Genomic DNA, 144,179 nt, shown 5'->3' on the forward strand with positions numbered 1-144,179 from the left:
TGTGGCCTGTCTTCTCATATGCTCAGAACACCCCCAACTTGAGGGGAGAAGCCAAACACGAAGGACTGACCCCTCACTGCTTCTTCAAACTGTGACGCAATTTTTGTGTGTGTTTGTTCTATGTCTCCTGCCTCTTTCCACACCTCCGCCCTCGAAAAGCCTGGGACAGGATTTCTAGGTCTCCTCTACTGACACCGATTCCCCGGAGCTAGGAGTCGCCTCGTGTGCGCAATTGCAGGGGCCGGTCACTGCCCGTTAAACTGAAGCTCTTGGTCCCCACCGAGCTCCCTGGCAACCACTCCCACACGGCTGCACCTCTCCTGGCGTGGGTCCTTTCACCTCACTGCGGACCTCAAACTGTCCCCAACTCTAACTGTAAGCAACCCGTTCCTTAACGTGGAGAGCGTGCAAGGCTCCGTTCTGGTATTCTCTCCAGCTCTCTGTGTTCACCCCCTCTTTTCTTCCCTTCCAACCTCCATGCCATTAAAGCCCTCCTGCGGACCTGCAGGCCCCGCCCTCACCCTGGACCTGCTCCCACACTCTCAGGGCCTCCAGCCTGCCCGATTATTTCTTCATCAACTTGAGTAGCACTGATGAGCTCTATTCAAACCGAACGATGCTTCCTTCCCACACTGTGTTTCTTCTTTCCAACTTTATGGTCGCACCACCATTCTCCCAAGTTGCCCGAAGACAGAATGTGTGGCTGTCTTTGACGCTTCTCTCTGTGTTTACTTGTCCGTACAAGTTTGATTCCTATCTGTTGGTCCAAAGCAATACACAGGATTCTTTGGAACATCCTTTCAATTTATTTCTTCCGACATTTATCTAAACAGCCCATCCTTTTCTCCTTGATCGACAGGCTGTGTCTCCACCCCCCCACCCCACCCCCCGCCAGAAAGCTTTCAAGGGCACACTCTTGCTTTCCGCCTACGTCAAACGCGTACCCCTGCCCGCCTTTCCAGTCTTTTAACAATCTCCCCGCATCTCCTTGATGTTCCTTCCAGTCCAGTTAGAGCTTTCTCCCTCTTGTAACACACATCCTTCATTCTTATTCTAAGGAGGTTGCTTCATTTGGCATAAATATTATCCGTTCTTATAAAGCTGATCTTTGCTGTACAGCGACTTTCTAACAATGTTTGTCCCCATAACGCCTGCCCTTAAAAGTCTCTCTGCCTCCAGAATTTCTGTAAATACTTCACAGCCCCATGTGAAGTTCTAGGTCGTGGGGCAGTCTGCTTGGGTTATGAATGCTCCCCTAACTGCATCCCCTATGGTGCTCCCCGCCAAAGTACTTGCCCACCTAATATCCACCCCCTCCCTCTTCCTTCTCAGAACCCTAACGCTGAGGGTGACAGCGTGCACGGTGAAAATGCTCACCATTCCAGATTCCCTTACAACCAGAGGTGGCCAGGAGGGAAGAAGGCCGACTCCCGGGGGCATGCTTTTTTGCTCTTGAGTCTGCTTCTTTCCACTGACACCTTAACCCTAGACTGGGGGCTCCAGGAACCCTCGTGCAAGAATTCCCAGTTGAGAGCAGGAAGATCCCCAGGATCTAAGTCCCCAAGTGATCGATCTACACAGCAGTCCCGGGCCACCGACGGACCAAGGTCTTGTGATGTGAAAAAAATAAACAGCCAAAGCCCTAATTCCTTTCCATGGCAACAGCTTTGTTTTGCTGTTACAGCTGGTATACCACATATTTTGGCACTGGAAAACAGGTGCACATTGTTACTGATTTATAAAATTGTACTTTTCATATACTGTATCCCCAACCACAGTGAACTTGTCACAATCAAAAGTAAAAAGCAGCTAAATACATATAATCTTCCTACACACAACAGGTATTTTCTTTAGGCTCAATTTCAGTTTCATCCATCAACTGCAGAGCTTGTTTCAGACCGTGTTAGTTCTCCAACATCTACGAGTTCAGAAACTAATGAATGATTTCCACGAACTCTGTGAGAGCCAGCAAATGAAGCATCTCTGAGACTGACTACAGGAATGGCAAACTCTGGCCACAAGATGGGGGCAAATCGCCAAATTCGCCGCTGTGTATCATTATCGAGCACTGACGCTTCAATATTCCGGGTAATTTTGTCCGTGTGGTTAATCTTCCTCATTTCACCCCACCTTGCATTATGTTCTCCTCCTGCGGCCATGGCCTGTGCTGTCTCTTGGTCTAGCTTTGGACAAGGAATCGCGCTCGCTGGATATCGGATTAGAGCGCGTCCCGTGTACGTACAGGTCCAATCCGGCTGTTTGTGGATGAGGCTGCTATCCCTCAGCCGGGCAGTGACACAACCCCTTGCCTCTCTTCCATGCAGCTTCCGAAGCAGAAGGAGGCAGTGGAAGATTGTTCGGAGGAGAGAACAGAAGGAAGGCCTGGGGCTCTTTGCGCTTACCTTCAACGGCTTCCTCTCAGCCGTCAAGAACGGCTTCCTCTCAGCCGTCGGCTGAGGGTAACAGAGGGAGTGCTTGAGAGGGATGAAAGACATCCCTATGGGGCTTCGAGCCCCTGAAATGCAATCCTCTTGCCATCTTTCCAAGGAGAGCTCTTTGAGGGTGAGTGTCTTCAGTCATCTTTGAGAGGAACGTGCAATCTGCCCAGCTCAGCCTGTGGAATCTGCCCTGTTTACCGATGATCCCTCTGTGCGAAGAGCCATCCAGAAAGGAGCCCTGTTCACCCAGAACTTTCTGAGGAAGCCGGGCTCCACCACACACCTGTCACCAGGAGTCTTGGCCAGGGTGGAACCTGCCGAGCAGGGCAGCAGCCCCTGTCAAGCCTTAGTCAGCGGCTTCTCAGCCATCCAGCCCACTTCTTGGGCTCGACAGGAGAAAGCAAACAGATGAGAGAATCAGCTCACGCATTTAAAGCCTAGCATTCGTGGACTAGAATCTCAAGTCGACACCACACACACACCCACACACACCCACACCCACCCCAATAAGAAACATTCTGGTCTCTGCCTGTGAATACCACCAACCTAGGTTGCAATGACACAGAATGATGATAAGCCACAGACCCTGTACAGTTTAAATAATTTCAACTGCATCCTAAATAATTATCTTTTTCACATACTGTTACACTTGATTAAAACTGTCCAGGATATGGAACCATCAAATTCCAAATCTGGGGGTGCCTGAGTGGCTCAGTTGTTGAGTGTCTGTCTTCGGCTCGAGTCGTGGTCCCGGGGTCCTGGGATCGAGCCCCGCATCGGGCTCCCTTCTCCGCGGGAAGCCTGCATCTCGCTCTCCCACTCCCCCTGCTTGTGTTCCCTCTCTCGCTGTCTCTCTCTGTCAAATAAATAAATATCTTAAAAAAAAAAAAAATTCCAAATTTGCAGTTAGTGAGTCAACTGGGGAAAACATGAATATCACATTTAGATATGGCAATTAGTAATTTTATTAGCTGTGATCACGGTTTGTGTATATATTGCATGTACTTCTTAGGAAATGCATGCTGAAACATTTATAACAGATGAAAGTGCAACAATGTCTTCAGCTCACCCTGAAGTAATAGAAGAAGGAAGGAAGGAAAGGGGGAGGGAAGGAAGGGCAGGGGAAAATATGAGAAAATACTAACAAGTGTTCAACGTAAGTGGTGTTCATATGGGTGCTCACCTTAATCCACCCTTATATTTTCTGTTTAACATTTATATAATAATACTTTGAAATTAAAATAGATGATTGAGTTTAAAAAACAAAAACAAAAACAAAAACAAACCTGTCCAGGATAATAATGTCAAAAATGAAGAAAGGTTATGTGTTGAAATCATCAGATTCTCTTGGCAGAAAAAGAGGTGAAAACTTAAACCCCAAGTGGTTACTCACAACTACAAATGTGAAATAGAACCAATAAAAGTGTAGAGTTCCTAATGAATCCTGGATTAATTAACTGGGCAGTAATTCATTAGCTATTATTCCTCATCCTTCCAAATAATTTAGTAGACACACAATTCCCTAGCGCTCCAATGGGCTTTAACAAATCTTATGGAGTACAGGTGTGCTGTTAAAAAGATAAATTCCAAAGAGAAACAGGGAAATTCCTTTTCTCCTCTCATGAAGAGTTCCCGGTTGGGAACATGTGAGCCATAGTTTGCTTTGTGATTAAAATGTAAGGCATGCAATACTCTGGCTTCTCTTTAGATCAAAAAAAATCTTTGACCTTTTAAAATGGAAGGCATTCAAACTCTGATGAACAAAGGCCCTGTCCTGTGTTCACAATGCATCCTATTTGATCTCTGCTCATGTCTAAATGTGTCCGAAACTCAGATTTTCACCTTTCACCAAGTGCTTAGGAGACTAAGATCCGAAAGGCATTTTCATAGCAAGTACTCAGATATGAAATCACAAACTTTCTTCACTATGCACACACTATGTATAAACTCTAGGTATGTTTACCAAAGTTAAAAATAAAGGTGGGGTCTACATATTGAATCCGGAAATTAAAATGCTATGCTCTCTCGGATGACATTACCTACATCCGTCCACCCTATTAGTGAACTCAAATTTGGTTTCCCGTGATTCTACTGCTCTTCTCTAAGTATTTCCGGATAACTGACATCGTTTGGGTAGTCAACTTCCAAGTGGACACCCTTTGTCAATATTACCGACAGCCGCACCTCAATATTCAGGGAAGACAGGAAAACAACGTTCAGGGCGTTTTGACACAAGACATCCAGTCTAGCATCTGGGTTGTGGAGTTCCTACAGAAAGCAAAATAAAATAAACCCCCCCCCCCCCCGCCTGACTTCAGAAGACGAAACACCAGGCAGACTTTACAAGGATCTCAGCCACTGAGAAGCCTGTCTCTTCAAGAACGGTAATACAGTTTGCCGAAGGAAGGAAAAGTACAGAAATTCAAAACACACCGTGGGATGTTTTCTCTAGATTCCCTTTTCTATAGTCAATCAGTAAGCATCATTCCCAAAGCTTCATGTAAATTTTGAAAACCTGTCGGTGATTTCCCATAGTTGCCAATGGTTCAATCTACTCAAACTTCCAAATGATTCGCTGAGACAATTTCCTTTTTCCCGATCTACTATTTTGCCATAAACATAAATTTTCATTTTTTTAAAACTCTGTTCTAAAACCGGCCACTTATGGGCCTCTAATTCATTTTTTCTGCATGAAATAGCATTTAAAAATATGAGAAATCCAATTATTTCTTTCAAAGTGTGCTTTTACAAAATAACATTTAACCTGGGAAATCCAAGAGGAGCCAAGACTCCTGGGAACAATTATTACAAGGTCTTTTCAAGGTCAGAGATTCAAAGACATAATCCTAAAGCTGACATGTATTTAATTTTTCCCCCAAATTTTAGTAACAGAATCACTATATGCCCATAAAATTTCCTATCAAAGACACCACATTTCCTAGCTTCCCTTGCAAACGGATGGGACTGTGTGGTTAAGTTCTGCTCAGTGAGCAAAAGCAAAGTTTTACTTCCGGATAGTAGCTTTTGAGGACGAGGGGTGATGCATCCCACTTCCTGTGACGGCTATAGGGCTCCGGCAGCCACCTTATCGTATGAGTCACGGTGGGGTGCAGAGCTGGAAGAAGCCTGGGTCTTTGTGAGGCCACATATCAACCCACATGGCTTCCTCCAAACATCATGTGAGTGAAGATGACATTTACTTTTCCCAGCTACTACTACTTCTGTCTAACTGTCACGTAACGCAATAGGACACAGAAGCCTCGGGATTGGACATGGGTCCACCCAGGACATTTCTTGGGAAAATCCATCCCTGCTCTTATGACCCTCCACCTCCACCACCTTCAGGCTCAGAGGTATCCTTCCTCTTGGTGCTCACAGCCTGAACACAGGACCCCATGCTTTTTCTGGGCTGTGCACACGAATCTTCTGCAGGATTCTCTAAGGTCCTATACGCTGGCCGCTTTCTCCCCTGGGATTTATCAAGGAAGCAGGGTTCCTCTCTCTAAGATTTCCTGAGAAGGGGCGCGGTGAGGTTGCCCAGTAAATTACAGGACTCCCAGTTATGCATTTCAGATAAACAGTGAAAGAAAAAAAGGTTGGTATATCACATGGGCTTGCAGCTTCCATCAGCTGCAAAAACACAGCAGTTGCTAGAAGGAAAGTGAAGCTGGAAGCAAGAAAACGATAAAAATAAGAGCAATAACTCAACAAACAAGGCATCTGCGGGCTATTGAACATAAAGGCAAACAGTTCGGGGCAGCCTGATCTGCCTTGAGGACAACCTCTGTATTACAAGTTTAAACACAACCAAAGGTTCATGGCGGTGACGCTGGATCGTTGGCTACATAAATTAAAGTCTCCAGGTTCTACTGCAGGGCAAAGTGACGGCCAATATATTTTACGGGTTTTTTTTTTTTTTTTTTCCTACAGAACTGAATGAATAAGAGTTAAAAACCCACGTCTTAAAAGGCTTCTCTTTTCGATAAAATTCACGCATATGGGAAGCCTCGGTCATTCTCCTATGATGCTGCTGAATAAACCAGGCTGGCCCAACATACTTGCTTTTTGTTTGCTTGTTTTACACTGCAGTATAAAGAGTCTTGCGATGACCTCAAGTATGGAATATGCTTTCTTGCGCGACTCACTCACTAACAGGAGAAAGAGAAACATGATATTTGCGTGTATTTACGTGTCTCCACTTGTGTACCGTGGGGATATTTTCCGAGATGTCATCTTAAAGACTTGAAGCAATTTTATCTGGATGAGAATCCAGTCCCTGACCTCGGGGCACTGGAGCAACAATGTTTTTGAGCAACGGCTCCAGGAGAGATGCGCGAATGAGCTCTAACTTGTGTTGTATGAATCACGAAATCCCGGACGGTGACACGCTGTTTCTGTCGTCCTGCTTTCCTGATGAACAGAATCTATTTCATGCTTGTGAAGCCAATCGTTTTGTTTCTTGTGTTACCCACACATTTCACCAGCAACAGAGCGAATGTGCAGACCCTCCACCATCTGGCTCTGAAGCCACAGACAGTATCACTTTATTTTCTGCTTGCGGAGCCTCTGGCAAAACAGTCCTTACGTGAACCTCTTCCTTGAGGAACCAAAACTCCCATAATTTCATCCACTGCAATTATTTCCTACCTGTCGTCTTGCAAACTGAGTAAAACCTCACCACGTATGTACTTGCTGTTGCCGGTGAAACCAAAGCACCAGAAAGCGGAAAGCCAGCCACGCCACGCACAACGGTCGAAATAGAAACTTGGATGGTCAGGAATGTGAATCAGAACTGTCCCCCCACGAAGGGTCCCTGGCATGTAACGGACACTTTAAGAACTGATGGCTTTGTGTGGGCCATTGCTTGGACCTAATTAACACACTCCTTCCTTACCCAAGACCAAAACCCAATTTCAAAAAGGAAACTTTAGTGTCCTTTAGTTTACGCCACAAGGAAATGGGGTACATCTGTAGAGGATACCGGGACACCCGTGATGATCGACAAAAGCTCCTGCCAAAACCATCATCAATCATACGCTGAACTCCCTACTTGAAACATTTTCTGGCACAATCTCTTTTGCTAGTGTTCATAAAAATGAATAGTGACACTTTTCAAGGTTCTTAAATCACAGAAACACCTTTTATGGAGTGTGACTGTGCAGGCTTATTAGATAGGGGCTGGTTTATATTACAGACACTTGGGGCCTCTGGTGCGGAAGTTCCAATCGCTGAACCGAATTCTTCTGGTGACTACTGCAGACGTGCTTGTGTGAAAAACCCGCATTTTTTTTTTTTTACCATTTCACACCAAATTCTTCAGTTCACCTCAGGATTATATAGTAAATTGCCTGTGGGCTGACACCGCTGATAAGCTCCAGCAGTGTTTAGCAGTTTCACTGAAATGACAGCTAATGTGCAAGGTGCATCCCTCAAGGACGGCAGAAGGGAGGCATTCCCTTCCCCAAATCTGCTCTGTTCCTGGGCTCAGAGATTTCGTGTCTTTAACCAAGGAAAAATATACTTGAAGGGTTTCCCCAAATGCTCCTATCTCAAACATTACCTGAATCCAATCTGTTCGTGAGTTGGCAGAGGAAGAATTCAGGTGACGAGAATTTGGGTAGTGAAGGACAACTTGCAGACCGTTTCATTCATATGCATGCGGTAAACTTCCTGCCTCATCGCCCCAATTCTCCCATGGAACTTGGCATGCGTGCCGATAATGTATCGATCAAGGCGGACAGCAGAACGTAATGCTAACGAACAGCGGGAAGGAGAGAACACCGCGGCTTGTTCTCTCTCCACAAACCCTTCAGCTCTGCTTATTTAGACCATGCCTACATTCAGCTACGTACGTATGTCTGTAGCTTTGAAAGGAAAGATTTAAATGTTGTTACGCAGGCTTCAGAGGAGGGTGCACAGGGATGTAAGGGCACACGCATGCGGGCTCAGAGCTGGGGCTGGGCTTCCTGGACGGCGAAGTCCACGGGGGCAGCTGACGCACCCGCGGCAAACACACAAGTTCTCCGCTGGTTCAGGCCAGTTTTCAGAGAAGCTGTTGACCTGCACATATCGTCCTTTCTTTGGGGTCCCGACCTCTTGCTCTCCTGCAATTACTCCAAACCACCCCCAGGCTCAATGCTCCAGGGATGCTCACTGACGCTAATCCCAGGACGTGTCCAAGAACATAAATTATGAACAAGAGACACTGAAAGAGAAGGCAGGGAAGAAGGGAAGACAAAACACACGCAGTGAGAGAAGGAAGGGCAGCAGCAGGAAGGAAGGTTTTCAAGTATGTGAGAGGTTTTGCATGTGCTCTCATACTGTGAGGGGAATAGGAAAATGGGCTCAAAACTTAAAAACAAAGAAAAAAGAAAAAGTGCTCACCATCCAGGGTCCAGAAATCCCACTTCTACTTCCTTACCACATCAAAAATTTCCAGTCTAAAAAAAAAAAAAAAAATGTGCGGGCGCCTGGGTGGCTCAGTCGTTAAGCGTCTGCCTTCGGCTCAGGTCATGACCCCAGGCTCCTGGGATCGAGCCCGGCATCGGGCTCCCTGCTCCGCGGGAGGCCTGCTTCTCCCTCTCCCGCTCCCCCTGCTTGTGTTCCCTCTCTCGCCGTGTCTCTCTCTCTGTTAAGAAATAAATAAAAAAATCTTAAAAAAATAAATGTGCATGCACAAGACTCACACCCCCACGTCAAAGAACTTTCCAAACATTTAGGAACCTATCCACACCCTGAAGCCAAAGAACCTTCCAGAAATTTAAGAACCTATCCACACCCTGAAGCCAAAGAACCTTCCAGAAATCTCTCTGGGATCCAGAGAAGAAACAAGTCCTAGACTTCACGATATCTGGAAACAGATTTAAACAAGGCTCCCTGAGGGGGAGGGTGCTCACAGCCTTGCTGAGGTCTGGGATTTTTTTCCCCTCAGACGAGCTGGGCTGAAATTGTTTTGTTAGCAGTTTTTAGTTTGCACATCTTAGGAAATAATGTTTTTTAGAGTAATCATTTTACGGTTATACAAAAATCTGTCCCTGAGCAGTATCCGTTCTTGAACTCATAAAATACTGTTAATTTATTCTGATAGATACTGAACTGACTCCAAACAAGGACTACTGGTGAACAGGCCCAGGTTATAGCTGATGCCGGTTTGAGAGCAAGTGCCTTAGTAGGCCATGGATCCTTTCCTCCACATGGGCCTTTTTTGACAGTTACCTGGATGACAATAAAGATGTTCCAAAGGATGAGATTTAGGAAGAACAGTCAATGCGTTAGAAGAGAGAATCCAATGTCAACAGTTTGGAAGGAGCTCTTAAGACCAACATGATTTATTTTTAATGAAAGAGTACAAATATTATATCAATGTCAATAGAAACCCACAAGTAGCAATACAAAGGATAAAGAAGTCTACCCCCAATCCTGCAACACCATAATATTTTTATTACAGAGTTTTGATTTTATTTTCCTAAGCATTATTTTACTCACAGATATTATTTTAACATAATGGTGAAATAAAGTCTTGAATCTATGAGTAAAAAGAATAAATCCACAAATACTAGATATGAGGGAGTAGTACATAAGACTACCTGAAAAAGTTGCTTCACTGTAAATTCAATATAAAACAACAGTGTAATTACGGTCTCAAAAGCTAACGCAATTCTGACTTCATTAATGGAACTATGAACATAAAGACACAATAAAGAACAGCTCCCATGCACCCCACCTCCTTACACCACCCCAAGGGTGCCGTTCTCAGACCTGAGCGACTGGACGTGAGTGCCTGGCAAGCTGGGCCGACGCTCCCAAGGGTGAATCTAACAGAGGACTGCAAGCCCTGTGCTGGCAAGAGGGCAGGGGAGTGGGGCACGGACCTGGAGCCTCCCGGACACAGAAGCAAGCCTCAAATACCACAAGTCGCTTCGTTTGGAAAACTTAACGCTATTCAGTGTTGCTGGGAAGGGCAGCACAAGAAACAAGGCAGAGGCATTCCAGAGACATCTTTAGTTTTGAAAGAAGCGGGGACTTGAAATGTCTTCAAGAGTCTTCAGGGGTCATCTGAGAAGGTAGTGACTTCATCCCTTTTTTTTTTTTTTAAGATTTTATTTATTTATTTGAAAGAGAGAGACACAGCGAGAGAGGGAACACAAGTAGGGGGAGCGGGAGAGGGAGAAGCAGGCTTCCCGTGGAGCAGGGAGCCCGATGCGGGGCTCGATCCCAGGACCCCGGGATCATGACCTGAGCTGAAGGCAGACGCTTAACGACTGAGCCACCCAGGCGCCCCTGACTTCTTCATTCTTTAGTGAAGGTCTGTGTAGGGTTTTCAGTGAGAATATCTACGAACTGAGTTGATGGTTGGTTTCAAAACACTAAGTCTTTTGCAAATACAACATTCTGTAATCTTTATTGCTATGAGATCCAAATTCCCAGAAATGAAAACTAAACTTTTGGGGTGGTTGCTCTGCTTCCCTCTTCTGCCCAGCCTCCCACTTCAGTCTGTACCCGATGATCGTCACGGCTTCATGGACCGAACGAGCGTCCGTGCTTTCCCTGCTGATGAAGTTGAACTTGCTGCGACAGCTTTTTGAAGGTGCAGAGACCGGAGGAGGTAACGACTTTCACATGTACACATCTCCCTCTCTTCCCACACACGTGAACCACGTGGAACATTTAATCAGGTGCTGAAAAAGAGATGTATTAAAGGACAACAGGATTTTGTTTCACAGTGGGGCAAAATACAAGAGTGTTTCCCAAGTAAATGAAGGGGAAAGCATTTGGCAAATCCAGTATTTTCTGATTTTTATTTAAGACTCACTTTTGTATTCTACTTGGCTCTGCCCTAACCTATTGAAGCCAAAAACAATTAGAACACAAAGAAGGTTTTGAAAATATTTGAGCTTAATTCACAGAGTTAAAGGTAAAGGGACATTATGGACTCAGAAGCCAAGCTATGAGTAAGGAGTAAAATACAGACCATAAAATGATTCCCTTGAAATTTCCTACTGCAACAACTACCATAAAAATTCCAAGGTTCATAAGGCCAAATGCAAGACTCAACACCTAACTAAAAGGCACCCTATTAAACACATCATAATTTTTTTTAAAGATTTTATTTATTTATTTGACAGAGAGATAGAGAGAGCACAAGTAGGCAGAGAGGAAGGCAGAGGAAGAGGGAGAAGCAGACTCTCCACTGAGCAGGGAGCCCGACGCGGGGCTCGATCCCAGGAGCCTGGGATCATGACCTGAGCCGGAGGCAGCCGCTTAACCGACCGAGCCACCCAGGTGCCCCAAACACATCATAATTTTTATTTTCACAATGTTGAGGTCGGCCTTGAAAGTTTAGAATATTCTAAGATTAATTCATCTGAAAAATACTTAATGGAACGTTCATCCAATCTGACAAATTTCTGTATTGTCCCTATAAGCATCAACTGAAGATCTTCCCACCTGATAATGGCACAGGACAGCACGAAGCCACATGGCCACTATCGGAGACAGCAGGGTGGCCGTCCAAGAAATAGCAGAGGAGGAGCTTATAATCTAGTAAATGGAGAGTACGCTGTTCCCTTTAAAGGAGCTGTTCTTTACGCCCCCGGGGATTACAGGATGACAAATCTGAGACATTAACAGAGGGTGTCTCTAGGGCAGAGATTGCTTTGGCAAACACCCTGAATTTACACACCAGAGTTACCCACAGAAGTTGTCTAGGCAGTTGTCTTCAAGACTTGATTTAATAATGCACCCTTCTCTCAACCGTTTTTGGATTCTCGCCTCCTTTACAACCGTCCTCATATTTGAAATCTTTTACACTGGGTTTTAAATGTTTATTTTATTTTACTGGAGTACAGTTGATACACAATGTTATATCAGTTTCAAGTACAATGTAGTGATTCTACAATCCCATACATTCCTCTGTGCTCACCACGCTAAGTGTAGTCACCATCTGTCACCATACAACGTTATCACAATATTATTGATTATATTCCCCATTCTGTACTTTTCATTCCCATGACTTGGCTTTACGATACAACCAATAATCATTCTGAGCAAAGAAAGGCTGGTAGGTATGGTAAATTAATGGAACAGCTAATTCAATTTGCCATATAAAATGTTTTCTAGAAATAACACTTGAGAGCAATCACAGGCAAGTTCCCAAAATCATGATCTCTGAACAAGTTCATAAGCTCAGCCCAGGCAAATACCTATCAGAACTGGGAAACAGTCCGAGCCACCAGTCTGAGAACTGCCAGTGCTGAACAAGAAATTTTTACAAATCCATGAAAACTTTACTCTGAAAACCTAATTTTCTAAAATGTATTAACTTATTTAATGACCAGATGGAGATTTGCTATTGTATTCGGGAGATACGGGGAGGCCTGCATGTCTTCTCCACACTCTGAAAGAAATATATTGTAGACGTACGCTTTTAATCTTACAAAGATAATTTTCGGTTAACAAGTACACCTGCTAAATTCATGAGCTATCAGTGCGATGGACTTTGATCATTTTACTGAAGCCATGACGCACTTCCAATAGTAAAGTATCTGCGCTCTCTCCCTTGTCATTTGTCTGCAGCTGTCTGCTCCTCCCCACCCCCCCCCCCCGAAGGCTTCCCATCCCCTGCTTCCCCTCCCACCCCCCACCCCCCCCGGAAGTCTTCCCATCCCCTGCTTCCCCTCTCCAGTCAGCTGCCACCCCATCCATCTCCACTTTACAGAAAGCAAGCTTCTCTTCCTGCATGCCTGAGGAGAGGGCTGTACCAGTCTCTCCCAAATGCCAAACACCTCATTTCTCCCGTCACGTGTCTGGCTTTGCACTGAAACCTCAGGCCTGGTCTTTATGTGGGTCTCCCACTTGTCAGCTATGGACTGTTAACACATCATTCCAACAGTTACTTAGGGGCCCCCAGCTTCTCTGGGTCTGATGCCTCTCAGGTGCTCTGCCTAGCAGTGAAAGTTGTTTGGGTAGGACACAAAAAAGGCTTGTTTTATGCCTTTTCCAGTTAACATCATTGGTCAGGTCCACACCCAAGCAAGTGAGCAGATTAACCCTTGCAATCCTCGGATTTGAAGAAGATGCAGTAAACGCCTCTTTGTGGGATTACGTGGTGGGTCTCAAATCTCTGCTGAGGGTATCTGCATGTTCTACAGAATCTCCTCTGAAGGATCGCCTCTAGAACAACTGATCCAAAAACAGAATGTCTTCCTATTTTCAGAATGTAACACAATTCCTGGTGCTCCGTTGTAATCAATATGTGCTCTCTGAACTGAACAGTTTTAATTAATTAAAGATAGATAGGTGCAAGGGCAGACAGATGCATGGATCGATCTATCAATGAAGACCTGACTGGGTGTAGTTTGGGCTTTGCCACTGGCCAGGAAACTCTGGTTTTAATTCATTTTCCTCATTTGCTGTTGGGACTTGACATATGATTCTGCATTTTATATGCAAATTACTTTTTAAACTCACTTAACTTTTTAAAAAGATTTTATTTATTCATTTGAGAGAGAGAGAGAGAGAGAGAGAGAATGAGAGCATGAGCAAAGCTGCAGAAAGAGGCAGAGGGAGAGGGAAAAGCAGACTCCCTGATGAGCAGGATCCTCGGATCATGACCTGAGCTGAAGGCAGATGCTTAACTGACTGAGCCACCCAGGTGCCCCTAAACTCACTTAATTTTATTGAAAGCCTAATTTTTTTTTTTAACCACAAAAAATTTCTTAGCTTGAGTTTAACTCAGGATTAGTGAGGTCATTAAAAATTTATTCACTCCAGACCTAGAGGTCAACTCAACTTCCTATAGTCAACATGTTTTACAATTTTAATTGAACAAAGAAAAAATTTTCTGAGGCAAATATCTAACAAACATCTGGCCGGTTATAAACACATTCTAGACTCCAGGTTACAAGTCAATGATCTTTGGAACAACTATAAAATACCTTCCAAAATTATAAAGAAGGTCTCTGTAGTTTTAGTCAGACTTTCAACTTTGTGATGATGAAATTCAGAATAAAGATAGATTTATCTTTAATTAACCAAAGAGGTAAAAGATCTGTATTCTGAAAACTAAAAAACATTGATGAAAGAAACTGAAGATGACACGAAGAAACGGAAAAATGGAAAGGCATTCCATGCTCATAGAATGGAAGAAATATTGTTAATATGTCCATAATACCCAGAGCAATCTACACATTTAATGCAATCCCTATCAAAATACCACACAGTATTTTTCACAGAACTAGAACAAACAATCCTAAAATTTGTAGGGAAGCACAAGAAGACCCCAAGTAGCCAAGGCTATTTTGAAAAAGAAAAACAAAACTAGAGGTATTACAGTTCCAGACTTCAAGTTCTATTACAAACCTATAGGAATCAGAACAGTATGGTACCGACACAAAAACAGACACATCTATCAATGGAACAGAATAAAAAGCTCAGAGATAAACCCACAACTATATGGTCAATTAATCTTCAACAAAGCAGGAAGGAATATCCAGTGGGAAAAGAAGAATCTCTTCAACAAACAGTGTTGGGAAAACTGGACAGCCACATGCAAAAGAATGAAACTGGACCACTTTCTTAACACCATACACAAAAATAAACTCAAAATGGATTAAGGATCTAAATGTGAGACCTGAAACATAAAAATCCTACAAGAGAGCACAGGCAGTAATTTCTTTGACATTAGTCGCAGAAACATCTTTCTAGATATGTCTCCTGAGGCAAGAGAAACAAAAGCAAAAATAAACTACTGGGACTCCATCAAAATAAAAGGCTTCTGCACAGCGAAGGAAAAAAGCAACAAAACTAAAAGATAACCTACTAAATGTAAGCAGATATTTGCAGAGGACATATCCAATAAAGAGTTTGTATCCAAAATATATCAAGAACTTATACAACTGAACACCAAAAAACAAATAACGCAATCAAAAATGGGCAGAAGACATGAACGGACATTTCTCCAAAGAAGACATACAGATGGCCAACAGGCAGATCAAAATACACTCATTATCACCTATCATCAGGGAAATGCAAATCAAAACTACAATGAGATACCACCTCACACCTGTCAGAATGGCTAAAATCAATAACACAGGAAAAAAACAGGTGTTGGCGAGGATGTGGAGAAAGGCGAACCCTCTCACACTGTTGGTGGGAATGCAAACTGGTACAACCACTCTGGAAAACAGTATGGAGGTTCCTCAAAAAGTGAAAAAATAGAACTATGCTACGATCCAGTAATCGCACTACCGGGTATTTGCACAAAGAATATGAAACCACTAACTCGAAGGGGGCATATACACCCCTATGTTTATTGCAGCATCATTGCCCATACCTAAACTAGGTACGCAGCTGAAATGTTCATCAACTGATGAATGGATAAAGAAGATGTGGTATATACCTACAACGGAATATTACTCGGCCATCAGAAAAAATGAAATCTTGCCATTTGCAACAACACGGATGGAACTCGAGGGTATAATGCTAAGTGAAATAAGTCAGAGAGAGACAAATCCCATGTGATCTCACTCATATGTGGAATTTAAGAAACAAAACAGAGGAGGGAGAAAGAAACCAACTAAGGGAACAGATTCTTACATAGAGAGAACAAAGTGGTGGTGACCAGAGGGGAGGTGGGGAGGTGGGGGGTGGGGGGGTGGGGGGGTGGAGGGGGTGGGTGAAATAGATGAAGGGGATAGAGAGAGTGTACTTATCTGGATGAGCACCGAGTAATATACAGACGTGCTGAATCACTGTATGGTACACCTGAAACTAATATAACACTATATTAACTACAGTAGAATTAAAATTTCTTTTGGAAAAAGATTTTACTTATTGACCTGAGAGAGAGAGAGCGAGCGAGCACGTATGAGCAGGGGGAGGGGCAGAGGGAGAGGGAGAAGCAGACTCTGCACCGAGCAGGGAGCCTCACGTAGGGCTCGATCCCAGGACCCTGGGACCAAGACCTGAGCCGAAGGCAGACGCCTCACAACTGAGCCACCCAGGTGCCCCTAAAATTTCTCTACAAAGGGAAATGCCATGTGGTAGATGATGAATATTAAGAAGTTCTACGGACTACGAGCGCTGTGGGCCCAGAGGACTAGGAGGCACGTGCGCAACGGCAGCGAAGATGGCTCCAGGGGTATTCGCAGAAACCATTCGAAGGAGGGCCAAAACAGCGGGAGGGCATGACACAACCCAGTCCACCTCGCCTGGCAGTAGACGTGACCATCTAGAAGCAACACCCCCCGAAATGTCACCTGTGGGCTCTTCCAATACTGCCCCACTCCACCATCACCCTCCCTGGTACCGTCCTGATTCTCACTGATAAGAGGCTTCGTGAGGCCGTCCCAGCTCCAAGAATGTGCTGAGGAACTGGAAGTGTGGGAGTCCTGCTCACCCGCACATTCACCAACGGCCAGATTTATCCAAAGACATGTCCCGCCATGCCCCAGACTGAGTAGTTCCCTAAATGAAAATCATTACCTTCCCCCAGGTGGTGTCTTTCTCCTCCTCTTTTCCTAACCATTCAGATGAAAGTCTCAGACACCTGTCTCCCTTTTCCTAAAACCTCCCCTGCAATTGGCAAACAGGCTCTCACGTGCTTTCCTTAATACACACCATCAACTTGCTTTGCTCCAGTGCTCTTGTAATGTTAGCTCCGGATCTGAAAAATCTCCTTCCTGGATGGTGCCAGTCGGGTCCTAAGTCCCCCATCTCTCCCTACACACGACACGGTCTTTCCTTGCTGCCTGTAATATCCGTACCCAGTTCAAATAGCTCCTGCGAAGACAGAGTTCAAAGACCGCTGCCGGGAATCTTCCCTGAGCATCTTCTCAAGCACCCTGGAGAAGTGACCTCTCCATTCTCTGCAACCCCTGGAGGTCAGAGGCCCCATCTAGCACATCTCCAAGTACCCAGAGCCTCCTGCAGTGTCAGACCCTTAGCAGCGCTCAAGGGAGGTCTCAATACATAATGGACACAAAACCTGGAATCGTTGCGAGTCAAATGAGGAGGCGTACACGTGCTCTTCAGATCCTTTAGTAAGACCCAACTAAATACACAGCACTTTAAATATAAGACCAAATGAACAGAACTACCCAAAATACACGAACGGGTGTTCCCAAGAAAGTTGCAATATTATCTGACATAATTCATACGCTAAGACAGACCAATAACTTCACGCTGTTAATCCTGGGAGCTGTAGATACAGAACCACTTCTAATTGTACTAACAACAACTATTCCACAGCTATGAGATATTTTCAAGCAAGTATTTTAGTTATTGTAAACAAGAACAAGATTTACAAACCCAATTAAAAGTTGTATTGCCTTTGAATAACTTTACAAAAACCTTTTGAATTAAAGCTTCATCCTGTGCAGTTAAATTTAAAACCCTAGACACTTATAGGAGAAAATGATCCTACACAATATTCAAATTCCCTCCCCCAGACTGCTTTTCTAAAAATAAGAAAATGTGTACCAAGGAAGCTAACAGGGTTTCTGGTAGGCACAATCTTGTTGGCAACAGTTCTGGGATTTAACTGTGTTTTGAAATGTGGCTTAAAATACATCTTGCATAACCTGTCCATGGTCATAAACAAAAACAACTATTATTAACACAACAAAAAATTGCAGTGTTCCTGACTTCTAAGCACAAACACGCATTCATTCAAAAAAAAAAAATAGTTCCTACATGCGCCCCTAAGTCAGGCAACATTTAGGGACAAAGGAGGTGCGATGTAAGGGAAGTGCACGGGAATTGGTGCTGGAGAACAAGAGTTCTAGGACTAATTCGGGCGACTGACTGTCTGATTTAACTCTTCTGCACTGTATTTTATTCATGTGCAAAACTGTAATGCCCTATAACGCCCTGCGGTTGTTTGGAAGAATCAAAGGAGATGCTACGGCATATTTAATAAAATGCAGAACTACGTAAGGTATTATGTAATGTATGAGTGCTTCTAGCTCTGCACGGTCTGCCACCGGAATCTCAGACATCTTCAAATATTAACCAGGACACTCCCACGAGAGCCGCTGAGTTGCTCAGTACCAAAGGACAAAGTCACATGCAACTGACAGAGGTTTTATACTGATTTGGGTTCTAAATGTCCAAAGGGAAAAATTCTAGATGCCTTGACATCATCAAGACCAATTCATGGCATCCGTTTGAACAAGAACAGCAGACAAAGCTGCTGAAGTGTACAGTTTAGGTAAGGATCCCCACTGCCTGGGGACAGATTAGAAATTACTTCTTGGTGCACTGTGGGAACCAGCCATTTCTTAATGTGGTGCCATATAAATCAGCACAAACCCATGGATTTTAACAACCGTGCTAAGATCTAAATGTGGATCTACTTCTAACCAACTTTTTTTCCCCCTTAAATTCAGGTGTCTGTGTTTATCTTAAAAATTCCTGAGTTCCTGTAGTTAGCAACAATGGCATAAATATTCTGGAAAACAGTACAGCCCAGAAACTGTGGGTAAAACACTGCCCAAAAGCACACAATGTCTTTGCAATTAAGTAGAAACAATGAAGAGATAATGTCCCTTTAGGTAACAAAAGAAGTCATAAGCTGCATTTCTGGAATCATGCATCTATAAGCAAAGCACTGGTATGACTTACAAAGGCATCATGAGAGTATTTTAAAAAGTATTTTTTTAAAGGGGAAGAAAATAGTCCTAGGACAGATATCCACTGCATAATATACATTCCAAAACACCTAAATAAAATAAACACAGCTAAGGGTCAATCCAGGGGCTAGTTCTACCACTTAAGTGGATAATAATTAGGCTGTGTGTGTTGCAGAAACATCTGTGGTATGGGGGAGAGGGAGGGGTTTGTGTTACAGAAACATCTGTGGTACAGGGGAGAGGGACGTGTGCGTGTTGCAGAACCATCTGTGATGCAGGGGAGAGGGATGGGGTGTGTGTTGCACAAACATCTGTGGTGCAGGGGAGAGGAATGGGGTGTGTGTTGCTGAAACATCTGTGGTGCAGGGGGGAGGGACGGGGTGTGCATTGCAGAAATATCTGTGGTGCGGGGGAGAGGGATGGGGTGTGTGTTGCAGAAACATTTCTGGTGCAGGGGAGATGGATGCGGTGTGTGTTGCAGGAACATCTGTGGTGCAGGGGAGAGAGATAGGGTGTGTGTTGCAGGAACATCTGTGGTGCAGGGGAGAGGGACGGGGTGTGTGTTGCCAAAATATTTCTGATGCAGGGGAGAGGGATGGGGTGTGCGGTGCAGAAACATCTGTGGTACAGAGGAGAGGCATGGGTGTGTGTTGGAGAAGCATCTGTGGTACAGACAGAGGGACAGGGTTGTGTTGCAGAAACATCTGTGGTGCAGGGGAGAGGAACGGCGTGTGCGTTGCAGAAATATCTGTGGTGCAGGGGAGAGGAATGGGGTGTGTGTTGCTGAAACATCTGTGGTGCAGGGGGGAGGGACGGGGTGTGCATTGCAGAAATATCTGTGATGCAGGGGAGAGGGACGGGGTGTGTTTTGCAGAAACATTTGTGGTGCAGGGGTGAGGGACGGGGTGTTGTGTTGCAATAACATCTATGGTACAGGGTAGAGGGATGGGGTGTTTGTTGCAGAAACACTTCTGGTACAGGGGAGAGGTTCGGGGTGTGTGTTGCATAAATATCTGTGTTACAGGGGAGAGGGAGGGGTTTGTGTTACAGAAACGTCTGTGGTGCAGGGTAGAGGGATGGGGTGTGCATTGCAGAAACATTTCTGGTGCAGGGGAGAGGGATGGGGTGTGCATTGCAGAAACATCTGTGGTGCAGGGAAGAGGGATGGGGTGTTTGTTGCAGAAACATCTCTGGTACAGGGGAGAGGCTCGGGGTGTGTGTTGCAGAAACATCTGTGTTACAGGGGAGACGGACAGGGTGCGGGTTACACAAACATCTCTGGTACAGGGGAGAGGGATGGGGTGTGTGTTGCACAAACATCTGTGGTGCAGGGGAGAGGAATGGGGTGTGTGTTGCTGAAACATCTGTGGTGCAGGGGAGAGGGACGGGGTGTGTGTTGCAGAAATATTTCTGGTGCAGGGGAGAGGGATGGGGTGTGCGGTGCAGAAACGTCTGTGGTGCAGAGGGGAGGCATGGGTGTGTGTTGGAGAAACATCTATGGCACAGACAGGGACGGAGTGTGCGTTGCAGAAACATCTGTGGTGCAGGGGAGAGGGACGGGGTGTGCGTTGCAGGAACATGTGGTGCAGGCGGGAGGGACGGGGTGTGTGGCTGTCAGGTGCCAACACTCATCTCTTCAATGATCAGAATGGCAGCCATCACCTCGTTCAGCACTGATGGGACAATGAACAGAACCCTAGGTCAGCCTGCTACGCAGAGTGTGTGTTTGCAGGGAATGCCGGACCCCCCCGGGCAGCAAGAGTCCTGCCCCCTGAGGGCTGTAGGGCGCAAGAGCAGCAGAAATCAGAGCAGGACAAGGTGAGAACTGGCGTGTTCTTGCGGGGACTTCCGTGAGGTGCTGAAGCTGCTCATCACAAGGTCGCCAGCCGTCTGAAGGCGGTGCTGTACCGCTGCAGGACACCCCAGGGGGTGTGGGCGTCCGTCTTCACCCACAGGAAAACAAGGAAAAGGCTGATGGCCTGTGAAGGGATTCACTTCACGGAGTTTGTGACACACAGCACCATCCGATGCGGAGAAGACAAGTACAGACCAACAAGCCAGAGGGAAAACCTAAAGCGCTGCCTCAAAAAGAGGCAGTGTAGGAAAGAATGGATTTAGTGAGAAACCGGCATCACGTAAGCAATGATACAAACAGATCATGACCCACTAAAGAAAACAGGAATCTGAGTGCATGTTAAGATAAACGAGGAAGCGGAGACAGGAGAACACTCTTGCTTCCGGTACGAAGTCGGCTGAGCTCCGCAGAAGGAACGGTACGGTCAGCATGGGGCTGCATGAGGAAACCGGGCGCTGCAGGTCTCACGAGGAACAGAACACTGGCACAGCGTCAACGTACCTCTGCCCAAAACACCAGTGACCGTGGAGAAGCCGGCCGGACTCCTCCTTCACCGAGCGAGCAAGCCTGAACATCTCAAGCCATGACACAAACCGACCGGCAGAGAAGACGCAAGAAGAACAGAGTCACCTCTGTGACAGTCCTGTGAACACACACGACCTAAGCACAGTCACAAGGAAACACGAGACAAACTCCACACGGGGCCCGCGACCCAAATAACGGGCACATAACCTCCCAAACCAGCCGGGTCCAGAACGTTCGAGAAAGGCTGAAGGACTGCTTCAGAGTGAAAGAGTCCAAAAGCACAGGCACACTAAAGGCTTTGTGTCATTCTGCACAGAATCCTCTTGCCATAAAGACCATTAGGAGCCCTGACAAAGCTGAATGGGTTCTGTGGCTCTTATGTGTAGAAAACACGAATCGCGTTAGTACTTGGGTTCAAATGCCTTAGGAAAAAATAAAAGTTGCCGGAATATTACGCAACCATGCTTAAGTTTAGGATGATTTCAAAATAAAAATCAACAAGTATTATATGTGCATTAAATTTCTTTCAAAAGGGAAATAGGAAGGGGTACCTGGCTGCCTCAGCTGGAAGAGCATGTGACTTGCGATCTCTGGTCATGAGTTTGTGCCCCACGATGGGTGTGGAGATTACTAAAAAATAAATAAATACCACACCGTCTTTGGGGTGATCCGTGGTGGACGTTTTGAGGGCAGCTGTCCTGCGGCTTGCGTGCCCCGGACCGCCTCCCGTGGAAGCCTGAGCCGGCTGTGTAGGCCCAGGGCTGGCTGTGACACAGCGTCGGAAAAGAACATCAACGAACGAAAGATAACAAATTCTTTCTCCCTTTGTCTCATAACCATGTCCACCAACGAGAATGCTGATTCACCAGCTGCTCGCCTTAACAGATTCAAGAACAAGGGGAAAGACAGTACAGAAATGAGGCGGCGCCGAACAGAAGTTCATGTGGAGCTAAGGAAAGCTAAGAAGGATTGACCAGATGCTGAAAAGGAGAGACGTAAGCTCGTTTCCCGATGATGCTACCTCTCCACCCCAGGAAAACCCCAACAACCAGGGCACTGTAAATTGGTCTGTTGATGACACTGTCAAAGGCATAAACAGCAACAATTTGGAAAGCCAGCTCCAGGCTACTCAAGCTGCTAGGAAACTGCTTTCTAGGGAAAAACAGCCCCCCATAGACAACATAATCCGGGCTGGTTTGATTCCAAAATCTGTGTCCTTCTTGGGCAGAACGGATTGTAGTCCCATTCAGTTTGAATCTGCTTGGGCTCTCACTAACATTGCTTCTGGGACGTCAGCGCAGACCAAGGCTGCGGTAGATGGAGGTGCGATCCCAGCATTCATGTCTCTGTTGGCATCTTCCCATGCCCACGTCAGTGAACGAGCTGTATGGGCTCTAGGAAACATTGCAGGTGATGGTTCAGTTTTTCGAGACTTGGTTATCAAGTATGGTGCAGCTGACCCACTATCGGCTCTCCTTGCAGTTCCTGAGATGTCATCTTTAGCATGTGGTTACTTACGCCACCTTACGTGGACACGTTCAAACCTCTGTCGCAGCGAGAATCCTGCACCCCCATTAGATGCTGTTGAGCAGATTCTTCCTACCTTAGTTCGTCTCCTGCATCATGATGATCCAGAAGTACTGGCAGATACCTGCTGGGCCATTTCCTACCTTACTGATGGTCCAAATGAACGGATGGAAATGGTTGTGAAAACAGGAGTTGTGCCCCAGCTTGTGAAGCTTCTAGGAGCTACTGAATTGCCCATTGTGACTCCGGCACTAAGAGCCATAGGAAATACCGTTACTGGGACAGATGAACGGACTCGGGTTGTAATAGATGCAGGAGCACTTGCTGTTTTTCCCAGCCTCCTAACAAACCCCGAAACTAATATTCAGAAGGAAGCTACGTGGACAATGTCAAACATTACAGCTGGTCACCAGGACCAGATAAAATACAGCAAGTTGTGAATCATGGATTAGTCCCATTCCTCGCTGGTGTGCTCTCTAAGGCAGACTTTAAGACACAAAAGGAAGCTGTCTGGGCTGTGACCAACTATACAAGTGGTGGGACAGTTGAACAGATTGTATACCTCGTTCCTTGTGGCGTAAGAGAACCATTGATGAACCTCTTAACTGCAAAAGACGCCAAAATTATTCTGGTTATTCTGGATGCCATTTCAAACATCTTTCAGGCTGCTGAGAAACTCGGTGAAACTGAGAAACTTAGTATAATGATTGAAGAATGTGGAGGTTTGGACAAAAATTGAAGCTCTACAAAACCATGAAAATGAGTCTGTGTACAAAGCTTCATTAAACTTGACTGAGAAGTATTTCTCTGTAGAGGAAGAGGAAGATCAGAATGTTGTGCCAGAAACTACCTCTGAAGGCTGTACGTTCCAAGTTCAGGATGGCACTCCCGGGACTTTTAACTTTTAGATGGTACAGCTGAGGCAGAAAGTTGTTTGTTGTGTACTCTGTTTGGTGGAAGTTTGTCTTACAGTTTCTCTACTAAGAACTCTTCTTAAATGTGTTTTGTTATTGTAGCACTTTTTACAACAAAACTCTACTTGACCAGTTCCAAACTGTACAACCTGTATGAAGCTCCTCCTCAGTGGGTTTCTTATTTCTATGTAGAATCTCCTCTCTTGCAGTGTCCTGTAAATCAAGATTAAATTCCACTCTTTTCTTTAAAATAAATAAATAAATAAATCTTGCAAAGGAAATTAGAAAACCTTTACTTCCGCAGAACAAAAATACTTATTATTCAGAGACACTGGATGTGTTAAAGAGTATGAATAAGGAAATAGTGTCTTGGAGAAAAAGGACCCTTTATTTTTTACTTTAATTTTTAAAAAGCCAAGAACAGATCGCTATATTGCAGGTGCAATTATCTTCTTTAAAAATATTTTTCAGAGCTAGATTGAAGTTAAATCATATGGTATTTGTCTTTCTCTGACTTATTTTGCTTAGCATAATACTCTCTAGTTCCATCCATGTCATTGCGAATGGCAAGATTTCATTCATTTTTATGGCTAATATTCCATTGTGTATATTGGATACTAACCCTTCATTGGACATATCATTTGCAAATATCTTCTCCCATTCTGTAGGCTGCCTTTTAGTTCTATCGCTTGTTTCCTTTGCTGTGCAGAAGCTTTTTATTTTTACAAAATCCCAACAGTTTATTTTTGCTTTTATTTCCCTCACTTCAGGAGACATATCTAGGCATACCTAAAAAAAGGTTGTTACAGCTGATGTCAGAGAGATTAGTGTCTGTTCTCTCTTCTAGGATTTTTATGGTTTCAGGTCTCACATTTAGGTCTTTAATCCATTTTGAGTTTATGTTTGTACATGGTGAAAGAAAGTGGTCCAGTTTCATTCTTCTGTATGTGGCTGTCCGGTTTTCCCAACACTGTTTGTTGAAGAGACTGTCTTTTTCCCATTGTTTATTCGTTCCTCCTAAGCTGATTTTTTAAATTGATGTGTGTATTTGAAACACATACTATTCAAATCCAAGTAGTTTAACATTAATGATTGCTGCACACCTTGGCTTGACCACAAAAACCAGAGGCACATTAACTCTGAGGGCTTACTCAGGCGGAATTCAAACAGGCCAGATGGCTATCTTGCAGCAACACCAGCACGGATTTTTCACCAAGCAGTAAAAGTTATGTTGGCGTGACTGGTCTATCCATAGCTTCTATATCTTGTTCTGATATAATACGCCAAGTCTCCCACGCTAAGGGATTAAGTGACCAGCCTTGGTACGAGGAGGACATTAATCCAGCTTGGTGGTTCTCCAACAGTGCTGACTTTGTCGCCCAGGGGACATGAGGCAATGTCTGGAGACATGTAAGGTCGTCACAACGGGGGGCTGGGTGCTACAGGCATCTAGTGGGTAGAGGCCAGGGATGCTGCTCAGCATCCTACAATGCACAGGACAGTTCCACAGCAAAGAGTTATCCAGCTCTCAATGTCAATCATGCAGAAGCTAAGAACCACTGATCTAGCTTCTTGTGCAAACCACCCCCCTGGAAGGAAGGACCTTAGTGAGGTTTGGTTCCACTGGGATATACCCACAAAGTGACTGCATCAGAAGTAGATTTAAGGGGCACCTGGGAGGCTCAGTCGGTTAAGCATCTGCCTTCGGCTCAGGTCATGATCCCGGGGTCCTGGGATCGAGCCCCCACATCGGGCTCCCTGCTCGGCGGGAAGCCTGCTTCTCCCTCTCCCTCTGCCTGCTGCTCTGCCTACTTGTGCTCTCTTTCTCTGTCAAATAAAAAAATAAAATCTTAAAAAAAAAAAAAAGAAGTAGATTTAAAAGTGACCCAAAGAGGGAGAGGAAATGATTTTGTAGAATCAGAATACTGCAGAGGATTTCTAAAAGGGTATTATTTGGGGTAATACTTTCAAAAATCACATTTTTATCATCACTGAAAATTAATTTTCTAGGGTGCTCACAGTAATCAGCAATGCGATTTGGGGGCTTTGAGTGCAAAAGAGGCCAGATCCACACAACCTTCAATGTACCAACAGAGTGATGCAGGCCGCATGGGAGGTAAAACACAATTTTGTCAAGTTGTTAAAATTTCACAAGTTTCATGAAGTCCTGAGGAGCAGCTACTCTGGAGGGAGAAGCAGAGAGAAAAATCTGAAAAGACGACGCAGTGTGATTAGGCAGGAGGCGCTGATGGGCATTTTCCAAAGGGCTGTGGAGGTGTACCGTGTGAGAGCAAATCGCAAGGACGAGATGCTGCTGCGCTCCCATCTGCAGGGGGGAAACGAAGATTTCTGGGTACATCATACTTTCTCGGTTGCTGACACTATTACAAGGTGGTTCCTGTTTGACAGTTTTTAAGAAAAGCAGATGTGCTGCAAATCCTGATTTAGGTTTGGGCAATAACTAAAATGAATTCATTATTTGTCAATAAACAGAATTTTGTTATAATGCATTAATTTTCCCACTTTCAGTAGATCCCAGCTCTGTTTACTTGATCCAAAATAATGAATTCTGCTGCCTTTATTTGATTTCTGTCTTAAATTGTGTATGAAATAAGAGGCTGTTAATGCCTAGCTACTTTTAAAATTCACTTATTTCCTGTAATCGTATCATCTCTGCATTAAATGTCATAACCTGCACATCAAAATTCAAGTCTCTAACTTGGAGATATTGTTCCCTGAAACAAATTAGATCTCAGATGTTCAGATGAATGATTTATTGTATTTGAGACCATGGAGAACCACAGGGGTTAAACCCAGCCAAGGATCTTAGGGGGAAGAACCACACTTAAACTACAGACACTGGCATATAAAAATTCCAAACCTGAGGACCCAGTGCAGGTTCAAGGACCAGAGACACAAGACCTGGTTGAGAAGAGGGCGGAGGAAATGAAGTGGTGGAGAGAGGAAGAATCACCCAGGGAAACGGGACTTGAGCAAAACTGCACACCTGGGGGCGCCTGGCTGGCTCAGTCAGGAGAGCACGCAGACTCCGGATCTCAGGGTCGTTGAGTTGGGAGTCCCGTGTCGGGTGCAGAGATGACTTAAGGAAATAAAACTTAACTACATATCTGGGATTCACTTGAATGGGAAAGAACTTGCAAGACATGTGCAGAAGGTGGATGGCCAGAGGGAAGGTCCAACCAGGACTACACCTCACTGTGTGTTATGTGTGTCTGGTAAAGCGTCCACTCATTCATCCACTTACCACTCCTTTCATAGTTATTTATTGAAGCAACCCACGGCAGCGTTCTCACAAACGACAACAGCTGGGTTTAATCCCCGACACAGCTTTTTCCTACTTCGTACACACTGACAGCACTTACTATTCACTGATCGCTTCCGAGTGCTGGGGTCTGTGCTAATAACCACACGATGCAGCTATCACTGCGACTTATTCACAGACATAGAAACGAGGCTGAGAAAGAGACGCACCCAAAGTCACAGAGCCATTAGAGAATGCAGCCAGGCCTGCAGATGTGATCCTTGCAATTTCTAACTTCCCACTGAAATACTTTTCAGAAAAAGAAAGACTCACATGACCGCTGAAAGTGATGTGACCACTCTGTTCTGAAAACCGGCAAGAAGAATCACCACTCACAAGGAGAACGATGGACGTAAGAAAGAAAAAACAGTAAGTAGTTACACCTAAAGCCAACTCAAGCTTTGTGGCTACCATGGGTAAACTAACAATTTGGTCTATTTTCAAAATATATACTCTAAATATATCTGTGCACTATTTTTAAATGGAGTACAAAAATACGTTTAATACAAATAACGATAAGCATATTATTGTGTGTTACATATAATAAATATATTTCATGCATGCAACATAACATTCCATCGTACGTGGTAGAGTCATACGAGGCTAAATTAACCATTCATCCTCATTAAGGTTGAGTTTAGCCTCTATATATGCAGTTTATCACACTGTAGCATGAATTATTAACCTCCAGAATTCACATGATTAAAACAGACTGTTTCAGTAAACTATCAACTGCCTCAGAGTCTGATGGTCAGCCAGAAGTGTCTCTGTTTGATAGAAATGTTTCCTTTTTCACGGTGTCTCCAGTTGAAGACATTATATCTGCTTCATGAAGGCAACCAACTAATTACTGCGCCCCCGTCACTTAAGAAGTCATATGTAAAAACAGAAATTAACTAATTTAGTCCAATGGTGTTTTTTGCTTAGAGGCTGGTATGCTGGAGAGTTAGCTGGCTAGTCTTAATTCAGTTCTGGGCATGCCGGTATATGAGTCATAAATCAAAGTACCCTGCTGACCCTCGGTATTATCCATAGTTCACAGAGTCAACTTCACTTACACAGCCATGAAAAAAAAAAAATCTCAAGAATGTGATGAACATGTAGGAAGAATTACAAATTGTAACAAAAAATCACTGGGAAAAATATATGCTTGAAAATACCCATGCAATTTTTTTTTCTTTTCTTTTTTTTTTTTTTTAAGATTTATTTATTTATTTGAGAGAGAGAATGAGAGAGAGAGAGAGTACATGAGAGGGGGGAGGGTCAGAAGGAGAAGCAGGGTCCCTTACTGAGCAGGGAGCCCGATGTGGGACTCGATCCCGGGACTCCGGGATCATGACCTGAGCCGAAGGCAGTCGCTTAACCAACTGAGCCACCCAGGCGCCCGCAATTTTTTTTTTCAAGATTTCATTTTTTTACGTAATCTCTGCACCCAACATGGGGCTCCAACTCACAACCCTGAGATCAAGGGTCGCATGCTCTACTGACTAAGCCAGCCAGGGGCCCCAATACCCATGACATTTTTAACATTTATAATCTTTTGTTAGAACTTTAGTTAATACAATGTTCCTGAGTTGGAACTGGCAGTATATGTTAAAACATAACTCCATGGGGGGCAGTGGCTTATAACCCAGGACTACTCTAATCAAGAGAGAAATAAAGAGCAGTAACACTGGTTCAATATTCATAAATCAATCAACGTGAAACATCAAATAAGAGAAAGGATAAGAACTATATGATCATTTCAATAGACGCAGAAAAAGCACTTGACAAAGTACAACATCCGTTCATGATAAAAACCCTCAAGAAAGTAGGTTTAGAGGGAACATACCTCAACATAAAAGTCATCTATGAAAAACCCACAGTTCACATCATCCTAAATGGGGAAAAACTAAGAGATTTTCCTCTACAGTCAGGAACAAGAAAGGGATGGCCACTCTCACCACTGTTGTTCAACATAGTAGTGGAGGTCTTAGCCTCAGGAATCAGACGAAATAAAGAAATAAAAGGGATCCAAATTGGCAAGGAAGAAGTCAAGCTTTCACTATTTGCAGACGTCATGATAGTCTGTGCAGAAAACCGGAAAGACTCCACCAAAATAAATTGCTAGAACTCATATGGGAATTCAGTAAAATCGCATCTATACACCAGTAATGAAGCAGCAGGAAGAGAAATTAAGAAAATAATCCCATTTACAACTACATCCAAAATAAGAAGATACCCAGGAATCATCCTAACCAAAGAGGTGAAAGACCTGTCTTCTGAAAACTATAAAACACTGATGAAAGAAACTGAAGGAATGGAAAGACATTCCATGCTCATGGATTGGAAGAACAAATACTGTTAAAATGTCTATGCTACCTAGAGCAATCTACACATTTAATGCAATCCCTATCAAAATACCACCGGCATTTTTCACAGAGCTAGAACAAACAATTGTAAAATCTGTATGGAGCTATTAAAGGCCCCGAATAGCCAAAGCAATCTTGAAAAAGAAAAACAAAGCTGGCGGCATCACAAGTCTGGACTTCAAGTTCTATTCCAAAGCAGCAGTAATCAAAACAGTATGGTGCTGGCACAAAAACAGACACATAGATCAACAGAACAGAACAGCCAGAAATGAACCCATAATTTATGATCAACTGATCTTCAACAAAACAGGAAAGCAGATCCAATGGAAAAAAAGACAGTCTCTTCAACAGAGGGTGTTGGGGAAACTGAACAGCAACAAGCAGAATGAAACTGGACCACTTTTTTACACACAGAAATAAATTCAAAACAGATTAAGGATCTAAATATGAGACCTGAAACCATAAAAATCCTACAAGAGAGCACAGGCAGTAACCTCTTTGACATTGTCTGTAGCAACATTTTTCTAGATAGGTCTTCTGAGGCAAGGGAAACAAAAGCAAAAATAAACTACTGGAACTCCAAATAAAAATTTTCTGCACAGTGAAGGAAACCATCAAAAAACTAAAAGGTAACCTATTTATCACACTGTAGCATGATATGAGAAGATATTTGCAAATGACATGCCCAGTATATAGAAAGACCTTATAGAAGTCAACGCTCAAAAAACAAATAATCCAATTAATAAATGGGCAGAAGACATGAACAGACAATTCTCCAATGAAGACATCCAGATGACCAACAGACATGTAGAAAGATGTTCATCATCACTTCACCATCATGGAGATGCAAATCAAAACTACAGTGAGATATTACATATCTCCCCCCATATTACATATATGCCCCCTCTATACCCCCTCTATACTGTAATATTCCATCATGCCTTTTTACCTCTCCCCAAATGAAATCCATAGGTAGCATAATCTATCTACATATATTACTTTAAACATTACAGAAAACAATGCCCACTGCAATATAAAGCAGAAATAAGGAAAAAGTAATTTATAATAAGTTATCTTTTTAAATATGGAAATGACTGGGCACAATGATAACAGAGGGCAGAGTAAGGTTGCATATGCCTGCTCCCATTTTTTTTTTTAAGATTTTATTTATTTGACAGAAAGCGAGCACAAACAGGGGGAGTGGCAGCAGAGGCAGAGGGAGAAGCAGGCTCCCCACCAAGCAGGGAGCCCAGTGCAGGACTCGATTCCAGGACCCCGAGATCATGACCTGAGCCGAAGGCAGACGCTTCACTGACTGAGCCACCCGGACCTCCCTGCTTGCTCTCATTTATAAAGAACCTCAGACAGAAGAAAGACAACATAGTTTAGCTGGATGATAATGATACTTTTTGGAAATTCTGACATGTTAAAAACAGGGAAGTGGGGCACCTGGGTGGCTCAGATACAGGACTCTACCAACAACTCAGCGAGGGGCATTGTCAAAAGTAATGTGATTTTATCAAGCAGTGAACAACTCTTTGGGATATTCTCAACAAAACAAAGTAAACTATTTCTTCAATCTACCTACCGGTTGTAGTCCGAGAATACTCAGTATACATGAAAACCAAAGGGGCTCCTGCTGGCTTAGTTGGCAGAGCATGTGACTCGATCTCAGGGTTGTGGGTTCGAACCCCACACTGGGTACAGTGATTACTCAAAAATAAAATCTTAAAAAAAAAAAACAAACAGGAAGAGAATGCCTTGGATTTCTACGTATCTTAAGTTGGTTTTTAGAGACTCAGACACCACTTTCTCTCATGGGTCACTGAAAAGGTGTGTGACCTGAGCACTTCTCTCTTGAGCAGAACACTTGCACGCGTGACAGTGCCTGTGGGATCCCCGCTGTAACTGTGACAACTGAATCATGCCTTCCTCCAAATTCCAAAAATACCCTGGGAGGAAGGAGTGACGTCCCACTGAAAACCATCAATTCTCCATCCTTTCCCAGTTCAGGCTCTTAGCAACAGCTTGGGATACTACTGCAGAAGGTTCCTATTTCTTCTCGTCTGTTTCTTTGTACCACTTGAAACACACGTGCCCATATTCTCAGCTCTTCCCCTGCCCCGTGTGTCCTTCATCTACACCTGTGTTTTTTATCTTTGTACAGATTAACATTTGCATGTGAAAGAGTTTTAGTAACAGACACATAATGACGTTTCTTAAGCAAGAAATACGGGTACTTTTATTAGCCAAGTTAATGTGAAGTTAGTTGTAAGGATTTTCGTACAAAGAATTAAAGGAAATTGAGCTGAGGAAAACTTAAAAACAAAATATAAAACGTCAAGCTCATATATTTTTCTTTGCTTTATTTGATGCGAAATGAGGGACACCTGGGTGGCTCAGCTAGTTAAGCGTCTGCCTCCCGCTCAGGTCATGATCCTGGGGTTCTGCTCTCTTTCACTCTCTCTCAAATAAATCAGTAAAATCTTTAAAAATAATAATAATGTGAAATGATAGTGGTAAGAAAGATGTTTTTTAAAAATCGTAAATGCCATAATACGTTATTCAATATATAGAGATATCGAATTGCCAGAATATCCCATCATATTAGAAAAGTTAAATTTAATTTCAAGCACTAGCTATTTGTGTCCCACTTGCATAAAGCACTTGGCTTTTTGTGTATGAATTTGTTCTCATTCATCCAAGAAACAGGTTGCTGTTCCATTATTGGCTTGGGTGACAGTGTTGCAGGACGGGGACACACCATAATAAAATTCTGATGGCCTATCAGTGCTGTATTAGATAGCTCTAACCTTGGGTTTCAAAGGCTCCTGGACAGCGCTAGCCACGTATTAATGCTGTGTCCATGTATCACATTTCAGGGTGGAAAGAATTCATCTATGTCCTCAATGATGTGGTGTTGACAAGACGTGTCAACTTCTCCCAAACTATGAATGAGTCCTAACAGAAGTCTCGGAATGAAGACAAATTCCTCAAGAGTTCAAACTTTATCAGAAATACGTATCTGCATGATGACAGAGGCTGCCCATTCTCTCATACCCCAAGTTTTGGCTATACCAGGAGCTTTACGATAAGCAAATTAATCTCAGTTTAGCTCATTTCAGTAAATATTTCTTGAGCATTATCCATGCATATGGCACTGCAAAAAGCCTCAGGAAATAGAAAGACACATGTAAAATGATCATGCACACTGGTATTCATGAGAAGCCACCCTGGTTATTACTCCTCTGAGTATTTTCACTCCTCAGGCAGAAAGAAATGAGAGTCCCTTTGAACGTAAACTGGTGGTGCATAAGAAACAACACAGGAATGTCTTCTATTCATGGTCACGGCCGGCTCTGATTGGTACTTTTCCCCAGACATATCATAATACATCTGAAAAAACAAAAACAAAAAACAAAAAACAAGGCACTGACAAGGGCTGTAAAACAAAACAGTTTTTCAAGTGCCACAGAGGAGGCAGCTTCATCAAGAGATTAAAGGGGAAAAAGAGGTAAAGAAAAGCCTTCTCTCTGTATTTGTACAATCATGTTTAATTGCCCAGTGAAAAGCAGGTCAACTGCATCAGCTGAACGTGTTAGAACGCTTAGTTCAAGCATGTGGCTGTTCATACGCCATCTGCAACCTAGCAGGGCTGCCTTTAGCTAAACTGAGGGGCAGTGGTTACCTGGCTGGAAACAGAGAGCTTGACTGAGCTGACATCAGACGTCGATTTGTGCCAATGGGGGAGCATCAGGGTGTCAAGTATCACCTGATCGAACCACATGCCATCACTGCTACTTTTCCCACGTTGATGGAAGATGGCTTCACATCACCTCCTCTGTCTCCTGCATCTGCCCCAATACACGGACATGCATTTCACATGGTCAAAGGGAAAGGGGTTAAGGAATGGTAACTGACCAGGAGAAGATCACGGATGTCCATCAGGACCACACCCAGCTGGTTGAGGGCTCTTAGCAACCCCAGAACCATAAGGAGGCGATGCAGCAGAGACCCGAAATGGGCCATCCAGTGCAATCTGAGGAGGAGATGGAAGAGCTTAGGGTCAGAGGCATCCACAGAAGAAGAGGGGCTCAAAGCAGCACAGAGGGGAGGAGGTGGAGTGGGCAGATGATTTTCACAGAAGGAGGGGATAAAAGCAGGTCACCAAGTTTGCTTCATAAAAAAAAAAAGAAAAATTAGTAATTATAGTCATTCTCTCCGGGTCATAAAAGACAAGCTTCCAGAAGGGGAAGTGTTACTTGTCAGCTTTCCGAACAGGCTCATAAAACCTATTGGACTCCCAACCTGGATATGACATGGGTTTCTTCTGTCATACCCTAAAAATTGATGCTGAGGTGCTGCGCGTGGGAGATGAACTGACAACTGTTTTGGAGGCAATCGCATTAGAAATGTAAATTACTAGTAAAATAAAACTGTTCTTATTTTCCTCCACATCTCTGCAATCTAGACGGAGCATGTCTCTCAGGGTCTTCTTTGTGAGGAGTTCTGTCACTGCCTATGCCCTGACCGTATCACGGGAGAAATCACGTAGCGGTGCAAATAAAGACGCCGCCACAAATACAAGCCCCTCCTGCTGGCTGTCACTCGGAATGCACCGCTCCATCTTCCGTGTCCACTGGGCGCTGCCAGCACTTCTGCCTCACACATGCGGTTCAGGCCATCGCTCCCAGCTGAGCGTCGTGACTGGCATCAGTTGCTGAATCATCCTTTCTCCCCCTTAGCCAAGAAACACCGTGGAATCTCATTAAAATGATTTTGTTCCTGTCAGTAGGACATGTTGTCCTTTGTTCATAAACCTCGTGTAGCCGAAACTTACATTCACACCCAACAAAAGCCTGCATCACGCTATTATCTACTAACTTGCCATGACAGCTTTTTTTTTGCCATGACAGCTTCTGATGACAAGATAGGCTGGAGGAAGGATGTGTGGAAAAAGGGACACTCAGAATAAAGTGATATTCCTTGTTCCCTTGAAGCTCCTTCCGTGGCTACTTTCACTAGTCTTCTATCTGCCTGTGGTTTTTCTCCAGTTTTTATCTCCAGGTTTCTCACAGTTTCTTTTTTTCAAACTCTTAACCCTCTGCCAAGAATTGTCATCTTCCAGGAACAATGACCGGGTTATTCGGACTTCTTCAGGTGTTTGATTCTTGAACCATTTTAACACTCACACAACCCCAGATATTTCTTCTTGAAGGGAATAAAAAACTCATCAGGTGACAGCTAACTTGAAAAGCATTTCCCAAATATTTTTTGTCCTCTACTGAGCAAACAACTGAATAACAGCTATCTTAAAAGCCAAGCAAATGTTTCCAAAATAAACTCTGGCTTTGCCAGAAAATATCCATAAAGGTATTTGAATAGCTGCACTAAAATAAATACTTGCATCATGGGCAGGGAACACATCAGAAATACCCGAGCATTCCCCTCCGAGCACCTGTGGTTGCTCAGGCTTCGTTCCCAACCTATCAGAGCTCAGTAGATACTGGCTGAAATTACTTGTCCCCACCTCTTCCCTAGCACACAAAGCCAACCGAGGCAAAACACTTTGCCAAAAAGAGGACTTTTGTAGTCTAATACACACCCACTTCAAACTGTTTGCAATTCCTTGCAATTTAATACTCACGGTGGCAATCTAACAGAAACAGAGGGGAAAAAAACTAGAAGCTTAACAGCGGTGAAAGGCAGTTACAGCAGGTCTTGATCACCAGTACACTGCTTGGGGAAAAAATACTCCCACCTAAATTCTTCCTAGGAGGAATGGGTGCTCTGTTGACCAGTCATCAGAAGAGCCATACCATCCCACAGAATTCACCCGTGTATTTGATGAGAAGTTCTGTCAAAGTCTATTCATAGATAACTTGCTTAACTGATATCAGAAAGGATGAGTGTAGGTCTAAACTCTGATGAAATTTAACAAAAAATAAGTTGTGTCCCTATAGCACCTATTTCAATATATCATATATATTTCTATTTATTATACTGCAAAAACATACCTCCAAAAATGCTTCAAAAATTGAACCCTATCTGGTCTCCCTTTCTCTGGAAATTTATACCTAAAGTCCAATACATCTAATAATGTAAATGTTGAAAATTCTACTCAAATAGAAATCTCAATTGTAATCTATACTTATGCCCACAACTTCTGATTGGTTAAGTTTTTTTTTAAACTACATGAAAATTCTATAATGTGCTTCCGCATTTCTCAAGCAGAGGCAGCTCTGTCCACCCTTTGGTTCACCAGAAAGGGGCGTTTACAACATCTGCAGATATTTTTGGTGGCGAGAACTGGGTATCTAGTGGGTGGAGGCCAGGGATGCTGCTGGACATCCTACAACGCACAGGACGGCCCACAACAATGACCCAGCCAAAACGGTAACAGCGCTCAAGCTGACAAACCGTGGTTTACTTTCACCTGTATGTTCTCAGGATAAAACCAGTTTGAAACATGAGAAAATGCCTCATGAAATATATTTCCTAAATTAACTATTACTGATTTTCATAATCTCTATGTAAATGTGCATGAAATAGATATGGGTTAGGAGACTGTCTTCTGGAAACTAAAATCGCTTCTATCATTTTCCAAAACGTGGCTTCCTGTTTTCCTAAAGAAACACTTGGAAAGTTCTTACTCTGAACGCATCCACATTTGATGACTTTTCCAGGAAAAAGATCAGAGAGGTAAGTGAAATTTAATTAGGAACATTCAAATGTTTGTTCAATCTCTTTTAAAACGCCACATGGATTTCAAAATTAAAGATGAGATTTATGTGACAAATGAGCAAGTGGTCACCCTACAGTCTAGATATTAGAGGCATATCCGTCAATATTAAAAGGGGAATTGGTATTTGCCATCTCTAAAAACTCTGACAGAATTCTTTTATGATAGACTCTCATCGCGGTTGCTGCCTGAGCTAGCAGCAAGTGTAGGTGTCACTTCATCTAAAATGCGAGTGTTACCTTTGGAAAGCACCGTAATGAAACCGTCCTCAGAAAGGGGCCGCTTGGTCGTCGGTGCCGGGCACTGGTCATTTACAACTGCTGCTGGGAACCTGGCCCTTGGGAATCCCTTAGGAACTTAGAGCCCCTCTTGTCCCGAGCAGCAGAGTTTGCAAGGACCCCCCCACTGAGGAGAGGGGCAAGAAGCCTGTTGGTCCCAAATGGCCCACTGTGCCATCCAGAGAGAGCACTCGGGGCCCCGTGGAAAGTTCTACTCACCGCACCTTAGGTGTCCAGAGACCATGCTTGGACGGGGGTCTTCCCAGACTATTTTACCATCTCTGATCTCCTGCACTGCCCTTTTATATGGCTTTCCTCCCCTCCCCCCCCCATCCTGGAGGAAGATGATTATGTAAGTGCCTTCACCTGTGAGATTCCAGTTCCTCCTAACACAGCACAGGCTCCGTCCCACCACAGGCTGTGTATGGTTCGGGCTCGGTTTGAATTGAAGTGCCCCATGGGTGGCTCTTACTTCGAACTTTTCCATTTCTGGGTGAAAGCCATTCTGTGGTTCTCTAAGGAAGTGGTCAAGAAAGGGGATGGGCTGCCTGGGCGGCTCCGTCAGTTCAGCATCTGCTTCGGGCTCCCGGCTCCGCGGGGGAGTCCGCTTCTCCCTCTCCATCTCTCCCTCCCCCTTCTCTCTCTTGCTCCCTCTCTCCCAAATAAATAAAACCTTAAAAAATAATAAAATAAAACAGAATAAAGGTATTCCATAGGAAGTTTTGATACAATGCAAACAGGAGCTCCAGGATGAACTCACACCCAAACGGCAAGCTTGCCTTGCACGGAGGGCCTTCCCCTCCCCAGTAAGTGCAACCGGGAGTCTCCCACTGAACCCTCCTGTACATGTTACAGAATCCAGTGCATACATAGGACATATACACATCAGTGTTTGAATATTCACTGCAAAGCTATGGAGTTTTATTACACAATGCAAATTCTGTTATCCTCAGAATAGTGTTCCACTGTATTTGTAAACAGGGATTTTTAAAAATCCTCTTTAAATGGTTATATAGAGAGTTAGTTGGGGGGGGGGTAAAAATGAACGTCCTTAACACTGGAGGCAAGGTTTTCATACTCAGAAGAGCAAGTGAAGAACAGTTACATACCAACAAATTGTAAAGCCTAGAACAGATACCTTCCCAGTAATACATAACCTGCCAAGACTAAATCCCGTAGAGAGAGAAATCTCATCCAGCCTTAACAGACCAGGGGATCCTGCCATGTCTGATGACACGGATGGACTTTAAGGCCATTATGCAGAGTGAAATAAGCCAGAGAGAGAAAGACAAATACTCCTCACTTTTATGTGGACTCTGAAAAAAAACAAAAGTCAAACTCATAGAAACAGACTGCAGAAAAGTGGTTGGTAAGGGGCTACGAGTGGGGGAAATACGATGAATTGGTATAAAAGGGTACAAACTTTACAAGACGAATGAGACTTGAGCTGACGGACAGCACAAGGACTACGTTTGGTAACACTGAACTGTATAACTGAAATGTGCTAAGACAGTAGAACCGAAATGGTCTCTCACGCACACAGAAAGGTAAAAACGGGAGCTAATGGCTGTGTTAGCTCCCACGGAACCTTTCACGATGTATATGTGCATCAGATCATCAAGTTGCAGCCTCTGGGACGCCTGGGTGGCTCAGATGGTTAGCTGTCTGCCTTCGGCTCAGGCCATAATCCCGGGGTCCTGGGATCGGGTCCCACATCAGGCTCCCTGCTCCTCGGGGAGCCTGCTTCTCCCTCTGCCTCTGCCTCTGCTTCTCTTTCTCTGTCTCTCATGATTAAATAAATAAAAAAAGAATTTAAAAAAGAGTCGCAGCCTTTGAACATCTCACGATTTCATCAGTGACGCCTCAAAAATGCTGGGGGGCGGGGGAGAAGAGGAAACCAAGTTAGAAGCACCCCGGGGAGGTTTGGTCTTCACGAGACTCAGGAGGGTATGCTTTATATTAAATTCAGAGTCCGTATCATCCAATTAAATTGCAGAACAGGGTTAGGGGAATAAGTAAAATGCAAAGAGAGCCTACGACCATGAAGAATGCCAGCGACGCTTCCGGAAGGAAATTACCCCCAGGGAGACGTGCAAACACAAGCAAGCATCCCTGCACCAAGCTCAGGTGCTCAGGAGGGTCACTGAGGTGAGGGGGGGGGCGGATTAGGTGGGGCTCTGGGTGGACACAGTGATAACAGCACACACAAGCACAAAGCCACCAGGTGCATGATTCTTGAGCTGTTCCGCTGAGTGTGTGCGTTACACACCCTTGCGCCGACAGCGTGAATGAGATTTTGAGGAAGGGTTGAAAAGAGTCAAGAAAAGGAAGGCCCTCCACCCAGTGCTTGAAACGTCAGGATTCTGAGAGCTCCTTCCCTCTACTTTGGCGGGGCAGGCAAAATCATATTTGCATTTGAATCCCAACCCAGGAGACTAAAGCGGCAAGCATTCCTTTTCAGTTCAAGTGGAAATTCAAGTTGGCCACAATACTGCAACTCCGGGTCTTTCCAAGGGGACTGACTCCAGAGGTTTCAGGCACAGGATTTCAGTTCCTAAACCCTGCAAGGTGCGACTCGGGAACCGTTTGCCAAGGAGGCTCCTCTTTTAGCGGATCCCAAGAAAAGTCCTAACGCTTGTCAACAGAGGGCTGGTGTCGTTCTGTCAAAAACACAGATGCCTGGAATGTGTTTTCAGGCCTCATTCCCTGGTTCTTTACCTACAGAGGAATAATTTGGCTGCATTCAGGATGACTCAACCAACCTTCTGGCTTACTGGCTTTGTAAAACTCATGAGGATGAGGGGGAGGAGGTAATTTACCACCATGAGGATGGTGGTAAATTAAGCTACAGAGAGCTACAGTATTATGTTACTATTTGAGCACTTAAAAAAAAAAATCATGTACTAAAACCAAGAATCTGATGTACGACAGCAAAAGTTCAAACTATACCTATATATGTATTTAAATAAAAGACCAGGATCAGGTGCTAGTAAATACTGCCACAAATAAACATAGTCACACCATGGAAAATAGATATTTTAAACATTAAATCCAGAAGCCTAATATTAAACGTGTAACAGGAAGGCACGGCCAAAATCCAGAGGACCAGTGAAGGGCGGGTCTTTTTTTTTTTATTGTGGGACAGCGCCCCCTGCAGGAACAAGTAACGTCGTCCGTTTCACAGCAAAGGCTTTTCGGTAATATCTAATTGTTTTGTATCAGATTTCCCTCAGAAAGTAACAGGTGAGATGTGTCTCAGGGAATTTCATATTGAAATGATATTATGTAGCACTAATTCAGGTGACAACAACACGCACAGATCAATCTTTTGTTTCTTTTTAGGAGCACAATCTTAAACCATATTATAAAAGCGTCCACAAAGCAAAGCTGTCTGCCAACCATATATAATAGACACAAATCACCTGGAAAGCAATAAAAAAAATACAAACTAAAGTTCACCAGTGGGGAAATGAATCCCACAGTCAGAGAATTAAAATTTATCATCGTATATTTCTGCATAACGGTTCTTGCCTTACAATGACACTTATGTTATCAAGGAACTGTCCATATATTCTACTTATTTTAGAATAATTCCAGAAATCTCGTCTATCCTGAGTAACTGAAATTCTCAGAATGCAGTTAAGTGGTTAAAACAAACTGACCACAAAAGGGTATATAATCATCCCAAATCTTCTTTTTTTAAAAAAAAATGGTCTTTAGAGAACATGTGTGCCACAGACTGGGCAGTCTGGGAGTAGATACTGAGGTGGGTCCTTCACGAGGGCATTTCTTAGGGCTCAATGCACCTGCAAAGGAGCAGGAAGAAACAGGATTTGGCAGAAGGAGCGCTCGCTGAACTCCAAAGCCAGCGTGGCAAAGCCGTGCCCAAGCCCACGGGAGGAGCACCACATATGCCTGTGAGCGCTGTCCGCTGTCGGAGGGGAATGCTGTGTTTTCTGTCCCTACCTCAAGCATCCTCTGGGTGTCGGTCACCCTGGTTAAGACACGCCCTTGAGCCAAGGGACAGTGCAGCTAAAGCGACCGTGAAGGAGCAGCCTCCTACCCACACGCCCCCAGGTAGGCTGCCAGACCTTCTGAAAGGGGCTCTGGGTGGCAGGTCACGCGTCCACCACGGTCCACCCTTTTTACTCAGGGACCCTATCTCTTGCTGGACCCCGCTTCTCCTCCTGGGGGAATTTAGTGCAGAAAGGTTAACAGCGCAAACGGCAGCCCCCAGTACCACATCTCATTCCCCCTCTGGTACCAGCTCTGCTGGCTTGGGGGCTTCCCCGATGCCGTGATAGGAGCCCTCGCGCCTGAGGGGTCTGAGGCCAGACACCAAGCTCCTCTAAACGCACAGCTGTTGCACCTGTTTTGCGGAAAGCAAATCACTTGGGTGATAGACCTCTTCCTCCCTGCACCTAACTGCATCCCCATCTCTTCTGATGAAGGTCAAAATGACGACACCTCCTTTTCTTGTCTGGTGCAAACAAGGAGTCTAACATGCCCAGGCAGCAGAAGTAGCTTCAAGTTTCATGGGATTCTTTCTAGTCCCCTGGTGCCCCTCGGGGACGGGCACCTCTACCCTTGCAAAGTCAAGAGCTGCAGATACAGGAAGCATAAAGTCCCCCCGTGGGTCAGTGGGGGTGATGGTGAGTGGGGACCGTCCCGGTCTCTCCCTGGGGTTCAGGACTCACGGTCTCTTTGGAGACTGGTTCTACAGTCAGCCTCTGATTGAATGTGTACTCTCTACACTGGAGGACAGCAACCCAGCTCCGCCGGCAGCCTGACACTGGTTTTCCCTTTTTTGCTCACAGAATCAGGACCACTGCAAGAAGCCTGCAGTTCCCCACCGCCCAACACCAGGGGGCACACTTTATACAGGATTACTCCGAGCAGCTGTTCGCAAGCCTGCGGCTTCTACGAGACTCAGCACAATGACACACACACACACACACACCCCTACCGAACAGAAAGGACATTTCTAACTCCGTAGGCTCAGAGATCCCTTTTTACACCAAGGGACTGGTTTTGGAAATGAATGTTATCAGTGAATTTTATCGGAACAAACTGTTATCTAATATTTGGCTACTGGAAATGCTATACAATTCATATATTATTTGTATGTAACTAAAGAAACACTATCACCTTTCATGATCATTGTCTCCAGGGCCATCATAAAAAATTAATATGCCATCAGCGGTAAAAAAAAAAAAAAAAAAAAAAAAGTTTTTTTGAAGGTCTGTTCTGTGGGAGCGATGAGCATATTTTTTTAACAGTAGCGATGGAAACTGCCTGTGTTTCAGTGGTATACTTTTCATTTGCTATGTTTTTTTCTCTCTGCTTGGTTAGGGTCAGAAAACCTTTTGAGGGGACACCTGAGTGGCTCAGTCGGTTCAGCGTCTGCCTTCGGCTCAGGTCATAATCTCTGGTCCTGGGATCGAGTCCCGCACCGGGCTCCCTGCTCCGCGGGGAGCCTGCTTCTCCCTCTCCTCCCAGCTTGTGCTCCTCTCTCATGATCTCTGTTGCTATCTCTCAAATAAATAAATCTTTAAAAAAAAAAGAAAGAAAGAAAAGAAAACCTTTTGAGAAACTTGAAATACTGAGATGCTTCCCCTGAGAGAAATGTAATTATGGACATACACATATAGTTTTCAGGTGTTCATGACCTCCCTAAAGATTTTGAAAGATTCCATGGGTTTTAGAATTTGTAAAAGTAAAAGAATATGCACTGGACTGGGGTTCAAAAGAGTCAGTGATGATGCTGGTTCTACCATTTACTACTGGCGTGGAACTCTTGGAGGGGCATTTTGTCCACTGTCGAGTGAATATAATCTTATATAATTATATCTGATACAAGGCATCAGATGAAAGGGGGAAACTTTTGCCCAAAGTTAGATACTTACTTTAAAAAAAAATGAGATTAATAATGTTGTTCACCTTATACTTATTGCTATGATTTTCTACAAATAGTTTCTTTGCCCTCAACTCTTCTGTGCTCACTGACCAAACTGATTCTCAAAAGTTACACCTTTCTCATAAAATAAGTGAAGCGTTTGCCTTTAGGATTCTTCCCCATTATATGTGGTTATAAAATCTAGTAATAACCACATTGCATTTAGGCACCTGTGTGCCTAAAAATACAGCAAGTTTGAGTATGCTTTGATGGGTTATTTCAGGGGCTACAAATAACTAAAATGCATGCAGTATGAACTGTAAAAAGGCCAGAGCTGCAGTCAAAAAGTTAAGATCTCCACAATTAGCGAGTCTGTTAGGATTGAGATGCTGAATGATATTTGATGGAATTATGAAGTTTCCTCCGGTATCCACAGCTTCAGCTATGTTATTTCAATGAGCAAATTAATCAATACGTATTCTTTAAACTTGTACCACACTCATGGTATCATAATGATGAAGCTATGAGGGGGCCCTGAAGTGTGAGACACACACCCGGCCGGCAAACAGTTTACAATACGCTCGTGCTGGAGATGCCCATGCACACTAAAGCACAAGTGACAATGTGTGGCATGGGGATCGGTAAGTGGTGCCAGGGGTGGGCTGGAGGGTCAGAATACACACACACCTGCAGCTGAGGGTCAGAACGAACACACACACACACACACACACACACACACACACACACACCTGCCCAGAGGAAGTTACAACCAGAAGTTTGAACTGGCAGGAAAAAAAGATGAGCTGGAAGGAGCTGGATCCCTTCTGGAATGGAGAACCAGAGGAGGGATGGAGAGAGAAGAGCAGAAAGGTGTCCCAAAGGTAAAGACTCCTGGGCAACTATTTTCCTATTTTCTAGTAAGTAATATGGCCCTAAACTAATGGCAGAAAGAAAAAAAAAAAAAAAAAAACAGCTGCATCATTCTGCAGAGAAGTGAGGTAGATCACAGCCATGTGTCTTCCTCACACCATCAGTGACTGCAGCGTAACTCTGAACCCTTGCTGGACCTTCTTTCTCCAACTTCTATTGAAATAACTTGCTTTTACATGTCTGCTTCCTTAGATGCATGGAAAGAAGATTCATGACACAGTATTTGGAAGGGTTTAAAGATCTCTGCAAAAATAGATACAGTATGTTAAAAAGAGGGGAGACAGAGACAGAGAGCATGCTTCCCTTCCCATTAATGTCCCAGGGCATTTTGAACACGGGACTCAAAACCACTTCAGCAGTTACTGACTGGTCAACCGTTAACTGGTTTGCCAAAGCTTGCTCTACTGAGTGGGTTAATTGGTACAAAGGTCCCAGAGCTGCATTTCACTTGAGTGGAGGAATGATGTTCGAATCTAGGCTCAGCATCCCTAAAGTATCATGCCTCGAGTTATTCTTTGGTGCACAGAGAGGTTTTGATCATAATAAGAAAAGTGGCCTCTGTTGTACAAGAGAGCTCCAAGTTCCGGGGGACTGTTAGGGTCTGTGACGTGTCACCGTGAACCACGGCCTGCAGTGAGAGTCACAAATGAAGGTCAGCGACAGCCGACCATGCTGGCATTTAGATTCTCTAGGGCGCCACAACTTTGAGAGGGCAAATCAGGAGACAGGACACAGGGGGTTGGGGATTTTTGTTTAAGTCTTATGCCAAAGGGCATGAACGTAAGAGAAGAGGTTAAGAACAACTTAGAAGGAAACATGCCGTCTATGAACTGTACACCACAGTCAATTTCGGATAATTATCCCACTTTCGCTATAATGTGACTGTTTGTTACATCACCCGCTGAGCATCCTACATTCCCTTTGTTTTTTTTTTGTTTGTTTGTTTGTTTTTAAAGATTTTATTTATTTGGGAGAGAGAGAGAGAATGATAGAAACCATGAGAGGGAAGAGGGTCAGAGGGAGAAGCAGACTCCCTGCTGAGCAGGGAGCCCGATGTGGGACTCGATCCCGGGACTCCAGGATCATGACCCGAGCCGAAGGCAGTCGCTTAACCAACTGAGCCACCCAGGCGCCCCTACATTCCCTTTGTTTGAAAGAACGTTTCCCAAAACTCATCCTGCTCATTCGTCTCAATATAGTTTCTAATCAATGGTACAGATACAGCAGTCGCCGAAGATTGAAGTGTGGTGTATTCCTTCTGGGTGACACACAGATGTTTTCTGAGCTCACAGCTTCGCTATCCCTAGAAAGGCTTCTGAGAAGTACAAACGTGCTACCTACGGGGAAGGCGCCCAGGGATGATTTCAATATCCGCAGCAAGTGAGCTGCTAAGACGAAGTGAAAAACACCACCAGTTTCCTTTTCCCTTTCTATACACAATAAGCAAGCCCGGCATATTTTCTATAAAAGAATACATTTTTATTTAAGAGGCAGTACCACGGATCCTGTGTTCTTACCTATAAAATAGTTTCCAATCATGATTTTTGGGAGGAATATGTTATTTAAATAATTTGTACTGGACTGAGTCTTATGCCCTAAAATTTAAATAAATCATCACTTAGAAAATGGCATCTCAAAGACAGGATAACATTAGTAGGGTTTTTCGTTTTTTAAGTAGGTTCCATGCCCATTGTGGGGCTCGAACTCATGACCCCGAGATCAAGAGGTGCATGTTCCACTGAGCCAGCCAGGCGCCCCAACAGTAGTACGGTTCTTACATCTCCATAAAAATAGAGCAACTTTAAATAAAATGGACACTGTACTGGTTTCCTCTTACTGCCACGCTAACCGACAAATTTAGTGGCTTAAAACGACACACGTTTACCTTATGGCTCTGGGAATCAGAAGTCCAAAAAGATCTTACGGCCCTAAAATGAAAGACAGCTACATTCTTTTATGGAGGCGCCCTTGGGATGATTTTCTTTTTTTTCAGTTTCTTTAAAGTCTGATAATTTGGGGGTATCTGGCTGGCTCAGTTGAGGGAGCATTCAACTCATGACCTCAGGGTCATGAGCTTGAGCCCCACGCTGGGTGTAGAGATTACTTAAAAATCTTAAAGGGAGGGAGGGAGGGAGTCTGATAATTTTGTTAGACTATGTATCATGGTTTTACCTAGGTTAGTTTTCCTAGGTGTAGAGTGTGCCTTTTCAATGTGGAGATTCAAATCCTCTCTCACTTCAAGAAAATATTCTTGAGTTATAACTATTAGTACAACTATTGGTATTGCGTTGCATTTTATCCCGAGGATTGTATATAAGAGTATCCAATGGCTTCAACAATGTTTCATCTCTTAGAGACGAAATACTTGGCAAGAGAGTGGAACAGACTAAAAACCATTAAAATCACCTACTAGAAGAAAAATGGGCTAACTGATTATGATACCAATAACAGCATCTACAAGTAGCCAATAAGGTTAAAAGCCAAGCAGCCCTTCTTAACGATCTGGTGGCCCTCCTGTGTCAGGCACAAGGTAGCCCCGAGCGTCAGATGTGTCATGGCAGATGCCCAAAGAGAAGAAACACTTCACGTCCACCTCCACCTCACATTCAAGACTGCATGTGCATCGTAAGCATGCATAAGTCATTGTTCTAGGGCATACTCAACATACTTTATCATTACTATTGACACAAGAATGTACTCAGGGCAGGAGCTCCCGAACCTAAGACCACGCAACCCAGGATGCCTTGTACTTATGGACGTCCAGCTTGAGCTGAGCCAGAGAAAAGTAACGAGAATGATTAGAAAAGTAACGAGAATGATTAGAAAAGTAACGAGAATGACGAGAACAGTTTTGACGCACGTTCTGTCACGGAGTTTTCCGTCTCCAGATGAGCCCACAGGCTGTGCCAGATGTTCAGTGCTACGCGGACCTTGTATCTCACTCTTCAGCTGGCTGAGCCAGATGGCGGTGAGATGCTATCTCTATCTTTCTTTCTCATTCACCTGTCAAGTGAAGACTTTTGCATGTTGGTCCCCAAGTAACCAACTTAAGAGAGGAAAAGCAGCCAAGTGTTGACTATTCTCTTTCCAAATAGGAAGATGGGATGCTTCGGAGGTGTCTATGGCAAACACCCGCCGGAGTAACGGGTTGCTACAAGTTTGAGAGAGGGAGGGAACATGAATAAGTGGTCCCCTGAATCTTTTTGTATCTTTCTTTCTTAAAATTTCTTCTTTTTAATTTCTTTTTATCCTTCTGCCTTGATTCTGGACTTACAGCTCGTCCTAAAGTTCCCCAAAGAGGGCTCGGTCACACAGGAAAGCTCCGCCACGCCACAGCACGTTTTTAATACACCTTGGGTCTGACGGGAGTCTCGCCCTGAAAGACCGATGAGGAACTTTTTCCCTCTTGGGAGACAGCTTCTTCATTTAGGAAGAGGTAAAGCTCTGGGGGAATAAGGAGCAGGCAGACTGCAATCCTTTCTTGTGTGGGTTCACCTGCCTTCACTGCAGCCTCTTCTACAAACGTGCTTGGAGAGGCCGGATTCTTGGGGGTTAGCCCCGCTCCTCTGCCTTTCATTCTTACCCGCAAACAGTGTGCTTGAGAGCCCATCATGACAGCAGCCTGTGCAAATCTCTTCTGCAGCTGACTGGCAATATAATCCTAAGTGGAATCGAAATAAATCAATTCGCGCTCTCTGCTCCCAACGTTTTACTGTGGAAGCCACTGCACACCCTCGTAACAAGCCTCCGTGTATCTGCCATACGTAAGATATGGAACTTGTCACAGTGCCCTGTGACATCTTTGTTAAAGGGCCGGCATGGACATTTTCATGGGCTTATTCTGCAGTTTGAGAACACTGTGTTTACACAACCACAGGGGAGTTTATCTGCGTGGACCCCTTTGCCATTGGTGCATTTGCCTATGTTGAAATGGTGGGTCTATTTCACCCCCCTTCTTTTCTCACCAAAAGCCTTGACATTTTTCTCCCTCTGTCTGCATCAGCAGCTCCTTCTCTGATTCCATTTCCCCGTGTCCTTCCCCCTCAACGGTCTGCATTATAAATTCTAAGAGTAAGCACACAAGGGCCCTGGGCCCCAGGGCCAATGCCTTGAGGATGTAGCACTAAGGCCCTAAGGAAGCAAAGGCATGAGGCATGAGGCAAGGAGTCCTTCCTCCTGTGGTTGCCCGGTTTATGAGGTTTCTGGTTCTGAGCAGTGAAAGGATCAGGCGTGAGGGCGGGGGGCACCGAGATGAAGGAAAGGCGTTAAAACACAGAAGTGCCGTTGGACCCTACATGGGCTGATAAGTAACTCGGGAAAAGGAAAGGACTGATTCGCCCTATCCTCTGGCTTTGGTCTGTGTCAACTTTCAATTGTGAGATTTCCTTTCGAGTAACACACTTGCTCACCCCAACTTTCAAAATGTCCCCAGAAGAACTCTGTGTTGTACGCGTGTGGGTGTGGTGCCCGCCAGGCCCTCTCGCCACAACCACACAGTGAGCTATCCCCTGATTCCGCTGGGCCAGCACAGAAGCCGGAGAAACGGTCTACGTTGGTGAGCTGCCCGAGGGAGAAGGGTGATTTCCATGCAGCCTTGCCCCTTGCTCAGTGTGCAAAACGTTTTCATTGCCTTGTATAAAACATGCCCACCGCTGTAAATGTCAGTGCCACTACTAAATTCAGATACACTTATGTCAAACAAATGCAGGTGAACTGTTTACTATTCACATTTGTATTACAGCTTAAGTAGATTTCTGCAAACTGACCTGGAACATAACCTCCGTGCATCATTTGTATCCACAAGTTAATTTCTTTTTTTTTTAATTTTTTTATTGTTATGTTAATCACCATATATTATATCATTAGTTTTTGATGCAGTGTTCCATGATTCATTGTTTGTTCATAACACCCAGTGCTCCATGCAGAACATGCCCTCCTCAATACCCATCACCAGGCTAACCCATCCCCCCACCCCCTCCCCTCTAGAACCCTCAGTTTGTTTTTCAGAGTCCATCATCTCTCATGGTTCGTCTCCCCCTCTGACATACTCCCCTTTTCTTCCTCTCCTGTTATCTTCTTCTTTTTCTTAAAATATGTTGCGTTATTTGTTTCAGAGGTACAGATCTGTGATTCAACAGTCTTGCACAATTCACAGCGCTCACCGTAGCACGTACCCTCCCCAATGTCTATCACCCAGCCACCCCATCCCTCCCACCCCCACACAAGTTAATTTCTAAGGAGACCCCACTGGGATACAACCTCCCTGTCAGCTAGTTTTCACTAACTTCCTTTGATATTAAAGAACAGAAATTCAGCTGAGTCAATCGGAAGATCTAGTTGGCTTTATTAAGGGATGCGCGACTTGGGCAGCATCCCTTCTAGCCAGGAGAGGAGGGCTCCCAGGATATGTGCAAGATGGAAAGTTTTTATAGGAAGAAAGGTGGGGCAACAAAGTTACCAGCAAAAGAACAGAAAGGATTATTCCAGGCAAGGTCATCTCCCCCCCAGGGGAAGGGCAAGGGGTCTTATTAAGGTGGATTACCGCATCTTCCTTTGGGCGATGAAGAGGAGATAGGAGATGTGACAGATTCCCTCACGGGGGCTTATCAGAAAAATCTCTCACGGACCAGTTAAGACTTCCATTTCTGCTGGAGGTTCAAACTGCAATGAGGTTAAGCATTAAGGCCCAGTTTGGTGACCTGGCCTAAGGGAAGCCATTTGGGGCACACAGCTTTCTTTTTTCACAATAGGTACTTTCCAATTATTTGCTGTATTCCTTCTGCATTATAGATGAAGCAGCGGCAGCAGCAGCAGCAGCAGCAACAGCAGCAGAAGCAGCAGCAGCAGCTGCCGCAGAATTCATCCGCCACTGTGCTGGATGGCCTTTAGGAGATGTTCAGGTCATTGGCTGTTTATGTCCCCAACACCACCAAGAACAGCAAGCACCCGGCTAATAGTAACCGTAAGGGACTGACAGGCATGCGCAGCAGTCTTCCTGGCAGAAAGAGAACTTCGCCAGGGCTGGAAAAGCACCGGAATGCCCACGGTCCTGTGCATGTTGAACAAAGCCAACACCCCATGTTGACTATATGATGTTCAGAGGCCCTTTCAACACGAGGCAGAGGAGAGGACCACAATCTGATCACCTCATCAATCGTACTGCCTGTTATCAAACCTCAAGTAGACCCACCCCTGCCGGGTTCTACCTGAATCCATTTCCGACCCTTCAAAGCGAAGGATGAGATCTTGGACGTGTAGAACTCAGGGGAGTCCGTTGTGCCCTCTGAGGCCTATGAGGACCAACCAGCTGGCCATCCCCAAGTGACACCTGGACATCCACACACTGTCCAAAGGAGCACCACTGAGGACTACTGCTCTGAGCTTGAATTGTGTCCAGTCGCATACATCTCAAGAAATGTACCTCACGAGCTGAAGGATACCCAGCCAGAGGAGGACATTATAGTAACATCTATGGTCATCGTCCAAATCCCCTGGGACCTGTTTCCTAGGGCTACTACAACAAAGCCCCACCGACTGGGGGCTTAAACCACGGATGGTTATTTCCTCCCTATTCCGGAAATCTGCTGAGATCACGGTGTGGGCAGAGCTGGTCCCTCTCCTTGGTGCATACACACCGTGTTCTCCCTGTGCCCGCACTCAGTTGCCCCCCTCTCTGTCTGTGTCTTCCTCGCTCTTCCTATAGGGCACCAGTCAGATGAGAGCCCCCCCTGGTGACTTCACTTCACTGTAACGACCTCTTTCAAGGCCCTGTCTCCCAGTAGTCAATTCCTGAGGTCCTGGGGGCTAGAACTCCAAATATGAATTTGGGGGGGGCGGTGTGGAGCCCCCACACAATTCAGCCCATAACAGCCTCCCAGGAAAAAAAAATTTTTTTTCAACAAGCTATAATCACTATATGTGATCATACAGCCATTTTATTTTCCATTTGCTATAACAAAGGAAATTAACAAAACTCATTCTCATATATTAATCAGACAGGAATATTCCTAAACTGCATTCACGTTATTTCACTGAACGCAACTCTGAAATCTACATCAGATTCTTCTCATCCTTCAATTCAGTGCAGAGTTGCACTGGGGTTTAAGAAAAATAATCAAATTTCCCTTACACACTTTCCAAAGTGCCAAAACATCAACAACATAAAATCCTGTCCGAAATGTGATGTTTTAGGACAAATGAAATTGACGCAAGTGCTGCCTTTCAGGGTATTTTATTATGAACGTTCCATAAAGCTCTTGCTACCAACAGTGTTCTTGACGAACCAATTCACCACCCATGAGACTCACTTCAAGAACAAAAGAGAAGGAAGAAGGGAAGGGGAAAGTGTTGCTTCATATGTTGACAAAGGAAAATAATATGCAAAGATCTGCAGAAAAGTTTGGAAAAAAAAGAGGAAGATGAATATTAACTTTGTCAAAGTTTGTTACAGGAGAATGCAAATTTCATTCACATGGATTATCAAATATTCTCGCTAAGGAATCTATGAGCATTAGTGACAACGAAGATTAGACAAATAATTATAAAATAATTTGAACTAGAGGCTCAACGGAAAACATGAGTTTGGGCCTTCAGTTCCTTTTTGCAATGTGAAAGGTGTATATGATACACCATAACACCTTTGTTTTTAAAGATTTTATTTATTTATTTACTTCCTAATTTAGAGAGTGAACGAGCGAGGAAGGGGAGCAGAGAGAAGAACAAGCAGACTCCATGCTGAGCACAGAGCCCACGCTGAGGTCCCTGTCACAACCCTAAGACCATGACCTGAACCGAAATCAAGAGTCAGAGGATCAACCAACTGAGCCACCCAGGTGCCCCTATAACATACCATAACATCTTAATTCAACCATAGTATCAAGCACCTGTGATTTCTAGAGCAGTCAGGCTAGATTTTAAGTGACAAAGGGGGTTAAATGAGTGGACTCTCTTCTCAAAGAACTCCCAGTTTTGAGAGGAAATCGATAATGCTGATATTAAGGTAGTTTAGGGGGAAAAAATGCATGAAGTATATTCCTGCTGCTGGAGGTCAACTCCTATGGGGACGATTTCCTCTTCTTCTTCCGTGCCACGGATGTCCCCTACTGTCCACCCCAGTGCCTCTGCTTGGCGGCCCCTTGACACAACTCTTGACTCATTTTCTGTGACCGCCACCACCCCCCCCCCCCCGCCCACCCACGTAGGGAGTCCTGACAATGCACTGGTTCCCCTCCCTGCCACGGGGCAGACTCCCTCGGGGGAGGCTCAGCCCTGCTCCTCACCAACAATCTGCATTTCTACTCCACCGAACACCCCTGGACCCATGCTAGCGTGGTGCCGTGTCTAAAGCAGTTGGGCTCCAAATTTTCAAACTGCAAGCAGGGAAAATGCCCCTCTGCGTCTGGCTTTCCTTCCTCTCAAACTCTGTGTTGGCCTTTCTCACTGCAGGTAACTCCAAGGGACAACTGAGATTTGTTCTTGCTGTGTGTAAACGTCTTACTCCCTTCTTGGCTCCTGGACCCACCGAAAGTGCTTTGGGGGTAGAGGCCCTTCCTTTATTTTATTTTATTTTTTAAAGATTTTATTTATTTGAGAGAGAGAGAGAATGAGAGACAGAGAGCACAAGAGGAAAGAGGGTCAGAGGGAGAAGCAGACGCCCCGCCGAGCAGGGAGCCCGAGATGGAACTCGATCCCGGGACTCCAGGATCATGACCTGAGCCGAAGGCAGGCAGTCGCCCAACCAACTGAGCCACCCAGGAGACCCTTCCTTTAAATCAGAGGTCTGCATGCCACAGCCCTAGGGAGATCAAATCCAGCCTCCGTCCTGTTTGTTTATGGCCCAACAGATAAGAATTTGGAATTCCGGACATTAATTTTAATGGGTGAAAAAAAAATGAAGAGAAGATTTAGTGACACGTGAAAATTATTTAAATTCAAAATCAGTGGCTTAAATGACATTTCTTGGAACTCCGCCACACTCGTTTGTTTCAGTATCGTCTATGGTGCTTTGACACTACAATGCCAGAGCTGAGGAGGCACAGAGCCTAACAGAGAAACAGTTTGCTGATCCTAGACCTCACACTTAACCCGGCACTCTCTCTATTCTAGGACTGAAGTAACACTTGACATTCAGGCCACCGCTTTCCTTTTGATATGTAAAGCTAGCCAGAAGTCCCCTTTCTCCCTGATAAAGCCTGACTTTCAAGATTGGCTGCCTCACTTTAGGTTCTCCAAAAAGAATGGGCTTTGGGAGGAGGTGAACAATGACCTCATTATTTCTGCTTTCCTTTCCTGCTTCAGAAATCCTTATCGGCATTTTGGATAATGGATGATTCTGGTTCATGGGGGGGGGGGGGGGGGGGAGCTATGCCCAAGGGCAAGCAAGAGCCCAGGAATATTTTTCAAAAAATATCACCTTTGTACAAATACCAATGACATCAATGAGGGTAGGGAGTGACACGCACCCATAAAGAGATGGAGGTGTGTGAGGAATAAGAAGACAGATGGCGATAACTGACGGACTGGAATGAGACTTTTAGGGATGAACAGGATGTTGCTGAGCAGAGATGGGAGGGAAGGTGACACAGAAAATGTGAGCAAAAGCCTCAAAACCTGGGTGCTCAGGCAGTTAACTCTATGAGCCTGATATTTGGAGACAACAGGACACGGAAATGAGGGAAACACAGTGACCCTGTAAAGGGTAAATGATGACAGTCAGACATGTTCTGAAGTAGATTAACCAATGTTGCAACGAATCAAGATACATTCTGTCAACGTCTGACTAAAGGCACTACAACCTAGGGCGCCTGGGTGGCTCAGTCGTTAAGCGTCTGCCTTCGGCTCAGGTCATGATCCCAGGGTCCTGGGTTCGCGCCCCACATCGGGCTCCCTGCTCAGCCGGGAGCCTGCTTCTCTCTCCTCCCACTCCCCCTGCTTGTGTTCCCTCTCTAGCTGTCTCTCTCTCTCTCTCTCTCTCTGTCAAATAAATAAAATCTTTAAAAAAATAAAATAAAATAAAAAAGGCACTACAACCTAGAGCTCAGATTTAATTCCTGGAGCTCAGATTTAATTTCCGGCAGGCGCAATGTGAGTGAGTGCAATCAAGGAAACAAAGTCACATTAATTATGCTCTAGCTCGTGAAAACAAAGAAACAACTAAGAAGGGCAACGAATCCAGACCTCAGGAAAGGAGAAATCAGAGCATTTCATACAGTCTCTTCTTACTTCATTTCCCGCCCCCCCCCCCCCCAGTTTCTATTTCACTTTTCCCAACCTAGGTGCTCTGTGATTCACTGTAACAGTCTTGTTTGTTTTGGTAACCTCCTCCAGTACCTGCTTCGCAACATTACAGTCAATAAATGCCGCTAGAATTCACAATCTGAAATATGCATTTCCTAATAAGAAATGTCAAAAGAATCAAGAATAAGTCCGTAAATAGTCACCGTTGTCATGTGACCAAATAAAACAGGAAACCACAGCGAGTAGAGTTTACCTTAGAGAACAGATGTGTTCCTGAGCTACTGAGCTAAAATAATGTGTTAACTGACACAGTGTGCCTCCACAGAATTCCCTGATAGAAACGCAGACTCTTGGGGCACCTGGGTGGCTCAGTCGGTTAAGTGGCCGACTCCTGATTTTGGCTCAGGCCATGATCTCAGGGTCCTGGGACAGAGCCCTGCATTAAGCTCTGTGCTTGGCAGGGAGTCTGCTTGAGGTTCTTTCTCTCCCCGTCTCTTACTGCCCCTCCCCCAGCTCTAATAAATCAATCAATCAATCTAAAAAACCCCAAAATAGCACCACCAAAAATCAATGCAGACTCTTGGGGAATAATATATTTGAGCACCGTAACAGAAAAACAGGATTTAAGAAAACATTTTTTTCTTATTAAATATTTAACTGGAAGATTTGATGTTCCTTTTTTTTTTTTTAAGATTTTATTTATGTATTTGTCAGAGAAAGAGAGAGAGTATGTGTGAGTGAGCACAAGCAGGGGGAGCAGGCAGAGGGAGAAGCTCGAACCAGGACCCTGGGATCATGACCTGAGCCGAAGGCAGACGCTTAACTGACTGAGCCACCCAGGCGCCCCAAGATTTGATGTTTCTAATTGAACACAGATTACAACTAAATCAAGTCACAGAACGTAAATAGTGTCCTACAGGGGGACGGTATTGCACTGAGTCAAGGGAATGGTACTGTATTGAGGGAAGAATGGGAGTCTAGTCACTTGACCTGTTTGGGGTTTCGGTTGACGGGGTCAGGATGTGCACCTGGACTACCTGAATATTTCCGGCTGGAGGAATTCGGGAAAGGGCAGGTGTGTAAAGGCCTCTCTGACCTTCCCCTGAAGCACGTCAGAAAACCCGCATGGGAGAGGTGGCCCCCCCGTACTCAGAGGAAAGGCGTGTCCCTACCTCTGAAGACAAGGAGACACGAAGGAATCTGATTCAACACAGGTTTTGTAGAGTGTCCCCAGTACACTGTGTCTGATCAGATGTTTCCACAGCATTCCACTCTGCATCAAATGTACCTTGGAAACCCTCACGCTCAACCTTTCTTCAGGTCTTCATTTCCTGATGAAGGCCTCCGTGTCACACAAGCTCCTACTGAATAAACTTGCATGCCTTCCCTGGGTAATTTGTTTTTTGTTACCGGGGTCCTAGTCAACAACTTAAAAGGGTAGAGGGAAAAGAGAAGTTTGCTGGGGGTGGCTGGGTGGCTCAGTTGGTTAAGCGACTGCTTTCGGCTCAGGTCATGATCCTGGAGTCTCAGGATCGAGTCCTGCATTGGGCTCCCTGCTCAGCGGGGAGTCTGCTTCTCCCTCTGACCCTGCCCCCCCTCCATGTGCTCTCTCCCTCTCTCATTCTCTCTCTCTCAAATAAATAAATGAATAAAATCTTAAAAAAAAAAAAAAGAGAAGTTTCCTCTCCTCCAAGGTACTTTGTTGAGTAAGGAGTTTGAAAATGATACCTAAAATATCTTCTGCTTTGAGAGTCTTTGACCTTATTCCGTCTCTCCCTCTCTCTCTCTCTTTTTTTTTTTAATGTATGGAGCTTGAACTCACCACCCTGAGATCAAGACCTGAGCTGAGATCAAGAGTTAGATGCTTAACTGACTTCGCCACTCAGGCGCCGCTCCATCTGATTCTTACATATTTAATCCAATTTCTTGAGGGGTCACCATGTGTGAAACATTATGCACGTGATGCCAGCTGGCTTGCAGGAGGAAAGGACAGGAAGAACTGAAAGGGCAGTCCCAGCCTGACAAAGCTTCAGTGTTCCTCGTCACCGGGCAACCATCCGTGCAATGAGAAAATGCTGTACAATTCTCTAAACAATGTCCCTAGATTCTGATCCAATTTAAGTGAATTGTGCCCTCTGAAGGCTTTCTTTAGCTTTCCTCTCCATGATTCCGTACTTTCTAATTCATAACATCCCCAGTAACTTGTGTTTTAATGAACAGAGTCACACAAAGCCATGTTGAAAGCATCACTAAGAAATACAGGTCTTATGTTTCTCTGTCCATGTATCATCGGCTTAAGCAATCCCGTGGAATGGTGATGTCCATCAAAACCGTGAGGCAGCATGCCCATGTCTACAGATCTCCTTCACTCTGTGTCGCCAAGCTTTGAAATCAGACTCCATGTGAGGCTTCCCAGGGCTATTGTAACTTGGTCTTACTAATTTGCAGATGGTGTAATTTCATTCTATTTGATTGGGCATCGCGTCTTTCTTGGTGGTCACCAGGCAGAATCTCAAAATCACGTGTTACTAAGACTAGCCTGACAAGTAATTCCAGTCATGGGCAGATAACCCGCTTTCCTCTGAATAAGCCTTGTAAACACATCTACCAATGTTGTCCAGCCAGCAGGTTAACTGATGATGGAGTTATTAAATCTGTACTTTTTGCCCCTACAGGAAATGAACAGCAAGCCATTGAACTCTGCCTCTGTTCCTTTTAGCTTTCTATCATGCACCCAGAAAAGATCGTTCTAATTTGCTGTGAACTGCAAAATCAAAGAATTACGGATCCAGAAATAGCACAGTGCGCAGGAAGTGCAGAACACACAGCTCCTAAATCCTGGTGTATCCTTCTTAAAGACCTCTTTGTCTCATTTACTAAATTATCAAGTGAAAACAGTTCAAGTAAATACAAGTAGGGCTAAAATCACATCAACACATCACACACGTACTCTCATCACTGTGCATTTATGACATGCACGGTACGTAGCTCCCTTTATTTATTCACCCGTTTCTTCCTCAATACTAACAACAGGAGCAGCTTCTACATTCCAAGTAAGACCCAGAAACAATCTCCAGTGGGAGGAAGTGAAAAGCATCAGTGGAGCTGGCAGAGTTCAATGCTAAACCCTCTGATGGCTGGTTGTGGAGTCATGGAGACATTCAACGCATCTTCCCAGTTTCCATATGTGCTCCTTACGTACTGTTCCTAAGATGGTTCTTGCTTTTCTTTTAATTTTTAAACTTATTTATTCTTAATTTATTTTTAAAGTAAGCTCTACACCCAACACGAGGCTTGAATTCATGACCCGGAAATCAAGGGTCGCACGCTCTACCAACTAAGCCAGCCAGGCGCCCCCCCTAAGATATTTCTTAAACTATGTCCGGAACAGAGGTTTGTTATCAGATTTCAGTGCAGCACGTTATACTTCCATTAACAAAGCAAATGATATTCTTAGGTTATATGATTATCCTGTGCAGCTTCAGCCTGGCGGCTATGAAACAGGCCACTACGTATTCTAGCCTTATCCTCTTGTACACCTTCACACGCGTGCGCGCCCACACGCACACACGCACCCACCGTTACGCATTCGTCACCTCCGCAGAAGCTTGTACTAGTGAACCACCTCTAACACGTGATTCCTCCCCTGGAGAAGTACAGACAGGGAAGCACCAGAGTAAGTGAAAGGACCCTATATTACACGTCTGCCACCCGCCTGACCCCGTGAGGCATTTTACACGGGTTCTCTCTCATTAGCTCCCATTTACAGTCAACACTCAGGAGTAACAAAAAAATAAAACACATAAATTCTGCCTAAGTAAATGGGATTCCCTAGCGAAACACACATTATCTTCTGAAACTGGCAGCTCAGCCTTGTTCCAGCAACGGGACTCCAGTAGTGATTTGTAGGAGATACACTTTCTGGCTGATCGACAAGCTTGGTTACCAGCCAGGTGACAAATCTGAAAACAACCCAAGAGTGGGTGTTTGCCAGTGACTTCCTGGAAGGCAAACGTGATGGCCCTGAGTTTAATCCCGGCACCAGAGGCTTCAGGAAGAGTTGTGCCAACACTGGAGTCAAGCGGGGAATTGCAGAGTTGGACAGAAACTCAAAGGAGTCGTTTCCAGGAAGAGCCAATTCAGAGGTGGCCCAGGATGCTTGGCAATGCTTTAGACTGCGTTAGCGACAAGGTCTTTACCTGTAATGTTGAAGCGGGTCAACTCCTGGCCAGCAGAATGAACGTGAAGTTACAGTAAACCAGCCCTCTCTCGGGCTTTCAGATTCTCCCACCACATCCCTGAGCATCACACCAGCAACACCACACACTTTTCTTATCCATCCTTTCCCAAATATCCTTTGAGAATCCTGACTGGTGTAGGAAGAATGTTCTCACCCAGATAATATTTCTAATTTATTTTTTTCAAGTTTTTCGGTCAAAAGTGACACACTGTCTCATTGATTTATGGCTCCCCAGAAACCTGGAGCTTTACACTGCATGTAATGGATTCTCTCCGAGTACGCATTTTTTAATTAACTAAGGTTCGTGATAGGACAGACTATCATCAAGTAATCGATACTTTTCACGTATGTAAGAACGGGAATATAATACAGAATGAAGGAGCTGGGGCTGCCCAAGGAGATAAGAAGTAATGGAATGATTCCTCTCTCTTCCTCTCCCCAACCTCTCATAAAATACAGACAGTGGTGGAAAGAATATGAGCAACATACGTTCATATTCTCCTGGGTCTTCTAAGAACCCACTTTTTTTCCGGGGGGCGGGGGAAGACACATCATTCAGGACAATTTCACCTAGAAGTCAAAAGCCTTAACTCCAAAGCACTTTTATAATGAGGGAAATTATTATTTTGTATCACAGGAAATGGAACTGCAGGGGCTCAAAGACATCCCCTGTCCTGCAGGGCAAAAGAAAAGCTATTATACTGTTCTACCTGCCACCTGCAGATGGGCTTACCTCCAGAAGAAGAGGGTCTACCCAGCTTTTCCCACAAAGAGCTGTTTCCTCTTCTACTGAATTTTAATTCCAAAAGACGTCATGTGTCAACCAGGACGATGGGCTCACCTGCAACACGTCTGTGTTTCCAACACTCCTACGATGTTGTTGAATGCTCCCTCCCTTTATTAGGCGTATGAGGTCAGGGGCTCCATCATCCACTGTGGGATCCGGGTCGGAAAGGTCTCAGCCCTTCCCTCGCACCCGGGACCCCCATCCACTCCCACCCCCACACTCCTGCCGGGCAGTCCACCACACACGTATCTATTTGTTGCAACTGTCAACACAGTTTGAGACTTCCTGTCCCCTCCCTTGTATTCTTAGGTAGGTGCCCAAATCAATCAGTCCATAGAAATGAAATCAAGGTGGGTGAAGAGGACAAGGGCTCACCAAGCTTCACCAGAAATCGGGTGGTCATTTTGAGCCCCATCAAAACTCCTATTACGTGACATTTTCTAGATACTCTGCACACCATAAGTACTCATTCGATGTTGCTTACTGTTTATCATTTCTAAAATGGAATGCGTCCCTAAATAGCATTTTCTGAATTTTAAAAGAGGTGGCAAATAGTCAATGATTCTTGAGGAAATAGCTCACAAAGTTGGGATAAAACAAGCCAAGTGAATACCAATTTGACTACAATGTCTTTTTATTCAAGGACAAATTCGATCATTTAAAAAAAAAAAGAGTTCTAATCTCCATTAAACCTATGAAAGCCTTAAACATCATTGTCTTGCTATCAAATGGCATATAACAGGAAAAAGAAATTACACTTAGTTTTACTACTCAAGGAGTTAGAATTACTATTCCAGGAGTACTTAATTCCTTATGAACAAAGTTCTAAAAGAAAAAATGTATATATATTGCTATTTAAAGCAAGGACTATATACTTTAATGACATCTCTAAATCTGCACTGAACTCTGCAGCTGACTACATTCTTTCCCACACATTAGCTACCTGTGAGACTCTTACAGCGACCCAATGGGGGAGGTGCTCTTAGCATGAGTTCTTCACAGATGACTGCGTAAAGGTCCTATACCAGGATGAACGTGCCGAGGATGAAGAGTTAACTGGTCAACCCGGAACCCAAAGTCTTCTAACGCAAAATCTTACGCCCTTTCACACAGCATTTTCATTGACAGAATTTCTCTTGTGGAAAATACATGAGAGCAAATCATCTCTGTCATTGTAAAAACGGTTTTATAATTTTCAGGCTCATAAAATATTTATTTGAATTAACTATGAAACACGATGGCTGGTTCACCTATATTCTAATGCTGAAAGTACCAAGTTTTGATGTAATGATTTTGTACTTGATTATCTCTGCCATCTATTTTACAATCAGTCACCATTTTTTCCATCCTTGCTATATACTGGGTCTTCAGCAATCGAGGCTGATACTGTCGCGTTTGCCTAACTGAAGATATACACAAAATGCAAGGGGGAGAGAGTTGAGGTGGGCCGTCAGGACAGTGTCACGTGTCAACTGAGTATAAAACACCCAACTGATGGAGCATTGCTATTTTGCTAATTCAGGATCTGCCATATTTTCTATATTGCCCCAGTGGGATTGGTGGATGGATCACGTTCTCCGCATGTTCTAAGTAAGAGAGCAGGCTGGATTAAGAGGTTACTTTGAAGTCCTGTCTCAGTGGTATGGCCAGGGTCTACAGGCAAAGGATTCCGATGGAGGAGCTTCTTTTCAATTTCATTATAGCGTCGTGCTTGATGTTGGAGATTATGGCCTGTCCTAATATAATGGAACTTCCAGCTCGTGACTCAGAAATCCCCGCACACCCATGCTGAACATGACTTAGGGACTTCCCTGCATTACTCCCTCATACAAGCCACCTGTTACTTCGGAGTGCTCCTTCTGAAGCATCATGCAGAACGTACCTTAATGTTGTATGTAAACACACTGGTCTGCTCCTCTTGTCATTTTCTGGCTCAGCTGGTTAAGCGTCTGCCTTCAGCTCAGGTCACGAATCTGGGATCGGGCTCCCTGATCAGAGGGGAGTCTGCTTCTCCCTCTCCCACTGCTCCTCTCCCCCCACTTACGCTCTCCCTCTTGCTCTCTCAAATAAGTAAAATCTTTTAACTAACTAACTAACTAACTAACAGCTTTCAGGGAGTCCTTCTTTCTTGGACTGGAGCATAATGGCAGCTTCCAATGGTGAACTGACATCCCAACAGACTTCTGAACCCTGCACTAAGAACCTCGAACCCAAGAAAGATGACAAAGGAATCATAAAAATACAGATTTCATGCATTCGTCAGCTCATTACTCTGACATGTGCCCCGGCTCTTCTCTGATTGTAAAGAAAATATAGAAATGAGCAGTGGTACCTATGTGAACAGAAGAAATTTAGGCTACAGACGGCTCTCCTTGAAGCCATTTTCAAAATGAAGTTAGTTCCTTAGCCTGGCCCAGCAGGTTTCCTTTCCTCCCCCTTTCACCTGGACACCAGACCCCGAGATCCACAATCACCTCTTAGCCAAATCCATGAAAACAGTGTCAGCTTCTACAAGTTGGGGTCACTGGGACACCGAATCACACTTCTCCCAGAACCTGTCCCTCTTCACCCACCAGCTCTCATCAGATACCACATTATGTCCGTGCTGCCTCTTGACAGCACTCAAATCTTTCTCTTCTACTTCAGGTGCTCTAAGCAGTACCCAGCCTGAAACTCTCTGCCAACAGGTCAGCGATTGTGCTTTTATAGAATCCTTAACATCTCAATGGAGGTAACGTTTCTGCAGTACGGCTCTCTCCCTATTCCCACCTTCCTCATGCATGTTACATGACTCCCCAAGGACCACAGGCACAGTCCAAACACGTCCACCTGATGTTCTGTTAGACCCATGGGTCTCGTCTCATCTCACATCCTGCAGACTGATGAGCAACCCTGAGTCTGCGACATAGTGCAAGTCCAGTGATGTCACACAGAAAAGCCAGCTCACCCTCAATTCATAGAAAAATAAAACTTCAGTGTGCATCTTGGTAATTATTTGTATATTACCTATTTTCTTCCTTGTTATCTGCATTTTGAAATGTGTTTTTCTCAGCGAATACACATTTTTTGGATGACAAGAAAGTTTAGAAGCTGCTGAGCTATGGGCCCATTTACAATGAAGCTTTCCCGTTGATTGCTGCTTTCATTTCTGCTTTCCAGCTCAGTTCCTTAATGCATACAGGGCAGAAGCCCAAATTCCAGGTTGGTTGGTTTGGACAATGACCCATGGAGACTCTTACTGTGAGCACTTCTCTACATGTCTGAGATGTATTCAATTTCTACTTTCTCTTGCTTGAACCTTTATGGATTTCCCTAATCTTCGGTGGCCATCTTCTACCACTGAAGCTGCCAAGAAGCCCTTATTACACAAGGCCCTGCATCCTAGTATTTCCTCTGCCCTCTCCTAGAACTAGCTGGAAAATGAGTGTGGTGACAGGAACCTCTCCGGCCTTCTGCCCTTCAGTTCTTCACCTCTAGCACATCCCATGTGCCTGATGCACAGAGCAGATTGAGAATATGGTCACATAATGACTATGCTCAGTGCAACGTGAATCATGGCTTATGAAGTGTCCCTGAGTAAGAACGTGATGCATGTGAAAATGACAGTCTACTTGTCACCGAGAAATTATACAAAGAGGGGAAAGCAAACTGCAGGGAAAACAAAGTTGGACCCTGTGGCCAAGCAGTGTTCTCAAAGAACAGAACAGTACATAAATTACAAAGCCGCGGCAAGGTAAAACACTAGAAATAAGGCTCCACAGAAAACAGCCTTTTCTTGTACAGAATTCATTATCCTGAAGGAAATTAAATAGAGGTACTTTTCTTTAGACAGAAGAATATTTCATGTGAAAATGTCAGCGACAAAACAAACAGTGATATTAAAAAGGGAACAGTGTGAATTAGTGTGCCCATTGTCAGCGACACTTTACTCTGTGAAGTATAGTTAATGATTTGCATTAAGTACTAAGTTTTTCAAAGGTGACAGGATGGGGCAGCAGGGTAAGTGACTTGGACCCAATAATCTAGAACAGAGCCTGGGTTACCGCTGGGTCACATACCAAATACAAATCCCATGTAAAGATTTGGGGGGCAGATATCCATCCAGGAAGACTGTTTTGTCTTTACCGTTTTGACCAGAAGCCTGAAACTACTCTCCGAGTACCGCCATATTGGTGTATCAAAGGCATACATTAAAGTCTTGCACAGGCTTTGGGTGCGACGGGTGTAGGGTGGTCCTTGGACTACCTGCCTTTTTTTTTAATAAGTCATTCAACTCTTGAAATAAAAATTATTGATATTGATGTATGTGCTTATTGTTCATGAAGGAAAGAAAGTCACTTCTTTTCCATCAAAAGGTAGCTCAAGGCTGAATACGTAATGCAGTCTTTGAAGTTAGTCTCCAGTCGGAAAGACCTTTCAGAAAGTATTTCCTGGCAGGGATGTGCAAGACGCATTGCATGGTATTAGGATACAGAGAGGAACAGGGTAAAAGTCCAAAATCTGTATGTAAATAAACAGTGATTACTTAAATATGTTAATGCAAATAAACAGTGATGAACCAATGGACTGAGGTTGTACTAGAGGATCAAGAAGGCAAGAAGGAGGGGCGCCTGGCTGGCTCAGTGAATACAGCATGCAACTCTTTTCTTTTTTTTTAAGATTTTATTTATTTGAGAGAGAGAATGAGATAGAGCACGAGACGGGGGAGGGTCAGAGGGAGAAGCAGGCTCCCCGCTAAGCAGGGAGCCCGATGCGGGACTCGATCCTGGAACTCCAGGATCTCGACCTGAGCCGAAGGCAGTCGCTTAACCAACTGAGCCACCCAGGCGCCCTAGCATGCATCTCTTGATCTCAGGGTCCGTCGTGAGTTCAAGCCCCACGCCGGGCATAGGGCCTACTTTAAAAAGAAAAAAAAAAAAAAAAGGAAGGAAAGCATCATTTCTGCCTTAACAAGGAAGGGCACAATCGGAGACGCCAACCCAAAGGAACGGAGACTTCAGTAGGTCCAAAGCATCAGTCCGGAGATTGCAGACAAACAAACAGGAGAAAGGAGGGAGGGGGGCAAGCTCAGTGAAGGGAACAGCTCATGCGCAGGCAGAGAGGCAGAAGAAAACACGGGATTCCTGCAAAGTGAGAATACAAGTTGACTGACACTTGGGTCATGGGCGGGTGCCAGGAGGAAAAAAGATGGTGATGGGGAGTCTAAAAAGGAGGCTCTTCTCGTAAGTGCCCACAACAGCTATCTTATTATCTTTTCGTTATTTTGACTTAATTTTAAATTTTTATTTTTTTTATTTTTACCTTTTCATTTGAGGATCAAAGGTCAATATTTATTTTCATTTTTAAAAATTTTTTGAAGTTTTATTTATTCAAGTAATCTCTACACCCCATGTGGGGCCTGCACTCATGACCCTGACATCAACAGTAGCATGCTCTTTGGGTTGAGCCAGACAGGTGCCCCAGGTCAGCATTTAAAGAGAGACAGGGAGGGAGGGAAGGGGGGAGAGGGAATGGGGAGGGGGAGGAGGTGGGAGGTAATGACAGAGATCTGATAACTCTGCAGAGGTTGAACTGGTGATGGCTGGAGCTTACGGACAGAGCAATACAGGACACACCACCACCACCAAGAAAGGCTACATTAAGAGGTGAAAGATATGTTTGTGATCTCAAGGCTCTTCCATCAGAATGTATGTGTGTGTGTGTATATATACACAACACAGAACATACACGTGTATCTATAACGGGATATGTAAAGGAACCGATCACAGTCAGGTCTTATGGCCCTGGCAGTGAAGTCATTCCACAGAATATAAGCACCCCCAAGAAACATCCCCCAGGAAGCACAAGGCAAAGATGAGTACCAAGGTGCACACTAATGGGAAAGTGGGACACACACAGAATCTGAGGGAGGGCAAGGGTTTCTTGACAAAGAAAAGCAGATGAGCAAAAGCTCTGAGGACAAACTGCCCACAACATGCCCACAATCTACAGCAGAAGCAATGAGATGTTTTGTTGGTCATTTTGAGGGAGTGGAGAAGATGCAGTAGAGGGACGCTCTTAGATGCTACGATATGGTGACAGAAAGAATTAAAGTCAAACAGGGCTGTGGAGCTAAGAACGTGCAGGAATAACTTGAGCAAATATTATTACATCACGATCCAGTCTTAGCTTGCAAGATCTCGGAGACACAGAGACCTGTATACAAAGAAACCCGACGCGTGCTTAAGGAACTCAGAGCTCAACAGAGAGATTCCCAGCAGAATCTAGCAAGCACGACTCCATGCACGGGGTGACATAACAGAGCTTGTCTGGGACATGCAGGGAAGGTTATACAGCAGGTGCCGCTCAAGTGGGTGCTGCAGGGTGGGGAGGCAGAAGAGGGGCAGACCGGCCATGAAAGCAAGGGAGCCCCATGTGCAAACAGGGTACGCACAGAAGCATGTGGGCTACGGAAGAGGAGCAAAGCACTGTGACTGAAGCGTTGCACACAGGAAGCGCTGGATGCCGCGGCCGGAGACGTGGACGGGGGTGGGCAGGCCAACGCTGACCGCACACACTCAGGCCACCGGACAGAGCCCGATGCCGCGGCTGGAGACGTGGCCGGGGGTGGGCAGGCCAACGCTGACCACACACACTCAGGCCACCGGACAGCGCCCGATGCCGCGGCTGGAGACGTGGCCGGGGGTGGGCAGGCCAACGCTGACCGCACACAGGCCACCGGACAGCATGATGACAGCTGAGCTCTCAACCAGGACACAGCATGCCGATTCAAAGGACGGGCTTTAGGCTGATGCAGCTCTTTGCTTCTGGCCACTTCCACTGCTAGCTGCATAACCTTGGGAAAGTTAGTCCACTTCAGGAGACTGCAGCTTCTGAATCTCAAAAACAGGACTAAAAGAACCGCCCAGCTCTTGTCTGTGTGGTTGGGAACATAAATGATAATGTCTAGAGTTTAGTGGCACACCTGGGTCACAGCGGCACTTAGTAAATTGTTCCTAAAATTACGAAAACTGCACACGTTTGGATGAAAAGAAGGAAATATGGTTCCAACGCGTTCCGGAGTGCAAGTTCATGTGAGAGGTGCCTGGCAGGGCCCGGCATCCGAGCAAGTAACTGACTTGTGCCAGCACGCAGAAACGGTGGCTCATACTGTTTAAAGCAACACAAGGAAAAGGCAAGGGATGCCACCCAAAAGGCATAGGCAGGAAGCACACTTCAGGATTTAGGCTACATAGATGGATGCATAAAATAACCCAGACAAGGGCTCAAGCAGAATGTCTGCAAAGAAACCATGTACTAAACCAAGAGAGAGAACACAGGATATTTTAAATTCTTCAACAATCAGCATGTTAAACTGCATTCAAGGCTCCAATCTCTTAAAATAATTGATCATGTTACACCAAAATATGATCACTGGTTTTTTAATTTTTTTAAAAAAGACTTATTTATTTGAGAGAGAAAGAGAGAGCAAGCGGGGGGAGGGGCAGAGGGAGAGGGAGAAGGAGAGAAGTAGACTCCCCACTCAGCACAGATCCAATGACGTGGAGCTCCATCTCAGGACCCTGAGATCATGAGCCGAAATTAAGAGTTGGACTGAGTCACCGAGGTGCCCCACTAATTGTTCTTTTTATTAACACTTTATTTTTTTTTTTTAGGGCAATTTTAGGTTTAGCTTCACGGCAAAACTGAGAGGAAGGTTCGGGGATTTCCCCTGTACACCTGTTCCCCCCAAAAAGCATCACCTCTCCCATTACCAACATGAATATGGTTACAAATTGATGAACCTACATTGACACACCATACTCATCCAGAGTCTGGATGAGTTTTTGTTGTCGTTCACTGCCGGTGTTGCAGAGTCTATGGGTTTTGGACAAAGATATACTGACATGTATCCACCATTACAATATCCTACAGAGTCTCTTCACTGCCCTAAAAATCCTATATGGTACGGTCTATTTACCTCTGTGACCTTCACCCCCCGGGGCAACCACTGATCTCTTTACTGTCTCCACAGTTCTGCCTTTCCCAGGATGTCACAGACTTGGAATCAGGCAGTTTGGAGCCTTTTCAGGTCAGCTTTCTTCACTTGGTAGTATGTGCTGCAAGTTCCCCTGGAGTGAACTCATGGCCTGAGAGCTCATTTCTTTTTGGTGCTGAGTAATAATATCCCATCGCCTGGATGGCCACAGTTTCTTTATCCACTCACCTACTGAAGGGCACCTTGGTTGCTTCCAAGTTTCGGCAGTTATGAATAAAGCTGCCACACACGTTTCTGTGCAGACGTAAGTTTTCAGCTCCTCTGCGTAAACATCAAGGAGCCCAAGTGCTAGATCATATGGTAAGACTATGTTTAGTTCCGTAAGAAATCATCAAACTGCCTTCCAACGTGGCTGCACCATCTTGCATTCCCACCAGCACTGAGTGAGACAGTTCCTTGTTGCTCCATCTCCTCCCCGGCATTTGGCGTCGCAATGTTTTGGATTTCACCACTTCTAACAGTTGTGTGGTGGGATCTCCTGATTGTTCTAATCTGCATTTGCCTGAGGACCTAAGATGCAGGGCAACTCTTCGGACGCTGGTTTGCCATCTGTACTCTACTGGTTTTAACGGATGGAGATTCCTCGCGAGCGTCCTGGGACTATCTGGGCAGATATGAAAGACAAGCAGCCGTGTTTGCAGTCACAAAGTTCTGTTCTCCCTACAACTTTGAGTTGAATGGGATTTAAGAGCAGGTGGACCTTCTGCCCAGAGAAGGGCATCAATAACATCAAATACCACCTAGGAGGGGATGCCCCCACCTGCATGGAGTGTGGGAAGCTCCATGATCTGAAGAGGCTGGGACAGCATATTGTCTTGACAGTTTGGACAAAGGACAAACCGACAGCCCTAGTGGGTCACCAAATGCTACCACAAATGTTATTAAGCGCTCTCTGAAATCCTGACCTTAGCAGAGCATGTGGGTGTATGAAATCCAAAAGAACAGTCATGATTATTGTGAGAAAACAGTTATCTAGGAGGAGGAAGCCACATCTCTGCCAGGATCTTATCAGAAGGCTGAAGAATCCAATCCTCAGGTCTTCCTTCACTTGTAGACTCCCCATCGAGCCATTTTAAAAAAGTGATTTTAGTAAGTCCTCCATTGCAGAAAGGTGTACACATTATTAACATCGCCAGAGCAGGCAGCTCTAAAAGTGGCAGTTCTCAAAATTAATTTAATATACTGATGTCCTCATCATTCTGAAATGCAGAATCAGTCGTGTCATGGTTACTGTACCGCAGATCTTACTGAAAAAAGCTTTACCCCTGGGAAGTGTAACTCAATAGCCAAGATGTGGCTTTTTCAAAATCACCTCAGAAATGTTTCTTTGGGGGGCTCCCGGGTGGCTCATTCAGCTGGGCATCTCACTCCTGATTTTGGCTCAGGTCACGATCTCTGGGTCATGGCGGGATCAAGCCCTATGTCTGGCTCCGCACTCAGCGGGGTGTCTGCTTGGAATGCTTTCCCTCTCCCTCTGTCCCTCCCCACCCCCGTTCATGCACATGTGTGTGAGCTGTCTTTGTAGGTCTCTCTCTCCTGCTTAAAAAAAATGTTTGCAAAACTAGGGGTGGACAATGGCAGAGCCACTTACTTCTACAATACGTCCTTTTTTATAAGTTAAATACTATTAAATATAGGAACAGGGGAACAAGAAAATAGTGGAACAAACAATATTCAGATGGAATGTATCAGACAATTAGACAACTATTCCTCCAAGGCAGCTCATGGGTAATACATTCTTGTTAAAAAATTACACTGGCTGTAAGGGGCGCCTGGCTGGCTCAGTTGGTGGAGCATGCGACTCTTGATCTTGGGGTCATGAGTTCAAGCCTCACATTGGGCGTAGAGCTTACTTAAAAAAAAAAAATACTACCGCTGTATATTACATTTTAAAGTCATGACTGTTTTTCAAACACCAGGAATAGAGTCACCGTTATTATTCTAGTCATATGAAACAGACACCGGCCATTGGTAAATTGTGAAGTGGATTATCTGCAAGATTTTCCTTAAAGGGGATGGTGGAGAGCAGTAGATATCAACTCCCCTCCTTTAAGGCGAAAGGCAAACGAAAGATCTTGAAGACCGGGTGGCTCAGTCAAGTGTCTAGCGTCAGGGAAACTTTTCTCTAAAACCTGCTAGAAAGCAGATTTTACAGCAGCATAGTCCTCAATCCCTATTAGTTACACACACTGTTGATGGCCTGGGGGGTCAGAGAGCTTGGCGTGGGTGGGCTTTCCAGGACTGTGAGCTCTCCAGGTGCTTCCTGCATCACATGCTCATTGAGACCCAACATTTGAGATGCAACCCAAACTCATTTGAGTTTCATTCATCTTGCCAACAGGTAAAAACACAGAGCAAAATACCTCAGTGATGTACAGATGATACCAGGATTAAAGGGATCGATTTATCGATCCCCAAAGCGGTCTGTAAACATTACAGATTGTAAAGCGTAGAAGCTGGTGCGGTTATAAAACTTCCCCAGTCCCACGACAAACGCATAACTTTATCAGTCTGCACCTTACACCAATATAGAGATGACACCGCTTGTGATGAGTAAGCAAAGCCGGTGTCTGGGGGCCATCTGGCGTTTTATGGATAGGCGCAACTGAACTCAGCCAGCTGGTTTATACTCCTTTGAACACACACAGGGAAATCGGGAAGCACTTGATATTACAAGAAGCACCTTCCTGTTCAGAAGGCCAAGTCCATCTATCACTCATCTTTTTCTTTATCATGTAGGTCATGCAGTGGCTCAGAAATGGATACCTCCGTGTAAGTAAGAGAAGAGGAACGTCTAACGGACTCGGGAAGGTGCAGAGTTCATACACTCTGCGGCTGACAACGGAACTGCCTCTTTGGAAAGGGCTGTCACAGTTGAGACACTCTAAGCAGATGACCGTGGCATGAGTAATTCACTTTCATTGTGTATACGCTCTTATTTTCATCCAGATAAGGAGTCAGAATTTTCTAGGACTACTTAAACCCTTTGCATTAGGTCATCCTTGCTTGATCTCATGATCACATTATTCCAGAAAGTATATCCATGAAGCCTTGGCCATTTACACACTGAAAGAGATTCCCCACTGGTCAGATTAAGTCAGGATGCACTTTGATGAGTTCAACTGTTTCAGCATCCACAGGAGGGTCATTAAAACATATTGATCAATTTGAGCAAAATCAGATTGTGATACGCTCTCCCTACCTCCCTCATCGTCTCAAGCACGCACCTGGAGTTACGTGCTTGATTCTCTCAGAATCCTGAATGAGCTTAAGTGCTCTGTTCACAGAAAATGCTTGGTTTCCATGATGCTTCACTGTGTACTTTCATGTTAGCCTAAATACCATAGCTCCCTGACTATGTGTTCTCTCCAAGAACACAATTCTTGATTGGATACTCAAGCTCTTCTTCATTTCATGCTAACGTATTCATTCACTCAAGGTTTTGTTAATATCCCGTATGGGCTGATTTCTTTGCTAAGTGCTGGGAATGCAAAGCTAAGTAGGACATGGTTTCTGCTCTAAAGACTTGCAAAACAGCAATTTTACTACACTGCGGCATGCATCGTAAGAAAGGATATATGCATGGTGCCCTAAGAATACAGAGGACAGACTCCCAGCATGCCTTGGAAGAATCAGAAAGACACTCGGATTAAATGTCTCTCTTCATCGTCCCCTTTCCTCAGAAAATGTCTGGGGAAATTTCTTCACCTTTTCTTTCTTAAATTAAGTAATTATAAGAATGAGATCTTGCCATCTGCAATAACGTGAATGGAGCCAGAGATACTATTCTAAGCAAAATAAGTCAGTCAGACAGACACCGTATGATTTCACTCATATGTGGAATTTTTTTAAAAGATTTTATTTATTTGAGAGAGAGAGAGAGAGAGAGAGAGTACATGGGGGGTTAGAGGGAGGGTTAGAGGGAGAAGCAGACTCCCCGCCAAGCAGGGAGCCCGATGCGGGACTCGATCCCGGGACTCCAGGATCATGACCTGAGCCGAAGGCAGTCGCTTAACCGACTGAGCCACCCAGGCGCCCTCATATGTGGAATTTAAGAAACAAATGAACACGGGGGAAAGAAGAGGCACACCGGGGAGGTCGGGGGGTGGGGGGGTTTGCTGGTGAAAGAGGTAAAGGGGATGAAGAGCACACTTATCATGACGAGCACTGAGTAATGTGTGGGATTGTTGAATCACTGTATTGTACACCAGAGACTAACAAAACACTGTATGTTACCTATCCTGGAGTGGTAAAAAAAATTAAATCAACCTCTGACTTTCCTCCACGACCATACGCGAACAACACTGTGACCGTTCCAGTCTCCTATGCGGTACTGTACTGAATCTTCAGGGCATTCTACAATCCCCGGATTCCACAGGCACATACAGTCATTAATGCTGAGTGACAGGAACTCCTACCATCCTTGGTGTCACTCTGATGGGACTTCAAGTGAGACGTGTTATTTTCCTAGATCTGCACTTCTGACTGGGTCATCCTATAACAATATGCCCAAGGATGAGACGATAGTCTTACTATTACCACAGCAAAACGCCCACATGCATGGATCTGTATGTGTACTGAATACAGACTTCCTGTGTACCCTTGAAAAGCCAGGCTACAGGCTGGAAAGTATCCTAGCTATTCTGAGGCATGGATATTCTGGGTAATGCTGACCTTAATGCCAAAATCAACTCTGACACTGGCTGAGAAAGACTCAGCTCTTCGTTAGACCGCATCGCTGCCTGTCAGAGAAACGGTAAGTCAGATCTCTTGGTCAGAGTCAAATTTTCTTTTGGTTCGAGTTTTCATAAATGTTGTCATTAGGTATGCTGTGGCCCTGCTGGGCCACGTGTGATGTTCAGAAAACCAGTATTGAGACAGTTGATTAAACTGTTGTTTTCTCAAGTTAATTTTCTAAATAACAAAGGGCAGTATTCACAAGATGGTGCTTTCAGAAATTATAAACGACGACCAACTGTTTTCTACATAAATGAAGCCGGTGGGACGGGAGACCTCGGTATTGCAAAAATTTTGTTGGCTCACATGGAAACAGAGCCTACCTCTATTTTAAAGAGTTCTTATTATCGTAGAAAAACTAAGAAACGCTCTCAGCTTAAGAATCCGAAGAAACATCCCGCTTACCAACAAGATGTTCAACATGACTCTAAAGCAATCTGGTATTTGTTTCTTTTTTTTTTAATTTTTATTGTTATGTTAATCGCCATACATTACATCATCAGATTTTGATGTAGTGTTCCATGATTCATTGTTTGTGCATCACAGCCAGTGCGGCACGCAGAACGTGCCCTCTTTAATACCTATCACCAGGCTAACCCATCCCGATTTCATTCCTTTTAAAAGGAAAATAGCCGCCCAAAGCCTCAGTTCCTCATCAGTAGGGGACTATATAATTTATATAATTTTTACAACATATACGTAACTTACCATCTAAACGACACTTGAGAGTGAAAGAGCTGGGCTACCAGGTCGGACAGTGCGCAACGCGTGTCAGTGGGAGCCGTCCTTCGTAAACATACGGTTGGCCCACACATCAGAAGGAAGCTTATTGTTCAGTCCAGCCATTTTGCCCCCTGGCTGCACCTTAGCATCACCCTGACAGAAAACACACACACACACACACGCGCGCGCGCGCGCACGTACACACACACACGCCCCCACACACGCACACACATACACACACTTACAGGTACAAGTATGGATGCATGCGTATCTACATAAACTTAAGTCCTAGTCTACGTGTACTTAGATGCCTAAGTCCTACAGCAGACCACTTAAATCTGATTTCCAAAAGTGGACTGAATCTTGGGCAACAACCATTTTTAAAAGCTCCCCCAAATGATATTAAATACGCAGCAGGGTTGAGTTCATAAATATGAAGTGGATGACCTCCGGCTCCTACAATCTGGGATCATAATTCCTGAGCACGAATTTACAGCACTTGCTGTTGTCAAAGTTTTAGAACCACGTGCTCTCATTTCTAGAACACGAAATGTTTAATACCAGTAACAGAATAACCAGCCTTTCTTGATGGAGGGTTTACAGTTTACAAAAGACGTTCTCAACAACATCTTTTTCTTCTCCCTCACATACCCCCATGAGAAAGTCAGACTGGTGATTATCATCACAGACTTTCTGTGGGTGGGGAAATCCAGGCTTCAAAGATCAGCTACGTAGTGACAAGTTACACTCTACAAGCAGCATATCCGGAATAATCAAGCCCGGGTCTTGATGCTAAGGGCAGGGGCTGGGAGCGGGTGTGAGGGAGTCCTCAACCCTAGGTCTGAATTCTACCTCTATCATTTACGAGCTTTACTGAACGGCTCCGTATGTTGTCTGCAAAATGAGAATCACACTGATCCATTCCTTGTCGTGCACGGTAAGTAGCGCACGAGCGTTTACGCGGCAGTCCCTAGCCCTGTGACCAGTAAATATTAACGTTAATAGGACCGCTGCTCTAGGCCTCCCCCACCTCCCACTCCCTCCTCTGCTTTTGCTGCTGTAATTACTACCACCAGAACTAATCACCATCATCCCTGCTACAGGCAGACTAAATGGCCCTTCACAGGGACAAGCTTTGACCCTCTCGCCACAGACGCTGCCAAAACACCAACATGAAACGTGAACGATCTTTAGAAACAACGCCATGAAGTCAAGACACCCCAGAAGCGGACCAACCCTGAACTCGGGCCATCTTTTGCAGACGCGGCAAGCGATCACACTGCAGGCAGGCGCTAAGCGGGCCTCAGGCACCTCAGTGACCAGCAGCCTCGGAGACGTGCTGCTGCAATCCGCCTTCCGGAAAGATCTCAGAGACCCGCGGCAAGCAGGGCAGTGGGCTGGCTGTGTCCCAACGCAGCACTGGCAGATTTGCTGCCGCTTGGGAAGCGAGGGCCCAACTCTTCTCGGGGAAGCTGCCGGCCAAGGCTAGAGCTAGGTCACCGGTAGGAGCGTGCGGCCAGGGCTGCCCCGGCAGTCGCCGCTCCACGGCAAGCTTCCCATCAGCCTGTCCTCTCCACCCAGTGCTCCGCCAGCTCCCCCGGCTTGTCACACGTGTCCCATCACACTGAACCCAGAGCACCCCCACACATTCCGAACAACCCTGCCAAGGGCGGCGGGGCTGTGCCCTACACAACTGAGAAACACTGTAAAAGACAGATTCGGAGGAACTGTTTTGTTCCAAAATTCTATTCCTTTATGTTTTTCTAAGACCTTATTCATCTGGAAAGTTCTAAGAAGTTACAAAATACGCTTGACTCGCCTTTCTAACAGAGTGCCTACAACGAGAAGTTGAAGGGAAAGAAAGTGATTATGGATCATGTTCCAGCCATGTCATCTTTGTTTTGCAAATTAAATTTGTTATGCCCCATTAGCTCAAAGATATGAACATTTTAATAAGTCCAGATCCGTAAATTGCAAGAAAAATGAATTAGATTTTAAAATGTATTCAGTTCCGTGGAACTGGGTTCCTTGAGGATGCATTTTTCATCTGAAGACAGAAAAGGTATTCCAAATGACTACATTTCCATTCTCTCCACTTAACTTCATCCTCACTTTCGTAGTTCATGCCTATCAACATATTTAAAACACTGAAAATAATCAAAACCTTCATGACACACAGTAAACTAACTTATTAGTTTGACCTAGTCATCTCAATGCTTTTAATATTATCAGGGTTAAAAACAGCAACAACAGAATAGTTTCAACACGGTATTCTCTGCTCTTAGCATATATTAACTCATTTGGCTTCAGAAACGTTTAAAAAATGTTTATTTATTTAAGCAATCTCTGCACCCAACGTGGGGCTCAAACTCACGACCCCAAGATCAAGAGTCGCATACTCTACTGACTGAGCCAGCCACGTACCTCCATTTGAAACATTTAAAACGTTTTCATTTTAATCATTATGCTGTATGTGCTAACGACTATTTTACAGACTGTTTGATGTGGTAAGTTAAATGCTTTTAATGTTGGTATTTTATGGTTTAGGATAATGACAACACAATTATTTACACAGTTCTATATGACAGAGAGTATTCTACGCTCCTTACACGTATCAACCCATGTAGCTTCATACGCATTCTGTAATCTAGGTGTAATCATCACCCATAATGTATAGATCAGGAATTGAGGCCCAGAGAGGTCAAGTAACCTTGCCAAGGTCACACAGTTACAAGTGGTAGAGAGACTGGATTGGAACCAGTCAGCACGAACCATGAAAAAAAAATGCTAACTAACTTACCTTAAGCCACGGCAATTAAACTTTTAGTCTGTGAGTGTGTGTATGTAGGTACACGTTTCAATGCATACGCAAACTGAGTAATTTTAAAATCGAACGAATTTGATATAAACAAATGGATCCCAATTTTAAAATCCAAGTATGGTCCTTGTCAAAGTACTCACCCCAAGTATCCGAGGCAGGTTCGGTATGCCTTGGCCGCCTGGACTCTCCTGTTGGGATGACTCAGGCGCTCCTGGAAGTGAGATAATGAATTGGCAAGCTGTCCAAGGTTTAGACCTCAACCAGGATCCTTCAATTATGCAACAATCATTTTGTCAGTTATCAGTAAGCATATTCACGGAGTACCTACTGCATGCCATTCCCTCTGCTCAAGGCTGGGGCTTTTCAAAGGGCAGTCTGACTCTTAACGTATCCTCGGCCTTAACTCTAACCTTGACCATGATACATCCCGATTAAAGCACTTTCTTTTTTTTTTTTATATCATGTATCTTTATGAAAAACATTATCTTCCCCAACAAAAAATTTGATGAGAAGCACGCCGTTGTTTTGCGAATCTCTTTAACGTCTGGGGTAAGAGAAGACAACTGGACGTCATGTCTGCTTCCTCATTTCATCTCTTAGGACCCTGTCCTCTTTCTCAGTGCCCCACCCACACCCTGGAATTCCACTGCCAGTATTCAGCGTAGAAATCATGCTGCTTTTACAAGCGTCCTGCTTACAGGCACTGGGTGGGGCAGGAACCTCTATGACCCTGTGCCACCTTCCATTCACGGCTTGCACTCCTGTCTCAATGGCTGGGTGTCATCTCTCTCGCTCATGAGACTGTAGTCTACCTGTCTCATCCATTAGTACATCCACAGCGCCTGTGGAGATGCCAACACACACAACGCTCAATGAATGCTGCTGAGTAAATACATTCACAAAACTACAGCCCTAGATGATGGAGACCATTCATGACCTCTTAGGCAACCGTGGTGACTAAAACACTTCCTTGAAAGTATGAGCTCTAACAGATGGGTTTTTAAAAACCTCCTATATTAACATTACACACATCCTTCTCTTCGTGCATTTGAACATCTAGCACTGAGGCCCATGGTGTGTCAGAATTTACAAATTCATTGAGACCTAAGTTCAAACAGCTCGGTTATTACAATTGGTGGGGTTGTCCCTGAGGTGGTTACAAAGCCTAGCAGGTAACTAAACATCAATATCCAATATAATCTTTGTTCTGCTCTCATTCACAAGTGGGCACTATTGTGTGCTAAAATGATATTCACCCGTCTGGGTTACAGATAAGATGTCTGGAAGCCACATATGCAAAAAGGAATCTTACGTATATTTAATAGTATTAGCTCATTCACTGTATAAGCAATTAAGTCACTGTCAGTTATTTGGTTAGGTCATATTTATGGCCTTTTGTATAATGCTTTGTATTAGAATTTGAGATAGAAATCTCCAGAAAGTAAATTATACACTACATTTACCTAGATGGACGTGTGATACATACATCACACATATCAATCTTATAAGCGTAGTCAATATTGCTCTAAATCTGTATTTGTATTCTCTAGATTTTCCACAATTAAATGTGTGCTTCCTTGGAAACAAGGGTAATATTTACTTTTCAGAAAACTGAATTCTAACAGGAATAAAAACAACTGACACTTGTTTTGTGAAATAATTATTCTCCCTTGAGTGCATTTGTGTGTCCGCACAGGCAGTTTTATAGCTTATTTCCATGGCTTAGACGTTATTTTCGCATTAGCTTTAATTGTGAAAGCTGATGAATATACTAGTTAATATACAAATCACCTTGTGCTTATTTATTTTTTTTTCAAAGATTTTTTATTTATTTATTTGACACAGAGAGAAACAGAGAGGGTCCAAGCAGGGCGAGCACCAGTGAGAGGGAGAGAAGCTCTCCCGGGGCTCGATCCCAGGACCTCGAGATCATGGCCTGAGCCGAAGGCAGACGCTTAACTGACTTGAGCCACCCAGGCGCCCCAAAAGATTTATTTGAGAGAGAGGGCACGCACACAGGAGGTGCAGGAGGGGCAAAGGGAGAGGGAGAGAGACTCCTCAAGCAGACTCCCTACTGAGCACGGAGACTGACGCAGGTCTCGATCCCAGGACCCTGAGATCACAACCTGAGCTGAAACCGAGTCGGACTGCTTATCCAACGGAGCCACCCAGGTGACCCACCTTATGCTTAGTTTTTAAATTTAACTTTCTTCACTAAAAAAAAAAAAAAGAAAGAAAGAAAAAAGTGAATTCATAAAGTGGACTTAATAAACTTGCGGCTAGCTGGCACCTCAATGAGCATTTCAGATAAACATTAAAAACAGTCCAAACAAGTAACCCTAACCATTTGACTTTTACTCAGGACAGAGTCTAGTTCTTCCACATTCGAAATCAGTAAGTCCTCTGCAGAGTACAGGTGAGGGAAGCCAGGGAGGAGGGGGACAAAAATGACCGCCATTCATCTACCTTACCTGCTTTCCAACGTTTACATATTTCATCTTGGATTGAGATATCAGTCATGACATCGGTAAGCAACAAGAGTAGCCCTTTCGATGCAGCAAGTAGATGTCGGAAAAAATGATGTGAACCCTTTCTGACTCCTCTGTGGAGGTGACGTGGGGCTTGGTACAATACGGGGAGGGGAGACTCGGCCGTTTCCAACTGGACTGAGGCCCCGTGAAACTGAGACCTCCCTGGAGCTGTGGCTTCTTCCTGGCATTACCGTCCTTTGTGATGAGCGATGGCCCCTTCTATCAGCCAGCAGGGGGCAGGCTGGAAACAGTTACGGAAAACCAAACACATCTTGAAGATTCCAGGAAGCCTGTTTTCCCAGGCAGGTCGGATCCATCTGGCATCAATTTCTGTGGCATGATGCACATCATCTTGGGGAATACACAGCCTCTCTTCTGAAAGTCACTCATTAACTAAGGGCAAACATGGCTGAGAATCTGCCGTGCGTAATTGCTACGATCATTGTAATTGAGCTCCCTGAACAAAATCAAGGATCGGAAGGAAGTTTCTTCAACTCTTAGATGCAGCCAACGCGTAACCACAGGGAAATGGAAACTCTAAGAGAGTGGTAACAGTGTTTCAGCAGAGTATATACTAACACCAGCCTGCACCTGCTTGGCGGAGTCGGTGGAGCGTGCAAAACTTGGTCTCGGGGCTGTGAGACTGAGCCCCACGATGGCTGTAGAGATTACTTATAAAAATCAAATTAATAAAAAAAAAAAACAGCCTTTGTTTATTAGGTTCTGGCTTTACTAAGAGTATAGCTCTGGGCTCTGATGAATCCGGGTTTTCTTTCCTTTACTCCCCATTGTCCAGATCATCTGGGAAAACGGTCTTAGCATGCCGGTGAGGCCACTTTCTTCACGTCCTTCTGAGCATTTACTGTTGAGACTAGACGAGGAACGTATGATTAACAAAGACCCTGGTACACAGCACAGGCTCAATAACCGTAAAGTCATTATAAACTGTTATTTTTAAAAAGGTTTTATTTACTCATTTGAGAGAGAGAGAGGGAGAGAGAGCATGAGATGGGGGAGGGTCAGAGGGAGAAGCAGACTCCTGGATGAGCAGGGAGCCCGATGCGGGACTTGATGCTGGGACTCCGGACTCATGACCGGAGCCAAAGGCAGATGCTTAACCGACGGAGCCACCCAGGCGCCCTAACTATTACTATTTTTATGCACGGGACATTTAATCAAGTACAACAGGCAGAGTAGTAGAAAACTTCAGGAGTGCTGGTCCAGCCCCCGAGCTTCCAGGCTTTGGCGTTCACCCCTCGTCCGTGATCAATGGTTGGACCAGAGACGGATCCAGATACACATTGGACCAATTCTATATTCTGTCCACCAGAAAAACAGCTATATCCTTTGTGCCATTTGGCTGAACATGTCGGGTCATGTGCACCCTGAGAAGCAGAGAAGGCAGATCTCAGGAGAGAGGAAGGGAAAGGCAACATGCCAGACTGAGACTCCCCAAGAGCCTAGAAATCCAAAGCAGAAGCATGGTTTCTGAAGGCTTCCCGCTTCCTAGTGCCAATCCCCTAGGCTTCCCCTACATTCTAACAATTTTCTTTATCCACATACAATGACTTCTGCTTTTTCTCTCAGCAAACAATGGAATCTTACGCAAAGAATCTCAGGAACAAATAATTTTTAAGAGGTAATTACTTTATTATTTCATTTTTGTAAGTAGGATCCAATAATCAAGACAGTCTCATTTCAGGCAAAGCAGAAAATGTCTTCTCTCCCCTCTTCCTCCAAGATAATATCTGGGTATACAAGAGGGTATTTCTGAGCAGGGCTCGCTTGATGGGCCCCCTGCTCAGAAGAACCCACAGTGGGTTTAAAGATCTGCTATCACCATCTTGAAATTCGTAATAATTTTATCTCTGAACTTGTGAGTTTAAGATTTTTTAAGAAGTTTTTTTTTTTTCCTAAAGAGTTTATGTATTTATTTGACAGAGTTGAGAGCACAGGCAGGGGGAGCAGCAGACAGAGGGAGAGGGAGATGCAGACTCCCCGATGAGTAGGGAGCCCGATGCGGGGCTCGATCCCAGGACCCCGAGATTAATGACCTGAGCCAAAGGCGGATGCTTCACTGACTGAGCCCCCCAGGCACCTCCATAGTTGCTTTTTAAGTGAGATGTGAATCTGTGGCTACTCAAAGGACTATCCTATGTATGAGAAGCTAACTTTCTTAATACGGCACTTCAAAAGTATGTTAGGAGTAGGATCATGTACCCCAAGGTGAAGAGAGAGAGAGAGAGAGAGAGAGAGAGAGAGAGAGAGAGAGAGAGAGAGCGCCAGAATAAGATACGGGAAAGAAAGCCTGGTGCTTAAAATGGAAACGTAAGTAGAGCTGAGGGCCTTCGATGAGAAATTTACAAACGTGAAACTAGGATCAGCCAGGGCGTAGGCTTCCCTAGGCAACGGCTGTGGTTGGAATGACTCTGAACTTGCCATCTTCTACATTCAGAGAATGAATTCTGTGTTTTCATTATTTTAAACACATGTGCCTACAGGCATCTAGGACAGTTGATCAGAACTTGGGAATTGTGTTCCCCTCGGGGAAAACTGCTTCAGTCCGTATAATTCCACAAATGTTACCACACAGTACCATCCCATTTTATTCGCTCCTACTCTGTGGCCTGTGTTCTGAACATTCAAGCCATTGTAGATCTTGAAATCACAGCTGTCTGTTACACGGCAGGCTGGGTCCTTTTGAAATTTCACTCTGACTTCCATTTCAGACTTCTGACCCATTGTATCTGTTCACTTTGCTGTGTTCCAAAGAGGGAAGCCATCTGAAGATGTCATCTTCATCTTAGAAATTCAGGGAAGATACCGTAAAGAAGGTTTCTGAGCGGCACCTGGGTGGCTCAGTCAGTTAAGCGCCTGCCTTCAGCTCAGGTCATCATCCCAGGGTCCTGGGATCGAGCCCCACTTCCGGCTCCCTGCTCAGCGGGGAGTCTGCTTCTTCCTCTCCCTCTGCCTCTCCCCACAGCTCATGTGTGTGCACACACTCTAACAGACGAAATCTTAAAAAAAAAAAAAATGTTTTTGAGAGTTTGTGTCAATTGTGTATTTATTTACAGTTTTAAAATAAGAGATGTAGTAGTGGACACTTACTAAATGGTGAGCATACTTTTTTTTTCAAAATGGTTTAAAATTAGAGATGAAAAGACATTTGGGATCACTTCCTGTTCTCCATGTTACAAATATTTACGAGTCTTGAGCTCTCCGTTAGAAGCTGGCAAAAACCAAGAAGTATAAGACAGTCCCTGCTCCAAACGAACTCGGAGCACACAGAGTGGAGGCCACCACATGTCTACCAAAACAAAAAGTTGCAAACGCTACGGCAACGCCTCAGGCACCAACAAAGAGGAAGGTACGGTGAATACCGACAGAAGCTGGCTCGATGTTATCATAAAGGATATAACAAGGCAGCAGGGCCTGATTTAGGCCTTGAGGAGTAAGTAGGGCCTAACCGAATAGAAAAACGTGCAAGGACATTCCAGCTAAAAAGAACAGTGAACTAAAGGCAGGAATTTTATCTTAAGATCTATTTTCCCTAATGCCTAGGCCAGCCCTTGTCCTATACTAGACACCAAATAAAGTTTAAAGAGTAAGCAAAGGCATAAAGATCAATGATTATATAATTTCTTTGGAGTTAAGGCCTTGGTCAGTGACACGACGGCCTTTTAGAACATCGCTCCTAATGGAAAATACGCTCTTTTTACAATAACCTACTCTATGACACAGCTTCCAGGAAAAGTTGTCATCAGAAAGAGTTCCTGCTGAGATTGATAAGTGGGGAAAGGGTAGCTTTCATTAACTGCTAGGCTTGCTTTTCTTTCTTGCTTTCCCAGCGATGAACAAGTTCTCTGTTGTAAATAAACAAATATATGGGTCATAGGATTAAGGACTTCTACCATTTTTCAGTAAAATTATAAATATCTAAATATGAACACCAACGACAAATTCCGACCACAGAAAGAACCAAAGTAACAGGGTTCTGAAACCTATGGTGGCCAAACAGCACAACCCAGCACAGAATGAGAGCCTCGTATTTTATTAACTCACTGCTGAAAGATAGGTCTTTGCACGGGGCGGGGGGGGGGGAGGGGAGGGGGGTTGTTGGGGATGAGGGGGACCTCGGCTCATAATCTCTGCATCTGTGTGGATGTGGGAAAACTGTTTTAATCCCAAATTTTCACCTATTACATATATTTTTTTTTCCTTTCATCGTTGTTGCAAAAGTTATACGAGACGATGCGTATGAAGGACTGGCAGGTCAAGGAAGGCCAATAACTGAAGTCGTTATTAATAACAAGATCCCAGTAAATAGGAGTAGATGCTCAGGAAAGGAAGGCATTTTGCAAATATGAAATAGACTAAAATCTTCATTTTGTCTCCTTGAAATGAGGTGATTAGATAATTGGATGTTTTAGCAGTTAGGGTGTTTCTTTTGATAACAGCAACAGGAATGTTTAAATATAGGACTCCCCATGAAAAGAGAGTATTTTGGTAAATTTAATGAAGCTGAAGGCACCAAAGCTGACATTCTGCTTATCCCTCAACAATTTAACTTACCTGACGTTGACATTATTTCCCTAATAATCTCTTCCACTGTAAGAAAAGCATCTGGAGAATGGCAAGGATGACGACTTCCCTCTACCTATACCAACTGTGGACCAGGACTGTGGGCAGGTCAAGGGGTACAGATGTTCTGTGACACAGTATACAGAGCAGAGGACACGGATTTTCTTCTACTGCGCTTTTTAAAATATTTAGGACTCTGTAATGCACTTGGTACCCCAACCCCACCACTTGTGTATCAAAGATCTAAACCTCTTTCCCATAAAATGTATTCAGTATTCAGATTTTGAAAGACGGTCTGCTCTACCTTAAGTAGAATTATCAACCAAGAATGCCGTAATTCATTCCTCTAGAATTGTAGAAGCGCTCAGAAAATCTTTACCACCTCTACTGCTCAAGGCAAATGTACAGTACGTTGGAAATATGTTAACCTAGAATGAAGCTTAAAAATTAAAAAATAAAATGAGCTTATGAATCAATGTTAAATTTTCTTAAAAATGTCTTTCACAGAAATGACTTGGTCTTTGTCTGCCATGTAAAGAAGACCTATGTAAAAAAGACCTATAGATAATTCTATATTCCTAGATGCATCCAACCATAAGTAAATCACACTGAAGAATGTCTTCTCGGAAACGTTTTCAGACGTTGTATCAAAGCCCTCTGTTATGTATGCGTACATACATACACAACAGAAAAATATATATAAAACATATAACTCATGTATATTTTGAAAAAAATATTTTCCCATTTAGAAAAGAGTCCCTGAAGGGCGCCTGGGTGGCTCAGTCGGTTAAGCGACTGCCTTCTGCCCAGGTCAAGATACGGAGAACCCAGCTGCTGAGCCGGGAATCTGCTTCTCCCTCTCCCTCTGCCCCTCCCCCCTTGCTCACGTGCGCAAGTTCTCTCTAATAAATTAAAACTCTTAAAAAAAAAAAAGATTCACTTAGTGTTCCTTTGAGTAACTGGTTCTTCTAGCAAATTTCTAGAGAAAATGGCCAGACGCAGTGGAAGAAGTACATCTCTTAGTGAGAACTGTCTTGCTTGCTAGATTGAGAAACTTGGTTCTTAAGTACCTTCAGGAAGCAAACAGAGACGGGGTGGGTGCGGTGGAGGATTCAGTCAGGTCCAAGGGGAGCTGCACCCCCCGGGGCTCAAGGAATGCCATGCCAGCTTGCCCCAGCTTCTCTCTTTCTCAGACCTGACTCCCGCTCTAGGCCGCTTTTATTTGGGGCCTGGCTCCCTGTGCGCGGTGGCAGTCACCGGTGAACGCTTGCCCTTCCCTAGAGAGAGCGGTCCACGGGAAGGGACGCGGCCCCTCTCCCTGGACTCAGCGGGGAGGTTCTACTCCATGACTGCAAACGTGCCTTTCTCTGAAGTCTGCGGTGCTTTCGAAACAGGGGAATATGCTTCAACCAGGCGCAAAGGCGCATATGCCAACATGGAGCGTTACCATATAACCTCCCCTCGCGCCCCGAAAAGGGCACTGCTGTGCGCCCCGACCGTGTGGCCACATTTCCCTGAAATCAAGATCAGCAGCCAAGATTCTAGCAGGAGGTGACAGGGGGGAGGAGGCCCCGAAAAGGAGGGCGGGCACGGGTGCCGCAGGGGCAACGCCAGTGTGTCCCGCAGCGGTAGTAAGGCGCGCTCAGGTCGTAAGATGGGACCGTAACAGTAGACACGGAGCACGCGGGAAGAACCGACCAGACTCAGACGCGCTGAGAGAAGGTCCCGTCCTGGGAGCAGAGGTGTGGCAGGTGCCCCTTTACCGTGCACCTTCCTCCCTCTTTATGGAATACCCGGTAAAATCTTGTGGGGGGGGGGGCGCTGGGCACAGGGAAAGGGCCGCCAGGCTGAAGCACGTTGTTCTCGCGCCAGGTGTGTCCCAGAGTGACGGGTCTGCTGACTGCGTAGATGAGCGCTCACGTGCAGGGCAGGCGTGGGGCTCAGGAACAGCAGCGCACCAGGGGCCTGTCGGGATGGATCAGCGGTCTGCCCGCCCCGCTAGAGCCTGCATCCCTGATGCGCAAGGACCGAGTTCTCCTGGACCTCGTAAACCCCGGGCCACCGGGGCGGGCGCGGTACGATGAACGCTTCCTAAAGCGTTGAGTAAATCAACCGGTTCAAAACGAAATTAGTAAGGCAACCAGAAGCTAAAGCAGGCCCATGAATTAGTAAAAAAGAAAAAAAGAAAAGAAAAGAAAAAGACGACAAATGTTCCTACAGGGCAGTTAGACTACTGTATATTCACAAGCGTAAGAAGGAGCGGGGTCTCTTCCTCCCCTTAGGGGAGCCGGGCGTTTGAGTTATAGCTGCCTTAGGCGCCCGGGCGTCCTGGGGTCCCCGGGGCACAGCCGCTGAAGCGCAGGTTCTGCCCGCGGAGACGCGCCAGGCGAGCGCGCATCCTGTCTAGGAAGCGTCCCGCAGGATGCTGCCGCGCGAGCGCCGCACCCCGCTCCGCGGCAGGGGCAGGGGCCAGCGGCAGGCCGTGCCCTTCCTTACCGCCTCGACGTGCACCTGCCCTTCTGCTCGCTGCGCTCTACCGGGAGGACAGCGCCACGGGCTGTGCCGCCAAACGGAGCAGGGCCCGTCTGCTCCCGGCGCACGGAGCTCGGGCCTCACGAGCGGGCACCGACTCGGGACGTTACCATCCCGCTTTTGCAGGGAAGCCAGCTGAGCGGCTCAGAGAGGTTAGGCAAGCTGCGCAAGGTCACACAGCCTACGGGGCGGGCGGAGGCGGACGCCGCCCACACGGACAGGCCTGAGGTTTCCTACGCCCTTAGGGAAAAAGCGTTACCGAGGCGCAGAGGACGCTCCTAGGGGTCTGGCCACAACCTAGCACGTGGGCCCCGCCCTCGGGGCCAGCTGGACCGCCCCTACGGTGGGGGGGGGACCACTTCCGGAGACAGACGCGAGCTGGGACAAGCGCTTCCGGTGCACGGCGAAGGACGGTCGTTCAGGGTCAGCAAACTCGCAAGGGAGGGGCCGGCCCGCAGGTGGCGCTAAAACGCGCGGACGGACTAAACCGCATGGCTACGGCTGAAAGACGGCAGGCCTCGAGACGAAAGTGTTGTCCCTTACCCGCGCCCGGGACAGCCGGGTCAAGCGTCCGCCTGTGCGCCGCCATGTTGAGTCCCGTGGTTTAAATAGGGTGGGCGGGGCCTAGCGGAGGCCTGCGTCGCCGTGATGACGTGGCAGCCCCGCGCGGGTACACCCGCCCCGACCCCTTTCGCGAGATCTTCCGGGGCAGGCCCTCCGCGAGCGTCGGCTCGCCCTGGTGGGCGGGGCCTCGTGGAGTGACGGCCCGGCCCCGCCTTCCGGTTAAGGGGGCCGTTCAACATGGAAGTGCCTCAGACCTGCGCTGCTAGGGCGGGGCGCCGGGCGGGGCGCCGGGCGGGCTCTGGTCGGTGGAGGCCGCTCCCAGGGCTGCGCGGGTCGGAGCAGCCCGCCGACGCACGCGGGGCTGGTCCGGCGGCGACCCCCGCCCCGCCGCCCCCAGGCCCGCAGGCCCCGAGGCGCCGCAGGCCGATGCTGGCTGTGCGCGTCCCTGCCGCCCGCATGCGGCGCGTCCCCACTGCCCTTCGGTCCGCAGAAGGTCCACCGTAACCGGGGCCGGCCGAGCCTCCTCGCGGACGCCACGAAGGTCGCAGGCCCCTCAACTCGAGGCCCGGGCGCTGTGCATCGTCTGAACGCGCAGGAGTGCGGGGGGGAGGGGAGTGGGGGAGGGGAGTGGGGGAGGGGAGTGGGGGAGGGGGAGGAGACCCGCCCCGCCCCCCGGGGGGGGGCCCCGCAGGGGAGCCGCGCGGTGGCCGCGCGATGTCACCCGCGTGTTCAGCGCGGGCCCCCACGGGGGCTTCGGAAACACAGTTCTGCCGTAAAATCGAGCAGCACAAGCAGTCAGTGGCGCCTGGTTCAATAATGCCTCGTGGAATAATGCAGTAATTGTGGGCATCATTTTTTTTTTTTTTTTGCGTTTTGGGGTGGTGTTTTTTTTTTTAACATAGACATGGATGCTTGCGATGCCAAGTGTGGGGCAAAGGAGGCAAGGACTTCCCTAGAAATGCAGTGATGCACTTGCAAAGAGCACGTGTGTCCTTTTTTTGGAATGTGCTAGTTTCTAGCGATTTTACCTTCCGCGATACTGCAGCCGTCCCTCAAAAACTCTAAAAAAGACCAGATGCCTTGCCAACTGCAATTTATTGATCTGTTCCCTGCCGGGTGACCAAACAGTAGATGGCAGTATCTGTGGGATGAATACGTACGAAATTTAACTTTTTTAAAATTAATTCAATTCTACTGGGCCGGGGTGAGAGAGTTAAAAAAAAAAAAAAAAAAAAGGTTTCCCTGAAACATTTGGGTATTTAATGAGACTTCCACTGACGATACTGTGTTGAGCACAGAGAATTATATATTAAAACAAAGCCTTGTTACCACGGGGCACGAGACAACACTCCGTGTGCCATAAAGCCTACCAACTTAGCGCGTTTCTTGTTTCCAGCATCGTTCAGTTCCGCAGCCGGAATGCCGCCCATCAACCTGTCGTTTGCGGCCTGCGGGTTTCTGGGCATGTACCACTTGGGGGCAGCATCTGCACTTTGTAGACACGGCAAAAGGCTCCTGAAGGATGTCACGGCCTTTGCAGGGGCTTCTGCGGGATCCTTGGTGGCCACTGTCCTGCTAACAGCACCAGAAAAGCTAGAGGTAATGACGTAGGAACGACGCTGCGTTCCTTGTCTGAGCGGCGGACGTGAAGGCTGGCTCCACTAAATTAACGGCAGACAAATAATCCTTTGCCTGGGTAACAGAGAAGGTTAAGAGTGTTCTTTCAAAATTTAATTATTATGCATCTGTCTTCCGGATTTGGGAAAGATTATTTTGGATGTCAGTGAGACAAGGAACTAAAATGCCCTTTTTTTTTTTTTTTTTTACTCTTGAGTGACTATTTAGTCTTAAGATTCCCGCTCTGTTTCTTTCAATCAAAGGATATTTCTTCTTTATCTGATCATGAGAACACCAGCCCTGTTTTCAAGGCCTGGAACGTTGGGCATTAATGCTTTGGTTCCTCCCATTTACAAACAGGTGTATAAAGGAAAATGACCAATAATTTCTATTAAGCGGAATGATACAGAGATTTTATTTGTTTTTCATTCTCACAGTTAAAAAAAAAACTGAATTCCAAGCAGTGCATCCAGAAGTAATGAAAATAAGCCTTCATTAGGTATTACATTTAATGCAATCTGTGTTGTAAAAATGTTTCTGCTTCTCGACAGCAATCACGCATTTGCCGACTGGGAGCACTGTGTCCTGTAGGTGCAGAATATCGTATTCATTCATTACTTACAGACTCTAGCGCCTTTGAACAACAACTGAATAGTAATTAACACATTTGTGCCCAGGAATAAATTTAAGTCACATTTAAAATGTCAAGACTACAAAATTTTAACATCCAGAGTCTTGTTCCCCTGATCTAGGATGAGCTGCTTGTGAGAGAGAAACTGCAGTTGAGGCCAGTCATATGAGAATCCACTTAGGTTTTCTTCCCGTCTCCGTACGGTTGCTTTATTGGAAACTAGCGAAGGGATGCAGTGCTCTACAGATCGCACAGGATGAGACCCTGAAGGCAGTGAACATAGATGTAAGGTGTGAACACTCCCCGCGCCCCGCCCCCCAAGCTAGCAGAACCATATGATTCGGATTGCAAGCTACTTTCTTTCCAGAACTCTTGAGGCCGGGGACACCCAGGGGGTTGTTTCCTCCTCCTCGGTGCCATGTTTCCTTTAGGTGGGGCACATCCTCAGCTTTGTGATGAAATAGACTTGGTTTCCAACCTTCAGATTTAGAAATGTATTAAGGGTGATTTAGAGGTAACGTGATTTGGAAATTCTGCCATAATACAGCCACTCAACTGAAATTCTGTGATGTTCAGACACGGACGGTTCCTCTGGATTTGAGACTTGATACCATATTTCAAGACAGATTACCTGTTCTTGTACCTTTTTTTCAGTGAATCGGAGACCCTGTCGTATTGTCTAGTTGCGTTGGTATGATTGGGTGGGTTGTTGGGTTGGTAAAGAAGCAGGCCTCCTGGGTGCTCACATTGGAAGGTGCAGAATGATTCTCTGTGTTTACCCGGAGCATCCTCATTTCTCCTTGGTCAAAATAAATTTTCAGCCAGTTGATTTAAGGTTATTTTATTTCTTTTCTTTCTGGCATTTGAAATACACCACTTGTAGGATTGCTCTGAGTTTTTTACCAAACAAAACTGAGTTTTGTACTTATTCACATCCGTGCGAGCTCAGCTCTTGTGGATAGTTCCTCGAGCTTTGTGGTGTTGTGACAAACAGGTGAGTAATTAATCTAGTTCTGAGCCTATGCACATATAATTAAGAGGAGCACCTGATGCCGGGTGTCTTCTAGGCGGCAGGCAAATTTAGACGTCCATACGTAAGAGCTCAGCGCTGCAAGCGTTTTCTCAGCCCATAATTTGCAAGGCACAGTGTTCGATATAGTGGGGAACACAAAGATGAGTAAGTCCATCACTTAGTAAGTTTCCAGTCTGGTCAGGGGAGTGTGTGTGTGTGTGTGTGTGTGTGTGTGTGTGTGTCTGTCTGTCTGTGTCTGTGTCTATGTGTCTCAGTAAAATTAATACAAGAAAGTAGGTTAAGTGGGCAGTCTGGCCTAGTAAAAGGGGCACACAGTTTGGGGACTATCCCTTGCAGCAGCTTCCCGACAGCAGGCCTGTGTCCACTCACTGCCTACAAACCACCACCTCACAAACACAAATCTGGTTGTCTTACCCCCCCCCCACACACACATCTTCCCCTCCCACCGCCAGGGCTGTGTTTTGGCTTAGGACGGGATCCACGTTTCTTGGCATGCCTCCAAAGACCCCTGTGACTTGGTTCTCCATTGGCTCGCCGATGACGATTTTCAGCTCAGTGCCCCTTGCGGGCTCGTGCTCCCACAGCTGCGTCTCTGCCAGTCTTCCTCCTCTACCCCCATGTCCTGTCCAGCTCCTACCTACTCACGTTTTAGGTCTCACCCTCGACATCTCGTTGGAGGGAAGCCTTGGTTGACGCCCACTGTATAATTCTTCTGTTGCTGCTACAATAAACGACCGTAAACTTAGTGGCTTAAAACAACACACGTGTATTGTCTTAGATTCCTGGCGGTCATAATTCTGGAAAGGTCTCACTGGACTAAACTCAGATTGTCAGCAAGGCCGTGCTCCCTCTGGAGGCTCCGGAGGACAGTCTGTTTCCTTGCCTTTTACAGTTTCTGGAGGCAGCCTGCATTCCTGGGCTCAGGGCCCCTCCCTCCGCCTTTAAGCCTTAAGCACAGCATCTTCCGATCTCCTTCTCTAACTCTGACACTCCTCTTTCACGTACAGGGATCCTCATGATGACACTGGACTCGCCCAGATAATCCAGGATAACCTCCCCATCTCAAAATCTTTAACTTATTCACATCTGCAAAATCCCTTCTGTCCTGTAAGGAAACACAGAGTCCAGAGACTAACACGTAGCCATCTTTGGGGGTAGGAGGCTTGATTCTGCTTACCGCACCTTCCTGGTGCTGTCGGATGTATGCACTGAGGCAGCCCTAGGTCTCAGGAGGGCAGGGGCTCTTTGTGTCTCAGTCCACCTGAATCCCAGTGCCTAAGACCCGGTATAGGTTGCGTCATGCATGAATTAATAAAGGAGAGATAGACCTGGGTTAAGATCCTGACTCTGGAGGAGTTCTGATAGCTACTGGGAAAGCTGTTTAATCTTTCCAAGCCTCAGTTTTCTTACTTGTCAAGCGGGGTATTATCCTCACCTTGCAGGGTTATGTGAGGCTGAGCTAACAGGAGCTGCACCCGTGAATCCCAGTACATTAGACGCCCACCCTCCTCCCCACTCGGAGACTACCAATGCCCAAGACTGATCTCCAAAGACAAACAGCAGTCGTCACGACTCCTATCTTGGTCATTGGTACTGCCATCAGTAATCAGTACTGTTGCAATCGGGCTGTTTCCGGGGTCACGCGATTGGGATGGGAGGGGAGGTCAGCTGTGTTGGAGAAATGTGTAGAATCATGTGCTAAATGAGAATCAGAATTGAGTCTTCAAGGATTTCCCAGATGTGGGCAAAGCCATTTGAGGTGGTCGAAAAAGAAAAGGGAAAAAAAGACTGGATTTGGGAGTACGCATAGCTTGCCTGGGGACTGTGAAGTGGGTGGGTGAAGACCCGGTCTGGGGGGTGTGGGGGATCTGCTTAGCTCTGAAGGTTAGGGGCACCGGAGGCTGAGGGTTGGGTTTATAAGAACTAGGGTCCAGGTGCCTTGTGTGATGGCCGCAGAATTCTGGAAAAAGAAGGAATTTCTTTTTCTTTCTTTCTTTTCTTTTTTTTTTTTTTTTTTACAAATCATAGGTTCACCTATTCATTTTCTTTTCAAGGAATGTAACGAATTTACCTACAAGTTTGCCGAAGAAATCCGAAGGCAGCCTTTTGGGGCAGTAACACCCGGCTATGATTTCATGGCCCGATTGAGGTATATCCATGTATATAGAACATTTCCCCCAAAGCATGTGAAGACTGAGTGTTGAGGACACTCTGTATAAACTCTGGCATGCTCAGCGCGGTGTTCTCTCCTCTCAAATATTGACAAGGCGCTCAATAATTCAAGGTGAATAATGCGGGTCACTTTTTCTCCTTCAGAAGCGGAATGGAGCTGATTCTCCCTCCCAACGCTCATGAGTTGGCCCACAACCGACTGCACGTATCTATCACCAGCACCAACACCAGAGAAAATTACCTGGTCTCCAGTTTTCCCTCCAGGGAGGACCTCTTTAAGGTAACACAGCCGCATCTCATGTTTGAGGAATTCAGCAAGGACTTAGTTACTTCTCCCAGGCGATGAGCATCACCACGTTCTTTAGGTCCAGGGTTTCCTGTGATGCCCGACAGGCGATGAGTGCTGGATCGATGATGTGTTTGATGAACGAGTTAACCAGTGTCCCTCAGAAGCCACCTCGGAGGCTCCAGAGACCTCCCGTTACTGGTTCCGTGTTTTTCTCATGATGGTCGGCATGCCCGCGAGCACCTGGGAGGCAAGGTCGCCCATGCAGCTGGGTAGCATCGCGGTACTAAGTTCCTTGAGTGACGTAGCTGGTATCTCCCAGTTCACGTAAGACTTCGTACGTGTGTTGTCTCATTGAGTCCTCCGCAGCCTTCTGTGAAGCAAGGAGGACAGGTGTGATTACTGCCCGTTTATTGCTTTCTTTATTTTAAAGAGAAGAAACGGGTGGAGAGATTTTTACATGATGGGCTCAAAGGTCATACCGACTGCCTGTGGGAACGCATTCTGGACCCTGGGTCTCTTGACTTTCCAGTCCAGTGTTCCATTTCACCCGCCCATTTTGTTTTCACGCTTTCCTAGCCAGACACATTTGAAAGTTGCTCAGTGGTGAATTTATTATCTCTGGGAAATACTTTGGCTAGACTTGCAGATAACAGTGTGCTTGCTAAGGTAATACATCAAATGTTTGTAAGTGGGAAAGCGTGCGCTTTTCTTACAAAAGCCGGGCAGTTTTTTTTCTCTGTTTTCCCTTTGGTGGGAATCACGGCCAGCCTCAGATAATACGGAGAATGCGTGCGGACACAGCAGTGGGCGAGGGATTGACAGTAAGTCGTGAAAGTTCTGCCTGAGTTACGTGATAAATGCATTGATTTTTACTATCGAGTCCAACGGTTGGAGTTTTACTGTGTGAATGATATAATTTGAAATACCTAATGAAATGTTGAACTGACAGGGAAAATTACTTTGTGACTTAATAGATTAGAGTATTTTTACTTGGTGTGCTGACTACGCCAGTCTTACACTTGTAAATTAATAGTCTTTCCATGTTGGAAAAAGACATTTTTCTGTAATCTTCTGGAGACTTGCCAACTCCGCAGGGAGGAGCTGGTCAGCCCACGCCTGAGTTGCCCCCACCTGCCAGTGTCGGCACAGGTACGGGGGCGCTGTCAGTGTGCCGGAAGGCCTCTCCGGCCTGGCCCAGCAGCAGGAGGCCGGTCACTGTGTCACAAAGCAGGAGGCGTTCGATCCAGTTGTTACCTGCTCATCGCGACCGTCCTCGGCTCCTCTCTCGACGGCGGCAGACCGCCTGGCGTTTCCCGTAACCCCTCCTCACTTACCCATCACCGTTCACGTACTCCGTAGTTCACGGCCTTACCTCGTTAGTGTTAATCGTCGGTCTTTCTTCACCAGAGCGTAAGCTCCAAGCGGGCAGGGGTTGCTCTGATCCGTCCACTGTGATAGTCCCCACACCTGGCACAGTACCAGCTCCGTCAATATGGCGTCAGCCAGGCAGCGGGAGTGGATACATAGATGAACTGAGGTGGCATCAGCGACAAGGGCCTCACTGAGAACAAAACAAAAGAAGGGGCGCCTGGATGACTTGGTCGGTTGAGCATCTGACTCTTATTTTTTTTTTTTTTAAGATTTTATTTGAGAGAGGCAGAGAAGCAGGCGGAGGGAGAGGGAGAAGCAGAGTCTCAGCTGAGCGGGGAGCCCGATGCGAGGCTCCATCCCAGGACCCTGAGATGAGGACCCGAGCCGAAGGCAGACACCTAACCCACTGAGCCACCCAGGAGCCCGGAGCATCCAACTCTTGATCATGGCTCGGGTCTTGATGTCAGGGTTGTGAGTTCAGGCCCCACACTGGGTTCCACGCTGGGTGTGCAGCCTACTTTAAAAAAAGAAGAAGAAGAAGAACAAAGCATCTGGATCCCACACGTTGAGTGATCTTTACAGAATAAGTGAGCTGGTCAGTGGCCCAGCTGGGACTACCACCCAGATGTCCCAGCGTTCTGCTTGATGACATCACATGCTGGATCAAATGACCCCCCTCTCAATTCCTTTTATTGTGGCAGTGTGCGTGGCTGAATAATGGCCTCCAAAGATGTCCACACCCTAATCTCCCAGCACCTGTGGATATGTCCTCTCCCATGGCAAAAGGGATTTTGTAGATGGAATCGAGGTAAGGACCTTGAAATGGAGAGATGACCCCGGATAATCTGGGTGGATCCAAGCTAAATCTGTAAGTCCTTAAAAATGGAGATCTTCCCTGGATGCCATGCACCGTTGCTAGTTCTGAGCTCTCGTGCTGGTGGAGCACAGAGCCCTGTGACAGCCAGCAAGGCAAAGGGGACTTCAGTCTCCCGCCGGTAAAAGTGAATCCTGCCGGTATCTGAACGAGCAGGAAACATGCTCCCCTACAGCCTCCCAGAAGGAATGCGGCCCTACCGACACCTTGGTTTTAGCTTCACGAGAGATTCTGATCTCTAGACTGCATGGTAAAAGATCTGTTTGTTATTTTAAGCCTCTGAGTTTGTAGTGATTTGTTACAGTGCGATAGCAAACTATTGCAGTAAGTAAACATGATTTTTTTTTTCAATTTCCTTTGTTTTGGATAATAACTATTCAGAGAATTGCTGTAATTACTTGAGTTCATTGAACAGAAGAGAAATAGTTGACACAGATGTGTAATATCTTGTAAGGAGAATAATTGAATAATTAACATTTATCCTAGGTTACACAAGAAGCATTTTAAATATTTAGCAGAATGCTCTAACCTTTTTCAGAACTAAAAATAGGAAGGATGGACAGTTCCTTGATGGCAGATAGTGGCTGAAATCCATGCCTGGAATACTCAAGAAGCCTTTAGTTTAGCAATAAGATGGGGTGGAGACTACAGGAGAAGGGGAGAAGAAAAGGCATGGAGAGGAAAGAAAGGAAACTTCCTCGTGGGTGGGGACACCATCCGCTTCTGTGCTCTGAGTAACGAAGCGGCCCGTGGTCGAAGGCCCTGGGAAGAGCCACGCGGCAGGATGGCCGTTCTGACCGCCTGGTGCAGTGGGGAGGGAGAGGAGGAAGCCGCCCGCCCGCCCTTCCACTCCCCTCGCTCACGGGGAGACGGGAGGGCCTCCCAGAGCCAAGCAGGGAAGCAGCCCCTTGAGTGTGCACGCTTGAGTCTCCTGGGAGCTTTGCATACCTGCACACCAACACACAGCCTTGGGTTTCCTTCCCAGTGTTGGGAAATTCTGGAGGCGAGAGGGACACACACAGACACAGACAGACCAAGACTAAAACCAGAGGTAGGGGATGTCAAGTATCAACTGGTAGCTAGTGAAGGAACCTGGGAGTACTAAATCCTAGGGATTTCAACCACCACGTTGCATTTTAAACCCATTTTATCATTAACTTGTTTATTCCCTCTCTAACTAGTGTTTTTATTTTATTTTATTTATTTATTTATTTTTTTAATGCTGGGCTCTTTATTATCCACCAGCTGACTGCCACATTTAATCACAGACAGGGCGTCTACGTATGTTAAAGTGTGCGTGTGTGTATGGGTATGTGTGTCCAGTCCTTTGTGTGTGTGCATGCATGTGCTCTCTTGGAGTACTGCATGTTTTATGTGCATCCGTCAGTGTTCCTATGTAGGTCTGTCATTTCCTGACAGTGTCCTCCAGGGCTAATTTTGTGTGAGCCTCAGTTTTTCCAACTGTGAAATGGACGTAATGAGTCAATCTGTGTTACCGTGGAGAACAATGAATAAAGCAAGTAAAAGTGTGTTTCAGCAGGAAGGCGCTGTATGCATGTTGACAGTATTCAGTGACAGCCAGTATGCAGCAAATGGTAAACAAATCAGGTACTAAGCCACAGACGTTACTGGTCAGCATGCCTGTGTGAGTCAGTGGTGAAATTTCAAGTGTCACAGCTTCCTTTCTGTAGAGGAGGATTCACACACAAGTAGTTTTTTGCACAAGTACTTCTTTCCCCCCTTACTTACCCTCTGTGTCCGTGAACAGTGTGGTAACCTACATCCACAATATCTCAGGAAATGGATTACTACCTGGGTTTGCCACGTTTTGGCATAGGATTTTGCATCTCTTTACCACTGGCTTTCTTTTATAAATTTGCTTTTGTGTGAGGCCTCCTACTTAAATTCTATTAACTTCGCTTTTAGTTGCATGAAAGATTATGCTTTCATTGAATATCTGCAATGATAGCCGAATATTTTCTAAGAACCTGTGTTGACCAATTATATGGTCCAAAGATTCCCTTCCTTTTTTTTTTTTTCCCCAAGATTTTATTTATTTATTTGAGAGAGAGACAGAGAGACAGAGATAGCAAGAGAGAACATGGGCGGGGGAGGAGAGGGAGATGCAGGCTCCCCAGTGAGCAGGGAGCCCGACATGGCGCTCCATCCCAGGGCCCTGGCATCATGACCTGAGCCGAAGGCAGACGCTTAACCAGCTGAGCCACTCAGGCGCTCCCGAAGATTCCCTTTTTTTAGGATCGGGTTTCCATACTATTCTGAATTTTAACGTGCGCAGTGATTTAACTCAGCGCCATGGTCTGAATGTCTCAGCCCCCCCCGCACGGATTCATACAGTGAATGCCGAACCCCTGACGGGATAGGATCAGGGGGTGGGCCTTTGGGAGATGAAGAGGTCATGAAGGTAAACCCCTCGCAAATGGGGTGAGTGCTCTGATAAAACAGACCCCGACAGCTAGCTCAGTCTTTCTGCCTTGTGAGGACATGGTGAGAAGCAGGCTCTCTGCAGGCACTGAATATGCTAGCCCCGCGACCTTGGATGTCCCAGCCGCTCGAAATGTGAGAAATCAGGTTCTGTTGTTTAGAAGCCCTGAGTCTGTGGTATTTTGCTGTAGCATCCCAAATGGACTAAGACTGTCCTTATTGAAAAGAGTGGCAGTGTCTTCGGAACAGAACTGGAAGGTGTGGGCCGACAGTCATCCGATGAGGATGTTGTCAGCCATCTAAAGAGAAGCCAGGACTAGTGTCCAAGACAATGGAAGTATGATACGACCCCTGAGGCATTGCAGAGATCCTCAGGGCTGCCCCTCTCCTGAGGAGCCCAGAGTACAAGGGCGACCTGTAGACACACCCTCGCCTCTCACTGGACAATCCTCCCCCGCTCGGAGCCATGGGGGTGGAGATCCCAGGCAAGAGGAAAGCTCTGGGGAGCCTCTGTCAGGACTCTCAGAGGTGGGGCCCCACCCCTGCCCAGCAGAGCTTCAGGGGCAGGACCCTGCCACCAAGGGCCTGCAGGACGGGACATCCGCCAAGGAGGATTATCCTCAGGCCTTAAGGTCTAATGGAATTTGCCCCCTTGCGTTTCAGACTTGCTCTGAATGTGTTACCTCCGTTTGCTTTCCTGTTTCTCCCTTTTGGAATGGGAATGTCTATCCTGTGCCTTCTCACCACATCTTTTAGAAGCACGTAACGTCATGATCTCGCACGTTCACAGCTGGAGAGCAGATTGCCTCAGGATGAAGGGTACCTCGAGTCTCACCCATAGTTGATTGAGATGATATTTCGGTGAGACTTGGAACTTTAAACTCTGAGTTGATGCGAGAACAAGTTAAGACTTTTTTGGCTGTTGGGAGGGATTGAATGTATTTTGCAAGAAGGACATGAATTTGGGGGAGCCAGGGGTGGAATGCTATGGTTTGAATGTTTCTGTCGCCAAGATTGGGGTTGAACCTAATGCTCATGAGATGGTATGAGCAGGTGGGGCCTTTGGGAGGTGATGAGGTTATGAGGGCAGAATACTCATGGAGGGGAAGAGTGCCCTTACAAAAAGACCCCAGACAGCACTCTTGCCCCTTTGGCCACAAGAGGATGGGAAGGGGGCGGGGGGGGGGGCTCTCACCGCACACCAGATCTCCTGGTGCCATGTTCTTGGGCTCTGCAGTCCCCAGAACTGTGATAAATGTCTGTTGTTTGTAAGTCACCCAGTGTATATATAGTATTTTGTTTTAACAGCCTGAATAAGACTAAGATCCTCAGGGTTGGTGGCGGTGCTCCCCCCCGCCACCGCCATTCTCTGTATACCACTACAAGTCAGACATGTGGTTTGTCTTCAGATATTATTTTGTCCAGACTTTACTTGTGCCAGGTCCTCCCCTGCTCCCCACTAGTGACTCAGACGGGATAAGGAGACACGTGTAAGGTGTGCTACCGTACAAGTAGGAATGACCGCCACACGGAGGATCGCTTTATAGAGTTAGACCAGAGCCCAAGAGGCCTCCTCCTGCAAATGCCTGAGTTTTTGTTCTCCTCAACCAGAGAGATTCATTTTGGATGCCACACTCTTTTTGGAGGGGGGTGGTGAGTTGAGGGGCAGATGAAAATGTTCCCTTGGAGGATGAAGTCCACTGATCATTTATGGCGGTGGCTCGGTTGTTTTCAACAGATCAACACCAGATTGAGGCCCCATTCTGCAAAGGCAGATGGTCCTTTGGTAATGGAAGAGCCTAGTGCTGCTTGTGTTCGGTGGGGTATGGTTGGCGTTGTTGGCACAACTTCTCAGTGCCTTGGTTTCGTTGTGAGTTGGAATCCACACTGAGCCACCTACCCCACAAACTGCTACAGAGATCACGTGCACGGAAGCGCTTCGTCAGGTCCTCTTGAGTACCCCACCCCCGCTCAGGGGCCCTTGCTCTCCTGACTTTTCCCGTGTGCCGTGGGTCTGTGGCAAGTCCTTTACTTGCGAGCCCCTTTACACATTGTTCCCTGAAGCCTGGGCTGTTTTTCTTCCCAAGGAAATGTGCCATCAAGAAATCCAAGCACAGGGGCGCCTGGGTGGCTCAGCTGGTTAGGCGTCTGCCTTCGGCTCGGGTCGTGATCCCAGGGTCCTGGGATCGAGTCCCGCATCGGGCTCCCTGCTCAGCGGGGAGCCTGCTTCTCCCTCTGCTTCTCTCTTTCTCTCTCTCTCTCATGAATAAATAAAATCTTTAAAAAAAAAAAAAAAGGAATCCAAGCACATTTTAATAGGAGTCTCCCACAAAGTGTGATTAGGGAAGTAAATCCTTTGTTTGTAAGAAACTCGTATGTCACTTGCACAGCTGAGCAGAAACGAATTTGAAATTAACCATGCCATGGAGCGGTGGTGTGGGCCCCTTGTCTGAACTAGCACCAGTCAGTGAATTCGTCATGTTTAAGAAAACTGAGGGACACGTGTGGTCTGAGCTGGTCTTTTGACCCAAGTGAATGCTCGTTGATCCTTATTCCCAGGAAGGCTTTCGTGCAGAACCACGTCCCTCTTGGCAAGAACAACCCTGTCTCCGTGGCTAGGATGTCCTAGATTTCTGCACACATAGCGGGAATGCTCTTGTCGCGAGATCTTCTCACATTTAGCCTCCTGAAGGTGAAATAAGGCCTGCATTTAAGATTGGTCATTATCTTGGGAAGACTGGGGAAGATAAATTTGAATCTGTCTTTGAATTTCAACTACACCAGCAGGTTCTGAATAAACAGCCAGATCCTCATTAAACTCCACAGCAAACTTTAGGCATAAATGGAACTTGTTGGGAATTTATTCTCTAAGGAAGCCAGGCCACATAACTTTCTAAACACCCCTTTCCTATGAAATGTGAAATGAAAAGAGCTAGTCAGGACGTGTATTGAATATGCACTTGGCAATGTTGGTACAGTTGCTGCAGGAAGTTACTAACTTTTATTTTCATCATTGTATATTTAGTAAGAATGAGACAGAAAACCAATCAGCGTTTGAACCTACGTCCGTTGCTTAAAGTGCTGGGCCCTGTGATGGGCCATGAATGGCAAGACCCCAATTTCTGCATATCAGTGTTTGTCAGCCGTGGCGCCCCTGATACTTGGGGTCCTCTGCTTCTCTGTGGTTGGTGCATCCTGTGAACTATAGCATGTCTAGAAGGATCTCTGGGTTCTACCCACTAGATGCCAGTAGTATCCCCCCCCCGCGCACACACACACACACACACACACACACAGTTGTGACACACAGTACTGCCTCCAGACATCGCTAAACAAAGACACCCCCTCCCCTTGCTGAGAACCTCTGCTCTCCCCGTATTGAGATTTAACCGGTGAGAAGAATCTGTGCTGTCAGGTGGGAAAACAACGCGGCAAGACACAGCAGAAGGACACGTTTAGGCCTACCATCTTACCAAGTGGCCTGAGAATGTCAGTGTTTGTGTCTTTCCTTAGGAAACCCTCATGCTTGCAATAAAATGGCAGTAAGCAGACCTAGAATAAGAAAAGCCACTTTGTTCTTAACTGTGGAAGCTAATTTTCCCACTAAAGTTAGTTGGATATACAAATCAGCAGCACATAGAAAGAGAACGTGAGGTATGACAGAATAAATACATTGATTTAGAGGAGTGGCAGCTTTTTTCCCTTTGGATGAGCTCTTCCTATCAGTGAGGAGGATTCGTACTGTTCTTTTCTGTAGGAAAGTAATTGAATAGTATTTTTCAACCAAACACCCGCAAAAGAGTTCCAAGCATTGACTTGTGAACTTCACATTATGCTCTGACACGGGGGGGGGGAACACATAATCCTGACTCTAGTGGTAGTGATTTTTTTTTTTTTTTTGGTAGGGCAGATGTAATTGTGCAGCACATTGAAATAGATCGTTATATTTACAGAGTGCCTTTGGTTCTTTAAAGAGCGTTAAGTACTGCAATTTCACAATATGTGTGCCATCCACAAACTGTTCCCGTTTCTGCTACAGTGCATTTTGCCAGATAACTTCATTAAACAGCCACCGTGCGCCTGCAAAACATACCTAGAGTCTGAAATAGTGACAAATCTCCGTGAGATTGCCATTGCACTTTGGTCTGATGCCCTGCTGCCGGCATCTGGCAATTCTTAACACCTGTATTTTCACTTTGCACGGGACACACAAATTATGTAGCTGGTCCTGGCACCGAGCACCAGCCTGGGACAACAGAGGGGCGTGACACGTGTCATTCCCTTCCCTTGTTCCTGCTGCAGTCCTGGCATTGTGCTACAAGGCCACTGAATTTGCTACCACACAAATCGGACGCCGCAGATGCTTCTGGGCCCCCTGTCGGGAGCCCGGTGCTGTGACGGTGCTGTGACGGCAGCTGCAATCAGGACCTCTCCCTCTGTCCTCGACATGCCCCCGACAACGTGGGAGACTCCGCGTTCCTCCCACCGTTCAGACGGCGGGGAGGCACCAGAGGGTCTTCATTGCGACCACGGAGAAGGAGACATATAATAACAGGCACCTGTCGAGTATCAGCCCTGAGAAGGACTGACCGACCGTGCAGGAGATACAGACCCTTGCCCTTCCGCAGCTTTGGGCAGTGAGGAGCCAGGAGGCATGTTTAGGGGAGGCGAGCCTGTGCTACGGACAGGAGGGACACATAACTGGGTTCCAGCTGCGTCAGGTGACAACCCAGAGAGGACTTTTCCTATAGAAAGTGCATTTTGCTGGTGACCGGATCGATTATTTATTCACAGTTCAGAATAAATTGGCCTTTGAGAGCTAACCTCAGAAAGCATACCTATAATATCGCTTCTTTGGGGGAAATGCCCTCTGAGTTCTAAATAATTCTACATAGGTGATTTACAAATCAGTTTTAGGGCCATAATCCATTTCTGAATAATATATGCCCCCCGCCCCCGCCATCTCATGAAATCTTTCACCATAAACAGCCACAGCGTCTTTGCTTACTAGTTGAAAGATTACAGCTTAAATATTCAGTATCTACTGCGGTGTCTTTCCAAACAGAACAGTAGTGATTTGGAAACTATACTGGAAAATAAAACATGTACATGTCAGAAAGGTTCCCAATGCCCGGCTTCTTCCGTTGGAAGAAATGGCATTTTTTAAACGGCAATCTTTTTTGACTTTTTCAAAGGAAGATAAAGGATAATTGGTGTCCCTGCCTGCCACTGTCTCATTATGTACCCAGACCGTGTTGCTAACGCATGAAATGTGTTGCCGTCCTTAGCAACATCCCGGTGACAAAGTACAACACCCCCAAGCTGCAGGCTCGTCTCCCCTGTAATAGCCGGAGGGGTTCGCTCCTCTGAAAAATAAGAGTGCAACTTTATTTTCATTTTTATTTTTTAAAGAAAACTCTACCGGCACCGTGGGGCTCATGACCCCAAGATCAAGAGTCACAGGCTCTACGGACGGAGCCGGCCAGGCGCCACAAGGGTGCAACTTTAGTATGATTTTTACAGTATATGATAGAGCGTTGTAAATAATTTATGAGCACATAGTCAAGAATTTAGCCTTACCTGGAGTTGAATGTCGTAATGACTTGGCTGTCTACAATTAAAATCCCGATTTTACTCAGGTGAGGTCAGCGGAGACACAGAACATTGAATTGTACGTGACTCTTCAAGGTCTTTTCAGATATTAGAAGTGTTATTTTCTATTTAACTGTGTCCTGTGCGCCCTTGACATAGATGGAACTCGTTTCACGTTTTATAGTAAATGTTGTTATTTTTTGAAAAATTTCACATTTTATGGTGAACGTATCAAATCTGTTGAATGCATGCTAATGCCCAGGTTTATGAGCTGTTTCTTTATTTTATTCATCTAGGTTCTGCTGGCCAGCAGCTTCGTGCCCATTTATGCAGGACTGAAACCAGTGGAATACAAGGGGCAGGTAACGGTCTCATAACTGATGAATTATCCCTAATTCCTGTAGGACTATGTTTCCATTGAAGGATCCAATTTTATAATTATTCTTCTGGTTCCAAATCAGTTTATAGGATTTTTTTTTTTTTTAATAAGTAGTTTTGTTTGTAACAGGAAAAAAAAAAATCAAGTGCAGGGGCCTTGGCACCTTACTGTCAAGATCTCGAGATTCAGAATGACTGCGATGCTCCTTTTTTCCTCTGATTAAAAACTTCATCCCTTTTGTTTAAAAAAAGAGTGAAAGACTTCAAAAAATAATACAGTCCTATTTACAGCTCCTTCTATAAGCGGACCTGTGCTGTCAGGTGGGAAAAGGCATCAGGGTGCCACACACCCGCCCCGCCCAACCAAAGCTGGAGCCCTCCCCTCCAGCCCCCACACAGGGGCCCCTTACCGGGGAGCAAGGCCCTCTTCTCCCAGGCCCTTCACTTACCTGAGTGTTTGTCAGACTGTCTGCATTCCAGGAGAGCTCTCTCCACTTCGGGCCGGCACTCAAGGCAGGAGACAGGTTCTGGGAGAGAAAGTTAGAGGGGAGCATCCCCCTGCAGTCTGCTCTCAGCCAGCGCTGTGGGGAGGTATTTGATTTACGTATTTATTTATCGTAAAGATTTTATTTATTTGAGGGAGGGAGAGACAGAGAGTGCGTGCAGGCGTGTGTGCAAACACAAGAGGGGAGGGGCAGAAGGAGAAGCAGACTCCCTGCTGCGGGGCTCGATCCCAGGACCCTGAGATCATGACCTGAGCCGAAGGCAGACGCTTCAGCGACTGAGCCATCCGGGCGCCACTACGGGAAGGTATTTTAGCCAGCTCCTTTGTGCATTCTGCACCATGGTTGCATTAAATGTTCATCATCCTACCCTCCACAGTTCCTCCACACACACACACACACACACACACACACACACACTTTATAATCAAATACACTATCTACTTGACACATACCAGAGATAGAGATTTTATAATCAAATACAGTATCGTTTTAACACATACCAGAGATATGGATTTGTAATCAAGTACAGTATCATTTTAAAACATATGAGACATAAGTATTTATAATCAAATACACTATCTATTTGACACATACCAGAAATATGCATTTTATAATCAAATGCACTATCTACTTAACAGATAACAGAGATCTGTATTTATAATCAAATACAGCATCTATTTAACACATACTAAAGATACATATTGTATAAGCGAACACGGTATCTTTTTATAAGATTTTATTTATTTTTGCGCGAGAGAGAGAGAGTGAGCCTGTACGAGCAGGGGGAGGGACAGAGGAAGAAGAGCCTGCATGAGCAGGGGGGAGGGACAGAGGGAGAAGCAAACTCCCCACCGAGCAGGGAGCATGATGCAAGACTCGATCCCAGGACCCCGGGATCATGACCTGAGCCGAAGGCAGACTTAACGACTGAGCCACCCAGGCGCCTCTCAAATACAGTATCTATTTCACACCCAAGATCAGGCACATATTCATGGATGGATAAATGCCGCTCATTTTATTTGTTCCATATATACGTAATATGTATTTATTCTTAAGTGGGTACATGAAAAATGTTTGCTATCTTTCACTCATGCCTTCACTTCCTCAGTTTGAGGGCCCAGCATGCGTGATACCTGTACACGAGGAATGCGTTTTTACAAATCTCTTACCTAATATGATTGGGAACCTGTCTGAGTTCCGATCTTGCGAGTCCTCGTGGTTTTCTTTCTTTGAGCTTTCCTGGCCTTTCCAATCCTTCGCTTCCTGTACAGTCCTGGGCCCAGATTGGTCTGCCCCAGGATGGCTATCGGAAGGGACAGACAAGGAGAGCAAGGGGCAGACAGGTAACTGGGAAGGCCATATAGGTGCTAAGATGCAGAGCCCAAGAGGGACCGTTATTCTGACTTAAACTCTATTGATTAGCCATATGCATACAGTACATACAGAAGGCTAAAACCCTCTTTGTGACTGGTTAGAAACAAAATATACATTTTTTTTTTTTAGAGCAACATAAAATGATTTAAACATCAGCTGATGGGAAGCAGGGTTTTTTCCCTCCTATCATTGATACTGTCTCTCAGAGCTGATAGGCATTTAGTTCCCAAGGAGTGTGAGCTATGTTGTCACCTAAAATTTTATTTGAAAGATATTGTGCTTTACATAATTAAAGTAAGTTAAGAATCTTTTCCCTCTTATTATAGGAATAAAAATTAATATTTATTTTTAGCTGTAAATTTTGAATACAGATGCTATCAAAATCAACTCCATCTTCGGAACATTGACTTTATAATGATCTGAAATGTAATGATTTTACTTCAGAGCTTGAATGTGTAATATACAGTGATAGAGATGGCCAAATGGGAAACAATGGTGAGGTGTTTTAGAAATTATAGATCACGAAAGGGGGGCTCAGGGGCCCGGAGTCATCCGAATTGCCAATCCGATCAGTGACTAAGAGGTGACTGAGCAGAGGGAGGATGTAGATACAGCATGTGACAGTGAGGAGGTAGGAACTTCGGAAAGGGAGAATGGGGCCAAGGTGACAGGAGAGCCGAGTCCCAGAGCCCAGGGAGGCCTAAGGCTACGCTAAACACTTCCCTGTTGAAATACTAGTAAGAGTCTCACGAAACAGGTGCAGGTGGGAGAGGCTTCTAGTTTTCTTGCACCGTGAACTTTGCTTTCCTTCCGTACAGCAGAGTCAGAGCTGTGAGCTGGACCTGGGGCAGGGTGCTTAAAAGGCCACATTTCCCAACTGCCCTTGTAGCTTGGTGTGGCTATACATTTAAGCGCTGGCCAGAGAGAGAAGCTGAATGACAGTGGGACTTACCTTTGTTTACTTCCTGCTGCCCAGAACTTAGTTGTGATGACTGGAACTGTAGCAGCCACTGTGCATCGTGAGGTCAGACATCACAGCCTGGAGATGGCCACAGAGTGAGAGCTGGAAAGACCTGAGCCCTGAATGATTTGGGGAGGGCACCCGTGCCTTTTCTTTTTCCCAGAAAAAGGAAGTAGAACTTGTGCTGTGACTGTTTGCTGTCAGCTGCAACAGAAGGGATTACTACCTGGTGTTTTACAGACGAGGATGTGCAGATGCAGAGGTGTTCAGTTACGTCACTCAGGTCACGTAGCTCATCAGGGGGCAGCTTTCCCAGAAGGATCTCCAATGTTTGTGTCTCTGCCGTGCCTCTTGCCTCACTTTGCTTAGTGCGTTCCTTAAAAAAATAAAAAATAAAAAATAGATCTCCCTCGGTTCATTTCCCTCCATCGCCATTCCAAATTGTTGGGTCTGTGACCCAACGACTAGCAGTGGTTAAAAAGGTCAGCCGTTCTCAGCTGGGTTTCCCATCATATGACTGAGCACTTGGACAGGAATGTGTGGACACAGCGACAGCTCAACAGCCCGAAATGCAGCCCCTGAGTTGTGAGAAGGACAGAGACCAGCACTGAGGCCCCTGACCTTGGGCAGGAGGACAAGGTCTTGCTGATTACCCGTGTCTGTGAAGTAGACACATGATAACTACTTAATTTTAATGCCTCCTGAAAGCATTCGGTTTTGCTTGGTGGTTTACTGACGTCCACAAAGAGGAGACTGCATGCACCCAAGGACGCACAGAGCCCTCGGAGCCCCTGTCCGTTGATGCAGACCCCAAACTACATGGCCCTGTCGCTCTGTGCTCATCACGGCCTCTCCGTCAGCCTGATAGCCTCCTACAGGGGCTTAGAGGGTTTCTAGGCCAAGTTATTTTCCAGAATCGTTCCATTTTCAGGGAAATGCAAACTGTGCTTTAAATGCAGTGTTTTGCTGTGGGTGTGAGCTTCTCCTAGGATTTAAATTACAGAAAAATTCCTATAACGTTTTCATGGAACTCGGGTCTTGACTGGTGTGTTTGCTGTGCGGGTTTCCCTGAAGTGACGGAGGCTGTGCCAGCAGTGGGGGCAAAGGGAAGGGAGGGTGACTTGCACTTGGGCCTTCGGAGCTGTGGGACGCGGAGCCGTGCCTGTGTGGCGGAGGCCAAGAAGGGCCACGCGCACCTTGCTCCTGCCACTCCCGAGCAACGGACACTCCCCCTCATTCCACATCTGCTAGAACCCACGTATCGAACATACTCGATTTTATTTTTATTTGTGGACCGAATATGTTTATTTTTAAAATCAATTATTAGCCACTTGAAAGTATCATTCCTTCGCAACACTGAAGATTAATTTGACAAACAGTATATTTCCTTCCCAACCTGTTTACCAGCTGTATGAAATGGAATGACCTCTATTTCCTTTAACCTAATTTTTTTTTTTTTAAAAAGATCTTGTACCTTTTACTGGCTTCATCTTATAAGACCATTTTTAATACCCTGTTTACGGTAGATAGTCATGAACAGCTAAAGACGTGAATGAAAGAATGCAAACATATTGAAGGTCAGACTTGTATTTTTTACTAATGAATTTTCTATCCATATGCATGGCCTCTGAACATGCATACGATCAGGCTACGTTTTCACGGGTTCTTGCCATCAGTTTGGAACAAAAATGAGCATTTTCAAGAGGAGCTCTTAACTAACAAGTCGTTTTGTTTTTTTAAGAGATGGCATTATCATTGGCAAATGACCAAAATGTGCGAATAACAGAGTAAGATCATCTCTAGAGCTGATATATGCAGATGACAAGAAAAGCTGCAGGATTTTTTTTTTTTTTTGGTCTGAATTAGAATTCAGGTAATATTTTGACGGTTATATAGAGAAAATTTAACATTGACTTACTCTGGTCTATTGAGCATTTTGCATGGGTTATGGATTATTAATTCTTTCATTATTGATATATTTGTGGGAATGCGAACTGTGGAATACTCTGTTACTATGTATTTGTGTACAGTCATTACTACAGACCTTAGGCTTCTATTTCTTCATGATTTAGACGTTTCACACGGATATGTGGCTCAGTCCCATCAGAGCAAAAGCCTGGCAACCAGCTCGATTTGGCTGGATGGAAATCTGCTTATCAATTCACGGTTAATCTGAAAGAGAAGATCTAATTTTTCAGCAACATTCTAAAATGCTTTGCAGTGTCTGTTGGAAAAGACACATTAGTCTTCCAGGGAATATTTTTGACATAACGCTCAGCGTTTTCTCAAACTTGAGTGTCATCATTTTTAAATCAAAAATTAGAAACTCCAAAATTAAGACAACAATGTACCAATACTCTTTGGTAGAAGTGAAAGAGTAGCAGGGTTGTTCGACGTCTCCTTGAATTTTTTATTTATTTTAAGCTGTGTCCCTTGTATTGAGGAAAGCTCATCTACCCCTCCTCCCCTCCTGTGTTTCTTCACTTCAAATGGGAGATTCTGACCTATGTCGTGGAGAGTGCATGTCTCCTCTGTCTGTCTCTCCTCCCTCCCTCTATTTTGAGAATCAAGGACCAAGAACGTTCTGTTGGACATAACTATTTTTCCTCTGTTTCATACGAGATAAGACATGCTTGCAAATACAAAGTGGTTCTTCAGGCCGTATTTACTGCCCCTGGCCCCGCCTGCCCCCCTCTCCCCGCAGGAAACAGTTCTGATCCACATGGATGTTCTACAGTGTGTGAGAAGGAAGAATCCAAGGGAGAAGAGCAGCGGCACCCCCTCTGCTTGCATACTCGTTGGCAGATAATTTCCGAAAAGCACCCAGTAAGATGGCGTGGTGGGACATCCAGTCTGTGTTGACGCAGGTATACTCAAGTTTGCTGTTGTAGTGGAAGAGCGGCACGGCTATACGCCAATAAAACTTCACTGGCAGAAGCAGGTGGTGGGCCGCACTCTGCTAACCTGTAACCTAGACACTGAGGAACCCTGCAAGGCTCAGTTTCCTTTTCTGGAAAATGAGAAAATTGACTATACTACCATGACCCTCCTATCTGCTGGCATTTTCGCAGAGATTAAGTAATACGGGAGAGGTTGTTTCATAAACCACTAGGTCCTTTGCCATGGCACTTATTTTTTTTTATTTTTTTATTGTTATGTTAATCACCATATATTACATAATTTGTTTTGGTGTACTGTTCCATGATTCATTGTTTGTTCATAACACCCAGTGCTCCACGCAGAACGTGCCCTCTTTAATACCCATCACCGGGCTAACCCATCCCCCCAGCCCCTCCCCTCTAGAACCCTCAGTTTGTTTTTCAGAGTCCATCATTTCTCCTGGTTCGTCTCCCCCTCCGACGTACTCCCCTTCATTCTTCCCCTCCTGCTATCTTCTTCTTTCTTTTTCTTAACATATATTGCATTATTTGTTTCAGAGGTACAGATCTGTGATTCAACAGTCTTGCACAATTCACAGCGCTCACCATAGCACATACCCTCCCCAATGTCTATCACCCAGCCACCCCATCCCTCCCACCCCCCACCACTCCAGCAACCCTCAGTTTGTTCCTGAGATTAAGAATTCCTCATATCAGTGAGGTCATAGGATACATGCCTTTCTCTGATTGACTTATTTCACTCAGCATAACACCCTCCAGTTCCATCCACGTCGTTGCGAATGGCAAGATCTCATTCCTTTTAATGGCTGCATAATATTCCATTGTGTGTATATACCACCTCTTCTTTATCCATTCGTCTGTCGATGGACATCTTGGCTCTTTCCACAGTTTGGCTATTGTGGACATTGCTGCTATAAACATTGGGGTGCACATACCCCTTCGGGTCCCTACATTTGTATCTTTGGGGTAAATACCCAGTAGTGCAATTGCTGGATCGAATGGTAGCTCTAATGCCATGGTACTTACAATAATTATAGCTTTCAACATCTCATTCATTCTCCTGACAAAGTATTCTGTATTCACTTCTTTCTGAACAAAACACCTGAAGACAATTCAGCCCTGCATCAAGTCTTTCTCACGAACATACATATCTCCGTGTCCACCATGAATCCAGGCACACATTGGATGCCCTGAGGTGCTTGCAGGATGAATTCACAGGCCCTTATAGCAGAGATTACTTGCTTAGGTTTTTCTTTAAGAAGCTTTCCCCCTTTAGTTCTGTAACAAGAATTGCCTGAATTCATAAACCTCGGGGCATGTTCTTCATACGTTCCCAGAGCACATCAGTGGGTGAGGCAAAATTTGACAAGTCCTGACATGTGCATAACCTGGCTGTTTAGGTGTGACAGTTACCACTGTGCCTTTAGAAGTGATACGAAACCATCACGGGAAGAACCAGCACAGTTTGGATTTCTCCCCGAAGAAGATTCTGGAATCACAGAAGCTCATGGCGGTAGTTAGCAGCTTCCACAATGCTGCCCACAAGGTGGGAAGGAGGAGATGACTTGCAGAAATCTGTAGCAAACAGCCAGAGAATTCATGGACAGCATCATTTAAAATGCAGACTTTTAAACTAGAGCACGCTAGCTACAAAATATTTCCACTTTCAATTTGGGGATGAGGAACGTTTACTGCCGTTACTGTTGTTTCCGGAGATTTTGCTAAAATCAGCATGCCTGCGTGAATATGTGGTTCTTGGGAATGATACAGCTCCTGAGAGCATAAATCAGGAGTCCGACGCACTGCACTTGGAGTATCTGAGCTGGTGTCGAGTTATGGTTAATAGAGGAGCTGGTAATGGCGCAAATTTAATCAAGTCATTTGCTAAGCGATACGTTTTCCACCATCATTTATCCAATCAGAACAAGCTAACAAGAGTGAAGAAAATTTGGAGAAGGCATTTTCAGTTGCCGGAAATGGCAGTCATTCACCCTGTGGTAAATTAGAACACTGCAATGCGATGAGCCAGATTGCCCTTCTTTCTCTTAAGTTGACGGCGTCAGATGAGCTCATAGGACGCACAGTACATATTTTTAATTTCCCTTGATGAAAACTACACAGATTTTTACATCATTGGTGATAAAGTCTTTTGAGAATATGAATGATAATTTTGAAAGGTTTTCTTTCTTTTTTTTTTTTTCCCCTCTCTAGGTATTAACATATTCCAGAAATCCGTATCCATGCCCAAAGCAATGAGAAAAACAAAACAAAACAAAAGGAAGCTCTGGGACAAAGGAGGCACGGAAGTAGATATCGTGAGGCCTTCTCCGTGCAAATCTCCCTTATTTTAAACGGTCCATATAAGCATGTACATACAGAAACATGGGAACATGGGTGTGTCAAACACACACAAACACATATGAATATGTGTGTATACAATACATAGAATGTTATTACATGATAATGTGTGTTATGTTCTTTTAAAGAGAATGACAATATGCAAATTATGCAGATCGGTTTTATTATAATCCAGTCTACTTCTGTTCTCTCCAACACCAAAGTGCAATCCCCGCAAATTTTCAACACACTTTCACTTTTCATGTGTTTACTTTTATTCCCTTTTGGGGGGTGGTGGGGAGGGAGTTACAACGGCCAAAGCCATTGTAAACAGTGCGGGACTGATCATTCAGTCACTAGCTTTAGCAATAAAAATGAGTAAAAAAGACATAAAAAAAAAAAAAAGAAAGAAGAAACACACCTTAGAACAAAATGAATGTATGTTTTAACCCAGTCCAGGGCATTTTATACAAACCAGTTTCTCACTCCTCCCCCTGTCTTTGTGCTGAACAGAACAGTTTTGGTTTCCCTACATTGCATTTCAAATGCTCAGGGGAAACTTAGCGTCACAGAATTCTCCACTGAAGATTGTTTTGTGAGGGGTTCTCACACATCATCGGACTGTGTTTTTTCTCTGTCAACTGAAGGATATTTCCAATCCCAGATACAGCTTGGAGAATTTGTACTTCGGTGCTGTGTGTGTCTGGGTGTTTGTGGTTAGAGCTGACGATGTCAATAGTGTCTGTTCAAAGAGGCTTGAGACTCTTGCTTTTGAAACGGATCGCATAAGGATGATTATCTTCCTGTTTCTTTAGTTGTCCTTTCTCAGCACACAATTGTGCAGGAGCCTCTAGAAGGTTTTCTTAACCTGCTGTGTCCATCTGTCTCCTTTGGGTATTGGGTCTGAAAACAGAACCTCTTCCGAGTTCAGTGGGTTTTTTTTTTTTTTTTTTTTTTAATATAGTACTTCCCATTCTTTGTGGCTTTAAAACCTCATGTCTTAAACACAGGTGCCGCTCTGGAAATAGAAGGATTTCGGGTTGTTTGGCTTACTTTTACATTTCCTACAGAAAATGCCACCTTCTAGTTCTCGTAATAAAAATGGAAATGTCCTGTGACGGTGGATGGTTTACTCAGTATCGACAGTAAACGTGGCTTTCCACTTTGATTTAATGATGAGCCCCAAACTTATTACATGTCTTCTTGCGTATGCACTGTTGTCATAAACATTTAGGTACATTTTATGTGTAATAATCTAGTTAAAGCTTTTAAACAGCTGCAGAGGGGGCGCCTGGGGGGCTCAGGCAGTGAAGCATTTGCCTTGGGCTCACGTCATGATCCCAGCGTCCTGGGATCGAGTCCCGCATCGGGCTCCCTGCTTCTCCCTCTGCCTCCCTCTCTCTGTCTCTCATGAATAAATAAATAAAATCTTAAAAAAAACAAACAACTGGAGAAGCTTCCTGATTCTGGGAGGCGCTCATTATACGGGCAAATGGTATGAGTACAAAGGTTTGTACAAAACTCACCAATCTGATTGGCGATGATAAATAGTCATTTAAGAGCATCGCCAGGGCATGGATTCTATCAGAAGGAAAGAGTCCTGTTGAAAAGTCTGTGCTCATCGTCCTGTGGGAGGTGTGTCGTTGACATGTGCTGACAAGCGGTGTTTCTTTCCACAGAAGTGGGTAGATGGAGGCCTCACGAACAGCCTTCCCATCCTGCCCGTGGGCCGGACGGTGACGATCTCACCCTTCAGTGGACGACTGGACATCTCCCCACAGGACAAAGGGCAGCTGGATCTCTACGTCAGTATCGCCAATCAGGACATAACGGTGAGTCAGAGGTTCCGTTACAGTTGAAGATCATCGTCTAAAAACTGCCAGAACTTTGGAAGCCCGTTGACAGTTTTATATACAAATGGCATCTTGTCAGTCGTACGGTTTTTTTACTAGTTTACGACACATGTCATGCACATGGGCCTGGGGGTGCCCATACGCTGTGAGGGCACAAGCCTTTCACTATCCATTATCTGTTTGGGAGAAGTTCGCTTTTGTCTTCACTCCTTCAGGACACGGAACGTATGGCAGGTTTTCAGTGCAACTTTAAGTCGGATCATTTATTTGTTTAAAAAAATGGTGATCATTAAGGATGGCAATATATGGGGGAAAAACTTAGGGGCTCAACTGAATAAGTTACATAAAATACGGACTCCCTGACATCTACTCCCTGTGGTCGTCCACAGGAGGTGATGTTACAGATGGAGACGTGTGTGGTTGTCCCATCTGGGGGTGTGCTACGAGCATCCAGTACGTAGGGGTGAGGGACGCTGCTCAGCATCCTGCGATGCACCACACAGCCCCCTCAACAAACGAGTATCTGGCCCCAGACGTCCACAGTCCCGAGGCTGAGAAACCCTCAGCTCGTCTATGGCTGAAGTTAAACCTTTAAAGTTCGATTTTCTCACACTGATTTTTTAAAATCACGATCTGTGTCTATGATAAGAAATCTTAGGTTACGTTTGCCTGTACTGCAAGGTCCTATAGCTTCAATCTGTTCTTCTGTTCTAGTTGTCCGTGGCAAACTTGGTGAGGCTTAACCAAGCCCTTTTCCCTCCAAGCAAGAGTAAGATGGAATCCCTCTATCAACATGGGTTTGATGACACCATTAAGTTTTTACTCAAAGAAAATTGGTTTGAATAGAATGCTTACAAGTTGATAATGTAAAACAGACTTCATACTTTTTTTTTTTCATTTCTGCCCACATAGTTGTTGATGGAGGTTTCTAATTAAATCATTTAAAAAAAAAAAACCTATTGGGATTCTCTATTACTAGTTTTTGTAATATTTGCGATTATTTTTACTGTGCAAGGAAATGAGAGGTGTTTTATTAGGCAGCGTCATGAAGAAGGATGCACACAGGTCATGAGTCCCTATTCAGAGAGCAGTCATGTCCTTTGGAAAATTTAGAAGGGTAAGCAATTTGGGTGAACTATGGGATGTTGAAAAAGGAGGGCCGCCCCTTCCCCTTCCTCAGAATGTAACTGCATGCTTTTAAGGTGAAACATGCATGTTTGCACGGCATACCAGTCATACCAGGGGTGGAGGAACAAAGCTTTGCTTCTCACAGGCGGATGCGATTGTGCCTAGTGAGCAGGCAGAGGGTGGCTGGGACGTGGTAGCCCAGAAGCCTGGCATGTTTCCCTTATTCTTCAGTAGAAATTTATGCCTTCCCCACCTTCCTCCTCTTAAAACCCTGACCTTGGCCCTCCCCACCTCCCTCACGTGATTGTCCGGCTTTTTAACGCTTCCCCGTTGTAAACCCTGAGGTCTCATTAATACTTCTGTCTCTTTCTCCGTATCTCCGTCTACCTCTTTCCACCTATGTCTTGGTTTCTCTCTCTCTGTTCCTGCAAGGCCATACATCATCAGATGGTTAGCCATTAGTCTATGCACTGGATATATCTACTCTAGGAACCTAGACAACATACCACTACCTGTGAAGAACCAAATCAACCAAGTAGCCCAGTAAATAAGAATTCAATCCAAAATAATCATCCATCTATTATTTTAAGTCATGTTATACTGATTTAGCTCTTCCCTTTCTGAGTAGCAATCCTATCACTTTTGAGGACTTGTATGTGGGTTTATACTAATTCGTGGACACTGTCTCAAGTCTTAAATCTGTTTTTGTGGGGCTTTGCCAAGCATAAGCTCTTAATTACTAAGGGGCAGTTAGAAACAAACCAGTTTCATTGCTTGTCTTTAATTGTTATGCATTTTTCTTTTAACATTTGAAACCATTCTTTAGATCAGTTTTATGGCTCTTAAAGGCTCCAAATACACAATTTTTAGCACATAACCACCTACGATTGCCTCTTTTTTTTATGAGTTATGCAGAGACTCATGATAGGGTAGTGATACTCCTTGGGGTATATATTTCTTGTTACTCTAGAAAACAGGTAATTGAATCTCAATACATTCTTTTACACGTGACATCAACATTTTCAGTTTAGAACATCTGTCTGTTCACTAGATTTCCCCCCTTTTATCATTTTATGTGACTATCCTATTTGTATGATATTTCAATACATTTTTTATGGATGTCTCCCCTGAGCAAAAACAAACGTTAGTGTGTTAGATACCTAAGCTACTGTACCTACTGCTTACATCTTGGACCGTGTTGGTGGACAATACTTCCCTTGAAAACCAGGGTAAGCTCATGGACAGGTGGGTGTGCAGTTCAGCCGCGATCTCCCACAAGGGAAAAGCGGCAGTATACTGCAGTGCCTAGTTTCTACGAGCCAGGGCTACTGGACCGAGTTCTCAAGCGGGGCGGGTCACAACGCATGGTCTGTGGCACTCAGAACGCGTCCTCATGCATCTATACTGATGGAAACCAAGCATTCCCAACAGACCCGGATCCTGATAGTTTTGCTGCGTAATTACTGTGATTGTCAACCTGAGAAGTGCCCGGTCCCCTGTCTGGGCAGTTTCCTAATGCCTTTGAATCTGTCATTTAAAATTTCATTAGAATGCGTCCTCATGCATCTATACTGATGGAAACCAAGCATTCCCAACAGACCCGGATCCTGATAGTTTTGCTGCGTAATTACTGTGATTGTCAACCTGAGAAGTGCCCGGTCCCCTGTCTGGGCAGTTTCCTAATGCCTTTGAATCTGTCATTTAAAATTTCATTAGTCTTTCTATTTTTCTTTTCAGTAACACTCTTTACTTTGTAACTATGGCAACCCACTGTTTCCACTGACAATTAGAGAAACTAGATTTGGTTTTGAAGTTAAATAATGCTCTAAAGGAGCAAGTAGTATATTAAAAAAAAAAACAAAACTCTGTTACATTCTGGTTTCACATTATTGGATGTATTGTGTGGGCACCAGGAGCTTGCAAAGAAACAGCGGTACAGCTCCGGCCATTGAACTAGGAGTCCAGACACACCAGGGCACCCATAATGGGCAGATTTCAGGTACTCTTAATTTTTTTTTTCTGACGGTTTTAAAACAGATACAGGGCGCCTGGGTGGCTCAGTTGGTTAAGCAACTGCCTTCGGCTCAGGTCATGATCCTGGAGTCCTGGGATCGAGTCCCACATCGGGCTCCCTGCTCAGCGGGGAGTCTGCTTCTCCCTCTGACCCTCTTCCCTCTCGTGCTCTCTATCTCTCATTCTCCCTCTCTCAAATAAATAAATAAAATCTTTAAAAAAAAAAAAGAAATGATTTAAAACAGATACATACAAAAACTTTCCCTTTTTGTATTTGTAAATATTAATCACAGAAAGTTTTTGGATCCAGTCCCATTAATTTTATAATTGAGGAACCAATAATTAAGGAAGTTCACGGTTTTGAGGTTTTTCTTGCCTAAGCTTTATCTGCACTATGGCAAAATAAAATTGAAAGTTGCAGTAATTATCCACATAACTCAAAGCGGGAGGAAAAACAATCTCTGCAGGCCACAAAAAGTGGAGACATTTTTAAACAACAATAATAATTACTAATGATTAGTAGCAATTACTGATAATTACTAGTAATTATTATTAATTCCTATTATTATTATTATTTGCAGACCGACAGTTGAGTTGGGCTGAACTGACCATGCAATTAACTCAGATTTGCCCTTAGTTTTGCCTCTGGTGACACAGCTGAACGCTTTGCTTACTCAGCACTAATACGTGGATTTATGTATTCCTGACATTTGTCCATTCAGTATAACTCCTCATGCACTTGACTGACTTCAAGAGGGGCCAAAATTGGATTCAGTCTTTTCCACACTGTAGAGAGTATTTCCGAACGTGCATTCCTGCACTCCTGACAATAATAGCATATCCAGCGCAATCTGGAAGTAAGGTGACGTTACGTGGTCAGAACCACGAATGTGCACAAGCGTCCATAAACATACATCTGTACGCAGACATGCATACACCTGAAGTCCACGGCGTGGACCTCTGAACCGCGCAGAGACGACGCGTTTACCTACTGAATTCTTTCATTTACTTACTGGAATTTTTCATTTACGTACCATGTTTACAAATGTCCTTTAAGCTGTATACAGTCAAGTTAACTTTTGCGGGCAGACCAAGGAAAGTGCAAATCGCCGTACCCTCCAGGTGTTTTGGAAAGCCACAAAGTTCGGGCCAGTGCAGGAACATAGCCTTCTCCTGATGGGTTCCGCAGCTTCGCTGTATGATTTTGCAGCTGTGGGCAAGCTCACGGCTGCCGGCAAAGGGCCAGGAAGCTTGAGGGGAAGTGCAGGGTTGCTGCCTTGCCTTTGGTCACAAAGCGAGTAGAGACCATACAGACACACCAGTATCCGCTGCTGGCCACGGAGACGCACCGGTATCCACTGCTGGCCACGGACACGCACCGGTATCCGCTGCCGACCACGGAGACGTACTGTATCCGCTGCTGACCACGGAGATGCGCCGTATCCGCTGCTCACCACGGAGACGCACCGGTATCCGCTGCTGGCCACGGAGACGGGCGGGTATCCGCTGCTCACCACGGAGACGCACCGGTATCCACTGCTGGCCACGGACACGCACCGGTATCCGCTGCTGACCACGGAGATATACCGGTATCTGCTGCTGACCACGAAGACGCGCCGGTATCCACTGCTGACCACGGAGATAGACCGGTATCCGCTGCTGGCCACGGACACGCGCCGGTATCCGCTGCTGACCACGGAGATAGACCGGTATCCGCTGCTGACCACGGACACGCGCCGGTATCCGCTGCTGACCACGGAGATAGACCGGTATCCGCTGCTGACCACGGAGATGCGCCGATATCTGCTGCTGGCCACGGAGATGCGCCGGTATCTGCTGCTGACCATGGAGATACACCGGTATCCACTGCTGACCACAGAGAAGCAGACATACCTGACAGTGGCTTCCATCCAAGGCAGTTAGCAGTACCGGTCCCTCCTAAAGAGGGAGGGGTGTGCTTCACCTCGCTATTTCTGATTGCTCCTTCCACTGGCTGAACAGAATCATGGCAGTGCTGTTGACCATATCAAGGTGTGCTAGTCCCTTTGGGCTGCTAGAACAAAACACCAGACACTGGGTGGCGTATAGACGACAGGGATTTACTTCTCACGGTTCTAGAGGCTGCAAGTCCAAGATGAAGGCACTGGCAGGTTTGCTGTCTGCTGAGCACCAGCTTCCTGGTTCGCACACAGCCATGTTCTCGCTGTGTCTTCACAAGGCAGAGGGGTGAGGGAGCACTTTGGGGTCTCTTTGATTAGGGCTCTTCGGTCTGGACCGTGTCTCTTCGGTTTCCTTCCGTGTGGACCATTTTATGCAGTCTCTCCTTGACTTCACGGCACTGCGAGGATCAGTGGGAGTTTGGATTATGGGTCCTTTTCTCTGTTCGTTCCCTAGGATGGCCATCACTAGGACCATAAAACAGCAGAAACTGATTCTTTCACAGTTTCAGGAGGCCAGAATCCAAACATCCAGGAGTTGGCCACGTTGGTTGCTCCTGGAGGCTTGAAGAAGACTCTGGTCCATGCCTCTCTCCCAACTTCTGGGGGCGGCTAGCAGTCTTTGGCCTTTCTTGGGTGTGGCGACATCGTTCCAACACCTGCTTGTCTTCACATGGAGCTCCCTGTGCGTGTGTCTGTGTCTGCTGATGTTCTCATCAAGATGCCAGTTTGTGCATTTCGGGACCACCCTAAACCCAGGACGTTCTCATCTTGACATTCGTAATGAATGATATCTGCAAAGACCTACTTCCAAGTGAGCTCACAATCTGAGGTTCTGGATGGACGTGACTTTGGGGAGTCACTATTCCACCCATGAGTTATTTCATAGGATTTCCCTCAGCTTGGGTTTATCTCCTGTTTCCTCATGATTGGCAAGGAAATCACAGATGTAATGCTGCCGTTTGGACTCATGGCTTCCTATTGTATGCAGTGGATTATAATCTGCTACTATCGTGACTTATTTTGATGCCCAGATGGGCCTCTTTGGTCAGTGGGAACCCAGTTTGGCTGAGTCCTGTGTCCTCAGCCTTTGTCAGACCCTCCTCATCCGTTGAACAATTCCTTGCTTTCTGGAACAAGGTTCTCTAGGCTTCTCTTCCACTTTCTCTTCCTCAGCTCTGGCATCTGCCATTTCGGGGCAGGAGCGAGATGGCAGAGGAGTAGGAGACCTGGATTTCGTCTGGTCCCAGGAATTCAGCTGGATAGGGATCAAAACGTTCTGAACACCTACAAACTCAACAGGAGATTGATGGAATCTGCCATTTCTACAAGTGTTTTACTTCCTTATGGTAGAAAATGGTATTTCTATTTATGGTGGGAAAAAGAGCAAAACCATTTTCCTTTGGAGTTGTGTCTAGCACACCAAAAATCCTCAACAGTTGAGGAAAGAATGACTCCATGCCTTGAAAAACAAGCTAATCAACTAAAACATATTGCGAAGAAGTATTCATTAAAAAGGGGACAGTAATATATGAAAATAGTCCTTTTATACTAGCAGAACTTATGTGGAACAGTGCATTCACAATAGCAAAACAATGCATAGCACCTAAAAATTGTGCAAGGGGCACCTGGGTGGCTCAGTTGGTTAAGCGTCCGATTCTTGATTTTGTCTCAGGTCCTGATCTCAGGGTGGAAAGATGGAGCCCAGGTGCCAGGCTCCATGTTCAGTGGGGAGTCTGCTTGTCCCTTCCCCTCTGCCCCGCCCCTGCTCTTTCTCTCAAATAAGTAAAGAAAATCTTTAAGAAGTTTCCAAATGTGCAGGAAACATGAAAACTCTACAGATTTACCTACTTACGTGATCATACAATATGTTTCGGAATGGGAACATCAAATTCTGGGTGGTGTCTAGTCTCTTCATATTAGGCCACAAATGTTGCAAATTCTTTCACACCCGCAGTGCTTATGTTTTCAAAATGTGACAAATGGATGTTAAAGTTCAGCTGACAGAAGGAAGGCTCAGTGACAGCCAAGAAAGGTTAAGTAATTTCGTAACCTTTACTTTCTTAATTTCTTCGGGTAATTTTTTTCTTAATGTCTTCTGTCCACTTTTCCAAGGAGGCAATAGAGATGTTTTTTGAGGGAAGCCCAGGAGAGGTCATTTTTAGGACAGTTCATTGTTGAAAGCTGTTGTTGCATGTGAAGGAAACACAAATCAAATGACCTTAATCCAAAGAGAAATACCAGAAAGACGACTGCCACATTGTATGGCAAGGACTGGTATGTCCTTGTACCAGACGTCCTCAAATCACGTCTCCAGATATGATCTATCTTTAAAAAAGGTTCTCTCCAGATGGTGAGTAAGGTGAGTGCTCTCTGAGCAAAGCTCATTATTTTACCATATAAGTGGTCACAGGGCATAGAGAGGGATTTTTTTTTTCTTTTTTTCTTTTTTTTTGAAATAGGCTTAACAGAAGGTCCAAGAGAAAATTCTGATTGGGTGCCACTGGGTCATGTGCCATCTCTGCCCTCCTGTGGGCTTGGGGTTGGATATTCTGACAATTCAGGCCTGGAGCCCAACGGGAAGAGAGAAATACTGAAATATTTATATTACTGGCTTTTAATAAAATTGATGTTTGCACAGTAATGTTATTAAAAGAAGCTCTTCCTCCAAGGAAGCCAGAGTTGTAAGTTTAATCGCCTGAGTGGTGCACTGTGTTGAATTCAGCAGAGAAGGCCAGTAGGATTTAGATGGCAAAGCCACTGAATATGACACCACAGGACTGTCGATCGGTAAGAGCCAGTGTTGTGGATGGATGGCCTCATGAAACAAACATTGAGTCGGACAGTTAAAATAGTTGAAACTATGTGGATAAGATTCTTGTCTTTAGTTTTCAAGGGACAGCTTGCAAAGACATTAATGAGTCTTGTAGTGATGTTCCTTTAGGTTCCTGGATTTCAAACTGCGGTCCTTAACCCAATGCTGGGGCATCACTTGGGAACTTGTTAGAAATGCAGAAGCGCAGGCTTCATGCTCAACCTACTAAATAGAACAGCATTTTAAACTACATTACCAAGTGATTCACTGAGTTTTGAGAAATACTGGTCAGACGGTGGTTTCCATAGTAATGGGAAGAAGAAAGTGTTCCGGGGGGAGGGGGGGCAATGATGGCAGATGGTACAGACAATATTGCCGTATTTTATAGACAGATTTCCCCCCAAGATGTTTGGTACTAAAGGGATGGAGAGAAGACCATAAACGTGGACGTTAGGTGTGTGGATGGGTACTATTTTTGGTTGGGAACGGTCGGGAGACAGGGAAGGAAGAGGTAGGCATATTTGTCAGCAAGTGAGGAAGATCCAGTGCATGGGGAAAAGGAAGAGAGCACAGAAGGGGTCCATGTATAGAGCACATTTCCAGTGGAAGTTGGTAGAAGCCAGCTCAGAAGCACCGGTGGAAAACCAAGGAGGAACTCTTTCAGAAAAGCAGGATCTTCAGGAGACACGTTGGCTATGCCAAACATTTCTGAGCCATCGAGAAAAGCGCACAGGGTGTTGGCTTTCATCTCAGAACAAAAGGCAGATCCTTTAGGTTTAGAACAGCTGTGAAGAAAACGTGGGTCTGCCAGGCCAGCGGGGATCATTTATTCTACAATTCGTGAAAACCAATCCGTGGCTTTTGTGGCTTTCCACCACAATTAAATAGTGGACACCTGGAAACAGAGACTAAGGGTCCTGATGGTGGGAAAGTGGCCAAGAGTGGAATTTTAGGGAGTCAAGGCTCCTAGGGTGGTAACAGAGAGACACTTTGCTGTCAGAGCCGTCCTGGCTTTCGGTGCGTAGGATAATGGATTGGAAGAAATGAAGCGCTGGAGACTGGGAGAGAAACGTGGAAATGCCGCAGTTGCAAGTTATTTTCCATTTGATGCAAAATTCCATAAAGCCTTCTGTACCTAGGACTGTAGTGTTGGTGAGCAAGTTTCTAAACTCATTAGAGAAAATCTCTTTACCTTTGACATTAGTAGAAAACAAATATCCAAATTCCATTACCATTTTAGGAGAGTCTGTTAATAAGGGATGGGAGGTTCTGCAGTAACTCTTTTTAATGGTTGGTAATGATGACATTTGTCTTTCCCCCTTCCAAATATTTCTACCTCCAATGGTAGAATGACTTCAGCAGTTCACTTAATAATTTACAGTTTAAGGCTTTGCAAAAGTTTGTATGTTATCTTTTTACTATACCTGAATGTTGCAAAAATCTCTTTTCAAGCTCTTCTAAATTAATTCTAAGGTTTAAAAGGAGCCAATGCCAAATGTTGTGAGTAAATTCACTCTTCAGCTACCCTACTGGGTTAAAAGTTTTGTTCCTTGTCTCTTGTGCTCAACTATCATGCCTCCCCCGTTCTTCTGAGAAGCAGCCAGGAACCTCATTTTCCACGCCAGGATAGGAAATCAAGTGCCTCCAGTGGGAATCCCATTAGCTTCTCAAAACCAGTTCGGCAAATCTTATACTGACGCTCACTTTCCTTTCCTTCCTTCCTCCATGCTCAGAGAGAATGTTTCTCCCCTCACGTAGCCCAGAATTTGTGCACTGACCTTGTAGGCCCTCTCCTCTTCGATTTTCAAGAAGCCCTGTGCATCATTTCTCTGCTCTCTCCCTCATTACAACCCTATCCCTTTCCCCTTCATACTTCTCCAAGCTAACAGGGTTTGCCATCTCCCATGAAACATAACAAGCTCCGCTGGGCCCCGCTTCCACAAGACACCACCTTGGCTCTCTGCTCATGTTCAGAGCCAACCTTCTCAAATTGTACCACCACCACCTCCATGGACTCACCTCCTGCCAAGCCTCCTCTTTGCTGGTCTGGCTTCAGTGTCCACCTCCATCCAGGCGGCTCCTGCTCGGATCTCAAAGAGCTGGGTGTTGACAAACACAGAGGGCAGTGTTCATTCCTGTCCCACACGCTGTCTGCAAGCACGCACGCTCTCCTGGACTCTTGCCCCCCGGTCCCTGGCTGTGTTTCCCAGAGCTCCGTACCAGCGCCTTCTTCTGCACACCCCTCGGGTTGGGGCACGTCACATCACCTTGGGAGCTCCTGCCCTTTCCCACTCCTTCCCAGCAGATTAGTGGGTCTTCATGTGCAGCCCATCAGACGAGAGCACCCAAGACCAAACAGTGGCCCAGAAGCCCATCATACTGACCCCCAGGCTCATCTATCCAAGCTCCTGTTGAATACCTCCACTGGGTAGTCCCAGAAACGCCTTCAAACTAGACATGGCTTTCACTCAACTCTCAGTCTCCCCCCTCCCACCGTGCAGTCATGAGTGACCCTCAGAGTTATGTTTTCTTTCTCAGGGGGTATCCACAGGGCAAACTATATACAGTCTTCGATGTTACCTGTTATTCTTCGACTTTTAATTCTTTCATCGTATGCTTTTAAATGCTGAACCACATCCTTCCTTTTCAATAGTGAACATCTCTATTGAGAATTAATTCCATGGGCACTTGGCTGGCTCAGCCGCTACAGCATGCAACTCGTGATCTTGGAGTAGTGAGTACGAGCCCCATGTTGGGCATAGGGATTATTTGAAAAAACAAACAAACAAACAAACAAAAAAGAACTAATTCCATTAATATCCAACAAATGTTTCCATGGGGTGGTCTTCTTTGCTTCCTCTTAGTTGATTTAAAATATTCTAAAATCACATATTTTCAAATAGTGATTGTATCGTTCATATTTTTAGGAACTTATTTACCATATTCCACATGGAATTCTCTCCTTTGTTTTAGCTCTCCTTTCCCAGCAGTTACTTCTGGAATTAATTTAGCTCTCCATTTCTACTAGCTATGAACAATGTGAGAATTCGATGCATCTACCCTTTTGAATGTTGATAGATTCCTTATACCCAAAAGTTTATGTGCATGAAGAAAACCACTGTTTTTACTTTGATACCCAATTTATTTCTGTAGCATTCATCTAAAGACCCATATTTTATTTATGTAACCAATAAAGCAAAAGCTTATTAAACAAAAAGATGAGGTTTCTATAGACATTTAAACACTGATTACACACCTAATGAAATTTTCTAATTATTTAATTCAAATCACAGTCTGATATGTCTTTCTTAAATGCTTTAACTATCCTATAGGGCAGATACAATAAGCACACGTGGTATTGAACGTGTTGAATATTGGATTGATTCACTTAGGATAATCAGATCAAAAGTACTAATGACTTACATATAATGGGTGTTTATTATCTATATTTTTACTCTCCTATTCATTATTAGAGTTGTCTCTCTTGCATTTCATCAATTTTACCAACTGTCCACATGTCGAATATTTCAGTAATCTCACACCCTGAAGATAAGAGTTTTCAGACGGCACCTGGTGGAAGGATCTGGTTTATCAACCAGTTGATTCCTGGACTAGGTCAGGAAAATTTTTTGTGTGTTCCCAGTTGATTTTCCTTGAGTCGATTCCTCAACTGGAGTGGTCCTACTTTTATTTTTATCTTTAGTCCTTTAGAGAAGGAACTGTCCAAGTCACTGCTTCCAACGGTTGGTTAATTTTGTGGGGGATTTTATCCCCAATGGCACTTGACCTGGACATCTCATCTGCTTAGTACAGTTCATCGTAAACATATCCGTACTGTGCCCCTTCTGCCTTCATTATATGGACTGGTGTATAGAGAGGGGCCATTCTCGGCCACTGCTGGTTCTGAAGGGGACCTGGTCAAGGGCACTCAATCTGACTGTTGAGGTCAATGTTGCTCTTGGAAATGACGACTATGCTTGCTCATCTACATTTAGTCCTTGGTACTGACTTCTCTTAGCATTATTTTTATGAGATGAACATTCTCCATGTTTGGTCCCTTCACCTCTCCCATGCTTATGGTGATCCCTTGTGCATACCAAAGGAACACACACCCTGCGCTTTCCAAGCTGAAGTACTGTCAATTCTGTCCGCATGAGTTTGTCCAAATTTGGGGATGGTGATAAAAAATAAAATTATGAAGTTGCTTTTGATAGCCATCTGCCTTGCTCAAGAAATAGTATCTAAACACCCTCACAGACTATCACCAGCTGCGACTTTAGAACCAGATTGGTCCCTTGGAAATAAAAACAGGTGTTTTACATACTATAAATATAGTTAGACAGATGGAATGTTCAGAATAAGGAAAAATACTCCTTACCTACTTATTTTAGTTCCCATTATCTTGCTCTTCCTGAATAATCCACAACTATCAGTAGAATGTCACTTATGGGAGAAAACAGCCAAACAAAAGTGAAAGAAACAAACTTTTGTTTACAGCAAATAACAAAATATAGAAAATCAGATACAAAGCAGAACCAGTGCAAAATACTGAAATACTATACATAGTTATTAGCATTTATATTACCCTTACTTTTGTGCTTGCTAATTTATTTTGATTCTGAGGCATTTCTGTAAGAGACATATATCTTCATACTCTTTTTTTAAAAGATTTTATATATTTTACTTTAGAGAGAGAGTGTGCATGCACGCAGGTGGAGGAGCACAAGGGAGAGGGAGGGAGAAAATCTCAAGCAGACTCCACGCAGAGCACGGAGCCTGACTGCATCCATCCTGAGATCATGACCTGAGTGGAAACCAAGAGTTGGATGCTCAACTGACCGAGCCACCTGGGCGCCCCTGTCCTCAGACCCTTGATGAATACTCTTATTTAAAGCTCTGTTCATGTTTAGCAGATTTTTCTTATTCTTTCAACTTCCATGACCTGAGAGAATCTGCAACAATATTCACAGAAGTTTACATTCCTGAAATTTTGTAGAGGAAAAAGTCACTTATTTTTACAATCGTCTGCTACATGCAAAATATTTGGGCGGAATAGTCCTTGTGGTTATTTTGAAGATGGAGATGTATGATGGACAAGATGTGACATGTTAGCTTCAGGGGGTTTACCTCCTCAGTATGACTCAGAAGACTTACTATATGTATATGTATGTATTTTAATTTTTTTTAAAGATTTTACTTATTTATCTGAGAGTGAGAGAATGCAAGCAGGGGAAGGAGCAGGGGGAGAGGAAGAGAATCCCAAGCAGACTCCCCGCCCAGCACAGAGCCTGTCTCAGGGCTCGATCCCACAACCCAGAAACCACGAGCCTAAACCAAGAGTCAGACGCTCAACTGATTGAGCCACCCAGGCATCCCTATATATATTTTTAAATAGAATATACAGAAGGAACTCTTAGGCTGTCAAATGCCCAACTACCTCCTATTGCACAAATTCTGAGTGTTTTTAGAAAGTTTGCATCTGGTGGCTAATCTTACTTTTGAAAGTTGTGTACATTTTTTTAAATTTATTTTAAGGTTGTACATGTTTTAATTCAAAATGGGAACATATTTACATAAAAAAAAGAAAAAAGTCTTCAATTCATTTCTCATATCCCTATATTAGGAAGATTACTTGTTATATTTTTGGTATACATTTTTTGTGTGTGTACACACACAAAAGTATACTTTTGAGATAAAGAATAGATTTGGTTCATACTTTCTATACAGTATATATTCTGCTGCAACTTTCTTTTAATTTTTTTCAATATCCGGTAGCATAACACAGAAGTCATTCCCTTGAATTCACTCGTTACTTTTAAGTAATATTTACATATTTACATTGGGAAAAACTTGAACAGGTACAGTTGCTGGCTCAGAGGGAACGCAAAGTTAAAATTTCAAAAGCTCCTGGGCAAATTGGTACAACCCAAGACAAACTCAAAAAATTCTGAGAACATTTTTCTCCCCACCTTCACTAACAATGGATAGTATCAGTCTTTTCAAATTTCATTGAGCAGGTAGGCAAAAATAAATAAACGGGAAGCAGGCGCTGTTTTAATGTAGAGATCATAATACTCTTCAGCCGCGTTGATTTTATCACAATAAAGATCAGTTTCGTCCGTATTCAGAAAATCATCCTTACACTATTTTCACTATTTGAATTCCTTGTTCATATGTTCCTTTCCTTCTTAGTAGTGGTGGATATGATGGTAGGGTAGTGTCTTCCTAGTCCTCTTCGTACTTCCATTGAGGGGTAAACCTTTGCTCCATGGTTTAAAGGGGATGGGTAACGGGGAAAGACTTGCAGTATCTCTTACTCCTTCATTCCCATCTATCCAAGAGACATGTGTCCTCAAAAGGCATCTGCGGGTGGATGGCCTCGTTTGGCAATGCCTCGCCAGGAACCGTTCTTGGCCTTGAATTAAGGCTTTCCCTCAACTCCTACTTCCAAATCCAGGCATGGAGGCCACGTCTGGTTTTCTTTTCTCTCATGAGAAATGTAAAGAAGCCCATGATTTGTAATCCGTGCAGCTTGGCAAGTCTCTTTGGAAACGTGCTCTGCTGGACTTCACAGGGTGTATAAGGCAGGTGTTGGGGAGTGAGAAGATTCTTCAGGGCTAATTCGTTCTCAGGTACACATGACATCCAATGGTTTGGAGATACGGGTCTTTCTACAGATCTTCACATGAGTTCTTCTGTCTGAGCTTAAGTAATTAAGAGAGTAGGAGATACATGAGGACTAAAACCCCTGCTCCTCAGAATATGTGAGCCAAATAGTTGCTGTGCTTGTACATGATTAATGTGATTTGTGAAATTCTACTTTATTGAATTTCTTTGCTCATACCAAATGGTGTCCAGCTGAAGGGAAGACTGGACATTGCTTCACACATCATGTATAAGTAAGCTAAAATTATAAGACCAATGTGATGTTTGAATTAATATTTCTAATTTGAGATGCATTTCTAAAACGGAGAGAGTAAAGAATAATTTTTATATCACAAAGAAAAAGGAACTGTCTGGAATTTCCCAAATTTTTATAAAATTTGAAGATAAACATTTGATAAGCACATTAAATTTCCACATAAGCAGATGTCCCATAAGAAGCACAGTAAGTTTGCTGTGCATTCTGCATAGTACTAAAACATAATGCCAAACGACAGCAATGTCCGTAGGTTAGATTTACACACATAAACATGATCGATACGCGTGTAAGTGTTAATCAACATTACAATCAACCTAACAATTTGGTGTTTGTTTAGGGTTCTTCTGAAATTAACTACTCACAGAGAAAATGATGAATGGAATTAGAAAGCAATGCTATATCCAAGAAGACAATAAATCCCCTTCTCTGCTCATTTAAATCTTATTGTAAATGTAGGTAGGATCTGGAGAGGAAGAAATGCCAACGAGAGATTTTCACGTAACCTTCCGTTAAGCACTCACCCATTCACCGTTTACTGAGGAAAGGCCAGCCCAGCAGTGCATCAAGGAAAAACATCAAAGCAAGTATGTACTTTTTGGATGCAAGTTTTAAGACCTTCTGTGAAAATGGTTAGAGGGACCAAAGTGACAAGTAAATATCATTCAGGTTTCAGATAATTACAATTTTTCATTAAAATAAACCAGCTTCTTGCCTTCAGAGCATGTTAATGACACTAACTTAGAAGTTAGGGGAATTCTACAATGGATTGCTGTTGGCCATCTCTTGCTCATGAAATCTGTTTCAAGATTTTCCTTCCCTGCAGCTTTAAGTTAATGCTTAACAGTGAGCATCCTTTATGGTGAATGATGCTCGTTCAGAGGGATATAATTTTTTTTTTTTTTCTGGAGCCAGATGGTCCTTGTCTTTCAGAGTTTATGACTTGCAATTGTTAAGCATTGTCTGCCAGTTCCCACTACCATCCCACAAGTACAAAGTTCTGTGGGTGCTTTAAGTGGATAGCCAACCAAATGCAGACTTTTTTTTTTTTTTTTTAAACTTTCAGGCTGCAGTCCCAATTTGCCTAGCTCTGCTCATGCTGATTCTGTGCTGAAACACACATTCCGAGTTCCTCTTATTTGGGTCTGAGCATTCTTCTTTGTCACAGAGAGGAAGACTGTTCTAACACCTGGATTTACTTTCCCTAAGCCTAGCCTACCGCTCCAGAGGTCTACTGTAAATGTCCACTTCTGTTCAGGCTTCTGTTTTATCCATTATACCCCTTTCTATGGTCCCTCAGCATCTGGTTTGGTTGCCTCTTAATGACATTAATGACTAATTAACTCTGGTAAGGGTGACATTCATTTGCATTCAAATTCTCCTCATTGCTAAAGAAGACATACGTGCATTAATCCTATATGTCAGTATGATTAAAAAGAAGAATTTTAAGATTTAGGATGGATTACTCTCTGTCAAATATGCAGTGTGCACCATATGGTAGGGTGAGAAGGGGGTACCCACATGGTGATACACAGCTCCAGGACCCAAGATGATTACTAAATCGCCAAGAGTCCTTGAATACGTCTTGACGTGTAGAAGTAGCATGGGAGATTTGTTTCTACAGATTTATTTATTTTGAGAGAGAGAGCAGGGAAGCGGGGAGGAGGGGCGAGGGAGAGACACTTTCAAGCGGACTTCCGGCTGAGCGAGGAGCCGGATGCAGGGCTGGATCCCACTACCCTTGAGATCATGACCTCAGACGAAACCAAGAGTCAGATGCTTAACCAACTGAACTACCCGGCCGCCCTGGAAAGGTTTTTCTTTTTAAGTTTTTATTGAAGTAATCTCTACACCCATCTTGGAGCTCACACTCACGACCTCGAGATCAAGAGTCCCAGGCTCCTCCGATGGAGCCAGCCAGGAGCAACTGGAAGATTTTGTTTTAAGGCTTGGGAAACGAGACTGGGGAAAGCGTTCCTGCATTGGAAGGGGTGGTTAAAGGGATGCTTTGTGGAGCAGCGTGGCTGGTGAAGATGTGGGGAAGACCACCCTGGGGGAAGAAAGAGCATGTACACAGATATCTGGAAGCAGGGGGCATGCTAACGTGACCTTCATTCCTCAGAAGCATCTTCCAAATGCAGGACGGCAAACAGTGGGAGATAGGACTGCAGCATGTTCTGGAGACAAAGCTGTGTTGGCCCACCTGAGCAATGTGCAGGGACTCGTTTAGCGGTCCAAGACACTGAGGATCTCTGAGTCTGAAAGCAGACCCAGAGAAGGCAGTGTCGTCTTATTTCAGGAAGATAAACCTAAGTCACTGAGTGAGAACCGGGAAAGACTGAAGTAACCAGTGTGAGAGATAATTAGAATTCTGTGAAGGCAGTCAAGGGCTCTGGATTAAAGTAATGGCAGAGAAAAGAACAATCATTGAATTTCCTATTTCATTAATGCTACTTGTGTCCCTCAGATGTCCCCACTCTAACTGAAAATAATTCTTCAAAACCTGGATGAAAAAACCTTTTAAAGACTTCTCTCTCTCTCTCTCTCTTTTTTCTTAAAGCCTCCACGAATTAGTCTTTATTATTTCATACATTTTTTTGGAATGAGTATTTTAGGAATACCTATTTTGCTCAAGTGGAGTTATACAGGCTTTAGAAATTTATCGTAAACACTAGTGGCTTTAATTATGAATTAACTAGGGTCAACCTTTTAAAGACTTGTTCAAAGCACTGAAGAGCTGCAAAGACTCTACAGAACTGCAGACCGCTGGTTTCTGGGAGGAGCCGAAAGCCAGGAGATCAGGGGGATGTTGGGCCTTTCAGGCCACTCTGGCTCCGAAAGAAGTGGCTCACAGCACACACTTGGGCTTGGACTTGGGTGGAGCCCTTGCCCTGCATAAGGGGCAGCCATCTACAGGCAGGGCTGCCTAAGGTCTAGAGCACCACAGAAGGTGCGCCCGCCTTCAAGCGGGAGCCTCACATAAATGCAAACCAGAACAAAACCAGCTGAACCCCGCCCCAGCCTCAGTACGATGGAGAAGGCTGCCTTGGCCCTGAGGAGAGGATAAGAGGAAGAAAATGGTGAACGGACATGACCTCGCCGAAGTACGGTCTAGACCAGAGGGGTCTGCTCTGGCACAAATTCAGTGCAGGAACTGGAGACGTCGTGTTTAAAAATAGCCCGGGGGCGCCTGGGTGGCCCAGTCCTTAAGCATCTGCCTTCGGCTCAGGTCAGGAGCCCAAGGTCCTGGGATCGAGCCCCGCATCCGGCTCCCTGCTCGGCGGGGAGCCTGCTTCTCCCTCTCCCACTCCCCCTGCTTGTGTTCCCTCTCTCGCTGTGTCTCTCTCTGTCAAATAAATAAATAAGATCTAAAAAAATGAAAATAGCCCGGCTGGCAGCTGTGGGACCACAGGGTTGGTACTTGGGTTTGCTGCCCTGCAGGTGGTGGAGCTCGGGGGGTGGGGGAGATTGCAAAGGCCTGGTGGTGGTTGGTGCTCGGGGGGAGAAGACCAGACCCAAAGCAATGCTAGAAATGGAGAGGAAGGAGACAGGGTGTATCCGATTCTCCCAGAACCGGCCCCAAGCCCACAGTTCATAGGCAAGGGAACGGAAGGGTCCCTGGGACAAAGCATTCTGGGAGGGAGGGAAACCGGGAAGGAAGGGGCCCAGTACCCCCAGTTAAGTCCCGGCGGGAGCTCTCCAGGGAGCCAGCAGCAGCTGGGCCACGGGCTCCAGCTGGGTTCCTGTGATACCCCCTAGAGGACACGGAGCGGCGGCCTAGTCCCCGGAGAGGCCGAGCCCATGAGCCAGACCAGAGGAACAGAAGTCCACAAGTGACCCCACAGACAGCAGTGTTGGAAAGCCCTGGGGGGAAGGGGGGGAAAGAGCAAGAAGGAAATGGATACAGCAAGTGGAAGCTCTCAGTCGGGCTGTTTAGCAGTGAAATGTGGCGGCAGAAAGTTCTATCTTGAGGGGATATGTTGGGAAGAACTGTTCACAAAATGCACCTGAATATGTTAATAGTCGAAGAAGACGGACAATAACTTACATTGTGGAAAGCTTCTGTAACAGTGCGTTCCAGCTGGAGATAATTCTCACTAAGTGGCATCCTGTAGGAGCTACAGCTCATCGCGTGTTGTCTGCTCCAGGAACTGGTGCACTGAAGGCCACCGGCAGACGAAGCGTGCCCAGTCCTAGGGAATTCTGTCTCAAGAGTTCTGGCAAGGGCCCTTTGCAAAACTCAGAACATTATAGAAGCCACAAAAGGATTACAAGAAATGGGTTAGCACACAGGTGGGATTTTCAAGCGTGTAATCTATACTTTTAATTGTAGCACAAGGTCCATGAATGATCTAAGAGTTTTACATAGCTCTCCATTATGTTCTTCCTCCCTCCTCCCTCCTCCCCTTCTCTGCTTCCTTCCCACTCTGCGTTCATCCTGACTTTCTTTCCTCCCTCTCCTTCCTTTCCTTTTCTTCCTTCCTCCTTCCCTTTCTTCCCTTCCTTTCCTTTCCTTTTTCCTTTCCCTTCCCTTTTTCTTCTTTTTCCTTCTCTTCTCTTCCTTTCCTTTCCCTTCCCTTTCTCTTTGTTTCCCTCCCTTCCCTTCCTTTCCTTTCCCTTACCTTTCTCTTCCTTTCCCTTCCCTTCCTTTCCCTTCTCTTCCTTTCCTTTCCCTTCTCTTCCTTTCCTTTCCCTTCTCTTCCTTTCCTTTCCCTTCCCTTCCTGTCCATTCCTTCCCTTCCCTTCCCTTCCTTTCCTTTCCTTTCCCTTCTCTTCCTTTTCTTTCCCTTCCTTTTTCTTCTTTTCCCTTCTCTTCTCTTCCTTTCCTTTCCCTTCTCTTCCTTTTCTTTCCCTTCCTTTTTCTTCTTTTCCCTTCTCTTCTCTTCCTTTCCTTTCCCTTCTCTTCCTTTCCTTTCCCTTCTCTTCCTTTCCTTTCCTTTCTCTTCCTTTCCTTTCCTTTTTCCTTTCCCTTCCCTTCCTTTTCTTTCCCTTCCTTTTTCTTCTTTTCCCTTCTCTTCTCTTCCTTTCCTTTCCCTTCCCTTTCTCTTTGTTTCCCTCCCTTCCCTTCCTTTCCTTTCCCTTACCTTTCTTTTCTTTTCCCTTCCCTTCCTTTCCCTTCTCTTCCTTTCCTTTCCCCTCTCTTCCTTTCCTTTCCCTTCTCTTCCTTTCCTTTCCCTTCCCTTCCTTTCCATTCCTTCCCTTCCCTTCCCTTCCTTTCCTTTCCCTTCTCTTCCTTTCCTTTCCTTTCTCTTCCTTTCCTTTCCTTTCCCTTCCCTTCCTTTCCATTCCTTCCCTGCCCTGCCTTTCCTTTCCTTTCCTTTCCTTTTTCCTTTCCCTTCCCTTCCTTTTCTTTCCCTTCCCTTTTTCTTCTTTTCCCTTCTCTTCTCTTCCTTTCCTTTCCTTTCCCTTTCTCTTTGTTTCCCTCCCTTCCCTTCCTTTCCCTTACCTTTCTCTTCTTTTCCCTTCCCTTCCTTTCCCTTCTCTTCCTTTCCTTTCCCTTCTCTTCCTTTCCTTTCCCTTCTCTTCCTTTCCTTTCCCTTCCCTTCCTTTCCATTCCTTCCCTTCCCTTCCCTTCCCTTCCTTTCCTTTCCCTTCCCTTCCTTTCCATTCCTTCCCTTCCCTTCCTTTCCTTTCCTTTCCCTTCTCTTCCTTTCCTTTCCCTTCCCTTCCTTTCCATTCCTTCCCTTCCCTTCCTTTCCTTTCCTTTCCCTTCCTTTCCTTTCCTTTCCCTTCCTTTCCTTTCCTTTCCCTTCCCTTCCTTTCCATTCCTTCACTTCCTTTCCTTTCCTCTCTCTTCCTTTCCTTTCCCTTCTCTTCCTTTCCTTTCCCTTCCCTTCCTTTACATTCCTTCCCTTCCTTTCCTTTCCTCTCTCTTCCTTTCCTTTCCCTTCTCTTCCTTTCCTTTCCCTTCTCTTCCTTTCCTTTCCCTTCCCTTCCTTTCCTTTCCCTTCCCTTCCTGTCCATTCCTTCCCTGCCTTTCCTTTCCTTCCCTTCCCTTCCCTTCTTTCCTTCCGTGTTTCCTTCCAGTACAACAGGACCCAGTCACCCGATTCCCCAGCATCAGCAGAAGACACATGTCTCTGACCCCCACAGTGAGGTGGAAGGGGAATGGGGGCCTAGCCTGTGGGGGCTGTAGTGAGGCTGGCAGCCACTGTGGGCCCAGGCCTTTGTCACTTTGGTGAACCCACTACAAGCTCACTTGGTGAAGTCCTCAGAGGAAATAAGCATGCCCCCCGCAAACAAGATACCGGAGTCTGAGAACACAGTGTCATCAGCCCTGACAACCCTCCATCGCAGCAGGACGTTCAGCCCTCACGTCTGCCTGCAGGTGTAAGTTCTGGCTCCCGAGAAGCCTGGATACCTACCCCAAGGCCCCCACGCCAGTGACGGGCAAGTTCTCTTTGACTGCTCTTAGGAATCCCCAACAGTGGCTGCCTGCTTTTTAGGGCCTCCCCAAGTTGCCTGCGGTTTCCACATTGGCCAGCCCTCTCATCCACAGTTTCATGAACGCACACAACAGATTTTGGATACTGCTGAAATTTCTGCTTCTGGCCTTTGGGTCTCGAGTCTGTGGAGCTGCAGGTGGGGCTTAGTACTCACCTCCCCACACCACGTATAGCTCCTGGAATAATAGCAGGTACTTTGTTTACTTCCATCCCCGACTCTCCAGCCTTGTTGAGTAACCTATCTGCCGTGAAGCTGCTCTGGTTGCTTCAATTCCTCTTGAAGTCTATTGCGCTTATTCACCATCAGTTCCTTCCCCAAAACTGGAACACATCGCCGTCATCCCCAGAACATCCCACTGAAAAGTAAGCAAAGCCAAACAAGCAGGTAAATGATATGAATGGACTTTTCCTTTTCAGTCAACAAGCTGTCTTCACATTTGTAGAGTTTTTCCATTTATAAATACAAAGCAGTCCCAATATCTAATATATCTCTTATTTATTTCTCCACAACCTTGCACACAATGCCTATTAGTTGAGTTTCTAACCCAATTAATAGAGAGGAGAATGGGAAAGAGTAGAAGATTTATATTACTTGTAAAATTCACTAATCCAAGGTCAGTAAAATTCCATTTAATACAAAGCTTAAGAACTCAAATAGATTTAAATATATTATTAATGAAATCACAGCTCCTTTTATCCACTCAATAAAGCATGAGATTTATTTTATTATATTTTTATATATTTATTATTTTATTATATTTCTATTCATTTATTCAAGAAGTATTTATTAAAATGCTAGGCTCTGAGTATGCTAACCAAGATGGACAAGATCCCTGTTCTCACAGAGCTTATATTTTCTGGGATGTGAGGGTAGGAAGATTTCAGATGATTAAAAAAAAAAAAATATATATATATATATATACACACACATATATTATATAAAGGAAAACAAATTTCCCCAACAGCAGAATTATAAGAAACAACTTCATCTCAAACACAGTAGTTCTCAACATAGACAATGTCTGGGTCATTTCTGCAGTGAAGGCTGGAGGGGACAACTCTTGCATCTTGTGGGTGGAGCCCAGAGGTGCTGCTCAATGTCCTTCGATGCACAGGACACCTCCACCAGAGGGAAGTATCCAGACACAAATGTTGGTAGGGCTGAGGTCCAGAAACCGTGTTCTGATGCTACAATTATAATTATGTGCCTTATATTCTTTTATACTTATCTGCTCTCACTGATAGACATACGTAAGACATTTTTACTGCTTTAGAATTCCGATCGTATTTTTAAGATTAAAAATTACTATTTGTTTCTAATATGAAAAGGCATACACCTTTCAGCATTTTTTTCTGAAGCATATCCAATAATCGAATTTCCTTTCACAAAATGCCTCCTTAAGGAAGGAATGTAATGTTCAAAACCTCACAGCACTGACCAGCACAGTCATCTGGCTGAAGACTGACCAATGCCAAGACACTGTATTGGTTAGGAAAAATATGAAGCTGAGGGAGAAATCTAATGATTCTGTATGTTGCCTTTGAAAGCAGGAGGACGTTTCGGAAGATGCCAGGCTCTCGGCTGCGATGGAATCTTAAATCCAGTAAAACCGGCATCTCCTGTCCATTCCAGGCTCATTTGTGTCACCAAATAGGAAAATTATCAGAGCAGGTGGATCAAGAGAAATGTTGCTTTCTTGACGGTCCTGCCGAACATAAATTCCAGATCCATTAATCTCTGCAAAAGAGAATTAAAAATACTCAATCTCAAGGATTTGACGGCAATGGAATTGTATTCAATTTTATTCAGTTGCCAGTGAAATTGGGAAACTTACCTAGCGCTCTGGACAATGCTGTCATCCTTCGGAGGCTCTCTCTGAAGGCCAGCCTGACTACGATGAACCTCTTTGTTCTCTGTCCTTCCCGCACCTTCCCCAATCTCACCACCAGCAGCAGCTCCAGTTACCTCATCTTCGTCTTCCTAAACTGCCTTCTCCCTTTGGCTGTTTTTTCGTTTGTTTGTTTTTTGTTGTTTTTTTTTAACGGACCAGCGTCTCCAACTAGTGCTATGTCTCAAGAAAGCAACTCATTACAGTGCTGTATATTCATAACATTTTTACGTTTCCCTCTATCCTTTTTATATCTCTAATTACATTTAAGCATTTGAGGAATCCATTATGTATCGTAATCAAACATCACCTTGCCTTGCTTCTATTCTCCTTTTAAATCTAGATTTCTAAAATGACTGTTCTATTTTTGTCTGCTTAACCCCAACCTCTCTGGTTTTCCTGGACGGAGAACACTGTTTCAGTGGTGTGTCCGTGAATTCCTGCACAGCCCAGGGACATGAGTTACTGGGATAACCGTATCGGTTCTGTGGCAGAAAATACGAGAGAAGACAGGAGCCTGGGCTTGGTGGACAGACAAAACCGAATTCTTCTCCTCTCTCAGCTTCTCAGAAGTCCCTTAATCTCCTGAACCAAAATGGATCCATCAAAAGAATACAGGACTTATTTTTACGTTGTTAAGGGGATTACATACATGGGTGATGATGGTCTAGACAACCAGACCTCAGACTGTTTCTCAACACCTATTTGTTACCTGTCTTGTAAAAATAAGGTGTGCAGGCTCCTCTTCAAAGCAGGAACACCTACCAGACCAGACCTGGTTTCCTCTTTCCCTGATCCCAAAAACAACTTTGCAGATTTTTTCAATGGAAAATGCCATCTGGTCATCTGGGGGCCAAAATGCTAACCAACTACTCCTCTACTGCAGAAATCAGTCAGATACACACATTTCACTCTTGAACTTACCTTGAGGTAAGAAGGGCAGGGGGTTAACTGAACTGAAAACTAGTTTTAAAATTCCTTAAACATAAGAGGATTTATAACAGAGGGGGTTTTGTGGTCTTGCAAAACTCTGAAGCCTTCGTTTGTTTTAAAGAGACGCATGCGTACACAGGAGGTACAAGGCATCGTCACAAAGAGAAAGCATACTAACATTCTTGTGAAAAAGGAAGCACCTTCAGATGTTACTTCAAGAGGACCATGGAGCTACCCATAAACTAGTTAGAATCACTCAGGATAAATATACGGGACATTTCTAGGAGTCAAGTGAGTATAAACTTTACTTAGGTGGAAAGATTCTTACAAAAGCCAGAGAAACTAAAAGCACATTTTTCCCCTTAAAAAAAAAAAATTCTTCCATGTCACAAGTGGAGATACCCCCTTATCTGTGCATTTCCTTGCATTGCATTTAGGTGAGTATTAGCAATAAGCTGTGAGAAAAATATACCTGTAGAATCTCCTTGATTTTCACTTTCCGTCTGTAGCCCCGCATAGTTGTACCGTTCTGTATCACATCCAACACCATGTGCTGAAACAGCAGAGAAAAAACCAGGACTCCTCTCTGCTGAAGAGAACATTCTTCTGAAGCTCAGCAGCATTTCTACCAGCAAAGACTTTTCCTGTAATATAATGGAACAAATCGATAGATTTGTTGTGGTCATTTGTCAGAATTTCAGATCTCAATAATCTCAAAATTCCATGATATAATCAAGACAGCATGCTGATAGGAACTAAACATGGAAATTTTTAATATTTTAAAATTATATAAATAGGTTGGACAGGAACGGATGTTTTAAAACAACAAAACTAGTTATGTGTATATGTACACAGAAAGGGGGGTGTTACAGAGCTCCCCATAAAATAATGAAATTACTGATTAAATGAAGAAATTCAGTGATGGCTACAGGAAGTCATTATCAAGAAGTCTTTCTGGTCACTTCAGGCGTGGGCCTCATTTCATTAAGACTAACCAAAAGGAAATAATAAAATAAAAAGCAAAATAATTAAGCTCTTCGCCTTCTGTTTCAGTCTAGCTATGGCATGGATGTGAGCCAACCATGACAATAAAGAACGGGCAGACCTCACACTGCTTCCAATGAGGCTCTCAATCCTTGAGTGTGCAAAACGGAAATAGTGTCCCCTTTTAAAAAACAGACTCTCTTAGCCCAGCATGGCGGGTGTGAAAGAAGTTACAATACAGCGGCATTGTACACATGGGGACCCCCTCCCAGTGGACCATTTTTTGACTTGGCCAACCAGCCATCACCGTGTTGCTCTGTGGGCCGAAGTTTAGCATTCTAGACAACCGAGAGGACCTTTTGCTGAATTGTAGGGGAGGGAATCTGTGAAGTGCAAATTAATAAACGATGGAAACAACGTAAATTTATAGACCACCTTAGAGCTCCGGAGTTCGCAAGTCCATAATGGGCTTCACAGATGTCAGCAAGACTGCAGTCCTTTCTGGAGGCTCCAGGGCAGAACATGTTTTCTTGTCTTTTACAGCTTAGGAAGGTTGATCACATTCTTTGGCTTGTGGACCCTTTCCTCTTCAAAGCCAACAATAACCCAGTGAGCCCGGCCACCCCGATGGCACCTCATTCAAACAATGATTCTGCCTCCCACTTCCACATTTAAGAATTCTTACGATTACGGGGGTCCACCTGGATGAAGCCCAGGATAGTCCTTTTATTTTAAGGTCTGCTCATTAGCAGGCTTCACTGCATCTGCAGCTTGAATTCTCCTTTGACATTTTAGGTGATATGGTCACAATTTTGGAAATGACGAGACAGACATCTTTGTGGGAAGGGGCATTATTCTGCCTAGGAGAGCAAGCATCGACTTCCTGTTATGTCACACATCTGAAACGGAAGTACACAGAGCTTATGAGAATGAGGTTGAAGGAATAACATTTATAATGTACTCCGAAAACCACATCATTCTGTTTTAAAACTATGCTCTTGTGTTCTGTATATGTATATCTAATTCTGATACATATTTCCAACGATGATGTTGTTAAATAGAATCTTCTGTGTGCCTTTTGCAGGAACATCCTAAACGTGAAAACATCAAAATCTCACGCATTTATTTTAAACCTCTAAGCATATAACTATTAACGCTCATTAATTTGCCGAGTGAAATCCATAAATACAACAAGACAAGGCATGTCGTGGCACAACAGTCTCTAAGGTGAATGGCATACTAATATGGAAACCATAATTTGAAGTAAGCTCTACACCCAATGACATGGGGCTTGAACGCATGACCCCAAGATCAGGAGTTGCATGCTATACCCAGTGACCCAGCCAGGCACCCCCTGAAAACCATGATTTGATGAGGCACTTGAAAACACATTGAATAAAATAAAAATTACCAATGTCTTAACCAATAAACATGTCCATCGATGTGTTCTACTATTTAGTTCTCTCTCTTTCTCTTTTTAAAAACGTGGGCTGGTTCACAAACGAATGATGTGATGTATGGTGATTAACATAACAATAAAAAAATTAAAAAAAATAAAATGTGGGCTGGATTGTCACAACCACTTCCTTTCAAAATCAGCACATATCAAAGGATGACTTCATTGAGTGTTTTTGTGGTTTTGCTTGTTTTAATCAGCCTAGGAAAGGTTATTGAGAAGTACTTTTCTCTATTTTTCATAATCTGAAGTTGATTTTAAGTAATTCTGTTCATCTTTTTTTAGAAATCTATATAGAAAATTAATGTTCCAAGTCTTTTAACGAATGCATCTGCACAAAAAGAAGTTTGGTTTTTGTTTTTTTTGTTTTTTTTTTTTTTAAAGGCATCTCTAAGACGGAACAAAGTTTGATTTGCTGAAATATGTCAAGGGCAAAATTTGAAGGCACTCATCAATTAAGATAAAATGTCAATGGAGCTATTATACTCATGAATATTTATGAGGTGAATGACAAAGCATCCAAATATATTTGAAATCTACTTACAAAATGTGTTTTAAAATGCAAAGATACGAAATTGTTTGAGGAAACTCTGACACACCTTCCCAGTCTTTGACAGAAGAAGTCAAAAGAAATAAATCAATGAAAATGTGGAGAATATGCACAATGTGATCAATAATGTTGGTTAATAGATATAAATTAAACTGTGGGTCCTAGAAGCAGAGGATGCTCTTTCCGTTTTGGCAAGAGGTACGCACGTTGATTTACCAAAAGGATCAGATGTTTGGTAATAAAGAAAATTATATTAACTAGAAAAAAAGAGTTCTGAAAATACTGTTTGACTGCAACACACACAAACACACACACACACAATTTTCTAACAATATGGTAGTAACAATACTCTTCTCACCTCAGCAGCGCAGAAAACCCTGGGATTAGACAGCCTCCTTCACCCAAAAAAAGAATTTAAACTCTCTCAGAGAGAATACCCATAACCCATCAAAATTTGCCACGTCCACATCTCTATCACAGTAACTTCAGGTATTTTCTTCAAAACGCTTACCTGAAATATCTTCAAAACAAAGAGAGCTTCTGGGCGCCTGGGTGGCTGAGTTGGTTAAGTATCTGCCTTTGGCTCAGGTCACGATCCCAGGGTCCTGGGATCGAGCCCAGCGTGGGGCTCCCAGCTCAGTGGGGAGTCTGCTTCTCCCTCTGCCCCTCCCCCCTGCTCCTGCTCGCTCTCTCTCTAAAATAAATAAAATCTTTAAAAAATACAATACAGTAGCTTCTATTGTTTAGAACAGTTTTAGGTTCACAGTAAAGCTGAGCAGAAATCACAGACTGCCCATCTACCTCCTGCACCCCTTCGTGCACTGCCTACCCCACTGTCGACTTCTCACACAAGATGTTAAAGTCCACACACTTACACTGACACATCATTAGTACCCAGAGTCCGTGCTTGACATCAGGGTTCATTCTTGGTGGTGTGCATCCTGTGGGTCTGGACAAATATATAATGACGTGTATCCACCATTACAGCATACAGAATAGAGTCACTCTGCTAAAAATCCTCTGTATTCTTCTGCTTATTCATCACCCCCATCTGTCCATCCCCTGGCCACCACCAGTCTCTTTACTGTCTCCATAGTTTTGCCTTCTCCAGAATGTCAGAGTTGGAATCATGTAACCTGAAGCCTTTTCAGACGGGCTTCTTTCACTTAGTGATATGGTCTACAAGGTCCCTCCGTGGCTTTCCATGGCCTGAGAGCTCATTTCTTTCTAGCACTGAATGATGTTCTTACCTGGATGTACAACAGTTTATGTATCTAGTCACCCACAAAAGGACCACCTTGGTTGCTTCCAAGTTTTGGCAATAATGTCATATAAACATCCATGCACAGGTTTTTGTGTGGACGTTAAGTTTTCAGCCCCTCTGGGTCCATACCAACCAAAGAGCAGCAATGCTGGATTACGGTAAAAGTGAGTTTGGCATTGTAAGAAACTGCGCAACTGTCTTCCAAACTGACTTGGCCATTTTGCGTTCCCATAAGCAGTACATGAGAAGTCCTGTTTTCCACATCCTCAACAGCAATGAGTGTTGTAAGCATTTTGCATTTTCACCTTTCCATCATTTGTGTACTTCATTGTTATTCAAATTTGCAGTGCCCTAATAACATATAATGGGGAGCTTCTCTTTATCCACGAATTTGCCATATGCATTATATGGTGAGGTGTTTGCTCAGCTATTTTGCCTATTCTTAAACTGAGTTGTTTATTTTCTTATTGTTGAGTGTTAAGGCTTCTTTGCAGGGACGCCTGGGTGGCTCAGTTGGTGAAGCATCTGCCTGGGATCAAGTCCCGCACCAGACTCCCTGCTCAGTGGGGAGGCTGCTTCCCCCTCTGCTGCTCCCCCTGCTTGCACACTCTCTGACAAATAAAGAAGATCTTAAGAAAATAAAGACTTCCTTGTAAATTTTGGATAACAAGAGCCCTTCATCAGATGTGCCTTCTGCAAGTATTTCTTCTAGCCTGTGGCTTGTCTTCCCATTGCTGTGATAGTATCTTCTGTAGAGCAGACCTTTTTAATTTTAATAAAGTGTTGGCTATCAGTTATTCCTTCCATGGAATGGGGTTGTATCTCAGATGTCACCCGACATGGGGCTCGAACTCACAGCCCTGAGATCCGGAGTCTCAAGCTCTCTGACTGAGCCAGCCGAATATCCCTAGATTTAATTTTTTGCATGTGGAGGGCCAGTTGCTCCAGCGCCCTTTTGTTGAAAAGAGGATCTCTTCTCCATTGTCTTTCCTTTGTTCCTTCGTCAAAGATCAGTTGACTCTGTTTGTGTGGGTCTATTTCTCAGCTGCCTTGATCGGCTGAATTTGCCCATTTGTCTATTCTTTTGCTAATGCCACACTGTCTGGATGATGAACTATCTTTATTATTCATGTGCTTACTTGCTTGTATGTTGGCTCTTCCCTCAGTCTTCTCTGTCTTACTCAACAATGCATCAATAAGTAAACGGTTTGAGATACATACATTGGATAAGTTGGGCTAAAGAGGAAAACAAAATGTCAACTACCTTCCTCCATTCATCCCATTTAGAAGCATAATGTGACTGGGACAAGATGGGGAGGCAGGACGGTGGCCATGGGTGGTGCCGGTGACCAGAAATGGCTGAGCACTGAAGCGTACGGGCTTTGGTCAAAGGTGTACTGAGAGGCAAGTTCATACTCATATAAAAGTTTCCCGCAGTGAGCTAACAAGCAAAACCAACCATACGTTCCCAAGTCATTCAACTTAATTAGTTACAAAAGGGAAAAGGAAAGTGAACAACCCTGAGACAGCACAACAAACGAAATATAGATTAAAATGGCAACTAATGAGTTAGGAAAAATGTGAGTCTACAAAAGAAAAAAATAATGGGCAAATTAACAGAAAGAGGACAGTTGGAAGACATAACCTATTTTTTTCTGCGCTTGACAGAGTAAAAGGCAAAAATAAGCAAGGAGAATTAGTAAGTATTTAAGATGGAATTAACTGCTACGTGTCAAACGGTGTGGTCCCAGGTCTGTTTATTAAATAGACGACTTTTTGCATTTCTAATGCCACGTTATTAAAAACCAATTCTTCGAAGGCAATTGATTACTTTTGAACATACTCAATTTATCAAATTTCCCAAAAATCAGTTTTAAGGAAAATGCATCTTAAACACAGTAAATGAATTTGAATTAATTAATTTGAATTCATTTTTCCTATTAATTCCTCCTCAATGAGGGTTGTTTATCTGAATCACAGAACATAAACAGTGATTTTAGTGACCATTTTCTTCAATCTAGTACGAAAATAGATGCACAGAAGAAAAGTCATTACCGGAGTCCCTGGCTGGCTCAGCCTATGGAGCATTTGAGTCTTGATTTCGGAGTTGTAGGTTTGAGCCCCACGTTGGGTGTAGAGATTACTTAAAAATAAAATCTTTAAAAAAAGGTCATTTTCCCTTAGGGCCTAATTCTCCCAAAGAACCTGAGTTGAAAATGGCTATATGGACTCACTTTTTGTGCATATAATGTTTAACCCCGCTGGATTCAAATGAAATCCTATTAAAGCAACAGAATTTTTTCATCTCGGAAAATGCAGTATCATGATACGGTCAAGCACTGTTTATCACTGCCAACTATGGCATTTTCAGGAGAGTAATTCATTTAAACCTTTCCCGTCCCTTTATGTAACAACTGCACTTCTGGAAAATGTAAACATTGTCAGATAAATATACCAGATGCATATTGAGAGATTTAGAAAAAAAAATTTTTTCCATAATCATAAAAAAACCTTGAAACCAGCTAACATATAACAAGAGATGCTTATAAAACAGCCATTGACCTGATGCATATTTAATGAGGTGGAAACCGCTCACCTTCACAATCGCCTCATCATCCCTGTGGGGCAGGTGTGACTATCTCTGCTTCCCACCGAAGGATCCGGAGGAGGAAGCCTTTCACAGTGGATAAGAAATATGCTTGTTGTTACTAAGTGAGAAGCTGAGAATTTGAATTCCAGGCTCCACTGCTGCACCTACGACTTTATCAGACAACTCTATGAGGCCAATCGAAATATATGCAGGTAGGCGGCGTCTGCACACAAGAGCACACGAGACATCCTTGCAGAGAGCTACCCAATGTCAAAGGGGCTTTCCGTCTGAGGACTGCTTCTCCCTCCCTCTTCCTACGTGTGCAGTCTAATTTTTCCACTATAAACATGTTCATTTAACGTACATCTATTTAATTTCATAAAAAGAAAACAATGATTACCGATAAGCCCCAGAAAAATTAGTCTTTGATTTAATCAGTAAAAGAGACAAAACTCTGTAAAAGATGATGAAAAGGCAGGAGTCGGGGAAAAAGAAAAAAGGCAGAAGAAGGAAATCAACGACACTAGACACATGAGAAATGGAATAGTGCAGAGGCACAGAAAAGAAATTAAGGATTTATGAGGCAATGCCGTGTACAAATCTGTACAGATACACTGGAAAATTTTAGAGAGGTTGAGAATAATCCTTGGAAAATATAAATTACCGGAATTACATCAAGCATTCTAGAAGAACTTGGAAATCTGTGTAAACTGATAAAAGAAAGAGGGGAAAAGAAAGCAAAAAAGAAAAACAAAAATCAGGAAATGATAGTCAAGATTCTGGGGTCACACAGATTCACTGATGAGTTTATTCAAGCTTAAACAGCAACATAGTATCATTCCCTCACACACACAGAGGATGGGAGTCCGCTGTATTATCACATGCTTTTGCATGATTCTAAAGGGAATATGTGAAGGATACGGGGCAGGGAAGCCTAGGACACATCGGTACATTCAGCTCTCAGAAACGTCCTTTTAAATCCTGTGCAGAAATCTGAAATGTGCAAGAGCTACCCATGGATCCGCTCTGGTCGGCGAGAGGGAGAGAAGAGCAGGGGAGAGAAGGCAGGATAGTCAGCGGAACTCAGCTCCCCTTCTCATTGCTTGGCAAAACCCCAGCGCTTGTGAAATGCACCTCGTTGTGCATTCTGCACCCGCATGTGCGCGCAGCAGAATAGTGCTGGAGGACAACTTGCAGCCTAGCAGAATGGGGTCTTTAAACACAGGATCATGAACCCCCAGGGCGCTTTCCCGAGTTCACCCACGTACCCACATACCCACAACACTCCCAGCAAAAATTGGTTTCCTACTAGAACCATTTGGGTGGTTTCAAAGAATGCTGATGTTTGGACCCCTCCCCAAATATTCTGATGGAATTTGTCTTGTGCGTGGCCTGGGCGTCCAGACTTTTAAAATCTTCCCGGTTGGACCCAGTGTGCAAATCTGAAAACAAGTGGCTTAGAAATCACCGAGAGATCAGGGCGCCTGGGTGGCTCAGTCAGTGAAGCACCTGATTCTTGATTTCGGCTCAGGTCATAATCTCAGGGTCATGAGATCGAGCCCCATGCTGGGCTCTGCGCTGGGCATGAAGCCTGCTCGAGATTCTCTCTCTCTCCCTCTCCCCTCCTCCCCCCCCGACACGTGGTCCCTCCCTTTCTCTCTCCCAAATAAATAGATAAAATATTTAAAAAAGAAAAGAATCCACGAGAGAGCTTATGGATTCTGGT

At 44.8% G+C, this 144,179-nt stretch overlaps 1 protein-coding gene, 1 long non-coding RNA gene and 1 pseudogene across 3 annotated transcripts; 2 read left to right on the top strand and 1 right to left on the bottom strand.

Moving 5' to 3' along the window:
* Positions 1–10,811: 10,811 nt before the first annotated feature.
* On the bottom strand, positions 10,812–85,230 carry LOC114218121 (uncharacterized). The gene is made up of 3 exons (XR_003611124.1): positions 85,179–85,230; positions 75,132–75,202; positions 10,812–11,116 (listed from the first exon to the last, which is right to left on the bottom strand). It is a non-coding gene; the product is annotated as an uncharacterized LOC114218121 (long non-coding RNA).
* LOC114218120 (importin subunit alpha-1 pseudogene) lies at positions 22,288–23,884 on the top strand (annotated as a pseudogene).
* Positions 85,231–85,864: 634 nt separating the features above from the next.
* PNPLA4 (patatin like domain 4, phospholipase and triacylglycerol lipase) lies at positions 85,865–112,448 on the top strand. 2 transcript variants are annotated; one of them, XM_028115083.2, is made up of 7 exons: positions 86,732–86,798; positions 89,923–90,070; positions 90,535–90,629; positions 90,797–90,932; positions 101,517–101,582; positions 111,356–111,508; positions 112,244–112,448. In XM_028115083.2, the coding sequence occupies exons 3-7, from the start codon at positions 90,616–90,618 to the stop codon at positions 112,373–112,375; spliced, it is 501 nt and encodes a 166-aa protein (XP_027970884.1). In that variant the 5' UTR covers positions 86,732–86,798; positions 89,923–90,070; positions 90,535–90,615; the 3' UTR covers positions 112,376–112,448. The 2 variants fall into 2 exon arrangements, with proteins under 2 accessions (XP_027970881.1, XP_027970884.1); XM_028115080.2 differs by lacking the exon at positions 89,923–90,070 and having other exon boundaries at positions 85,865–86,798.
* Positions 112,449–144,179: the final 31,731 nt, after the last annotated feature.

Source organism: Eumetopias jubatus, unplaced genomic scaffold, assembly GCF_037043125.1.
Source record: "Eumetopias jubatus isolate StellerSeaLion01/CBP00866 unplaced genomic scaffold, mEumJub1_p1.0 scaffold_11, whole genome shotgun sequence".
NCBI classification, from domain to species: Eukaryota; Metazoa; Chordata; class Mammalia; order Carnivora; family Otariidae; genus Eumetopias; species Eumetopias jubatus.

Coding starts and splice junctions, on each gene's coding strand:
- PNPLA4 (XM_028115080.2), top strand. CDS start 86,619: ATGCCGCCCATCAACCTGTCGTTTGCGGCCTGCGGGTTTCTGGGCATG. Junction 90,630..90,796: donor GATTTCATGGCCCGATTGAG/GTATATCCATGT, acceptor TTTCTCCTTCAG/AAGCGGAATGGAGCTGATTC. Junction 111,509..112,243: donor TCGCCAATCAGGACATAACG/GTGAGTCAGAGG, acceptor CTTCTGTTCTAG/TTGTCCGTGGCAAACTTGGT.